This window comes from Chionomys nivalis, chromosome 4, assembly GCF_950005125.1.
Source record: "Chionomys nivalis chromosome 4, mChiNiv1.1, whole genome shotgun sequence".
In the NCBI taxonomy this organism is placed as follows: Eukaryota; Metazoa; Chordata; class Mammalia; order Rodentia; family Cricetidae; genus Chionomys; species Chionomys nivalis.
Window position 1 is genome coordinate 93,192,092 of NC_080089.1, and position 144,179 is coordinate 93,336,270.

Genomic DNA, 144,179 nt, shown 5'->3' on the forward strand with positions numbered 1-144,179 from the left:
ATGGGTCCTCGCCACATGGACACAGCTTCAGCCTTTTCTCTCTGTGTTGATATCTCCAGAGTCAGAAGAACCTGTGCTTCCAGGAATTGCCTTCCCCCAGTGGGACGACATGGACAAGGCTGGGTTCCCTCCTCACTGGGTAATCAAGTAGAGGCCGCTTGCCCATGATCTGCTACCCACGGCCACCTTTCCAGACCAGTTAAGCAGGCCGCATGCAGGGGCTCTTCAACTTGAGCCTCTGAACCCCTGGACGGAACATTACAGAGGTTCTCGCTGAACCCTCTGTTGACCCAGGGTGCCTGGGTTGGTTAGAAGGGCGGATCCTCTAGTTAAGTGCCCAGGTACTGCTGGGGCCCCACTTTGAGAACAACTAGCCTACGTTATCTTCCCAAAGCTCCACAATTCTAAGTCACGGCTGGGAAACTGGCTTACGAAGGTTGGGAAGGGACTTGTTTGCAGTTGAATAAAGTTACTCTAGGCCAGGTGTGGAGGCAGGGGCAGAAGCAGGAGGATATCTGTGAATTTGAGACTAGCCTAGTCTACATGATGAGTTCCAGGTTAGCCAAGCTCATTTAGTGAGACCCTGTCTCAATAGATAAATAATAAACAAACAAATAAGCAGGCCCCATTGGCGAGTTCCTAGGTGTTGGGCACAGGCCCATACTCAGGCCATCATCTGTATGGTCTGACACTTCTTAGGAAAGACCCAGATTCAGGAGCGGTTTATGTAGATTCTGTGGCTGGCTGTACTGGTTAAGCTTTGGGGTGTTTAAGCATGGTGCGTAAGACTGAGCTAGAGAAAGGTGGTGGTCTGGGAAGGTGTCCACAGGCTGCTGGGTCCTCAGAGCTTGGGGAAGGCTCTGTTAGTGAACGAAGTGTTGGTTACATTTCGGCTGAGGGCCTGGGGACAAGCGCACATGTCCAGCATGCACCATTACGAACGGAGCTGAGCAGAGTGTAGGGAAACGCCTATGAGGACAGCTTCCCAGCCGGCAGCCCAAGGCCAGGGGGATCAGCCCCATTATGGCATGGTTCTGGAAGCACTGTGCCACTCTCAGGGCCCACAAGGGCTCACCTCGGCAACCTAAGCCCAGAGCTGCCACCCAAAGCATGTGTCACCACCAATGTCAGGCTGTGGCTCATGTCCCAGGTTACTGATGCCTGGTGTGACTGTCCTCCATATTTCCTACTGGGCCCACTCACACCTCAGAACATCCCTGGGTTGTCCAGTGTTAGGTGGTGGCTTTGAGCTGGGCTGTAGGTTAGACCCCTTGCAAGAGCTAGCCCACAAGCTGAATTCCACTCCTGTATTTAGTTTCCTCATTCCTGCTCCGTGCCTCTTTAGGCATCTCCCATTTGGGGGGTGGACAGTGGGGCTGATAGCATCCCCCATTGGGGACAACAGCACCAAGTGCCTTGTGGTTCTGTGAAGCCTTACACTCGGGCTTCTGCTGCGGGCTTTTCAGTTTTCCTGGAACCAGACGTGTCTTTTAACGTTTCTGACATCTTTGTCAACAATCATAGCGTTATAATTTCATGAGTTTATTTTTGAGCCTTTATCTCATTGGTCTACATTTGTTTTGTGCCAAGCTCCATGACGGTTTGGTTGCTATGGTGCAATTGCGGAACGTGAAACGGAGCATCATTTCTGCAGCATTGCTTCTCTTTGCTTCACATTGCTCTGGCTATTTGGGAATTTTGTTTACATTTGGGACCCCGCCCCCCATTCCTGGGAAGAGTCTCACTGGAATTTTAATAGGGATTGTGCTATGCAATAAGAAATCAGTAAGATGTCCATTTCTACAATAGAGACTCTGATCCATGAATATTAATATTACCTTTTTCTTACATTCCCCCCCCCCTTTTTTTTTTTTTTTTTTTTTTTTGTTTTTTTTTGTTTTTGTTTTTTGAGACAGGGTTTCTCTGTGGCTTTGGAGCCTGTCCTGGAACTAGCTCTGTAGACCAGGCTGGTCTCTGATGGAGGTGGGTCTTGTATTAATCTGTTACTTTCATTGGTTAATTAAAAAAGAAATTGCCAGCCGGGCGGTGGTGGCGCACGCCTTTAATCCCAGCACTCGGGAGGCAGAGGCAGGTGGATCTCTGTGAGTTCGAGACTAGCCTGGTCTACAGAGCTAGTTCCAGGACAGGCTCCAAAACCACAGAGAAACCCTGTCTCGAAAAACCAAAAAAAAAAAAAAAAATAAAAAAAAAAAATAAAAATAAAAAAGAAATTGCCTAGGCCCATTTGATAGGCCAACCCTTAGGTGGGTGGAGTAAACAGAACAAAATGCTGGGAGAAAGAAGCTGAGTCAGGGAGTTGCAATGATTCTCCCACTCCAGACTGAGGCAGGTTAAGATCTTTCCTGGTAAGCCAGCTCGTGGTGCTACACAGAATATTAGAAATGGGTTAGATCAATATGTAAGAGCTAGTCAGTAAGAGGCTGGAACTAATGGGCCAGGCAGTGATTAAAAGAATACAGTTTCCGTGTAATTATTTTGGGTAAAGCCATGTGGGCAGCCGTGTGCTGGGGACGCAGCCCCACCGCTCATATTACAACAGGTCTCGAACTCACAGAGATCCACCTGCCTCTGCCTCCCGAGTGCTGGGATGAAAGGCGTGCGCCACCACCGCCCAGCTTATATTCCCTTTCTTATGGCTCTGGTCAAGCATCGTTTTGAAGCAAGAATAATGAGAATGGACATGCTTATCTCACTCAGTTTTTCCCCATTTAGCATGCGGGTAGCTATGGGTCTGTCGTATACTGCCTGCTACATTCCTTCTTCACTCGGTTTGAAACCTTTATCATCAACATGTGTAATTCTGTTAAAGGTTCTTCTGCACCAACTGTTCCATCTGTGTTATATTACACTGGCTAATTTGTATATGTTGAACCATCTTTAATTTCTCAAATGAGACCAATTCGGTCATGGTATCTGACCTTTTAAAATATATGTGTATGTTTATATGTGCACATACATGCACATGATTAAATGTAGCTCTAGTTGGCCTTGAACTAAGTAATTGAAGACGACCCTGAACCTAAGTGTTGGGATTACAGGCATGTGCCACAAAGCCTGACTATCTGCAATTTTTTTGAGTGTTTTCACATCAGTTTCTTGGCTCTTTTCATCTCTATAAAATTACGATGCTGACTAAGCTACTTCCGCTCACCGCCCTTTCTTCTCTCAGTTCCATCTCCACTGGCAGGTTCTGCTCTGCCTCTTTTCAGCTATGGACTCCATGATGCATTTGAGAATCCATCTAAGACTAGGGCTCCCTAACTTTGAAGACAACATGGTTCAGGATAGTGTTGAGAAGTGTACTGGAGTTGAAAGGAAATGTTGTTTCTGCTCCAAAGAACTCTTCCTCATTGAGTAAAATTCACACATCTAAGACTGAACTCCACCTCAAAAAACAAAAAAGAGGCAAAAAAGTTCAAAAAACCTGGAACAATGACATTCTTAAACAGAAGGCACAACACATACTTTTAAAAAAAACATTTATTTCATTTATATGTGTACTCTATCTTCATATACACCTTTATGCGAGAAGAGGGCATCAGATCCCACTAGAGATGGCTGAGAGCCACCATGTAGCTGCTGGGAATTGAACTCAGGACCTCTGAAGAGTAGCCAATGCTCTTAACTGCTGAGCTCTCTCGAGGCCTCAGCAAAACACACTTAATAGAGGTTTAAATAAGTTCCACCTTCTCAAATGTCAGTACATACAGGCCTCACAATCCAGTGCCACACTGTCCCCAATTAAGTCCCATGATGCAATGACATACTATGCATGAGCTTTTTAGTCAACGTTAGGCCCAAAGTTGTTGTCCCCGACCGCATGGCTGTGCAGGTGACGATATCCTAAACAGGACTTTGGTTGGGTAAACAAGGATGGTAATTGGGTAAACAGAGAGCTAAAAGTGGGTTTCTATTAATCAGGAATCTCTTTAATCTTGCCCCCAAAGGTCAACTACCTCCAAGGGCATCTGGCTTCCTGTTAATATAACAGTCTGTACCAGTTCAGACACCCACCCTGTTAACTGTCATATAAAAAAGCTTTCCTTTTTGCTCTTCTTTCTGCTCTTCCCCCATCTCCCACATGGCTTTGGCAGTTGATTCTCAACAAACCTTTCTTTCTACCAATGGTGGTCAGGCTCAGTGGCTGCACTGCACCCTCACTAGTTTGGTGCTGAAACCCTCGCCCTAAAAGCCACCAAAGACCAGAACTCAAGTGAAGATGCATACGAAAAATTAAGATCAAAGGATACAATATCCAATCATCCAGAACAGTCATCGTATGAAGAGCTCACAGAGAAGTGTGGCACTTGGCACTTATGTGGAGCAGAAAGTGGCTCTACCTGGCTTTAGGCCTTTTCCATTCTGGAGTCATGTAGGTTGGAAAGAAAAATTCAAAGTATGGCTCCTCTCCTTTAAAGAACAGTGTGTCTAATCAGGAAGAAGGGTTAGTTATGGTGGTGTATACTTTGATATTTATTGAGCTTACCTTTTTCTCTGCTCCCCTCCCCCTTTCAACCTTCCCCCAAGGTCCCCATGCTCCCAGTTTACTCAGATCTTGTCTTTTTTTTTACTTCCCATGTAGATTAGATCTATGTAAGTCTCTCTTAGTGTCTGCATTTTTGTCTAAGATCTCTGGGATTGTGGTTTGTAGGCTGGTTTTCTTTGCTTTATGTTTAAAAACCATCTATGAGTGAGTACATGTGATAATTGTCTTTCTGTGTCTGGGTTACCTCACTCAAAATGATGTTTTCTAGTTCCACCCATTTTCCTGCAAAATTCAAGCTGTCATTATTTTTTTCTGCTGTGTAATACTCCATTGTGTAAATGTACTACATTTTCCTTATCCATTCTTTGGTTGAGGGCCATTTAGGTTGTTTCCAGGTTCTGACTATGACAAGCAAAGCTGCTATGAACAAAGTTGAGCACATGTCCTTGTGACACAATTGAGCATCATTTGGATATATACCCAAAAGTGGTATTACTGAGTCTTGAGGATGGTTGTTTCCTAATTTTCTGAGAAATCGCCACACTGACATCCAAAGGGGTTGTACCAGCTTGCATTCCCACCAGCAATGCAGAAGTGTTCTGGTGGTGTATGCTTTTAAAACCAGAATCGGGAGAGCAGGAGGATCCGGAGTTCAAGGTCAACCATGGCTACATTAAGAATTAAGAAAACTAAAACCAACCAACCAATCCTTGCCCTGAGAATAAACTATTAGAAAGAATACTGGGGCTGAACAGTGGTGGCACACACCTTTAATCCCAATACTAGAGAGGGAGAGGCAGGCAGATCTCTGAGGCCAGCCTGGTCTACAGAGCTAGTTCTAGGACAGTCAGAGCTATTACACAGAGAAACTGTCTCGAGAAAAACCAAAATTTAACAACAAAAACCTGGTATTTATTACAAATTTTTGTCCACACATGGCTAACATGGGTGACTCAGACACCTCCCCCGATTCTTCGCTAACCTTAAACTCCCAGAGTCACAGGGGTTGTTGTATTTAGGGGTGCTAAGGAAAAGATCTTAAGATGTGCTTCTCCTGTGTAAGTCATCTCTAGCCTAGTCTTAGGTGCTTCTGATATGTAATTATTTTTTGGTTTTTCGAGACAGGGTTTCTATGTGGTTTTGGAGCCTGTCCTGGAACTAGCTCTTGTAGACCAGGCTGGCCTCGAACTCACAGAGATCCACCTGCCTCTGCCTCCCAAGTGCTGGGATTAAAGGTGTGCACCACCACCGCCTGGCTGATATGTATTCTTGAGGTAACTTGTCAGTGCAGAACATGGCCAAATGCTAACGTCCAGATGGATGAGGTGCCGGGGATATAGAGATGGGAAGCTATGGGTACTTACAGGGGTCAGTGTAGGATCTGAATTGCCAAAGACCTTACTGCTGTTCTGCTGTTTTCTCTTTTTAAGAGCAAACAGGCCTTCTTTTTATTATATCTATCTATCTATCAATCTATCTATCTATCTATCTACCTATCTATCTATTGATCGATCGATAGATAGATAGATAGATAGATATAGATATATTTTGTATTTTTCGAGACAGGGTTTCTCTGTAGCTTTTTGGTTCCTGTCCTGGAACGAGCTCTTGTAGACCAGGCTGGTCTCGAACTCACAGAGATCCGCCTGCTTCTGCCTCCCGAGTGCTGGGATTAAAGGCGTGCGCCACCACCGCCCGGTCTTTATTTTATATTTTTATTTTTTTATTTCTCCTACAGGAATTCTACAAACAGGCCTTCTTTAGAAACTCTAGCAGGCTCAGTTGTGAGCTGCTTGCCCAGACACGAGTGGAGTATTCTCCCCATGCCTCCCTTCAGGAGGGAGGGAGCTGCACTGAGGAGCACTGCAGGTCACAGAGAGAAGTCTGCTGAACAGATACTAACAATTAAGAATGAGGCCTGGTCAAGTGTAGGCAAAGCACAGGAGCTTCCCAGCTGTTGCTGCTGCTGGAGTCTTCCTGTAGCACATCACCCACAGACAGGCAAGGAGCACAATATTTAAGTGTAAGTAAGACCTCACAAAGAACAGACAGGCTTCTTGTACTTTATTTGAGTTATTTCCAAACAACAGTTACAAAAGGTTTTAATTTTTATAATACTCTTTATAAGAAAATAAAATTTAAATAAAAATACATCCTCAATAATACAATATGGTTACTCAAATTCACTATTTACGTTTTGATAACTTACATTTTCAAACTAGACACTGTAAAAACCAGTATTTACTACCAACTTATTAATCTCCAGGTTAGAAATGGAAGCGGATAGCATCAACCAGGATCAGTGAGTCAACTCTAGAATGAGTTTTGTATCTGTCGTGTGTGTAAGGACACTAGCGAGCACGGCCGAGTCTGTCTTTACAAGCTATTCAACAGCATTAGAAGGTGTGTTCATTTAAATCTGTTTTTTTAAAACATGGCTTAAATGAGCTTTTCCAGTAGAATGAAACCAGGCCTTGGAAACACAAACAAAAGCCAGAGTCATCAGTCATGTGATGCTTCCTGTTGGTAAAATGAGAGCCCAGTTTTGGCTCTTCACTATTACCTGTGAAATTAGAAACATGTTTCTTTGGTAAACAAAATAGCTTGATTTGATTAAAACCTTTGCTACTGTCCATTGTCTTATCAGATGGTGATTAAAACAAAGTGAAACAAAACATACAATATATTACCACACTCTGAGTGGATGGACACAGCTCCAGGAAGCTCACAGCTAGTGAGCATCTATGGTAAGAGATGGTAAGAGGGTTAAGAGTCCCCCTATCATCTTCTTCGGTCCTTTCTGGGGTTTCCAGGTTTTAGGGAGAGGTGAGCTGCCATATATATATATATATATATATGGGATTCCAAATGCTCTTTGTAAAAGGCAGAGAAAGGAGATCATGGAGTTAAGACTCAAAAGTACTCAAGAGCACAGCAAAGGAGAAGGTTCTTAGAAGAGCCTTGATTGTCCAAAAGGTCCCGTGACATCACTTCTGACTGGAAAAGACTTAATCTAAGGAAAATTAGTTATATATTTCTTTTTTACATTGTGCCAAGCTATCTAATTAATTCTAGTCAATTTGGCTGTTTAAAGGGTTACGTCAATAATAGAACTAGGAGACTGAGCTCTCAAGAGTTATACATGTACATAGCTTTGGCCCTTTTAATCCTATGCTCTTTAAACATATTTATGATTGGAGTTTGATATTAGAAATGTTAGGGGTGTTGGATGTGGTGCACGCCTTTAATTCCAAGATTTAGGAAGTGGAGGCAGAGGCAGGCGGATCTCTGAGTTCTAGGCCAGCCAGGGATATGTAGTGAGACCTTGTCTCAAAACAACAAGAAATTGTTAGGAAATACTTCCTCTTGGGAGGAGAAAAAACCCAAACAAAATAACCAACAGAAGACTGAAAACCACGAAATCTCTCTTATCTGGACTTCATGTCCTTTTTAGGTAGACATTTCGGAGAACTAGGAATTTTAATACGAAGTTCATGAGAAATGTATTAAAATGGCTTTTTAAAAAACATCTATAACACAGTACAGTTAATGGGATCTCCTAGTCTGTCAGATTTAAAGGACTCAAGCACAGTTCAGGCCCGCCTGTGCTAACTCTTAAAAGTCTGTTATAGAATATTACTTTAAGATGTGTTACCTTTGTTTATTCTGTGAAACATTTAATAATGCAAAGATATGTCACATTCTTTTATGTTTCATTTGTTTAACTCTGTGAAGCTGTGTTACTTTGCCTCTCTAAAACACCTGATTAGCCTAACAAAGAGCTAAATGGCCAATAGCAAGGCAGGACAAAGGATAGCTGGGGCTTGTAGGCAGCGAGAATAAATAGAAGGAGAAAAGAGGAATTCGGGAAGCAAGAGAGATCAGGAGAGAGAAAAGAAGGGCTAGCCACCTAGTCAGCCAAGGAGTAAGAGTGAAAAGTAAGATTACAAAAATAAGAAGGAAAAAGCCTAGAGGCAAAAGGTTGAGGGGATAATTTAAGTTAAAGAAAGCTGAAGAGAAATAAGCCAAGCTAAGGCTGGGCATTGTAAGTGATAATAAATCTCCATGTGATTAATTTGGGAGCTGGATGGCAGGCCCCTCAAAAGAGCAAAGAGTAAAAACAACCAACAACAAAAGTCATTTAGAAAAATACATTTTTCAATCATGATTTCTTTTTATGGGACAACTCTGTGTTAAAAATCTTTAAAAATAATTACCTAATAACAATGTAAAAACAATTACCTAGCAACAACATAATTGGCAAATATATTCTGAATTACAGCTTAAGATCAACGAAATAGAACATCACAGCTAGTTAGACTTAACCAACAAGTCACATTTCAACAGGAACATATGTAAATACCCCAAGGTTCAAAGTACCACACTTAGAAAATGCTCTGAATTAAAAAAGACAAGTAAGTACCATGGTTTTAATACTGATGAAGCCAAGCGCATCACTCCTCTCCAGGGTGGCACTTGCTTCAACTGCTTATTTATTGTTACTATTTTCAGGACCCAAGTAGAGTAAGGAAAAACAGGATTTCAACAGCTGCTGAACCTAATTCCATTTGGTTAGCAGGCAATAAGGAAACAGCAATAAAATATAAACATTTTCAGAAAAGCATTGTTCTAGGCTTAAACACTGATCATTTAACTGATCATAAAAGACAGATACCATGGAGTATCTAAACTACAATCTGGAATGTGCCAGATTATTAAAGTGCGCCAAGTGACAGTTCTCGAGTTAGAGCAGGACCTAACACTGTACGCAGGGAGGGAGGGAGGGCATCTTTACACGCCCTTACTACGGCGTGAACAGCAGGCAAGGTCAAGTGATTCCTCACCACCTTCACTATTCTCTTCTGGTTGGGAAGAGAAGCCTTTAGGAATAATGTTAAACTGAATTCTCAAATTAAGAAATTGAGTACCTGATATTTAAAACAATGAAAAACATTTTAGTGGTCTCATTTTATTTCCTCTGCCATCACTCATTTCAAATGTAAACATGGTGCACACAGGAGCACATATTCCCTGACATCTACCTGAGCACTCTTACACCTGTGACAGACAGAACATCCGCCAACACTCAAGGGTGTTCTGAGGTCTTCATCTCTGTCTCCATAACCCTCAACGGCTAGTACATCAAAGGAAAAAAGTTTTTGTTTTTTTCTTCTTTTTCCTTTTTAGAGACGGAGGGTCCAGATGAACTCAATGAAAGTTCAGAACTGACAATGAACTGGGTTTTCTAGTAAAAGACGATGTTGGCAGTACAGAGCAGGCACTAACGGTAGTGAAAATGAGTCCACACAACAGAGACTACAAGTAGAGATGGCTTCTTACTATGAAGTGCTCCCTTTATCACAAGCTTCTTAGGAACCTTCCTTAGAAAGATTCTTTCCATCAAAAGAAGCTGCAATGATATGGATTTGAAGGAAATCATGGGTTTCAAATTCTCTAGTAATAAAATCATGGATATCAGAATTCCCAAACAGTTCATTTCAACCATTAAATATTAAATACATTGTGAAAGCAGGTGTCATCAAAGCCAATGTCTGCTCTTACATAGTATGAACAAAATTGGGTGAATTAAAAACTTCATGAAAAGGAATATTTTCCAGTTCTCCATCAGTTGATCAAACTATGATATTTTCCCAACAATTGGATTATCCCTACGAAACAGGAAAAGAAAAATGCTCTTTAAAAATATACAAATTAAAAATGTGACATATACAGAACCCATCAAGCACTTCTAATTTTCCTTGATCTTTCATCTACTGAGTCTTGCTTTATTAATTCAGCAAGTATTACAGATCACTTACTACATTTAGGTACTACTCTAGAAGCTAAAGGTACAGTACTGAACAAGACAGACACATAACTCACAGAGCTCACGTGATGGTATAGGAAAGGAAAATAAACAAAATACTTAGTATAAGAGGGTTTGATTGTTCATTGCATTGCTGTCCCCCTCACCGCCCCCCAGTGCTGAATGCTAGTCAACCACACTAACACCAAGCTGTTTTCTCAAGTCCCTTCTCTCGCCAATTAAAGAAAGAGAGCAGATGTGTGAAGTAACACTACGAGGGTCAGTAAGCAAGAGGACCACCAGCAGTTGAACTGGGCACGGCATGGCATGCACACATGATGAGGCACCCCCCCCCACCCCAAGACAGGGCTTCTCTGTACAACGGCCTGGATATTCTGGAACTTGTTTTGTAGACCAGGTTGGCCTTGAACTCTGCCTGCCTCTGCCTCCTGAGTGCTGGGATGGGATTAAAGGTGTGCGCCACCATGCCTGGTGGGGAGGTCCTATTTAAGGATGGTCAAGCCTTGGCTAGGAACTTCAAATGGGTGCAGGAAAATTAGAAAACTCTTGTTGGAAGAGATTCAATGATACTAATGAATGAAATGCAAAATTAGAATGTTCACAATACAATCTTTGTAATTAATGTACAAAGCTTTCTGTTCAGGAAGAATGTACTTATACAAATAAAACTGATTCTTCTTATTCAGAAATACAAAAACACTACCTGATACAATTTTCAAAGACTATTTAAAAGAGTGCAACAGGGGTTCAAAGTCTCCCACTAACGGTGTGGGGTCTTGGGCAAGACATTCATTTTTCTTGTACTTAAGTTTTCTTTGTATAAAGTGGGAAGGAAACCATGGTAGACTGGTATGAGCGCAAGGACGGAGGAACATACACTCTGGAAAATACTGTTATGTGCTGGTCCTACCCACTGTGTTCCTAGCAGTGCCCTGGCTGCACTGGAGTTCTTCATATCAGGGAGGGCTGGAGGTTACTCTAGACAAGCTTCTTTTCTCTCAGTAGGGAAGAAATAGTTTTTTTTGTTTTCTGCTTGTGGACATTATCTCAGAAAAGAAAGTGGGGCCCTGAACTACTGTGGCTCATCTGATACTGGAAGAAAAAATCTTCAAGATTTAGAGTACCTTAGTGCTATACAGTTCACAATGACAGGGCCCAGTTCTAACATTAACTGTCTGTATAAGCTTGGTATTCACTGGTGAGACTACACACTTCCCTCAGGAGTTTGTTACTGGCTTCTGGGAGTAATCTAATTAACAGGGTGTCCAATGCTGTGACGTCCTGAGAGGAACAAGCCCTCAGTACATGTCAGCTGTTGCTGTCCTTATCCATCTCATCTTCTAGGTCTGAGATGAAGCACTTGGAATCAACTCTCAAATGCATTCATGCACTGTTAGAGCTTGCTTGTTTGGTACTCATTATAAATGTAAGGGGTTGTGAGAAATAGAGACAACAAAAACAAAAAAGAAAAAACTACTAATCATTCAAACAGAGAATTACAACTGACGAAGACACTAAAAGCAGCGATGAAGTCCAGCACCAACATCATGCAACGACAGCTGAGCAACGACAGGGAGTGAGTGGCAGGGAAGCACGCACAGGAGAAAGGCTGGGCTCAGACTCGGGCAAGCAGAGGCCTGAGGATACTTACTTGCTTCCGTATTTTGCACTACTTGATCTTTTCTTTCTGTATTTCTCATGAGGCTCATCTAGCTTCTCTATGATGCTTTTTATTTGTTGAATTGTCTTAAAGGTTGTAACAGAATCCTCAATTGTGAAGTTGGAATAATCAGGCTCTTTCTGTGGCCCTTGATAGACTGCAATAGTCCCGCAAGCCTCTGTAAGGAGCAGAGAAACAGGATCAGAAAACTAAATTCCACCAATGTAATCTGTAGTATAATTAAAAATATTTTTTGATTTTTAAGGGAGAGATCTTCTTTGACTATACTGTAACAATGTTACAAAATAGAACTATCATGCTTACTTAAGAATAGTAATTTTGCTGGGCGTGGTGGCGCACGCCTTTAATCCTAGCACTTGGGGAAGGCAGGCGGATCTCTGTGAGTTCACGGCCAGCCTGGTCTACAAGAGCTAGATCCAGGACAGGCTCCAAAGCTACAGAGAAACCTGGTACTGAAAAACAAAAAACAAAAACAAAGACAAAAAAGAATAGTAATTTTACTTTATGAATACTAAGATAAATGCCCCCTTTGACAGTTTGTGAACTTCATTACCAGTAACTTAGGAAATCTATAAATATCTTCAACTTAAAAAAAAAAATCAAATAACTCAGAAATTAGTAATGAAAGATCATGGTTTTATCAAAGTAGAGCAAGACTTTACCTTCCATCTTCTGCAGCTTAAGTAAACTGAGGGTAAAAAGGGAATAAATTCTTTCTGCTTCTCTGTCTTCATCAATATCTATCTGGATGTCTGCAGGGATACCTCTATGATAAACAGGAAAAGACATTGGAAAACTTTTCTTTGTTAACACGAAAAAGATTTTTGATAAACTGAGACTAAAACTAGATTTAGAATTTTAGAAAAGGACTTCAGAAATTAGTTTCTGAGATAATTAAACAGGACCACAGGGTCTAGTTGTTACGGATTCAAGCCTTGAAGATGATTCTGAAGCAAAATCATTTTTAAAGTATTTTCTAAAGTGTATGTGCGTGTCTGTGTACGTGTGTGGGCACAGAGCCTGGAAAAGGGCATCAGATTCCCTGGAGTAGGAGTTACATACGTTTTGGAACTGAATTGGGGTCTCTACAAGAGCAGCAAGCATCCTTAACTACTCCCAGTCCCAATAAAATCATTTTTATAATGTTTGGCTCTTCATAAAACAATGCATTAATAATAAAATCTACAGGGCAACAATGGCTATTCTGTAATATCTAAAACAGAATGTTTAGTGGACTTCTGTGATACAATTTTAGATTTTTTAAATTATTTTTGATTAGCGCATGTGTGGGTGTGTGCAGGTGCCTGAGGAAGCCACGGGCATTGGAATCCTAGGAGTGAGAGAGGTAGGTAGTTGAGAGTTGCTTAATGTGGGTCCTCTGCAAGAGCAGTAAGTGTTCTTAACTGGTGAGCCATACCTCTAGCTCTTCTCTGTGCCTCGGTCAGGCTTGAGATGCTGGCTTTTCTTTTTTAATGGTGTTGATTATGCAGCAGAACACTGCTCGTATATGGCAAATGCTCTACCATTAACCTTTAATCTGACCCCTCAGATGTCCCACCTCTAGGCACGTGCAACCATTTCAGAATATTTTCATCAGTCACAAAAGAAACTTTGCACTCATTATCAGTCTCCATTCTCCTACTAATTTACAGTATGTGACTATGAATTTACTTATTCTATATATTTTTTGTGGTACTAGGACCCAACCAAAGTACTTGTGTGTGTCACACAAAAATTCTACCATTAGGTAACAACCCAAGCCCTTACAGATACCTTTTATAAAGGTATACCTTTTCAACGAATATGTGGCTTTTATGTGTAGCTATTTTTACTTAGCTTGGTTTCCTATCCATATCCACTGTATCACATATCACTTCTTTCATCAGAAAGGAACTTACGCAGTGCATGGCTTGCAGCCTGGTGTATTTTCACCGGTCTCTTGGCAGCAGAGCCAGTTCCCATTGAGATAGGCGGACGGATGAAAAGAACTGAGCCTGTTGTGGTTGCATCTGCTCACCCTGCACAGCACATCTATCCACTCATTAGCTTCCACACAGTTATTTGCTTGGACGTAGAGTGTCTTCTCTGTATGTATCACTTGGAACATCTTTATTAGTAATAAAGACAGTTAAAAAAAAAAAAAACCTTAAAATCAACACATAGTACACGAACAGAGTAAGTACTCAGAAAGAGACCTGGTTGCTTGGCTAAGTAATGGCTGCTAATGTATCTTAATGAGTTGTTACTCTCTAAGCAAGTCAGTGCCTGTGGTGGTCTGAAGGAAAATAGCCCCCAAACGGAATTAAGAGGTATGGTCTTGTTGAAGTGTGTCACTGTAAGTGGGCTTTGAGGTGGGCCTATATTCAAGCTACTCCCAGTGAGACAGACCACTTTCTGTTGCCTCCAAGGTGTAGGTCTCTCAGCTACTTCTCCAGCACACGTCTGCCTGCACACTGCCATGTCCCACCATGATGATAAAGGACGGAACCTCTAAATTGTAAGGCACCCAATTAAATGTTTTTCTTTATAAGAGTTGCTGTGGTTATAGTGTCTCTTCAAATCAATAGACACCCTAAGACAGTCTTAGCTGATGGTACTGAGCAGTAAGATATGTCCAAAGGAAGGGTCACTATCTACATAATAACGAAGCAAGGTCATTTTAGATGCAGGAGGAAGTTTGAGCAAAGACAAAGGAATGAGGAGACAGTGAGGAACAAGCATGCCATTTGACGACCGGAAGGTTCTGCACGAGTTGAGTGGCAATAGTAGACAAAGCTGGGATATTACTTAGAGACTGGAATGGCAAATATTAAAATAACATATATACAACTATTTAAAATGCTTTCAATATTTATACAACTTACATTTTTCTTGTTGAAAGAGCTTTCTTCCAGTTTTTCCACAGCAAGAATGTTTTTTACTGGAATAGTGTAAATTGCATCTTTGCCTAAATAATAAAAGATGACAAAATTAAAAGAATTACTCTAATAATTACAAAAGTAAGATGTTAATTCTGTAAGGTTAGTTCTGCTTGCTGGTAGAAGCCTATGAATATATGTAGACTTCTGAATGGTTTGTATCTAATACTATGGAACAGGAATTTTGATTGTGTTCTATAAAACGTCCTCTCCTTTTTCCATATAGATAAAAATATTTTCAAAGAAAATCATGTGAATAAATTTGTAGCCTACGTAGGAAATTATTTTCTTTTCTTTTTTTTTTTTTTTTTTTAGTTTTTCGAGACAGGGTTTCTCTGTGGTTTTGGAGCCTGTCCTGGAACTAGCTCTTGTAGATCAGGCTGGTCTTGAACTCACAGGAAATTATTTTCTATGCTGCTGCAAATTTGTAGCACTATATGGAAGCAGAGAGAACTAATGTGCCCAGTGGTAAAGAGCCACTGAGAGGGCCAGGCAGGAGCTGACCTGAACAGTGAACACGACCATTAGATTCTTCAGTTCTGTCCACTTAACAATTAAAGGATTATCCCATAAAACAAAAACATTTAGTGTATGCGCACATGCAGGGCCAAACCTAAGGTAGGTAGGTGCACATTAGGCAAGTGCCCTAGCACTGACCTACACCTCTACCCCTAAATCACGCTTAATATTATTATCTTATGTATATGAGTGTTTTCCCTGCATGCATATATGTATACCATTTAAGTGCCCAGTGTCCTCAAAGGTGAGATGGAGACTTTGGATACCCTGGGACTAGAGTTATATATGGTTGCAAGTCACCACGTGGGTGCTGGGAATTGAACTCAGGTCCTCTATAAAAACAAGAGCTCTTAACCACCATGGTAGTCCAAATGCAACTGGCCCCTATACACTCAGGGAGTGGCACTATTAGGAGATGTGGCTTTGCTGGAGTAGGTGTGACCTTGTTGGAGGAAGTGTGTCACTGTGGAGGTGGGCTTTGAGGTCTCATATATGCTCAAGCCATGCCCAGTGACTCAGTTTACTTCCTGTTGCTTGTGGATCAAGATGTGGCTCCTTTTTTACTCTCAGCTCCTTCTCCAGCACCATGTCTGCTTGCACACCACCATGCTCCCCTCCATGATGATAATGAGCCAGACCTCTGAAACTGTAAGACATCCAACTAAATGTTTTCCTTTATAAGAGTTGTCATGAGCCGGGCGGTGGTGGCGCACGCCTTTAATCCCAGCACTCGGGAAGCAGAGGCAGGCGGATCTCTGTGAGTTCGAGGCCAGCCTGGTCTACAAGAGCTAGTTCCAGGACAGGCTCCAAAACCACAGAGAAACCCTGTCTCGAAAAACCAAAAAAGAAAAAAAAAAAAAAAAAGAGTTGTCATGGTCACAGTGTCTCTTTACAGCAGTAAAAATACTAACACAAGCCGGGCGGTGGTGGCGCATGCCTTTAATCCCAGCACTCGGGAAGCAGAGGCAGGCCTGGTCTATAAGAGCTAGTTCCAGGACAGGAACCAAAAGCTACGGAGAAACCCTGTCTCGGAAAAAAAAAAAAATACTAACACAACCAGTGAGTCACCTCTCTAACCCTGAATTTTTAAATTTTGTTTTATTTGGTTTTTGAGACAAGGTTTCTCTACGAAGCCCTGGTTGTCCTGGAACTCAGTATGTAGACCAGGCTGGCTCAGGTTTCTATCTCAGGTCTCATACTCAGAGATCCACCTGCCTCTGCCTCCTGAATGCTCGGTTTAAAGGCATGTGCCACCATGTACAGCCTTGTTTAAATTTTTTTAAAATATTTATTTATTATGTATACAATATTCTGTCTATATGGCTGAAGGCCAGAAGTGGACACCAAACCCCATTACAGATGGTTGTGAGCCACCACGTGGTTGCTGGGAATTGAACTCAGGACCTTTGGAAGAGCAGGCAATGCTCTTAACCTCTGAGCCATCTCTCCAGCCCCCCTTGTTTAAATTTTTAATTACACTTTATTTTAGTGTTTGTGTGTGTAGGTGCACGCACACAAACTACAGTACATGTGTGAAAGTCCCAGGACAACTGGCAGAAGTCAGTTCTCCCCTCCCACCACATGGCTCCCAGACACTGGACTCGGGCTGTCAGTACTGGTGGTGAGCACCGCTACCTGCTGACCCATCTTGCCAGCCCTAAAACATGTTTTTAAACTATAAAATGGTTTATAACTTCACATATTGTTCAGTTGGCTAGCTAATACTACAATGTTTACTTTAAAAGTGAAGATTCTGGAGATAAACATAAAAATTTTATCCGGCAGAGCGAATCCTAAACTGTCTAAGGGTTTTGAAATGTAGGCAAGGGGATTTGAGTTTGTTAAAGGGCCTCCTGCTAACGTGGCATAAGGTGAAGCCTGTCATTATAGCTTGGGGCTACCCGTACCTCATCTAGTTGTAGAAGCTATTGACAAAGACACTTTGACTTCGAGTCATTTTGTGATGTTTTTACAGCATCAAAGCTTTTTTTATTTCTTCTTCAAGCTTTTATTTAAGGATGTGTGGGTTGAGATATAGGAAGCTAAAAACATTATATTTTATATTGTTCAAAGGATTAATGCTGTGACTTTTATTTTTTGACAAAGAGCAGTATTTGGTTAACCTTGATTTTGTTGTTGCTGTGAATACAGACATTGATACAAAATGTTCAGTGAGTCTCTGGGCACAAAACCTAAAATTTAAGGTAATTCAAATAGATGTGACACATATTTTTAAAACATATTTAAAACATATTCTTAAAACATATTTAAAACATTTGGTGGAATGTCTTCTATATGCCAGGCACTGCCCTAATAATTTATGCAGGACATCAGAAGGGTTAGCCAGAGAATTTAAAAACATTCTTTCTTTAGATTTGTTAAATATACAAGACATGTCATACTCTTAACATTGTTCTATTTATTCATTTTGGGACGAATTCTAATATTGCAAGTGTAGAGAAAGCTCACTACGTTCAGGACCATCTATCTTTTCTTATACTGTGAAGGCTGATTTCAGTTAACCATGATAATTGGAGCAAACTACAATGTGAGTTAGAAATAGAAGATCTTCCTAAGAAGTTTCCAAAAATACAAAACAAAAAGACACAGAAACAAAGCACAAGTTTCATAGGACTTAGAGTGTCAACATGCTGACTAAATGCCCCTAAGAAAGCCATGAAACAGCAGAACTTTAAAAAAAAAATAATTTATTTTTATTTGCATTGGTATTTTGCCTGCATTTATGTCTGTGTGACGGTGTCAGATCTTGGAGTTACAGACAGCTAGTACCTGCCATGTGGGTGCTGGGAATTGAACCCTGGTCCTCTGGAAGAACAGTGTGCTCTTAATCACTGAGCCATCTTTTCAGTCCCAAAATAGCAGAATTTAAAGACTAAAGAAATGATATAAGAGTTTTCAGAGAAGAATTAAAAGTCTGAGATATAAAAAATTTTCACCAACAATGGAAACAAGTAAACAATGGAGTATTCTATCTTCTCCTTCCACCCTCCCTCCTTCCATCCTTCTTGTAGACCAGGCTGGCCTCGAACTCACAGAGATCCACCTGCCTCTGCCTCCCGAGTGCTGGGATTAAAGGCGTGCGCCACACCGCCCGGTTTCCCTCCCTCCTTCTTAAAAGCCTGTAGCGTCCATTATTCCCAGGAAGTTTCCCATCCAAGTACTAACCAAGCTGGGGCCTTGCTTAGCTTCTGAGATGAGAATGGAGCATTCAAGGTGGTATGCCCATAGGCCAGAGTTTTATATCTTTAAAGTTCTGAGGAAAAATGAGGCTTATGCAAGGATAAAAATGCTTTGGTACATATAAGAACTCAAACAAACAAACCCACTTAATTTGAAAATTCCTCAAGGAACTGTAGCTGTAAAGTTATGATGAAAAAAGAAAAAAAATGTCATCAAATATACTATGTTGGGTAAAGAAATCTGGAAAATTGATTCATTAGCACATAATGTAAAAGACAGTGCTCCACTGCATGAATAGAATACATTCATCAGCTGATGGGCATTATGTTGGTCCCAGTTTGTGGCTATTATAAATAATGCTCACCTAAACCCTCACTGAAAGTCTCTTGGGGCATCTGCTTTCATTTCTTTTGGGGTAGCTAACCAAGAACAGGACTGCTAGGGTCCATGGATGACTTTATGGCTGATTTCCCCCCTTGCCCTCTCATTCAGTTAACTCACCTGCCCTCAAGATAGAAGGACAGAACTGCTATGGAACATGCATGGTTTTATGGCTGATTTTTCCCCTGCCCTCTCGTTCAGTTAACTTTTTTTCCTCTCTCTGGGACAGGGACTGAAACTGTGTCCTCTGAGAAAGTGGCAAGTGCTCTGAATCATCTAGTCATCGTCTCTCTAGCCTCTCAAAGTATTTTGTTCTAGTCTCCTCTTTATCTTTTCAGTTTCTTTCTTTTCTTCTTTTTTATTTTTATTTTATTTTTTGCTTTGTTTTTGAGACAGGGTTTCTCTATGTATCCCTGGCTGTCCTAGAACTTGCTTTGTAGACCAGACTGGCCCCAAGTTCAAAAAGACTCACCTACTTCTGCCTCCTAAGTGCTGAGATTATAGGTGTGTGCCACCACTGCCCAGCATCTTTTCATTTTTTTTAAAGATTTATTTATTTATTATGTATACAGTATTCTCAGTATTCTGTCTGCATGTATGTCTGCAGGCCAGAAGAGGGCACCAGATCTCATTACAGATGGTTGTGAGCCACCATGCGGTTGCTGGGAATTGAACTCAGGACCTTTGGAAGAGCAGGCAGTGTTCTTAACCACTGAGCCATCTCTCCAGCCCCTCTTTTCATGTTCTTAATGGTCTTTTTTTCTTTTTCTCATGTGTATGTAGTATTTGTGTATATAGTGTATTTGCATGTAGGTAAACGTATAGGCTCATACAGGTGGACACCTGAAGTTGACGTAATGTATTTTCCTCAACAGCCTCTACTTTGTTGAGGCAGGGTCTCTCACTGAGTCTGGAGCTCACCAGTTCGCTAGTCTAGCTAGCTGATTTGCCTTGGGGATCCTCCTGTTTTGAATTGTGATGAAGTACTGTTTGTTAATATTTTTCTTTCAGGACTACACCTTTGATATATATGAAAGAAATCTTTGCCTAATCTTTGCTTATTGGGGCTGAAGAGATGTGTCAGTGGTTAGAAACACAATGTGGCAGCTCACAAACACTTACAACTCCATGGTTTCCATGGTTTCTGAGGATCTGTTGCTCTCTTCCAGCATCCCTGGACAGCAGGCATCAGAGATGTGTGCACACAAAATACCCCGCCACACACATGTTAAAAAAAAGACTTTCCTTGTTAATATAAATACTTAAAGCAATTAATTTTCATTAAGTACTGTTTTAGCCATATTTCACAAACTTTCTCTTTGTTGTATTTTCATTACCATTTACAGCTTAAAAGTACTTCTGAATTTCTCTGGCCTGTATAGGTTACTTAGAAGTATATTAACTTCCAAATATATATATATATATATATATTTTTTTTTTTTTTTTTTTTTTTGGGTTTGTTAACAGTGTGCCACCACCGCCCGGCTATTAACTTCCAAATATTTTTTGGGGGGCATTTCTAGATATATTGGGTTTTTTTTTTTTTTTTTTTTTTTTTTGGTTTTTTGAGACAGGGTTTCTCTGTGGCTTTGAAGCCTGTCCCGGAACTAGTTCTTGTAGACCAGGCTGGCCTCAAACTCACAGAGATTCACCTGCCTCTGCCTCCCAAGTGCTGGGATTAAAGGCGTGCGCCACCACCGCCCGGCTTAGATATATTGTTTTAATTATGTTATCAGAGAACATTTTGTACAATGTTAACTTTCTGATATATACTGAAACTTAGTGTTTGGTCTAGTTTAGAAAATGCTCCAATCTGAAAAGATTGTGTGTTCTCTGGTGTCATGTGCCACATGTGTGAATCAGATTAAGGTGATTGAGCGTGTTTCAAATTTCTATATTTTTACTGATTTTCTTTTTTTGTCTATTTTGATAATTACTTAGAGAAAAGCATTGTAACTCTTTCCTGACACACATTTAACAAGCTGTTAACAGGCACATACACTTGGGACATTACCTTTCTCTGTGAAGGCCTCTTTAGCACTGCAGACCATGGAACAGCTGCTCTGGAGTCTACTGTGACACCTCTCATCTTCACACTACCCTTCCCTCTACCTATCTGTGCTTTTACATTTAAGATGCATGCGTTGTACAAAGTATTTCATAAGATCTTGCTTGTTAGAACACCTGCTCTGGCAGTTTCCACTAAAATAGCTTCCTCATACCTACTGTAATTAATATTTTGTTGAGTGTAAACCAACATATTGCTGTCTGCTCTGATTTCTGATGCTTTCCCCTTGACATCTTTAGTTACTTTCTGAAAGGGAGGAAGGGAACAGGCTAATCTCATTTCTTTCTAAGCTTCGGTCATAAGTAGTCTTGTTTTAAGACAGGGAATCAGCAGTATCGCTGGTTGTCCTGGAACTATGTAGACCAGGCTGGTCTTGAACTCACAGAGATCTGATTGCCTCTGCCTTTTGAGTGCTGGGATTAGAGATATGTGCCACCATGCTTGGCATTATATAGTCTTAACTCATCATAGTCTACTTAAAATTATTCTTGCTTCCTTCTTAAGACAAGGTAATTTTCTCTTCTGCTATGACACCCCTGCCACATGTTTCCTATCTCAAGCTCATGACATTTCAGTGGACACTGGAAACATTTAATTACCATCCCTTAAACTGGTGCTGTCCTGGTAACTGATCTCTTGGAGCTGTAACTTATTCATGCTAACCAGTGTTCTTTTACAAATTTTAGTTATTGCTTTTCATTAGCATCTCTGAATTTTTCTTCTTGCCTAAACTCTAAAGTCAGTTAAGAATTTCAGGGCAGTTTACGTGCAATCTCAAGGATCCCTTCTCTTTTTTCCTCAATTTCCAGTCTTTCTGGAAACCCTGAAACTTGATCCTTTGATACCTGAAGCCAAACAACTGTATGCTTTAGCATGAATTTAGCAATGTTGCACTACAGTGCTTTTGCAGGTGGTCATAAAAATAGAAATCTTAGCCAGAATGATCCTTTTCTTTCAAGGATCCTTTTCTTTCTCTTCAGAGTTAGCTGTCTAACATTATGAGAGTGTTAGTTTATGCCAAGGTCTCCATTATTACCAGAACTCTTTGTGTATGTGTATTTAAAAGGTAAGCTCTCATCCAGCTCAGACTGGTTTTGAACTTATTACATAGCCAGGTAATTACCTTGAACTTCTGATTTAATTCAATTAAGCATTTTAATTCAAGTGCTGAAATTAAAGATTAAAGATGTGGATCTCCTCTCCGAGTTACTGTCCTGCTGGTGATGAAATCAGGGCTGTGTTAGTTGGAGCAATCTACCAACTGAACTACATTCCCAGTTCTCATGTATCTATTTATAAAAAGACAATTTCATCCCTTTAGTTGCTTTTGCCCAAATCCTCAAAATGTTCCTTTACTTGTCTTTTCCCCGTTCCTCACGTTTAATTCCTGAACAGATTCTCTTGAGTATTATCTTTGAAATAGATTCTGAATGTGATAGTTTTTATTACCCCTATTACTACCAACTGGTCCAAGCCAGTATCTTCTGTGCCTTGGATTACTGTAAATACAAAAACATTTGTCTTATAATCTGTCAGTACTAACCTGTAAGCTGAGTAAAAGCCTGGGTTTTAGCATGTCTTCTTCACTACTGTTCTGTCCTGTACCTCTGGCACAAAGTAGGTACCCAGTAAAATAGGTTTAGCTGAAAACATTTGCATAATTGAATTAATTATTTATTTGGTTCTTTGGCTATTAAGAAAACAAACAAACAAAAACTCTGGAGAGCCTCATGTCAGAAAACATGAGCAGGCAAAATATACTTATAAACATACTGAGTGTGTATGTTGATGGAAGCTGTCTAAACTGTCTGTATGTACTGACAGATAATAGGTCCCAAGAACATACATTATCTAAGTAAATCTCACAGAAGTATTTCAAAGTTGGGTTTATTAAAAATTTTACTAGTAAACTTGGTTAAAGCTTCAGAATCCAGAGTAGTGGTTACTGAAGTAACTCAGGCGACAGTATATCTGTAAGACTTGGTGTTCTCTGAAGAGTATCTGCTAACTGCTTTTATGCTAGTGACATGATGGCTACCACTAAGGATCTTAAAGAGAGGGGAAGAGAGAGATGACATGGAGTGACCAATGTGCTAGATGTTCCTATTAAATAGGCAGCTAAGAGGCTGGAGACCTAAAATGACTTCAATGAAGAGCTGACACGTGATCTGAGGCTTACAGGACATCAGATCACAGACCTGAAGAAGGAAAGATCTTTATGTAGAGTATATACAGAATCATGAACATAAAAACTGTACGTTAAAGAAACTGACGGCATAAGAAGTTTAAGGTGACAGCCTGACTAAGACAGGTGAGAGAGAAACTACACAGAAAACACACGAACACAAAACCACAATAGTCTAAGATGTTTAGCTGGGGGAAATAGCTGCACCCACTCTTGCAGACTCTGAAAATACAGTAAGTAGGGCACTATAATAGAATTAACATTACCAATAAACACCCCAAGTCAACCAGAAAATGCTAACTTACATTCAATAAATTACTTTTTAGAAGGCAGGAAAACACGTAATACATTTTGGAAAAATCCATCAAAATAGTTAAAACAAGTTACGTATGCTTAAATTGCAAGTTTTGGTAGCAATCTCACAATCTCATTTGTGTATTTCCTCCAACACAAAAGCAACGAAGCTCTAATATATTCATTCTTATGGTTCCAATAGTCTAATTCTATGAAACCTATCCCTTTATCAGCGGATAGAATAAAGGCTGAACCTGACAACTGTAGCTGTACTTAGGGCCTATGAGGTCCATGAAATTCCTATGCAAACTCCACGTCTATGTGTTTATATGTAGGATTCTCAGAAGAAAGGCACCGTGACTATCATCTGACTTAAAGGACGTTATAACCAGCAGACTTTGGAATACTAGCCTGGACTAGACAGTGCTTCGAGGAAGAAATAACTTGTTTATTCACAGAAAATGACTAATTTACCTTACATTTTATTTAACTGCATTACTGTTATTACTATTGTTTTTTGTTTGTTTGTTTTGAGATAGTCTCTCTCTACATTTAACCTTGGCTCTACTAGAACTCACTACACCTTGACCAAGTTGGCTTTGAACTCTGCCTCTGCTAGGATAAAAGGTGTGCACCACCATGCCTGGCTTTATTCTATTATTAATATAAACATAATAAAAAACAACACTATCCATAGGTGAGAATATTTATTTATTATTTGTTTTTTTTGAGACAGGGTTTCTCTGTGTAACAGTCCTGGCTGTCCTGGAACTCACTGTGTAGATCAGGCTGGCCTTGAACTCACCGAGATCCACCAGCCTCTACTCCCAAGTGCTGGGATTAAAGCCCTGGGCCACCATGCCCAGCAGGTGAGAATATAAAATTCAGTATAAGCCAAAATTTTGAAACATTTGAAGTCGGCTTTAAGAACACCAAAAAGGCAAGCCTACATATTTAGCTATATATTTATATACTGTAACAAACTATCTGGTGCCTAAAATGCAACTCATTCTAAAAAAATTTCTTACTAATATACTTGTATATAAAATATATGCATGTATATATGCATATTCATTCATTCTGAATAAGCTGCTCATGCGTGTGTATGTGTTTCTCTTAACTGATAACAGCAGTCCGTGCTATCTGGAGGCTGATGCAAGAGGACTGCTTAAGCCCAGAGTTCTGGGTCAAGATCCCATCTCTTTAAAGTATCTCCCCCATCATTCTACTACTCAGCAGTCTCCAGGGATGCACTCTACATTCTCTTCAAGTATCCTATGTCAGGTGTTTATGTCATCACTGTGGCATTTACAGGAAAAGCTCTCTTAGTAGGGATTTATCAATCAGATTTGATAGGACTTCAAAACCTTCTGAACACCTTTGATATGCTGAATGTTTGCTGTTGTTAGCTACTGTTAAGTCTGTACCTTTCTGCTTTTATTGCTATACTGTCTTACTTACCAAGTCCAGATGTTTTGTTCTCAAATTGATTTCTTAAAGCTTTATTTATTTATTATGTATATAGTGCTCTGTCTGCATGTATGCCTGCAGGCCAGAAGAGGGCACCAGATCTCACTACAGATGGTTGTGAGCCACCATGTAGATGCAGGGAATTTAACTCAGGTCCTCTGGAAGAACAGCCAGTGCTCTTAACATCTGAGCCATCTCTCCAGCTCTCTCAAACTGATTTATGCCAGGCTTTTATGTTATAGTTTTATTACATATCACACAATGTGATAAAATAAACACTCTAGTTTTTGTGTGTGTGTGTGTCACTGTGAGAAACGGTGCTGCAGGAAGGTGTATAGCTTGCAACTACCCGCCTACTGGGGCGTGGCCTCATAGACTATTTACCTGGATATAGCGGCGGCGAGATAGGGCCCCTTCCTCTCTGCTTCCCCCTGGGCCCCGTTTGCTGTTCGGTTTGCTTTGGGTCTGATCTTCATCCATCGTTCAAGCAGAGAATCCTGACTTTGTAAGTTTTACCTTTTAATAAACACCGGTCTATTTCTTAGTTCTGAACTAGTGTGGGATTCCTTTTTTTAAGCGTCCAATCTCTCAACCATCAAAACTCTCAACCACTCCCTGTGCAATGATTGACTGCAGCATGGAGAACCAGCAGAGTAAAGCTACAATAAAGCATAAACGCAACTCTACCTGGCTGTTTGTGGTAGGTGAGCTCTCTGCTTGTCAAGCAGAACCATCGTTTCTTGAAATTCTTTTTTCCAATACGGGTTCTTCCTTGAGCTCTTTTATACATTTCACTGCCAACATAACGGACATAAAATAAACCATTAGTCTCAGAGATTAAAATGTTCATCAGTTAAGAACTGACCTAACTCTAGCGGACACTGGTAGTCAAGCGTGATTATTAGAGTACAGAGTGACTTCCACTGATGACGTGTGTATTTTACTCAGGCCACACCGAGGGATTAGTCTTTAACTAACTAGGGTTGTTTCAGTTTTACTTTTAGGTATGCTGTTTATTTAGCACGCATGATGCCTACGCACATGTGTGCAGTACCTGTGGAAATCAGAAGAGGGCATCAGATCCCCCTAGAACTGGAGTTACAGATGGTTGTGAGCTGCTGTGTGGTTGCTGGGACTTGAACTCAGGTCCTCTATAAGAGCAGCCAGTTCTTTTAATGACTGAGCCTTCTCTCTAGCCCTAATCCATGTAGTTTTAAAACTCTACTATACAGACTAAAAATGGGTCAGATAAGTCATTTCCATCCCACTAACTCCTAGAAATAGGAGTTAGGCTGACCAGAGCTATCTCTTAGCTGCAGAACCCTGGGTCTATGCAGTCAGTGAGTGCTGCCCTATGCCATGGAGCTGACAGGCAGAGAGGGCGATTTACCTGACTGAAGATTCTCAGGATGTTCCGGGACGGAATGAAAACTCAGGTTTCCTAACTCTCAGACCCATGGTCTTTGTACTTACTGTCTACTGTGAAACATAACTTCCCTTCTCATTTCGTTAATTACCCTTCTTTCAGGTGCACAGGCTCGCTCGTACCGCTGGACTCCTTAGTTTCTGTAGATGAAATTTCATCCAAGAACTAAATGGGGAGATGGGAAAGTATCACAGTATGTGAGTAAGTAAGGGATATCATATAAAACCGTCTTATCTTACACGTCATTGAATATATTAGAAAATTCCTTTTTCAAAAAGGATTTATTTATTTATTTATTTATTTATTTATTTATTTATTTATTTATTTATTTATTTATTATATACAGTGTTCTGCCTGCATGTATGCCTCCAGGGCAGAAGAGGGCACCAGATCTCATTATAGATAGTTGTGAGCCACCATGTGGTTGCTGGGAATTGAACTCAGAACCTCTGGAAGAGCAGCCAGTGCTCTTAACTTCTGAGCCATCTCTCCAGCCCCTATATTAGGAAATTCTTCATCATTAAAGAGTATATATAGCCAGGCGGTGGCGGCGCACGCCTTTAATCCCAGCACTCGGGAGGCAGAGGCAGGCGGATCTCTGTGAGTTCGAGGCCAGCCTGGTCTACAAGAGCTAGTTCCAGGAGAGCTACAGAGAGACCCTGTCTCGAAAAACCAAAAAAAAAAAAAAAAAAACAAAAAAAAAAGAGTATATATAATGCAGGTTGAGAATCTCTTTTATACAAAATGCTCAGTACCAACGTGCTTTAGATTTAGGGTTCTGAAATAATTACATATACAATAAGATATTTTGGAGAGTGGACTCATATACATAGCCCAAAGGTAATTTTATATAGCGTTTTTACTAAACCTGCACTTTGTGACCTATCACATGAGGTTGTGGAATTTTCCATTGTGACATCATGTCCATTCAAGAAGTTTTAGATATTCCAATATTTCAGATTTTAGAGCATCTTGGATTGAAGAGGCTCATTCCACAGTTATCTATAAAATAAAATACATTTGCTATAGAAAATTTCTAATTTACAAATGAAAGGTATTCTAAACTTAATCTTAACTTATTCACAATTCTGAATGGACCTCCCTATAAAAATAATTCAATGTATAATCCTTAACTGCAATTCTTTTTGAGACAATATTTCACTATTTCTGAGGCTGGACTTAAACTCACTGCAATCCTTCTGCCTTGGCCTCTTTAGTGCTACGATTACAGGTATATACCACCATAGATAGCTCTTATTCATATTTTTGGTATCCATAACGCCTTGAATATAAAGAATTTATCTTTAACATTTAAAAATTTTGTCTTTGATTTGTAGGAAACTCATTTTATCACATAACTGGATATACCAAAGGAGATAGTTCATATAACTGGATATAACAAAGGAGATGGTTCGCATAACTTGCTCCCATTACTGTCTGAAATTCTGAAAAACTCATTTGGAAGATTCCTGGTTCCAAAGATTTTTTACATACAGGGCCACGAACCTGTCTGACAGGTCAGGTAACACTAATTTATGAACTGAACCAGATTTGACCAAGAAACAGAGTTACAAAATAAAACCCAAAAGAAAACACAACAGAGGTCTTATGGAACCAGTAAAGCCTGCCATTTGCTGGCTATTTCTATTATATATAACTGACGACCTTGACAAATGAGATAGCTTGAAATCAAATGAATATTCACAAACTTCCTATGCAGAATATGGGAATGTGGCTCAAGAAAATTTGCAATGTCCACTGCTTGTGCTCGCTTTGGCAGCACATATACTAAAATTGGAACGATACAGAGAAGATTAGCAATGTCCACTGCTAACACAGGAAGTCACCCAGTGAAAGCATTTAGCTTCATGAATGCGTAACTTGCACCAGGTAAAAGGCTTCATTTGACTAGTGTTTGCCTCTACAAGGAGAGAGGAAACCTGGCAGTTCAAAAGGTAATCTTTGCCGGGCAGTGGTGGCCACGCCTTTAATCCCAGCACTCAAAAGGCAGAGGCAGGTGGATCCCTGTGAGTTTGAGGCCACCAGGTCTACATAGTGAGTTCTAAGACAGCCAGAGCGACATAAAGAAACCCTGTCTCAAAAAAAAAAAAAACCAACAAAACAAAACAAACAAACAACAAAAAAAATCTTGTTCTTAGAGAGGAATCCAATTTTTCCTCCTAAATCAACTACCCATTTGCTTATCAGTCAGATATTACAAACTCAGATATCTGGATTTCACTGCTGTCTTCCCTTCTATGTTTCTAACTTAATACTTGAGGATTTTAGGATGTAAAAAAAACAAGCATATATTCCTGTAAGAATAACACTGAGGATCTAGTGCCTCCACTGTAGAACTGAAGGCACAGTGACCTGGCCCAGGAACACTGTGACTCACCTACCAGAGCACGCACTCAGGAGGTTTCCCAAGAGAGTGTTTTTCCTAGTTTGCTGGAAGGGAATCTTGGTAAGTGAACAAGCAAAAACAGAATTCCTTTTGTTCTGTGGGTGATGCAAGTTCAAGTATCCAAGGACATTAATGAAGTGCCCTGTCTCATCTCTATTTCCCGTGGATGGGCCCAATAGAGTCTAACATATATGAGTATCGCATTATCATGAAGGAGTACAGGGTAAAATAATGTGTGAAGTGTAAGAAAACAGTGAAGATGACAGGAAGGAAACTGTAGCTGGCACAGGATTAAAAGCATCTGTAATTCTTCAGTGCTGTGGTTCTGTCACCAAATTACACGATCACCCTGTATACAGAACTCTTCTGGTTACTTTTCCTATACTGTGTACATGATTTAGTTACTGCAGTGGTCAAAGTCACTAGAATAAATGCCAATGTGGACTAGAAACTGAGTTACACAGACATTTCTAATCTTTAGTACTTAATTACAGGGGCTGGAGATAGAGTTTAATCTTAAGCAGAATTCTTATGTAGGATATGTAAGGCCCTGGGTCCAATCTACAGACAGAAAGGCACATGGACATGGGGACAGACACGTGTACACGTATACACATATACACATACACACACACACACGGATAATTATGATCTTAGGGTAAACTCAAGACTACAGATACAAATGAGATAGTGAATATTCTATGGTGAGAACCTATCTGAAAGTGAGTAGATGACTCAGAGACAGTTTAGGAACATACTAAAGTCTGCCTCTTAAATCTGCTCCCCACTGGTATTATCAATTGATAACTGGTCCTATCAATTAGCAATTCTGATTATTATTTTTTAAAATTTATTTATTTATTATGTATACAATGTTCTGTCTGCATGTATACCTGCCCGCCAGAAGAGGGCACCAGATCTCATAGATGGTTGTGAGCCACCATGTGGTTGCTGGGAATTGAACTTAGGACCTCTGGAAGAACAGCCAGTGCTCTTAACCTCTGAGCCATCTCTCCACCCCCAGTAATTCTAATTATATAAGGAGGCGGAGAACAGATGTTACCAAAGCCTAGATTATTAGACATGCAAAAATAACTCCAAAACAAAAGCTAGTATATCATAGTCTTGTTAATTGAAGTCTAACTCTACTGTCCCCTAAAAGTTTCAATAATGTCCCCCAAATAAAGTGTTATGTTTAAAATTTCTCAAAAGACTTCAACAATTGCTTTAAAAAGTTTCAGGTGAATTTTGCACTATTCTAGATTAAAAAAAAAAAAAAGAACCTAGACTTGGCAAAGTGATGCACAGCTTTAATCCCAGCACTTAGGAGTTAGAGGCAGGTGGATCTCTGTGAGTTTGAGGCCAGCCCTGGTCTACATAGTAAGTTACAGGACAGCAAGAGCTACATAGTGGGACTCCGTCTTGAAAAAAAAAAATTAAAAACAAAAATCTATCTGGTGCTAGAAAGTTTACTTATGGAGTTCCCAGTGAAAGTATTTTAAAAGTCCAAACATATACTTTAGTATAATATATCCTTGGCTATTGACTGCTAACTCATGCTATCTCATGCTACAGAATCTGAACAGGCTTTAAAGACTGTCCTTGCTAGTCTGGTCACTGAGTTAGGATTTTGATAATGAAAGCACAGTACTTTCTTCAAGTTTACTTTAGATATATTTAAAAATAATTTTTCTTTCTACGTTTTCCAGATTTATAATACTGTATTTTAATATGGATGACTAAGGAGTTAAGGACCAAGAAATTAAAGGCTTAAAAAATATTCTCAGTTTCTAATCATATACCTTTTTACACGTTGTAGGTCTTACGTTAGCATGCTATAGACTATAGGCAGTTGTAAATTTTTATTTTTAGTTACTTTCCTCCAATTACCAACATTCTCAATAATTCATTGAAAACACTATTTTATATTTTTATTGTTTTGTATGGATGTGTGTGTCACAACATGCAAAGGGATATTAGATGACAACTTGTGGGAACTTCGTCCCCGTCTTCCAACCATGTGGATCCAGAGAGCACACTCAGGTTATCAGGCTCCACGAGTGGTGCCTTTACCTGCAGAGCTATCCTTGCTGGCCTATGCTGTTTTACGAGACATGAGTGCTATTAGACCAAAGGTTCTTAACAAAACGCAATTCTGTCCTCTGGGGACATCTAGCAATTTCTGGTCATCAAAATAGGGAATATGCTACTGGCATTTAATTCAGGGATGTTGTTAAATATCCTACAATGTAAAGGCTAGCTCTTAAAATCAAGAACTACCCAGCCCCTAATGTTAATAGTGTTGCAGTTGAGAAACCTAGCCCTAGAAATATGTATTTGTAGCGTTAAGACAACAAGGGCAAGTTATTGTTAAGAGTTGCTTATCTCACAGCCTTAGACTCCTGGATTGACAGTTTAAACATTTATTTTTTTAAACTGAAGACTAACTTCTAGTAAGAATGAGATGTTAATTGCTTATGCTAGATAACAGAGAAGTTTCCTATTTCCAAAATAAAACATACCTTTTTCACGTCTGTAAAATATCTTTCCTCTTGAAACATTTTGAGAAATTCACACATAACTGACTTTTTGGAACGAGACTGAAAAAACAAACACAGGATTTGTATATGTTAAATACGCACAGCTTCTTAAACTGTTAGTTCTGACTCCACATGGAGTCGTGAAACATGATTCCACAGAAGCTGTCTGAAAGCATAGCAATAAGAACTAATTCAAAATCAAACGTCATGACTCTGAGGTGTTTTGGGCAGTGTCAGCTATGCTGCATGGCACCCCAACATTAGAGCTTTACCTATGCTCACACCACACTCATGTCTTATGCTATGCATGCTAGCACATCACACGTCACCTCAGCACACAGCTGAGCTACTGTATATTAGGAACTGAGCTATTTCTACTAGACATGAAGGCTTTTGCTCTAACAGAAACCTAATGGTTTAATTACAGAAAACAAAGACTTACTGTATTTCTCCATGTCATTAGTCAGCATGTATCATATTAGTAGCTTTGGATTTTATAAGAATGTTTGATTAACTGCTTAAATTGCTGACTTAAGTTATTTGTTTCACTAAACAATCAAATCCCAAAACAAAACCCTAAAAAACATTAAGTAAAATCTGGTGTGAGATTAGGACAGAGTTCCCAACAATTTTTAAAATGGTCTTAAATATATTTCTGCCATTATGTTTATTTAATATACTTTTTTAAAAAACTGTATGAATGCTCTAACTACAGGTAGGACTTTACACCAGAAGAGGGCAACAGATCCCACAACAGATGGTTGTGAGCCACCATGTGGTTGCTGATAATTGAATTCAGGACCTCTGGAAGAGCAGCCAGTGCTCTTAACTGCTGGACCATCTCTCCAGCCCCCTGCAATATACTTCTGTTCCATGTGTTTATGCAAACTGATTATAAAATCAAAATATAATCAACTTTGAAAAACTATATCCTATAGTATCAAATATTCAATAATATTTATGAAAACATGAACAAGAATATCTATCTTATTAGTATGCAAATTTGTCTTCTGTAATTAATAAATGGTAATATTATAAATACAAGGAATTGACCTAAAATATTTTTGACTAATATACAATGTAAATATGTATAAAACACTACATATATAAATTTGTATAATTATTATATGACAAAAAAAGAAAATTTGATACAGATTTTGAAAATGTACTTACAAATGAGTGAACAAGGTTTAATTAGCATACAACAAGGTAAAGAGACATCATTTCTCACAAGCCTAAAGAGACAAGTAAGAAATGGGAATCCACCTGGTGTCGCCTGCCAAGAGCTACCTTTAGTGACAGAACAGCCCACACATAGCGAGCTGACAAGGGAGACCAAGAAACAAATTCTCTGGCCTCACTCTTCTTCTAGTATGCTGTGCCTCCACTGAGCAAACTCACCTGGAAGCCAGAGATCAGAGGCTCTCCTAAGGCACAGAGCAGAACAAAGTAGGGATGGAGATCTGGGTGGGCAGATGGAAACTATACAGCCCAATTTCTAGTTTCTTTTTTGTTTAAAAACTAGTAGTTGTTAAGAACGGCCCACATTCCAGAATCATGTTCCTCCAGCCTTCAGTGACTCAGCACCAACACCACAACATCATAAAGGCCAATGTGACACATCACTAAGGTCAACACAGCTGGTTTCTGTATCACCACTATGTATACGCTCCATACATCCCCTCCGCAGAAAGCTCGTGCCATCGTGGCCTGTGCTCTCTCCCCCTTTCCTATCCCTGCTTTGATACCATGATAGAAACCACTCCCCACCCCCACAACAAAACAAGTAAATCTCTTGCATGCGGTCTGTGTGTGGTGTGATCTTTGTGGTATTCCATGGCCCTCTGATACCACAAAATACTTACACTGGTACCAACAGGATATCCTGGTGCCTGCATTCCCCTTTGGGATCTGAGCTGCACTAGGACCCCTATCCCTTATCTTCTGTCCACCTGCAACAGACTCCCCTTCTAGCCCACTGACTGCTTGGCCTTCCGTCTATCACCCACAATTGGTAAGTGATCTATCTTGGTCGGTGGTTGGTGTAACTGCTTCCTTGAGTCTCTGGTACTCTTTGGAGGTGGAGGTACCCACCCTGCTCTAGACCCTTTCATTTGGGTGAGGCTTTGTTTCTGAGCTTGGTTTTCAAAAGCCCCAGTACCAGGAACTGAGTCTCTTAGCCCTGACCCGTTGAATGTGGTGATGTCCCACTGAGCGAACGCCTTGTGTCTTCCTCATTCCTCATTCAGTTCTCCGAGACATGGGGAGACCCTAGACTTCAGGTTTAGGACCTTCCTCTCTTCCTCACCCACGGAAATGTCATCATCCATACCTTTTGGCTCCCCCTTGGGAAGCCCTTTAGAAAATCCCCAGCCTCTCCACCTGGCATCCACCCGAAGGGCCCCAAATTTATTTGCTTTTGTAATCAAATCTGGCCTCAATATCCCTTATATAATCAATCCAAATGTGACTAGTTAGCAGCACCCTAGATTCCAATATTAATCTGGACCTTTACAAATACTGCAAGTGTTTGGGGCGGTGTGAAGGAAGAGGTCCCCTATTTCCCATTTCTTAGTCCTAAGCCTGTTTTTTTTGGTCTGGTTTTCCCCCAATCCCCACACTGTGTAAATGTCCTATCTTTAAGTTACCATTGACGGATCCATAAGTTTGTTGCAAAGTATAGTCTGAGCCCGACCTAGCAGGAGGGGGAGAAAGCAAAGGAATAGGCCAGCCCCAGCATGCACATGCCCCTTGCTCGCTGGTGGTCTCTATGCTTCCCCTTGCAGAGTCCTCTACTAAGGTATGTAAGGATCATTTGTTTCTGCTGGCTTCTGCCACCCACAGAATTTGATTCTAAATCCTCGAGTCTGATTCCTTAGCTGCTGCTTTCCTTTACCTGCTTTCTAACCATTTGTTTCTTGTCTCTCTGGGCTCTGACCTGCTATGCCCTCCATGTGGGCACCCACATATCTATCTCCCTGGCTCCTGTAGCCTGCCTGCTACGCCTCTGGCCCACGTGTAAAAAAAAAAAATCTTGCCGGGTGGTGGTGGCGCACGCCTTTAATCCCAGCACTCGGGAGGCAGAGGCAGGCGGATCTCTGTGAGTTCGAGACCAGCCTGGTCTACAAGAGCTAGTTCCAGGACAGGCTCCAAAACCACAGAGAAACCCTGTCTCGAACCCCCCCCCCCCAAAAAAAAAAATCTTCTCCTGCTACCTACTCTGTCACTTTGTGCTTTTCTGGGACTGTACATTGTGAGTTTCCTTGTCTCCCACTAGGAGCTTCCTGCTAAGTCCTGCAGCCTCCTTAAGTCCTTCTGAGCATCTGCAACATAGTCCCTCCTGGAAGTCCTGCAGCTTCTCTACACCTGGGTGGAGTTTCTCTTATCCCTCTGTGTCCCTTAACTACTCCTCTCCCTGTCTATGTCGTAAGTGTCTCTGGATCCTAGAGCCTGCTATGACTTTCCATTTGTCTCTCTTGGCTCTGGGCTACTACATCCTCTGGGTCTCTCTACCAAAGACTCAGGTTCCCCTTCCCCTGCTCTCTCCTGGCTTCCACCTGTAGTCCTGCAGCTTCTGCTCCCTCAACTCCCTCACAGAGCGTATAGAAATTCCCTCAGAGAAATTTTTTTTGCAATCCTTTCTCCTTGACACAGTTTGGCCTCAGAACAGTTTAGTGACCAAAAATTCGGTGCACTTGATTTCTAAACTCTCACAAATAGTAACAACTGCTATTGCACAAACTAATGACCCCCAAATATATTCTATCTAAGCTGGTTCCACTCTACACTTTCTCTACTTCCCACTCCTAAAACTCTTTTATCTCTATGATTTCTCTGTGCTCTGCTCTAAAAAAAAAAACTCTTAAGACTATGCTATAAATTCTATCAAGATTTGTAAGTTCATTGGATACAGTTTAATAAGATCTGTAACAAAATATGGCTTTAAAAACTTATAACTCTTTGCACATGTAATCTTAATTGCTGAAGCATATTTTACATTATTAACTCTTGTTCTGGATATGTGTATGTGTGTATGTAACTTACATAAAATTCTTTATGTGTATGCAACTCAGATTTAACTCTTATTTTAAAAAAATGAGAGTTTCCTACTAGAAAAACATGTTTGTAAATAGCAACCATGTTGCTCTCCTCCATCTTGGCTATGTCCTCATCAAGATATAAGCAGTCACATGGCTGGCAGCCATCTTCACTAGGGTTAAAGAGTACGTGCCACGTGACTTTCCCACCATCTTAAGATGGCCATGTGGCACAGAACCATCAACTGAGCTCTCTTGAGAGATCTAAATTTTCCCCATTTACAAACAGATCTAAGTTTCAGGTTTTCTTTTTTTTTAAAGAGTAGACAAGTTTCAGTTTCTTAAACAAAGGGCTATTAATCAATCAACACCCCCAGACAGCAGGAACAAGAGTGAGAACACATAAGTCAGCCCCACACTATTACAAGACAGTGACCCAAACAGGACAGTTCCCGTAATGCCCTGAAAGGAGCCCAGACTTGCCCAAATATGTTCAAAGAAAAAAACCAGAAACTCAGCTTATCAAAAATGTACTAATATAACTGCTGCCTGCTTAACCAGTTATATTTGAGATGGCCTGTTTTTAAAATTCCCCTGTGCTTAAAAGGAGCCAGCACGCTCCTCCCAGGGCTCTCAGGGTCGCCGCCATCTGCACGGGTGGATGACCCTACATATGATGGTAAATAGACGCTTTTTGCTCTTGCATTCTATTTGAGCCTGGGGTCTTCTTCCTTCAGTGTTTTCTTGGACCCCCACACTCTGCTTATCATTGTATCTCCTTTTTAGACTGAGGAAGCAACAACAAGTCTCCAAAATATTTTGGGATTAGTATGGATTTTTACAAAATGATAAAAATTTAAGGTTTGATTTTCTAAAACATTCTATATATGTGATTCAACTCTGGTTTAGAATATACTGTATAAAATAATAAAATTTTAAAATTATAAAGGTCTACTCAGGTTAGCAAAAGCTGATTTAACATGTATCCTAACTATTTATGTCTTGGCTAGCTGTTCAATACCAAGCTTCTAGAAAGTTAAGCAACATGTTTGATGAAAAAGGCAAATTTAATTAATAAGATTTATAAATTCCTAAGATAATAAGTTTTCTATACCCTGATAATAGGTTTCTCTACCAACACAGTAAGCTAGATCAAGCCGAACTGAAAAAGTAAAAGAACAGGTTTATTTGAGCAAAGCAACTCCCTGGTGAGTTCTCCAGTTCCAGAGATCAAGGCAGGAGAAGTCACACCCGAACTAAAGCAGGGAGGTTATATAGCTGTAGGCAAGGGGTGATGCCATACCCACAACAAGCTGGGTTTGTGCCCAAGTATGATTAATGATTTAGGTGGGACTTGGGCTGCTAGCTTCCTTCCAGTGATACAGAGAAGTGCCAGTTCCTGCCAGCAGCCCTAAGATCTCCAAAGAAGATGATGGGGCACAGAAGATCACCTGCAGCTTGCTTTAAATGTGGCAAAACTGACCACTGAGTGGAAAACTATCCTTCACCTTGCCTGCTGCCAGACCTCCCCCATCCAAACTATGAACAAGCAGGACACTGCAGAGTTGGCTGCCCTGCTTTGCCTGGATAAACTAGACCAGTCAGTCCCACAAATTCCTCCTCCACAGGAAAATTTGTTGGATCTTCTGGGCCTGGAAGCCTCAGACTGACACTGCCCTGGGATCTCTGCCCCCAATGGAATCAAGACCATGGAGGAACATGGCAGTAAGACTCTGGCATTTTTAATAAATTTGGGAACTGCTTATACTTCCTGCTTACTCTGGTGAAAGTTATCCTTCTCAAATCTCTGATGTTAACAGCAGCAACCAAGGCTTCAGCTGCCTTCTCAGTTCTCTTCATATGCAAAAAATCAAGCTTCTGACCTCACTTTCCTAGAGCTACTAGGAGGTCTAAGAGGTCTAGGCAGACTCAGAAAATAGATACACTCACAAAACAGATTTCAATGTAACTTTTTACTATTCCTTTATTTAAAGCACTCACTTTACAATGACTGTTCATGGTAAACAATGACTGTTCATGGTAAATGACTGGATAGAAAAAAGTGCAAAGTTTATGTAAGGTCTGAGGATATGAAAGCTTATGCTGTAAAGGTCTAAAAAATGTTTTTAAGATAGGTAAATGCAAGTTATAAAGGTATAAGAAAGTGTTTTAAGGTGTGTAAATGCAATTTGTATAAGAAAGTGATTTAAGGTATATGTAAAAATGAAAAATGTTTTAGATTTCTTTCCCTCTCTATGCTATTGTTATATTAAAACTTTAAAAATTCAGAGTTTTACCATCAACCAACGGAGTTCTGATAAGCTACTGATCCAGCTCTGGTCAGCATTGACTACTCTTATCATAGTTACAAGCTCAAGTTTTTAAACTTGTTCTGGTTGTTTTCTAAGAATAGACTTAAAAGTGCTTCTCACTGTGCTAAAAACATCCTGTCCAATCTATACATCCAGCCCTCTGGAAACTGTTAATTCTTTCAACCTAGAATCATCCTTGGATTCCCAAGAATCTACCATGACGCAAAGCATGAGTCTACTAACCATTTCTACAATGTGAATTTCAGTACATTTAAGTGGTAATGCAACATATCTAACTTATCTCTTTTTGTAAGGTTAAAAAAAGTTCTTTTATGCTGGGCAGTGGTGGCGCATGCCTTTAATCCCAGCACTCGCGAGGCAGAGGCAGGAGGATCTCTGAGAGAGTTCGAGGCCAGCCTGGTCTACAGAGCTAGTTCCAGGACAGGCTCCAAAGCCACAGAGAAACCCTGTTTCGAAAAACCAAAAAAAAAAAAAAGAAAAAGAACAAAAAAAAGAAAAAGAACAAAACAAAACAACAACAACAGAAAAACACCCCCCCCCCAAATTCTTGTAAACTTCAGGGAATTGACTTGAATCCACCTCTCAAGGTCAAATGGACTTCAGATAAGTATTGCCAATCAAAACTGCCTGTTTCCCCTCCTGCCTATTCTGCTTATTTTTGAGGGTGGGATCTCTCCCACTTTCCATGGGCCTAAAAGCTTCAAATGTAAACCTAAGAAAAACAATTTCCCCTTAACTCCTTAATTTTAACTTCTGTCCCTAATATATCTGTTTCAGCAGGCTTCCAATCGCTTAAAGACTTTAAACTGCTCCAATGTAGCGTGCAGGTCCCAGCCCCAGATGGCCTTGCAGAGACTGGACAGCCAGTGAAACGTGTTTTCTGCATTCTAGCCTTCTTAAATTCCCAAGGCTGTCAACGTACCCAGACAACAGGAAGCAGTCTGAAGAGCCTGGCGCCCTCACTCCCACCTCACCAGTCTCCCTATCCTATTTGTCTTATAGAATAAATAAAAGGAAGGAATGGTAGGAACTACCCACATTCCAGACCCAAGCTCCTCCTGCCTTTTTTTTTTATATATTAAAGAAGCTGTTTGTAATTCTTTGCTTTAGAGATTACAACACATACAAGTGAATTTTATCAAAATACAGCACATTTCTTCTACTATATTCATAAAAATCAATTCCTATGTAAACAGTACTGAAAATCAACTAAAATGAGTTAAAATTTACAAAGGGTTGTTAAAGGGTTTCAATCAAAATTATGAAAACTATATAATACCCAATTGATAACAGCCTGAAAGAAGTGCAATCTCTGAGTTCAAATGTTTTAAAAGTGCTGACTATTCTGACTAGAATGGAAATGCTTCAACTCACTCTGTAAAAATAATGCAGGTGCTGTTTTAGCTAGTCCTAGATTCTCAACTAAGTCAAAGTTGAAGAAAAAAGCATATCACATTAAAAATACCCAAATTATGCATATCAGAAATTTAAAAATGAATCTGAGAAATGAATATATTGCTCTAATAAAAGTTTTCAGACTAGCCTCAACTAAAAACAGTTGCTGGTCTCCTATGGCACTTTCCTCTGGTCCAAATAACCATGCATTACTTCTTACCCCTGCATGTCATTTGAATTTTATTTGATTACATAAAACAAAAGCAAATAAAATTAATGGTTTGGATAAACAAAATTAGTAACTTCTATCATCAAATACTTGTTACAGTAACTAGGAACAAAGGCAGTTGGTGGTAAACACTATTACACTGTACACTTAGAAACCCTTTAGACTCTCAAGTGTGGAGTTCACATTTAACGTTACCTGTCCTCCCTGCCTTTAATGACTCAGTGCCAACACTACATCATCACTAAAGGCCAAGGCGGCATATCAATTTCCACAGCACTACTGTATGTTTAGATCTCTTGCCCCCCAGTCCTAACCTGCACTATCATGGTCTGCTCTCTTTCTCGTCTGTGAGGTTTGCTGTTCGGTGTGATCTTTGTGGCAATTCTTGGCCCTCTGATTACTGCAAAACATTTACAGTAGTAGTGAGGACTGAACCTAAGGTCTGAGGTATAAGAGGTAGGTAAGGGTTCTGCCACTGAGCTATAGCCCAGTACTTCAATGTCCAGTTTCATGGGAAAGGAAGAAAGCAGGCAGGGAAAGACAAAACCCTCAGAGATGAGGGACAGTGAATAGGGAAGGCACTAATGTCAGAGTGAGGCCTAGGTCACAGCGGCTGTCTGTGCCCATGTCACCAACCAAACAGGAATGGGCCCAGATATGTGTATCACAAATGACTTCAGCCGGTTTCCCTATACAACCTGGAACGTAAACATACTGTACTGTGGAGAGATGAAGCTGTGTTAATGTGTATTAATGACAAGAGCATGGCCATGTCAAGAACTCTAGTGCCTCAGACATCTGAAAATGGCAAAGCCTTCTGATCCCAACTACTAGTGTTTAGGATTGCCTGACCTTTACCTAAAACTAGAAACTACCAAATACAACTTCCCACCTACTAACTAACCAGTAAACTAAGTCTAGCCGTCATTATGTATGGCACAAAAGGAAGGGGTAAGCTAGTCTCCATGGGAGATCTCTGTAGTCTCCAGCAGTAAACTTCCTGGAGAAGGAAGCTGTACTTCCAGAGTACTTTCCACCAAGGGACAGACCTCTGCCCCCCCGCCCCCGCCCCCAGTAAGTCAAGGAACCCAGAATGTTCCAGGTCATGGCTACCAGGCACTAGTGTTTGGTCTTTAGCCTTCCCCACACTGCACATGGTGCATTAAGCCCCTCCCTGAATGTGACCAGGCTTGGTTCAATTTTATTGTTTCCAGCTGCTGAAAACCAAAGGTACCTCATGCTGGGCCAGTTACTGGGTGTCAGCAAAGACTATTCTTTGGTAGAGCCAGTGACCACAGTTACTCTATCAATCAGACCACGGCTTTTATCTCCTCTTTACTGAATACTCTTGATGAGAAAGGGACAGGAGCAATGAAGGTCCCTCAAAGCTCCTGACACAGCCATGAACATGGTACTCACTGGCCTTTTTTCCTCATGGATCTCAAACTAAGTAAAAACTCAGGATAGCAGTTGCAGAAGCAAATGACAGAAATATTCTCAGCACTGGGTGCTGGGCATTTCAAAATACTAAGTTATTATCAGTAAATGTTTAATTTGTTGTACCAATTTTATATATCTGTATACTAAGGTTGCATAAACATTCCTTGGGTAAAAAGCTTCATGAGTGGAGAAGTTCATAAAGCCCTGGAATAGAGCACTAGGAAATGACAGGCCTGTATTTTGGAGCGAATGACCAAGCTAATCACATATTTCCATTAGTTATTCAGCTTGGAGCTGAAGACTTCTTCCAAAGCTGTCAGGTGACTATGGCATGGACCATCAGGTAACTCAACACTGCCTGTGTCTTTTCTTCCTAACTGCTCTCTCCCTACCTTGGATACATCAAGGTAAGGACCACCATTTCCTCTAATACGTGACTACACAGGACACTCACTAACACTTCCTGCATCTGAACATGTATTCTCTTCAGTTTTATCTTTAATATGGAAGGAGGAAAGTGAAGGAATCTTATAGTATAATAAAATTTATTAAGTATGAAAGAAGGAAAAATATTATAGACTCACCTTTCTTCTGGATAGACTTTCCCAGTTTCCCAAAGTCTGTATGGTTTTTGAGATGAGAGTTAATGTTCTAATGGTCTGTGTATCCTAGAAAATGACCAAAATTCTTGTTAATTTTTCAAGAAGTAGAATTTATATAAAAAGCAGAATGAAGTGAATGGACTATAATGGCTCTAAAATAGTAGTTAAAAAACTCAAACCTGGATAGTTCAAATGAGGCCAAAGCTAGGATAACTTACTGAACTTAGGGGTTAAAGAGACTAAAGAAGTTGGTGGTGTAGGTCTGTGATCCCAACTACTTGGGAGGCTCAGGCAGGAAGATCACAAACTCCAGTCCTGTTTAAGCTACAAAGCGAAGAGAAGTTCAGTCTAAACAACTTAATGATTGCCTTGTCTCAAAAAGTAAAATGAGGGCTGCGGGTACAGCTCAGTGGGAGAGGCCTTAGATTCCATCTTCAGTACCATTAAAAAATAAAGACAGATTAAAGATTTAATGACTTGACTTGTTCCCTTTGAAAGACACAATTTAATCAACTGCATCTAAAGGTTTTTATATGGTCTACAAGACTGGATCACACTATAATTTTTATTCATTTTTGGCAGATCAACGTTATTTACTTTTTTCTACCATATAACTTAAAATAGGTATTCCCAATTTTCTGTGCTCAGTCCACTTCTAAGCATATCTGAAGAACATAAATGGCTTTTGCCATCAACTGTTTCCACTATTGGGGGTGGAGGGAGAATCCAGATTCATACTAGGCTGACACAGGATCTTACCACAGGGTAACTGTTTGGGTTTCATGCTACCTTTCATATCTATCTACCAGACAGAAGTAAATAAAATGGATAAGAACAGAGTTCTCAATCTCTTTTTTCCTTTCTTTTTCTTTTTTGGTCTTTAAAGACAGCTACACAAAGCTCTGTGTAGCTCTGGCTGTCCTGGAACTAGTTCTGTAGACCAGGCTAGCCTCAGAGGTCTGCTTGCCTCCCGAGTGCTGGGATTAAAGGTGTGTGCCACCACTGCCCTGCGATCGTTTCCTTTTAAACTGAGGTATAATTTATATTTCATTTAGTGACTTGATCTGCTCTTATGTGTACAGCCTGATAGACTCTTACTAATCTCCATTTTTATATAACCAACTATCCTACCACAGTAAACTATATTGTCAAAAAACATAACTAGGAAAATTAAGTTAAGGAGACATTAAGGACAATGCTCCCACCCAACACTGAAAATAGGCAATCAACATTGTGAGGAAGAAACAACCAAGACATGAAGAAATCTGAAGAAGTAATAAATATCTGGTATATGATCAATACAATATGTTTGGAAAAAGTTATAAAGTATAGTCATCCAGAAAATATTTTAGATGGAGCATCCAAGATTCCATTTTATCTCTAAGAGGCCCCTACTACATAACACTCTTAAAAGTTTTTTTTCCTTTGGTTTTTTGAGACAGGGTTTCTCTGTGTAACAGTCCTAGCTGTCCTGGAACTAGCTCTTGTAGACCAGGCTAGCCTCGAACTCACAGAGATTCGCTTGCCTCTGCCTCCCAAGTGCTGGGATTAAAGGCATGCACAAGAATTTACTGTTTAATTTGGGGGGGGGGGGGTGTTTTGAAACAGGGTTTTTCTGAGTAGACCAGGCTGGCCTCTAACTCAGAGATCTGACTTATCTGGGATTAAAGGCGTGCACTACCACCACCCCGCTTAAATTTGGCTTTTAAATTCAGTGTTATAGGTCATTTTTTCTTGAACTATCAAAAGGGAACAATATACACTTTACTGAATTCCAGGCTACCACAAGCTTTAGACCCACACAGCCATGGCTACTATTCTACAATCATGTCATTCAGATGCTCTGAGTCCCTGGTACTGGTTATACAGAGACTGCAACAACATTCTCCCATCACTGTATACTATACCTAGGGCCCTCATCACCTAGCATCCAGTACACAACACTGTAACATTTCCTAAATTCAACTAAATGTTGAATTTTTCAATTCAAAATAACTTAGCATGCATCTCTTTTTTTCTCTCTTATGTCAACTTACGGAACTGGTACCATCTGACTGTATTTGGTCTATAACAAATGTTTGCTCTAATATTTTAAAAGAGCAGCGGTTCTGTACTCATTACCTTTTCTTTCTTTCTTTTTTTAATATTTATTTATTTATTATGTATACAATATTCTGTCTGTGTGTATGCCTGAAGGCCAGAAGAGGGCACCAGACCTCATTACAGATGGTTGTGAGCCACCATGTGGTTGCTGGGAATTGAACTCAGGACTTTTGGAGGAGCAGGCAATGCTCTTAACTCCTGAGCCATCTCTCCAGCCCCTCATTACCTTTTCTAAAGATGTTCTTCTAAATCCTATGGAAGTCTGATCTGGAGGCAGCAAAGCATCCCCCCTCCCCCCGCAGCCCCTGTATTTAAATAATGAATCCTGTTAAAAAGAAAAAAAAAAAGACTCAACTTGATGAGCTCCTTCTCTGAACTACCATCTTCATTAATTAAACACTCACTAAGCTGTGACTGTCCTAGAGACTGCCGGAAGCTCTGGGTACACATACATGGAAAAGGTCCCACATTGCCCCTGAGGTACTGACAGTCTATGTGCAAAGGTTATACACAGATGTTATTAGAACAGAATATAAAAATGCCATGACAGAGTGCACAGAGTATTACAGATATATATGAGGGACATAAAACAAAACTAACAGGTTAAAGAAGGTCTTGGGAGGGTCTTAAAAGGGGTTATCAAGGAGAGAATAAGAGATAAGTATAATGGAAATAGTTCATTTTTTCCTTTATGAAACTTCAATGGCAGTTTACCAGATCAGTGTTCATATAATCTGTATTTTTAAAAGAAAAAAAAAAAAAACAATTGCCAAGGCAATTCAAGTAAAGATTTCCTTTCTTTCATTCTTCTGTTGGTACTAGACATTGGATGCAGGGTCTCACAAATGTTTGGTAAATGCCTTACCACTGAGCTATATAGTCTCAGTCCTTAGTCTATCTCAGTATTTATATTTTAAAATTTTATAAACTTTTTAAAGATTGTGGGGTTTGAAAGAAAATGGCCCCCAAAGGGAGTGGCACTATTAGGAGGTGTACCCTTTTTGGAGGAAGCTTGTCACTGTGGGGGCAGGCTTTGAGGTCCTTGTGCTCAAGCTTCCCTCAGTGTGACAGTCAGTTGACTTCCTGTTGCCCCCGAGTCAAGATGGATTCTCAGCTCCAGCGCTACATCTGCCTGCATGCTGCCAGGCTCCCCATCATCAGCTACTCCAATTAAATGGTTTACTTTTCAAGAGTTGCCATGGAAATGTCTCTTCACAGCAATAACAATCCTAAGACAGAAAATCTATTTTTTTTAAGTGCATGTGTATCTGTGTGTGGGCACAACGGTGAAGGTGCAGAGAATTCAGAAGGTTTAGATCCCTTAGAGCTGGAGTTATGGGTGGCTGTGAGCTGCCTGACAAGGGTGCTGGGATGTGTTCTCTGCAAGAGCAGTATGCCTTCTTAACTTCTAAGTCATCTCTCCAGCTCCTCCATATTTTGAAACTAGTGTTCTCAAAAACAGTTACTTGTTAGCACATGCATGTGCACATGCACACCTTCTTGAATCTGTCTTTTAGCAAGAACAGCTCATATCCAGTGTCCTTGTTATGATTATTTAGCTTCCTGTTCCTTAATCTACTCTTTCTTGTCTACTCTAAAACTAGCTTCTATAGTTAAGTTTCTCAAAATTCAAAGAATTTCTAAATGTAAAACTTAGTAACAACTGATATCAGCTCTGCTCCTGAATTAATTTGTAACTTTCAATACATGACAATATCATCATTACTCCCAGTTTTCTGAGATTACTCTGCATTCTCAGCTTGTATAATAGCATCTACTACTACTTCTTACTTGGTTCTAATTAAGTGCTACCTTTAAATTTATGCAAGTAGTTCTAGATTAATGGAAGGCAGCTATGCTTATCCCTACATCACCAATACTAAATAATGTCATGTGTTTTCTCTATTCCCGCTACTTCAAACGTTCTTTAAAATGAAGGGTTATAATTTAAGACCTGCTGCAGATGCTGAGGGGGTGGGGGAGGGACACACAACAAAAAGGGACCAAAAGAAAAGATGAAAAAGTTGGAATAATAAAACTGCATGAAAAGTGACCTAAAGGTGTTTGTAGTTAGAGGGATTTTATTTAAACATTTGATCTAGGAATTCCAAGTCTGGATACAAGGCAGAGTCACAAGTTCAGAAATGGGAGTTCTGTTTATATACAAAATTTTGCTGGCAAGATTCCACTGCCTCAGGTCTTTATAGCTTTAATTAACACACCCTCCGTGAACAAAAGGACACAGGTCACACAGAACATCTATTTTCTGCCATTGCTGTGTGGCTCTACTCAGCTAACACTGTGAGGCTACCCAAGGGACGCATGGGCATTCGGATCCAGTTCAGCTGGAAAGCCTACAGGCCCTCCCTACACTGCATTACCTGATAGAGCAAGAGTACATAAAGGTAGAGAATGTCAAGATCTGCCGCATCTCCAGCACTAAGCACTGTGACAGTGGCTGTTCTAAGGGTCTCAATATCAGTCTGCTTACAGGCTGTGGAGACTGAACCTAGTTCCATTTGAAGTCAATTCAAATTGGGTAGGATCCAATCATAATGCCTTAGTAATGTGAGCCTAGAGAAGTTATTGCATGGAGATTTCCTTACCTGTACACGGAGCTAATAAAATAATTTACTCCTACAGTGACTAGGATGACCTAAACGAGTTAAACACATGAAGTGATTAAAACAAAGCTTAGTACAGAGTAATCACTAAATGTTTCCTATTATCTGTTATACAAATCAGCTCCTACAGCATCAAGAGTATAAAGTATTTAGAATAAAAAAAGCTAAAGAATGACTAAAATATGCTGTATGCAGAAGGATAAGTTATGTAGAAATATTAAGAAGTATACATACAAAGATTTAAATTTAGCTGAGTAGAAATACTATTACAGGTTAAGGTCAATTTGGGCTATGTAGTAAGTTTCTGTCTCAAAATATAAAAATAAAAAATAAATTGTTTTAGTAAGCCAGGAAAAGGTCTGCCAACAGCTAGCAAAAACCACTACTACAAACCACTACCACCACCCTGTAACTAAGGGCAATGGCCCTTGTGTCATGGGAACTACAGGAGAGAACAGCAGAGGAAACCCTGGGGCAGCTCCCTTCTGCTCATCAGTGACACCAACTTATCAGCAGTTAATCACATGTGAAATGTTTTAGCACAGCAGTAAAGGTATTTTATTTTTTTCTTCATTTTACTAAAAATAAAAAAATATGGAATAAAGCTTTGAGAGGAACAAACACTTACTGGATAATGAGGTCGCAAATGAAAAGTATGAGGTGATAGTATCGCTACAGCAAAGAAACGAAGAAACACAAAGCTGGTCACTGCAGAGTACTGAACATGAGGGTTATCTGCAGGGATAAAATGGTGAAATGTCATGCAAAAACACTAATTAAAAACCAAAGATGATAAAGTAAAAAAAAGAAAAAACATATGTAAATCATGTAGGACATGGAAAACAATCTGTAAAGTAAAAACTGATTTGTGGCTAAACTAAAAGGAGAAAATGCTGTAACTTAAATAAAATGAAAGACAAAGTTCTTACGCTTTTAAAGAAACATTTTTAACTTGAAAAATAGCCTTTTCTTCATATAGTCTTGAAATTACAACAAAAATAAAAGCAGGATCTAGCACTACTCAGTGGCAACACTGAATACCAAGGAGTAGTTTTTAGTTTTACAATTTTGTTACAAATCCACCCTAAAAATCTTGATTACATCAACCGCTGTATGCATGATTAATTTCGATTGTCTAGTTCACTGGATGGAAAATGCCTAGGATATCATAAACCACCTTTGTGTTTGTTTTTGAAAGGCATATTTGGCCCTGGCTCATTCCTACCCTCCCTCCCTCCTCACCGCCAGGAGGCCAGATGAGCTGAGTACCTGGCTGCAGGACACACCACAGGGTTTGCCTTGCCTCAGGCCTGACTAAAGCAACGGATCATGCGGATGTTGGACTGAAGCTCTGAAACTATGAACCCATAGAAATCTTTTATATCGTTTCTCTCAGGTATTTAATCACAAAAAGAAACATCAACAATTTAAAGACTAGAAATGACTAGGTGGAAATATTACTTTTAAAAACTACCAATATCTCACATACAGCTGCAGATGAGCTGCAGGCTGCTTGCAGCACTGACCGCTCATCTCCAGTACTTGTTTCCGACTGGAGCCAACAACTAACCTGACAACCAGATGCTAGAGAGGCGGGTGGTGAGGGAAAAAGCTTCCGGATTTGACAAATATGTCGAGTTTTAGCTCTTACAAATCACTCAGCAGGGAACATCACCAAGCTGTCCACTGTAGTGGTACTTACTTCCTACTGACTGCTTGCCCTGCTATCTATACTCCAGGTACTAAGAACAAATGAAATGTCAGTTTCATTACCTAATCAATGGGTGATGGCCTCAAACAATGTTAGGAGTAAAAAACAAGATAGGCTAGCAAGCAGGCAATGTGGTTATTTCCTAGCTCACTACTTTAAGATAGAATCTAATCAGCACTTCATCTGTATATATGTAGGATCAAGTCTCTGCCTTCTCTACTGATTACAAAGGTTAAAGACATTTATTTAAATCTAAATGCTTTATATCTTTATTATAAGTAGCCAAGAAACCTAAACCTGAATTCATATATAAGCTAGACAACTCAGTCATACTGTTTTAGTACTGGGTAAATTAAATAGAGGAACATACACATGCAAACATAATAAAATCTCTTTGGATGGTTAAAAAAGTTAATTTACAGTTTTATACAGATAGATAAACCTGGCTATTAATAAGTAGCTGCTTTGTTTATGTCTCCCCCCTCTGTTATGGGCAAATCTGCAATGGGCTTTGGCAAATTTATTTATGTAACAGAAATGAACTAAGTACTAAAAATAAGAGGTAGTAATTCATAACTTTATAAATTCTTTCCAATAAAAATCTTAATATAGCTAATTTTGCAAAATTAAGCATAATGATTTCTTGCTATATGTACCTCAAAATCTTATGTGCATTGGAACAAGTGTTTGTAAAGTCCAGAACTAGTTTTGGAAAAAAAAAAAAAAAAAAAAACTCATCACAGACGTCTTAGTACTCCAAGCTGTCAAATCTATTCAATTGTACGAAACTGATGGCTATTACTGCTTGAATATATGCACCTGGGGAAACAGCTGGAACAAAGGTGTCCTGTGTGTCCCACGGTTCCTAATATATAGCACATTACTTACATATTGCAGAAAATCTTACAGATCCAAATTTTCCTTCTTAAAAAAACTAATGATTTTGATTTGCTCTTTATATAAAGTTGTCTTTATACTGAAATAAAATGGATTGTATGTTTTGAGATTATAGGAAAAATAAGGCATTAAGTCTCTCAAAGAAGCTAGCATCATTTTGAAAAACATCTAGAAGACTGGGCCTATGCACAAACATCTCATACAGACAACATGGACATCATGTAGAAAAAAAAAAAAGAAAAAAAGAGATGATGTAATTGAGTATATCAAGGCACTTACTAGGAAATCTCTTAGTAGCCATTTGCCTCAGAGAATAAAAGATATCGCACATCACAGTGGGGCAGCTCACACTTGATCCTACAATTGTATTGAATACTTTGTCCACATAGTAGTGCAGATTCTCCTGCAGGGTTTAACAAAGTAAACACTAAGATTTCGACTTTCATACATCTTCAATAATCTTTATGAAAAAAAGTAATGGATATGAGATTTATTAGATGATGACAACCTAGTATTCTAAAGCCCTGTTTCCATTCTCCAAGTTCATTGAGTTAAAAGGGCAATCAACATCCTGACTTAATTTAATAAATTCAGACTTTCTAGACAGTCTATACGAGTAAATTTCACAAGAAGCATGGTAAATAAAATAATAAAAAAGAAAACCAGGGAAAGAACTCATGATAGACAGCGTTAGTACACTGTAACACAGTCAGTCACACTACTGTGAAAACCTGTGACTCCCACACAACTATAGATTTCTCAGAGGCAACTAAAATCATTATGTCACTTAGTCCGATGAGTCTGACCTGAAAGGAATAGTCAGAATGAAGGTTGCAACTAGCTGCAGTTTAAATCCATTATTATTATAGGCTATTGCCCCTACGGTTGGTTGCTCACTAGAACTGGAGCTAAGACCCTACTGCTAAAGATATCATGTGCTAGACTTCACGGTGTTAGAAGATATAATGCAGGCTGCTAATGGAGAATTGTCATTAAAAACTTTGAGCTGCAACCCTATATCCTGCACTACTAACCTTCCAGGCAACAGGGGTACCACTGTTTGGGGGATAAACAAGCACTTTCTGATTTGGATCTGCAGCCTGCTTCACAGGAGGGAATTCTCATTTGACACTGCAAACCTGTTCAAAATCTCATGGCTGGGATAAGGGTAGCTATGTAGTGGGGAAGCTATTGCTGCTGATATGCTAGATGGATATGCCTATCAAATCATCTTCTAAATATGTATGTATAAGTTCACAGATTAGTGATGTTCTTGGCTTTGGAGGCTCACAGTGCTGAGAGTAAGAGACTGTTGAGTGCGTAACCTGAAATGGGCATTCTATAACACCTCCCCTTTCTCACGGTTCAGGGACCATGACTAAAGAGAGGACAAAAAGAATCTAGGAGAAAGAGTGATCTTCCCATAACAGTACTTTAAGCACTACATGGCCACTGCACTCTTGAGTTCTCAGTAGTTATGATCATCAGAACAAGACTTATATAAACTCAAGCCCATCTACTATCCGTCATGGAGTGGGAAGGGGGCTTATAAGTCCCTGCCTATCCCTGAGGATCTACAAGCAATAAGTGGTTGCTGGGGGAGGTAGAAATTTTTTTTTGTGGTGCAACTATTGATAAATTGTCTATGCTACTGTAGTTAACTCCTCACTTCTTGTCCCTAAGTAAACTTACTAGAATACACATGAACTTACATGTACACACACACCAACATCAAAGTAGAAAAGCAGAAGGGCTAATAATTAAAACAAAAATTAAAAAAAAAAAGAAAAGAGGGTAGTTAGAGAGGCTCAGCAGCTAAGAACATATACTGCTCTTGCACAGAAAGAAGCGCTTGGGTTCTCAGCATCCACGCCAGGCAGCTCACCTCTGCCTACAACAACAGCTCAAGGAAATTCAAGGACTCTGGCTTCCACAGCATCTGTACTTCACATGAATATACCCAAATTGAAAAATAAGAAAGAAAGAAAAGTTGAAGGGGAAGACTAGTTGGAAAGAGGAAATCGATCAGTAGGAGAGGGAACAAAAGAGGATAAAAGGGGGTTAACATGATCAAAATACCTTATATGCATGTATGCAAATGTAACACGACCTATTATTATCTATAATATATGCTAACAAAAGATTAGCTTCCAGAGAACCAGAGTTCAGTTCCTAGCACCCATATTACAGCTCACAACTGCCTGTAACTCCAGTTCCAGAAGATCTGAAGTCCTCTCGGGCTTCTGCTGGCACCGGCATTTATGTGCACACATCCATACACAGTACCTCTAAACACACAGATATAATTAAAAATGCAAAGCTAAAAAGCTTGAGAATAAAATAAGGTAAAATCAATACTAGAAAATGTTCTGAAAAACAAAGACTAATGTAAAGAATAAATAACGTTGTTTCCAGACACATGGCATTATGGGGGAGACAGGGTAGATAAACGGCTAAGTGGTTAAGAACACTTATGTTCTTGCAGAGGATCTGGGTTTGATTTTCAGCCCCAATGTGGTAGCTCACAACCATCTACACCTCTATTTTCAGATAATCCAATACCATCTTCTGATCTCCATAGGTACCAATCATACATGTGGTACACAGCTCACACACAGGCAAAACACTTATACGCATAAAACAAACCATTTATGGGAGTTAGGTATAACATTAAAATAAAAAAAAACAATGGAGTTATAAACTACATCATATAAACTTACCTTATTATTTTCTACATTATCTCCCTCTTTCAACTTAACAGGATCTATTTCACAGGATTTCGAGGATTCACATATCTGGAAAATACATGTATTTTTCAGTTACTGTACTTTCCTAGGTAATTTGAAAACATGAAAGTAATTATTTTTCTTATAATATAAAAATTAAATCCAACGAAGTTTAAAGCCCCCACCTGAAGGTAACATGTACAATGTAGACAATATTCTGAAGAACTGTATCAAAATTGTTTAATGCCGCAGTAAAAATATAAGGAATAATAATGTAGGTTGATGTGCCTTGTGGGTAAAAATCCACAGATGAGAAAGGAATTTACTGATAAAGTGTCTATCCTATTCCTTCAGTAGCTCACGAATGGTCAGATCCTTCTAATCAACACATTACTTCTTGAAAGAGAAGCAGTGGTTCTCAACCTTCCTTATGCTGAGATCCTTTAATATAGCTGTTCCTCATGTTGTGGGACCTCCCCCCAGCCATAAAATCATTCTTGCTGCTACTTCATAACTATAATTTTGCTACTTTACGAATCGCAATGTAACTATGTGATGTGCAGATGGTCTTAAGAGACCTCTGTGAAAGGGTAGTTTGACCCACAGGTTGAGAACCACTGCTCAGATGGTCAGACGCTGGCAGTGAGGCATTCTCTGTACCTCATCTAGAACAGGCTTTAATGTGACTTTCAAGTAGTGCCCTCCCACTATTTTCATCATCTCATCCAGACACCGAGTTGCCAGGGAATTTCCTCTAAAAATTGTGCTTGCATCTCTGAAACAGAAATAGGAAGATATAAAAATCAAGCACAGCAAAAAGGGAAGAAAAAGTTTTAAAACAGTAACATTTTGACTTTGATTATATATGCAATTTTAGTAATTGTTATTACTAACAGGAAAATTTGCTGACATTAAGTGTTTCTAAAATTACCAAAACTATTTTCTGAAAATGATAATATCAGATTAAAAAAGAAACTATGAAATAAAAAAATATAACGTAGGTACGGGTACATAAAATGATGGTGTTGCTTTACTATGATGGGAATGGAAAGCATTTGATTGCTCTTTATATTATCCTATGTGTGCCTTATAAAGTGTTCTTGCTATCTGACTTGTGGCATGTGAACCACTGCATCCAGAAGCCAAGATCAGTAACAAAGGAAACTGTACGGCGGAATTAAACACATTCCCTTATTAACTGGTCCTTACTGTTGTTGGATTCTGTTTGGTTAACTTTAAGAACTGTCTTTTGTTACTGAGTAGGGAGTTTTCACCTGCTCTGTAGTAAACTTGGTCAATACAAAAAAAAACCAAACAAACAAACAAAAAAAAAAACAACAAAAAAAAACAGACTATAAAAACAATCTGGCAAATCAAAGTTCAATTTTAACAACACATAATTAACATCTGATGATTACAGTTCTTACTGGGTGTCCTTCAAGTCCAGTTCAGCCACCGCAGTGATAAAAGGAACCAGTTTATTGTGATGCAGCAAGAGTCGAACGAGAGGCAAAACAGCATCCTTTTGATCTTGACATATTTCACCCAGAATATAAGCAGCTGAGGCAGATACTGGCTAGGATACAGAATGGTAGAAAAGAAGCACAGACTCAAAAAAGCAGGGCTACAGGTTCAATCTGTGGATGTAATTTAAATACACTCCGTAATTACAATATGTATAAAATAGTATTTAGTTTTCTGAATTCTAATCAGATATAAAATGTGAAGCACAAATCAGCACTCTGGCTCAGAGGCATTAAATACACAAACTTTTTAAGCACTGACATTATGAAATCTTTTCTTCATCATTTACAGGATTAGTTTAGCCTTTCACATTGAGTCATACATGTAAGATTTCTAAAATACCTGAACATCTGGTGATTTTAGCAGCAGAGTTTTCAAGGGATCATAGTATTCTGATGGAAGCACATAGTCTTCTGTATAACACAGAGTTAATCGAAGAGATCCCAGGTCATCAGTTTTAGATGACTTGTTTCCATTGTCTCTTGGTTGTAGCAAGTACCTAAAGTAAAAATAGTGTCAACTCCAAGAGATGGTAACGAGAAACAAGCAAGTGGGATAAACAAACAGGTGAGCTAATGAAAAATAAACAAGCTGGGAGTGAAGCTGAGTGGTGACATGTGTTCTCATCATATTCCATCTCCAGCACGTCAACAAAGTATGTACATACACAGAGGAATTATTGGCAAAGATGGAATTTAAACTAAGCAGTTTGATTCTAGAATACACGATCCATAACCACTATCTAAGTCATCACATATATGTTCTAGTATGTTGTTAAGTAGAAATAGAAACATGTACGGGTTGGTGTGGTAGTGTGTGCACTTGGGAGGATTCTGAGTTTCAGGTCAGCCTAGGCTACCTAGTTTCAACAAAACAAAACAAATAAATCAATGAAAACGATATACATGTATTTGCCTATATATACAGAAAATATTCCCAGAAACTAGGGAACAGTAGCTAGCTCACAAAATGGACCTAGTTGAGAAGCTGAGGGGGGCAGAAGGCAGGATTCTCTTCTGAATCTTTTTATCTAGAAATGGTTTTGGGTACATTGCCTATTAAAAAAAAATATTAGCCGGGTGGCAGTGGCACACACCTTTAAGAGGCAAAGGCAAGGAATCTCTGAGTTTGAGGCCAGCCTGGTCTACAGAGAGAGTTCCAGGACAGCCAGAACTGTTAGACAAAGAAACTATTGCCACCATCACCCCCCCAGATCAGATCAAATCAAATCAAATCAAATTCTATTATCTACACAAGGAAAAGTGAAAATTAGCTAGTATCAACATGAACAAGACAAAGCTAACATCTGACTTAACTATCACCATTAAAACAAAACAAAACAAAACAAAAAGGTTAAGGAGGTAACTCACTAAGAAAAAAAGGGGGGGAGGCTGTCAAGATGGCTCAGTGGGTAAAAGCACTTGCTGACTGTCAGAACATGGTCTAAGAATGGAATCATGGGAGGGGAATTCTGAGTGCTTGTGAGAAAACTACAAGAGTCTTCTGACCCCAGTTTCTTAAACAAACAAAACCAGGGAATTATTCTTGGACTTTGTTTTTATGCTCCCCCAGGTGTAGTGGGAAGAGTGAGTTTTCTTTGGTCGCTCATTACAACTGGCTGTTGTTTATGTGCGTCTACGGAGAACATGGTTGTTTGCCACATGCAGCCTGTCCCTGGGACTATAAACTTTACTCCAGGGATTCTTCTTTATCATCCGAGTATAAACTGTTTCCTGCTCTGAATGGTGTTGGTTACTGCGTGAGACTTTAGTCTGTTTCATTTTTAGGCTCTATTCTCCCATGTCCTTGACCAAGAAAAGCCAACTAGAGAGATACACAGATGACAACCTTAGTTTGATACCCAGAAGCCAGATGATGGCAACAGAGGAACAATTCCCATAGGAGTTCACATGCTACACACACAGACACACACGGACATACCTGGACATGGACACACACAGAGATAAGTAAATAGATAAATGCAACAAAAAACTTAAAAAGAAAGGGAAAAGTGATTGAGTCATGTTATAATCTAGAGAAATGGCACAGCGGTTAAAAACACTTGCTGCTTTTGCAGAGGGCCTTGGGATTGACTCTTAGCACCCACATGGTGGCTCACAATAATCTGTAACTCCAGCGCCAGGGCATCTGACACCCTTTTCTGACCTCCACAAGCACCAGGCACACATGTAGTACACGCACATACATGCAGGAAAACACTTATACACATAAAATCAAAGTCTTAAAAAAATAAATTGGAACCATTAAAAACCAGTTTTTAGAAGTCCAATATAATAGGCAAACACTAATAGAAATTATTGGAAAAAAAGAAAATAGAAAAGCTTCAAACAATATTACTGCCTATATGACCGTTTGCATGATCAAAATTAAAAATAATTATGGTGTTTTCATGCAGCTACCACTGGCCCCACTAGAGGGCGCTACAGCTCTACAAGTGATGAAGGCAACAAACAGCCCTCAGCTAAAATAAAAAGGCATTATTATTTTTGTATTTCCCCACAACGTACATTATACACATAGACTAGCAGATTCTATTCTTTTATGCTACATAAGTTTTGGCATTTATGCTTCTGACAGACTAAAATATTCGTATCATTAGGAGCTGGAGAAATGGCTCAGTGGTTAAGATCATAGCAAGGGACTTGAGTTCAATTCTTAGCACCCATATGTGGCAGCTACAACTACCTGTAATTCCAGTTTCAGAGGGTCCAACGATTCTGACCTCAAAGACACCAGTATTTAAGTACACATAAAAATATTTATACTATTGACAAAAGAAATTAAAATTACTTACTGTCTGTTAATATTCCACAGTCTGTCAAGGTGGAGAGTTTTGTCAAATTTGCAAAGTGTATCAAGAAACAGTGTCATTGAATACATGATATGGGGAAGAGTTCTAGTAAGTTTTGGTGGGCCCAGGGAGATACAATGACTCATTTTTCTCTTCTGTATTAAAAGGTATGGAATATTATTTTAAAGGCTTAAAAACTAATATCAGAAATTTTCATGGAGATGTAAGAAAGTATAACATATGGAGGGGGCAAACACTGATACATTTTTCTTAATGATAAAGTCATCTCCCCTCCTCTCTGGATGTATTTAGAAATTATACAAAATGTCATTAGAGAGACCAATACAACTTAGATCTGCTCTAGAGGAGTTAAAAATAAAATTTAAAAAGTCTAAATGCAGTCTTTAAGGAGACTATGAGATAGCAAAATCCAAATGAGGAGTGCCAATGGCTAGACAAAGAGGCAGGCTCTTTTAAAGGCAAGTCAGACCAAAAAGAAACATCGGCATACTCAGTATCAGCCATGGTGGTGCACACCTTCAATCTCAGAACTCAGAAGGCAGAGACAGGCAAATCTTGAGTTCAAGGCCAGCATGGTCTACACAGCAAGGTCCAGGCTAGTCAAGGATACATATTAAAACTCTCTTGGGAAACAAAACAACAAAAATCAAACAAAACTACAACAAAACCAATCCCTAGGTTCTCAAATGTCAACCTCTTCCAGGCAGCAGAAAGTGAGTTCTAAAAAGTGGTTCTCACGGCTAACATTCCACAGTGTGCACACCACATCATCTGAATCCATTCCACAGTGTGTACACCACATCATCTGAATCCATTCCACAGTGTGTGCACACCACATCATCTAAACCCATTCCACAGTGTACACACCACATCATCTAAACCCATTCCACAGTGTGCACACCACATCATCTGAATCCATTCCACAGTGTGTGCACCACATCATCTGAACCCATTCCACAGTGTGCACACCACATCATCTGAATCCATTCCACAGTGTGCACACCACATCATCTGAATCCATTCCACAGTGTGTACACCACATCATCTAAACCCGTTCACTCATCAACATTTTTCTATCAAGGATGAAATCCTAGCATTTGTGGTAATCCATCTGGAACTGGAGGTCATTTTATCATATGAAATAGGCAGAGAAAGATAAAGGCCACACGTTATTCATTTGTGAAAGCTAAAGTTGATCCACATAAGAAAATAGAATTACTAGAAGGCAGGAGGGGAGAAGGGGTGCAGAAAAGGTAGGGAGTAGGCTCTAAATGCAGCTGTGGGAGTAGTAGCTCTCAAGTTTATAACCCAATAGGTTAGTAACTATGGTCTACAACACCTGATATTACATTTTAGCATATTTTTCCCTTAAAGATTTATTTATTATACATACAGTGTTCTGTCTCCATGTATGCCTGTAGGCCAGAAGAGGGCACCAGATCGCATTATAGATGGCTGTGAGTCACCACATGGGTGCTGGGAATTGAACTCAGGACCTCTGGAAAAGCAGCCAGTGCTCTTAACCTCTGAGCCATCTCTCCAGCCTCATTTTAGCATAATTAGTTTCCCAACACACAGACATGATATTTGAGATGGAATTGATCATTACACGTAAGCAAGCACAAGTACCACATTCCATGTTAGAAGTGATCTTTAAAGGGAGTGGCAGAAGTTGGACAGACGGCTTGATGAAGTGACGGCTTGATGAAGTGACGGCTTGATGAAGTGCTTGCTACGTAAGCGTGAGGACCCGGGTTTGAATTCCCAGTACCCACATAAAAGCTGGGCTTAGTAGTATGCACACCTGTAATCCTTGCTCAGGGGAGGTAAAGACAGGTGGATCCCTGGAGCTCACTGACCCTAGCTAATCAGTGCGCTCTGGATTCAAGTCCTTTTGATGAAGGTACCCAGTGTCAAGTTCCATTCTTTACATACACATACATGTGAACATAACCACATGAACGAGCACCCCCAACACACACACGATAACTGAGAAAGGCAAGTTTCTACGTACTCAATTGAACACCAATCTAGGAAGAGACACTGGCAAAGAGACGCAAAGGGACAGGATACACTAGTTTTAAAGGGCTACAGACAGACAAAAAGTTTCACACTGAAGTATGAATTTACTGTCTGAACATTAAGTTTAGTAACATGAATGTAGTATCACCACTAGAGTCATGAAAAAGTCAAATAAAACTATAGTCAATATTGAGCTCTCAGAGCTCCTAAACAGTGAATCAGTCCAATGACAACACTCCACACTCATCACGGTTATCTGCATTCTTAATAGTGTGTGCTGAAGGAAAATCATAGGCCACTCCCCACAAACAACTGCATGCTCTGAGTCCTCTGGCTCTAAGCCATAGTTTCTGTGACCAAAAAGTCAAAGATCTAAACTACTATGTTAGATGACTATGAACAAGCATCTTCTCATAAGGGGTTCATGAAATGGCTATGGTTTTCAATTTCTTAGATTTAATATTTCATTTTTATTTTTAGTGTGTGTGTCTGTGTCTATGAGTGTATGCACAGGCGCCCATCAAGACCAAAGTGAGCACTGGATTCTTGGGAGCTAAAGTTAAAGCCACTTCTTTGTGAGTGCTAGGATCTGAAACGCAAATGCAGTCCAGATAGAGCAGCGAGCTCACCCATTTCTACAGCCCCGAGATTTCATTTTTAAACAGAAAAATATTCCTAGATAACTAAGTTCTTTTACCTCAGTATCACAGATCAAATATCATAACTATTAAAGTGCTTATTTTTCCTCTAATAACAAATTCATAACCAAATTAATGTCAGTAGCTTTTGACCTACTCCCAGCAAGCATACATCCTTATTAAAGGGCATTATTAGGGTGTCTTTAGTTCACGACAGCATATGTCTTCTTACCAGGCTTGATGAGAGGAGTCGTTTCTTAACACACTCACAGGAACCTTAATTTCACCCAGGAAAACATCTTGGACTAGGTTTTCATTATTCCACAAATCAATCCTGAAAATTGAAAACCTGGCTTCAGTCTTTGTGAGCCATGCTGAAGTTTCAAGTAGTTTTGGTGTGTACTGCAGCATTAATTTTACATGCTTAAAGGAGATGCTAAGCATCATCATGTACTCCATTATCCAGACTCTGAGAGCAAAGTACTACAGTAACTTTTATTGGAAAATCACAATTTAAATTCTAAATTACATTTCTATTTATTAATTTGGGGGAGGGGCACATGCCACTGAGTACATGTGAAGCTCAGGGGACAATTACAGGACTTGGAATTTTCCTCTCGTCGTGTATGGGTGCCAGGGATAGAACTCAGGTAGAATGGCTTGGCAACCAGTGCCTGTGCCAGCTTAGCCATCTCCTTCGGCATACTTTAACAGTCTAGAAAGAGAAACTTACGTTTTCTAAGTTTGAAAGTTTGTTTTTTCTTTAATCTGTAGCAGTAAGGACAAAACAGTTACTTAACTGAATTTGAAAAAACAAACCAATATAAAAGTACAGTTTCTCTTCTGAAGATAATTAATACGTAAGACTGGTGACTTAGAAAAACATCACCTACCACTGTGAATACATGATTAATGTGCCTTTTAGGTAACACACTGTTAACATCACACCTACACATGCATTTGCCAAAGTTTCCTTTCCAAAACAGCATAGATATTTATTTAAGACCTATGAAATATCACAAACTTCAAACACATGCACCTGTGGCGTTATCTCCTTACCTCACTCAAATTTCTGATAGTCAGCAGATATGTTAAGAAGAATAAAAAAATTATTCCTAAATTGGCTTAAATATAATTGCTTTTCCATTCATTATACTATAACCAGATAGTTAAGGAACAGTTAAATTAAGAGAAAATGGAAAACAGAATAGGTGAAATTAGGTTGTCTTTGCTCACACAAGAAATATACTTTGGCATTTCTGAAAAGAAATCAGATTTTGAAAAGATATCTTGGATTAAATTAGATGTCTGTTCCTCTAAGTTTCTTCTACCAATGTGGTAGAGAGTATTCTATCAAAGTTCACACAGGAAAAATCACTTCTCTAGGAAAAACACAAGGCACACACCTGATTTCCAATTTTTCAATGTCCTCTTCTTCTACTTGGAACTGGGACTTCCTGGTATAACTACTGGATCTGGTTACCTATAAACAAAAATATTTTAGTAAAAGAACATTTTAAAGCATCTTTTTCTATCGTAAGTTCAAAAATGAAAATTCCCAAATATTTAACTACAAATATAGAAAGAGTCAAGAGTGGAAGTAATTTTCCAAAGCATGGAAGGCGCACTGACGAGCACCAGGGAGCTAAGGAAGGGTTGCACACAAGTCGCAGGCACCGCATCTGGTTCCCAGTCTGCCAGCAACACAAAGAAGAAAACACTGTGTTTAACGGGCTACACTTCTAAAACCACCTCAGGTCTTCCCTACCTTTCTCACAGCACACCACCCTACTCTTAATGCCTTCTCACATTTTTGCTGAAAATATCAAGGCTGCTGAGCAGAAACTTCCAGCTGAACATCCACTTCCCACCTCAGGCCTCTCTACTGGAATCTCCCTAAGACTACCTCTTCCACCTCCTCCAAGCCAGCTCCCTCCCCAGTGCATTTAAGAATGTGCTGTAAGTATGTATCTATCTTAATTACAGCCTCTAGTCTAAGAAAACTTTTCCTCTTAAATCATAGTCCTCCTGTCTCCTCTTTCAGACAACTACCTTAAAAGTAATCCATTCTAGAGCCTGTACTTCCTCACCACCTACTCAGGACAGTAACCACTTTATCACCAGCTTCCTTATAGCGCACCCTTGTAAAATCTCTCTCCATCACCAAACCTGCAGTCTACTGACATTCCTTAGTGTCCCTCCGATCTGTTCCAGAAGAGCTCTTTGCTTTGAGTTTACCCGCGGATTATCCTGCCACCTCTTGCTACTCTCTTTTCTTCCTCGGAATCTACACAGGTGCCACTCTGTTTCTATCGTTCTAAAAACAACTTAAAGATACACGGTGGTGCCTGACTTACAAAGTGTTATCATGTCCATCATCTCTTTGAGGCAGGCAGGGCTATATTTACTATCCTGTCTTAAAAATGAAGAAGCTACAGTACAAAAATTAAGCAGCACTTAGAAGCTGAATAGTTAGTGCAGAGCTTCTTTGGTTTTCTTCTGTTGCATCTCTTCACTCCCTTGGCTTTCCTGGTTCTATAGCAAATCTTGTATTGTGTTTTTTTTTCTTTTTTTCTTTCTTTTGGTTTGTATAGCCCTGGTTGTCCTGAAGCTCTTTTTATAGACCAGGCTGGCCTTGAACTCACAGAGATCTGCCTGCTTCTGCCTCCCAAGTTCTGGGATTAAAGGTGTGCACCACCACCGCCTGACTGCAAATCTTGTATTGTGATCTACAGTTCTCACCTCTCATATTTCAATCATGAACTGTCCCGTTAGCAGATGTTATTTCTTTCTAAGGCTCACTATGTAGTTGAGACTGACCTTGAAATTCTGATTTTCCTGTCTATCAAGGACTGGGATCACAGGCATGCACCACATCCGATGCCTGGTGAAAGATTTTTACATGGGTCCTCAGGTACTTCTAATTTTTTTTCCATTTTCCTCCTATACCCAGTTATCTTGACCTGGAGTATCTTTCTTCTCTGCCCTCTCTGAGCTGTTTGAACACTGAAACCATAACTTTTTAGGCACCTGCTGACAGATGACAGTTACTTCTTTCCAGGCTCAAGGATAGTCCATGACTACAAGTAAAGCATCTCCAGCCCGGTGCTGGGAAGATCTCATCCACCAGTTTATCCTGTCTTTCTATTCTTTTTTTTTTTTTGAGGGGAGGGGGTAAAATAGTTTATTTTTATTTAATGTTTATTGGTGTTTTACAGGCACGTGTGTCTGTGTAAGGATGTCAGAAGCCTGGAACTGAAGTTACAGACGGCTGTGAGCTTCTATGTGGGTGCAGGGAACTGAACCCAGGTCCTCTGGAAGAGCAGTCAGTGCTCTTAACCGCTGAGCCATCTCTCCAGCCTCCATCTTTTTATTCTTAACTTTAGTTATTTTCTTATTAAACTTGGTTAAATCATTATTCAGATGTTCTTTCTCTGTAATATTCTCTCTGTACTCAGTTATGGAAAACTAGTCTTCCTCTGGAATGTTTTGACGCTGAGCCCAAGCAGCATGTGCCGCCCGTTATAGCTGGATATATGTATATCTGTGTGTGCTTTCTGATGTCTCATCCATCTTTATAACCTGTCAAAGGGCTCAATGAATACATGTTTCAAGGCCTGACAGGTAAATTATTATGGCGAGCAGATCTGACCCTGACTTTCAAAAAGTTACTTGCTTGTTATGAGGCCCTATATATAGTGAACTCTAACCCATCAGAGGTGTGAACAACATGCAAAAGACAGTAACTTTGGAAGCAGCTTTTTAAAAATTGTAATCTTCTTCATGTTCTCATGGTTAGACATAACAGCCATTACTAATGTAGAAAACAGCAAGTCCTCCAGAAAGGAAGTCTCTTGCATTAGCTTCTACCCCCACCCCCACCCCATTTCCTACTCCTCCTTGGTATTTTCTTACAGTAATCTGGCATGAGTAGGGGCACTCCGGCATTCTCTCCAAAACAGAGAAGAATACAGAAGAAAAACTTTAAGATGTAACTATCTACAAATTGTTCTCACATATTAATATCAACTGCAACTCATTCTGTTATTACACAATCGTTTAGAGATTTTGATTTTTAAATTTTTCTATAGTCTTCAATTCATATAAAAAAGGATTTATTAAATACTCGAAAGAATGTCAAAGCACTGTATTTGGGACAATTTCAAGGCAGCTAATGATGCACCTTGGTGGTCTAGTGGTTAGGATTTGCTCAAGGCAACTGAATATCTTCCCGAACAAGAAATATCTACAGAATAAATTAGATTAAGGAAAACTTAATGATATAAAGGTCTATCAGGAAGTGCTTCATACTCTCAAATGAGTCTTGTATTTGGTACATTTGTTAATATTTTCCTTTAGAAAATTGCCCTTTCACAAGGTATGAAACGCAGGCTTCATGATTAGTTCAGCATTAAAGTCACCTGGGAAAAGATTTCAGATCTTCTGAGTGGTAATGCTTGTTTTTCTAGATATTTTAAAACAGTTTGTTCAGAAGAGTCGCTATGTATCTGGGGACTGGAGAGTGTGGGAAGGAAGGGTCCGGAGGAGGTGACAAGGAGGAAGACTACTGGATAGGTGTGACTCTAGCCCTTCCCATTTCCAAACACCCAGAGCTACATTGTTACACCATGGATCTACTGCTTTCTGGACAGAAAGTATTAGTTACATTAACTGATAAAGTAATTACTATGGCCATGGTTTACAAAATTAAATCAACTAGAATTCTATATTAAATATGAATATTTATATAAAACAAGAAATTACCTCAAAATAAAAGATTTCATTAAACTGCGGATTGCTTGTTTTCTTCTTTACTTTTGTCTTCTTTTGGTCATTCCTGTTCCAATGTGGTAGAGTTTTACCTTGTAGAACTTAACAGTACACAATTATAAAACAAGCTATTTCCAACCAGGAAGCCTGACCTTTGCCTAAATGTTAGGATGACTGAGGGAAGACGATAGTTTGCATACTGTGTAAGGGGACAAAAGCCAGTGTGTCCTCACAAATTCAAATCGAATATCTATACACAGGATACAAGTTTTATGTATCTATACAGGCCAAGATTAGATTACCATCTCCAAGGCTGTGAGAGGTTGATTGCCACAGTCTTTGAAAGTTTTAAACACACCCTACTACATAAACAGAAAAAGTGGTAAGCAGAAAGGCAGTGAGACTCAAACTGCCTTTACTGGTGTTGGAAACACCTGGGGAACATGAAATGTCTCTTAACTCAGTTTACTTCTGGGGTGCAGCCATGACAGTGACTTAAACAAACAAATACTAATTCTCAAGTGAATATACAAATTCTGAGGCATTTATGAGTAAATGTTCAGGGAGTCTAGTGTCTTTAGTCAGACTCAACCTAATGTGAATGTCTTGTGCGATTATAGCATAAAAGCAAAATCAACTGTGATTTAAAAAAAAAAGTTTCTACTAAATGTGACTTTAAAAGTTCCAATAAAGAATGTGTTCATGAGAAGCCGGATGGTAGTGGCCGTGGCGTACACCTTTAATACCAGCACTATGGAGGCAGAGGCAGGCAGATCTTTCTGAGTTCAAAGCCAGCCTGGTCTACAGAATAAATTCCAGTTCAGCCAGGGCTACATAAAGAAAGCCTGTCTGAGGGAAGAAGAAGAAAGAAGGAGGAGGACGGAGGAGGAGGAGGGAGAGGAAGAGGGGGAGGAGGATGAGAAAGATGAGGAGGAGGAGGAAGAGGAAGAAGAAGGAGGAGGAGAAAATAATTTGCTCATGAGAAAGAAATCATTAAACAGAAAACAAGAACATTCTCCTAAGTTTCAGTATATTTCAGTGCTTATCATCAATAGGCTGGGCTTGAATACAGGCAGCCAGGTATATATGACTTGAGGTTTTTGTTTTAGACCCTGATGGCCTATAACTTGTCATGCAGACAAGGGTGACCTCAGATTCACAGAGATCCACCTGCCTCTGCCTCTCAAGTTCTACAATTAAGGCATATACTCCCCATTGCCTGGCCCAGGCATATATTTTAAAGTACATTTTACAAGTATATAAAATTGAGGTTTTTCCCATAGTCTAGTAAATACATAACTTATCTGAAATGACACCCAGAATCTTTCTGCAAAAACAGAACTTAAGTTGTTTACCAAGAATACACTAGAATTTACTGAAATATCTTCTTTTAAAGCATTATTTTATGTCATAGTTACTTAGCATTTGACCTAAGAACTTTACAACTTTTAAATCCAACTTTAAACTTAAAAACCCAATAACAATTCAATAAACTTTACCTAGAAGGGCCAATTAGGGAAACTGTTGCATAAGGATCACAACTTTGTCCATTTATGAGGGGCAATCCATGGCATGCCTTGATGCTAAGGTAGAATAAAAGAGATTTTAAATTATTAGAGTCAAGCTAACATCATAACATATTATCTCCCTCCACCCTTTGTCTTCTCATGGACTGGGGACAGCACCCTAAATTCACAAGTACAGGGCAAGTGCTCTGCAACTGAGCTGCACTCTCAACCCTAAAACATTATTGTTAAGTGGAAATCAACATATTCAAAGGTCTTAAACTCATTTACCGCTTTTGCAGTTCCAATACACCAACTACTCCAAATGATATATTTGCTTATTTACATGATTATTTCCCAAAGAGAAGTAAACAGTAATGACACGATCAGTACTCAGACTACCATGCCACATTTCTTCCTGGTAAATACCAAGGTACATTTGTGGTTTGATAATATATCAAAACTGCTGTGGCTTCTAAAAAGGAAAAGAAAGTCGTGTAGCCTTGCATGAGAAACTACAAACCAGGCCAGTGCCATGGTACCATATCCTCTGCGAAAGCATGAATGACACACAAGGAAATGGTTGTGGTTTTTCTTAAAATCTGATTCATAAATATAGGGCACACTTCACACAATTCTGTAGTCTTTCCCACAACATTCCGTAGAAAATGTTCTAGACTATAAACACTAAGGCCATTCAATCCACTTTATGGATTGTAGTTGTATTTACAGAAAGCACACAACAATTTAATGATCTGATCCTCAAAGTTTCTTAGTAATTATTGGTTGGTTGGTTTTAATGTCTAAGTCTTCATTTCCTGCTGCCTAACAGAAGCTCATGAATGCTGCTAAGTGGCTTTTTTTTTCATTTTCTTTTTTTCTTTCCAAAGAGCAACACCCCCGGTTTCTCTCCACACTCACTCACTGCTAATGGGTGAATTGCAAACGGAGCACCGTCATAAAGAGAAAGCTGAAAATAAGGCTTACATCTCCTACCTGGGCATCAAAAATCAAATTCAAAAATTCTGAAACTAGGGCTGGAGAGAGACATGGCTCAGTGGTTAAGAGTACTGGCAGCTCTTTCAGAGGACCAGGGTTCAATTCCCAGCACCTACATAGCAGCTCACAACTGTCTGTAACTCCAGTTCCAAGGGATCTGACACCTTCACACCAATGCACATAAATTTAAATAACTTATTTTTAAAAAAATTCTAAAACTAACCAAAAAAGCATAGACGAAGGAAATATTTTAGCGTTTATATTTTCCCACCAAGGAACTACCAGTATTCTTATGTGGCTGGTGGGCCTCTTACTAGCTCTGTGATATATGCTAGTCTCATCTATCTTTGACAAAGCTTAAAGCAAATTATTATCAGAATGAACTGTATCCAAGGAACTTAACTGACACCTACAGAACAACTCAAGTACATTCTAGGAATACAGAGTATTTAGTGACTTCACTGTGCAATGTAAATAATAAATATGACTTATTGTGAAAAGGAAAAGGTCAACTAAAACAGAGGCAGAAATGTCAGAAAATATAAGAGTAGACAAGGACACTTAAAAATTTTACTTTGTAGCATACAAAGATGGAGAAAACCTTTAAAAATGGAGGTCTAGAGATAGAAAAATGTAAGGTCTGACATAAACTGTGGAGAGGAGCTGAACCAACACGAGAATAAAAGAATTCAGCTTTAGATGTGTATAGCTGCAATATTACATGACAATACAGTGGATATGAGACTAAGATTCAAAACAAACAGGTTGAATGTACAAGGTACAGACAATCTTAGACTTTGGAATAGTTGTAAAGATAACATATAGAGTTTCTGTAAACCCAGTACTCAGTGTTAACCAATATAAAACTATTGTAATCAAGAAACTAACATTTACTTAATGTTACTAATGCCAATTAATCTATAGATGTCAGACAAATTTTGCTAAGATCCGGGATGCAGTATGACATCCTACACTACATTCAGGTGCCATGTCCTCTTAGTCTGTCACCTTGGGATACCTGCTTTCGTATTGTTTAATCTGAGTTTGTCTGGTATTTGCTCGTGACCAGACTGGGATTAGAGATCTTGGTGTCTTTTGCAATACATAATATCAAGAGGTGCTGGATGTCTCATTACTGTGAAGTAGTATCTCTATAAGATAACCTTATGGGGAGATTCTTTGAGATTATACAAATATAAATCATACTTAGGCTGACATACTTAGCATTCCTAGATACTTCCTCATTCTACTATATTTTATCTAGCTATTTATTTCTATCTTATATGTGTGAGTGTTTACCTGCATGTATGTACACCACCCGCATGTCTGTTACCTGTGGAAGTCAGAAGAGGGTGTCAGGTCCCTCTAGAAATGAAGTTGTGAGTCATTAGTGAGTAATCTAGACTTAAAAATGTCCTTTGAAAGGATTCCATCCAATCCTCCTTAGCCCAATAATCAAGAAAAGAGCACCGGGAAGACAAAGTTTTATAAGCTATCCATACAAATTTCTTTAGTCATGTAAGATGTAAACTATTGTGGAAAATTGTGTGAAGAACACAAAGACCTCTTTGCATTACCTTTACAACTTCCTGCAAATCTATTGTATCAAGTTAAAATTTTTTTTTAAGGGGCTGGAGAGATGGCTCAGTGGTTAAGAGCACTGGCTGCTCTTCCAGAGGTCCTGAGTTCAATTCCCAGCAACCACATGGTGGCTCACAACCATCTGTATTGAGATCTGGTGCCCTCTTCTGGCATGTGGGCATACATGAAGGCAGAATGTTGTATACATAATAAATACATAAATCTTTTAAAAAAATTTAAGTAAATATTCAAAATTGAAATCTAGTCCCCAATCTTAAGAGTGTGAAGCTGGGTTTACTTAACCAGCATGTGCATTGATTGAGTTATCTGGAAAAAAAGGGGGGGGGGGTTGGGGTTTTAAGTTTGGCTCAGTGGTAGAATTTAACTGTGTGTGCCTGGCACCAGGAAACAACATTAGAAAGAAGACTCACTACTATTATAGTCAACAATGTGAATGAATATCAAAAGGAGTATACTAAGTAAAAATAAGCCAGACACAAAAGACCACATGTATTGTATGAGTCTATCCGAATGACATTCAGGAAAAAGCAAAAAGCCACAGAGATCAGACTGTGATTGTCTTAGAGCTGGGTGTGAGGAAGAGGGAATTGAATTACATCTATGAATGCCTTTTGTTATAATTTCTTCTTTTGAAACTATGCTAATTGTCTACATTCTCAAAAATAAAACCAGGAAACTAGAAAGATGGCTTAGCAAATAAAAAGCCCTTGATTCTCTTCCAGAGGACCCCAGTCAGGTTCCAGGTACACATACCAGGTGGCTCACAACAACCTCCAACTTCAGGGGTCCAACACTGCTGACCTTTGCAAACACTTAGACATGTGTGACATATACCCACACAAACACACACGCAATACACATAAATAAATAAAAATAAACAAATATACCTTAAAAAAAACCCTAGGCCAACAAGGACTAAATCAAGAAACCTAAAATGGTATGTAAATAAAACAAACTAATCTAACAGTACTTCAAATGACTATAACAACCAAACTCAAGCAGGAAAGGAAGTAGGCTGTTAATCTAGGGGTAAAATCTGCAAACAAATCTTGGAATGTCTTTTTCTTTTTCTGTTGAGAAAGGGTCAATATAATCCTGGCTGTCTTAGAATCTCTATATAGACTTTGCTGCCTAAAACTCACAGAGATCCACCTCCTCTGATTCCTGAGTACTAGGATTAAAGGCATGCACCACAACACTTGGTTTAGATCTATTTTTTAACAGGCTAACTATAGTTGAAAAATCAATAAAACAGAAACCATAAGCAAGTAACAACAAAATTTTACTGTTTTTATTAAATCTGTTTAAAAGCTTTCTATTATGAAATTCTTAGAAAAATGCTGTAATAGATATATTGTTTTGGCAATTCATACATACATGGCAATCTCTTAGTCTCTTTTTATTATTTATGCATCAAGACAGCTAATAAAAGCAGAAAAAATTAAACATCTAAGATCATATGTAATATCAGTCAGTACAGACTAATACAGAAAGGCAATGCCTTAAAAATTGGGGGGGGGTTCATCATTAGGAGAGTAAATTATAGTTTGGAGCATCAATAGGTAAGTAACAACTTCTCTATTTCCTTGCTCTGAGGTATATGGGTATGTACCTGATAATTTCAGGGTTATTCAGTTATCAATTGAGGCAAAGAAACAGGGCTCCAGAATGAAGGAGTCTTGGTAGTTTGCTGGTAAACTAGGGTACAGGACTGAAGGGGAGGGAAGAAGTAGAAGACTAGGCTAGAACAGAAATTTTACAGAGCAGTCAGACCATTAAGAATGATAAAGAATATCAAACCTGCAGGAAAAGTGCTGGCAACCTTAGGGGGTCCACTTAAGAGTGTCTTGTGTCGTGTGTGTGTGTGTGTGTGTGTGTGTAGTGTCTTGAGTTCTTCAAAAAGATATCCTCTAGAAACAATATCCAAGTCTCCAATGCTAGGAAGTCACGGGCTCTTGCCTATGACATTGACATACCATAATGCTTATAGATAGAGATGTGTCATTTAACCCACAATCAATAAAAATTAGTTAAGTACATAATGACTTGCCATAACTTGAGTGGACCAGATGAAAAATAAACTGGATTATCAGCTTGGTAAAGAAATGTTAGATGAGAGTTTCATTTTGAAGTTTCTGAAATACTTAAAATAGTAAGTTGGTCTAAGAATGTAAAATAGAGAATTATTTCTAGGTAATTTAGGCAAAAAAATAAAAATAAAAAAAGATATGCTTACTGTACAACAAGCTGCTGGCACACAGTTCCATTCTCTGTTATCAGTTCATTCAGTTTTAATTCAAGGTGAACTTTTCCCTATGACAAAAAAAAAATCATCAACTGAACAGTCTATTTTGCTAACAAAATATTACAATATACTTTTGTCACACATATTTAATTACCCACTAACTACTCTCACATGGCTCTGCATATACTTAGTTGTTAAATGCCTAATAACCAACAATGTATATATCAAAGATCTGAAAGAAAACAGTCTAATACCTGCATTAAATATAACACACAAAAATTTATGAACTTTATGCCCTGTTTACTAAATGTTTATATACCTCAATGACCACAATTTTTCCTTAAAAATGGCACTTATGTTTTTAGAAAAATTAAAAAGAAATTAATTCCTAAAGCAATAAAAGTAAATTAAAGACAGTAAGAATCATTTTTTTAAAACTTCTATCAATTACTAAAGATCAATTTAATATCTGTTGTCTTAGGGGGTACTATGGGAGCAAAGGGGAACAAACAGACGTCTTAGACACAGTCACTACTTATGAGTTCACAAACCAGGGATACATCAATTAAAGAGTAACAATACATGACCAAAATCATTGCTAGAAGGATGGGAATAAAACAGAGTTCTCTCCGACACACAGCTGTTAAGAGGTGGGTATAAAACAGTTTAGTAAGTTTAAAGGAATTTAAGCTGTCAGTTTCCTCAAAAAGAGAGTTAGGAACAACATAATCTAGAGCTTGGTTATCTTTTCCCTTCACTGGCAACGAGCAATTCTAAACTGGTTAACAGTGCTGCACTCCCTCCAACAGCTGACAAGACAAATTCTCATAGCGCCAAGTGGGGTTCTTGGGATGTGATGTCTAGCGGCTGGTGAAATGAGTGATCTTATCAGAGGAAGGGTATTTACTCTCTAGGTATGGCTTCTCTTCAGAGCCCTTTTAGACAACTGTTCAAAGAATCTAACCTGAATCAGCTTTACTGCTTTATGGGGACTTGTCTTGCAAAAATGAATCTCAGGACCATTAGCTATGAAGTTCAGGAGTAGATGAATAATACGTGACAAACACTAAATAGTTATGAGTCATAATACAACAAAGGTCTGAATTAGAGAGCATGAAAATTAAGTTCTAAAAAAACAAAAGGCATCAATGAGTAAAATCAGCAGTTATATAGAGCTGGAATTAAACTGAGAAACAATCCAGGAAAAATCTAGGCACATACTGATATAAAATCACACATATCTTACAAACTATGTCTTTCACCATTCCTGCATTTAGCATTCACAACCTCTGTGTTTCAAGACTGGCCTTGAAGGTCCACACTACATAGTAATTTCTAGTATTACTCAACTGGAACTTTAAGTCACATGTTCTGTCAAGCCAGCACGTGTGTGTTACTTTATCCAGAAAGGCAGTTTGTACAACTGAGCAAATATCTGCATATTAAAGCAGTTTCACTATTTTAAAACACGCATTTTGTAGTCCTACAAATGTCTTTCAGAAAATGTCTAGAATCTACTGTACTTCTGAGCCAATAAAAACCATTAAAATAGAGGGGAAAAAGTATTCACAACTAAAGTCACAGTATGTAATCTGAGAAATAAAAGATACTTAATGAAATTCTACCAGGAATTATTATCATTGACTCATGCCAAGCTAGTATATTAATTATTCCTACTAACGGTCAAGAGAACATTCCTTTGGTATTAGTTAATAACATGTTAACCTGGTCAAGAAAATACTGAAGATAGGACAGATAGATACATATTATTAGGAAGGAACACTAAAACTAAAAGACAGTTTATAAATTAAGAAAATTATAAGTTTTTGTGGTTTTTTTTCGAGACAAGGTTTCTCTGCAGCATTGGTGCCTGTCCTGGAACTATTGTTTGTACACCAGGCTGGCCTTGAACTCACAGAGATCCCTGCCTCTGCCTCTTCTGTGTGTGGTCACTGGCACACCATGGTGCTGTGTGGAGGTCAGAGGTTGTCTCCTCCCACCTTTAAATGGATTCTGGAGATAAAACTCAAGTTGTCAGGTTTGTGTTGCAAAATGTTTAACCCACTGAAGCATTTTGCCAGCCTTCACTGTCTACGTTCATAAAAAGATAATAATTGGTTTATAAAAAACAAAAACAAAGACAGTTACAGCTAGGTAGTGATGATGTACACCTTTAATATCAGCACTTGAGAGACAGGTGAATCTCTGAGTTGAAGGCAAGCCTGGTCTACAGAGTAAGTTCTAGGACAGCCAGGGCTACACAGGGAGCCCTGTACCAAACAACTACAAAATCAATTACTAATATGGTACATAATGTTAACCTGAAAACATATACGTGCAAATTACTACACCAGTATCCACCAAAACAATGAGTATTATTGCACTGCCTTTAGTAAAGAAAGTGAATGTAAATTTAAATTACACAAAGCTGCTTTTCAGTGTTAAAAAGGCAAAACTGCACTGAGCATAGTGTTGTTACCTGTAATCCTGGTACAAGGTTAACATACACTATATAGCCAATCGTTGTCTCTGGGGGGGGGGGGGCGAATATGTGAACAATTTAGAAAAATTAGTGTTCCCTGATTATTTTTACACAAAATTTCTTACATATCTCATCACTGTATAGATTTGGATTATAGAAAAACAAATCTCTGTTTTATAGAAAGTGTACTCATGAGTGCAGCAAAACCTGGTATTGCCAGCTTTATAGCCAGGGATAGTAGCTTTAAAAGGCCATATAACCCAGATTTGGTTAATGAGACAGAAATAAAGTGGCCAGTGCCATTCTATAATTGTTTTCTTAACCTCCCCCCTCAAAAACCCACAGCCCCAAATTATTTCCTATGTGTTTTACATTTCAATGCTCAGTAGTCTATCAAAAATTATTAAACAGTTGACAGAATAAAATACGTGTGTGTATGTGTGTGTGTGAATAGCAGATTTTAATAAGAGTGGGAGTTTAAAATAGCTGGCTTAATTTTTTTTAAATCACTGTTTAGACCAGGTCAGCATCAAATTTATAATATGTACCCCTGGTTTTTTGTTAATATTTTTATAATAATTATTCTTTTACATGCCGACTACAGTCTGTTTTTTTTTGTTGTTGTTTGTTTTTTAAACAGAAAATAAAGTGAAAAATCCAGTAAATAACTGGGAACCATGAAAAGAATTTAGTGAAAAATTTAGAGCTCAGTAATAAAGTAACTGAAATGAGATGTATTTAACATCAAATTGGCTGCAGCTGAAGAGGAATAAAACAGAGAGGCTATCAGTAGAAAATACAATAAATCTCAGAGAAGGAAAAAAGCATAATAGATATGTATATATCCTGATATCAAATAAAAATACATGAAAATTTATAAATAGTTTAGAAAAACAGAGGTACTCAGGCAAAATGCAATGCATGAAGACAAAATCCTCTCATATTTAAACAGTCTTTAAATCGTGAACATTAACAATTTTCTTACAAAAACAACCCAGTATGTTTCAGGGTTGGTGAGGTGCTTCATGACTAAGAACACTGGCTGCTCCTGCAGAGGACCCCGGTTCAATTCGCAGCACCTACATGGCAGCTCACAAGCATCTGTAACTCCAGCTCTGGGAGACCTGATGCCTCTTCTGGATTCCAAGAGCACCAAATACGCACATGGTCCACATACACACACACACTCATGGAGACACTCACAGACACGTAAAATAAATAAAGCTAAAAACAAATTCAAAACAACTTGGTATGTTTCAACTGTTTTAAAATCTTAAGAGGGGCCGGGCGGTGGTGGCGCACGCCTTTAATCCCAGCACTTGGGAGGCAGAGGCAGGCGGATCTCTGTGAGTTCGAGACCAGCCTGGTCTACAAGAGCTAGTTCCAGGACAGGCTCCAAAACCACAGAGAAACCCTGTCTCGAAAAACCAAAAAAATAAAAAAATAAAAAAATAAAAAAAAAATAAAATCTTAAGAGGGGAGAAAACAATAAAAACTTATATGGTTTCTGACAGATTTTTGCTGCTTGCTTTTGAGATCAAGTCTTGCTATACTGCTAAGCTGTCCTGAAGGCAGAGTAGCTACTCTTCCTGCATAGCCTCCAGAGCAGCTGAAATCATAGGCGTGCATCACCACGGCAGCTCACATAGCTTTGTCTATAGAAACTGCCTCTGTACACAATTCTGGACACGACTGCCTGTCACATAAAACACAAAGTTTTACTTTATAACATCTTTTACATTTGTGGTGAGTTTTGTTTTTCTCTTTGAACAATAATAATGAGATAAAGGTACAGTGGTGCATGCCTTGAGTTTCAGCACTCAGGAAGCAAAAGCAAGAAGATCTCTGAGTTTCAGGCCAGCCTGGACTACACAGTGATTTCCAGGCCAGTCAGGGCTACATAGTGAGACCTCGTTCCAAAAATAAATAAATAAATAAAAATTAAAAAAGAGACAGAATAGCTCATTTCTATTTCTTCCCATGTACAAATAAAATGAAGTTTTCAAAATTAACCTATAATAATAAATTATGCTTTTATATTCACGATGCTTTAATTGAGCATGTGCTTAATAAACTAGTATAGATTTCTTAAATGGTTGTTTGAAATAGTTTTAAAACAAAGGCCATGAACAAAAAGTATGTAAAATTCAGTAACTTATGGTATAATGCAGATGGTCAAGATCATCCTGTTAGTTAAGACTTAATAATTGCACCAAAAAGATATAACTAATATTACATCTGGCATTAGATCTGGGTTTGCTATCTGTGTAAGTCGTGTGGGACACCAGTCAGAATTAACATCTATGTAAAGTGTGTTCTATATCATGGTACTTAAGAAATAAAAATGGAACCAAGCTTAAAAGCTGTGAGTTCCAGCAACTTTGCAGCTAAGAGGATGGCTGCAGGCACTGAATCCAAACAAAATTTTCAGAAGGCACCGGCACAAGCTGAACTAACTTCACTTGTATGGAAGAAAATACAGAAAAAAGACACCAAGTGGCACACAATGACTATCCAAATCATAACCAGGGCTAGAACCTAAGGGGGAAAATGCTTTAAAATGAAAGAAGCAGTCAGCCAGAATCAGGACCCGATTAAAAGTCAGGGAAAGGAAGGACTAGAAAAGCCCACTGAACTTAGTGGCATAAAGCCCTAAGTAGTGAGAGCTGTCAGTGCTTTCCCTGGGACTCACTGTAGAGTTGAAGGCATATTTTAATGGTTTAAGAGAATAGTTCAACGAAGAGGGGGAAATGGCCAAAAAACAGAACCAAGAAAAGAATTCTGTGTTTGATTAAAAGGGTAGAAAAGGGCTGAAGAAACGTCTCCATGGTTGACAGCACTCACAGCTCTTGTAGAAGACCCAGGTTTGACTCCCAGAACTCATGTGGTAGCTCACAACCACTTGCAACTCTGTTCCAGGGGATCTGATGCTCTCTTCTGACTTCTATGGGCTTTGCACACATGTGGTACATATACATATACTCAGGCATAGACACACATATAAAATATTCTTTTTAAAAAATTTAAAGGAGCTGAAGACATGGCTCAGCAGTTAAAGAGTAATGGCTGCTTTTGCAGAGGACCTGTGTTTAATTCCCAGCACCCACATGGCGATTCAAAACCATTTGTAATTCCAGTTCCCAGAGGTCCAACACTCTTCTGACTTCCACAGGCAGCAGGCACACTTGTGGTACAGATATACATACAAGTAAAACATTAACAGATATAAAGTTTTTAAATTAAAATTCTGTGCAAAAGGGTAGAAAATGCACTTATTAAATACTGCTATCCTGAACTTCTGAAAAGAAAATAACTACAATCAAAAAGTAGCAATATTAAAGGCTAAAATATTTAAACTGTTTCAAGAACTAAACTACATTTATGCACGTCACTTCCTGTGTCTTTACAAGCAAAGACAACCCTTTACACTGAGATCCTCATTTCATAATGGTCCTTGGGGAACAACCATCAGCAATGATTTGAGTTTCAAAAACTCATTGGTGGAAATGATAGGAAATTAAACATCTTCCTCTCTGAGATAAAGATACTAATCATTTCGTCCACTCAAGCCCTTAGACAAAGAGGACTAACCCAAATTCCAGAATGTACTGCCCTATAATGTTTCCTTGAACTATATCAAATTTGACTTCTGTGGATAGTGACACAAATTCAGCCAACTTCTCTCTGCAAATTCTAAGATCTTTGAAGATGAGGAAGCTGTTTAGCACAGAGACTCAAAGATGAATACTGCATTTTTTAGAGTCAATAAAAGAGTAAATTCACAGAAAGAAACAAAGGAAGAGATATGTACTCTCATTAGACATACAAAAAGAATGGGTGAAACCTTATCTTTAAGAATCTTTAAATGTGGCAGAGGAAGTAGCTTGGTTGGTAAAGCATCTACACATGCATGAGGACGGGTGTGTAAAAAGATGAGTGTCTAACCACATTCTAAATATTTGCCCTTACACTCACAGATAAGTACAGTACTCATCAGAAATCTCAAGGAAACTTCTCTTTGCAACAGACTAGGACTATTACAGAAAACTATAATCAACAAAATGCAGAGCTGCAGAGCCCAGTCCCAACAGAGACATCTACAATACAATTCCTTTATCTAAGGCCTGGGGTCATTGTGAAAGAGGGGGGTGGAAAAATTGTGAGAGCCAGAGGATCAGGAGTTTGCTGTGAAACTGTGTCTACTAGTAATGCTAGAAAGTACGTCCCTAAAGTTTCACCAACAGACAGCTAATGGGGCTTGGGGTGAGGGTAGCCCAGGAGGCCCCAACCCTACACAAAGAATTACAGCCACAGAAGGAATGCTGACAGCAGGAGAAATAGTCCTCCCAGGAAAGAGCATACCAACTGGTCATCTAACACCAAATGATGGGCTCTGAAAACACACATACAGGCAGCATTATACATATTGGGCAGGCTGTAGTTATGAACTTAAGAATACATGCATATACAAAGAAACATACATATATATGTACACATATGTGTATACGTAAGAATAATTAATGAAAAAAGAAGACATGCCGGGCGGTGGTGGTGCACGCCTTTAATCCCAGCACTCGGGAGGCAGAAGCAGGCAGATCTCTGTGAGTTCGAGACCAGCCTAGTCTACAAGAGCTAGTTCCAGGACAGGCTCCAAAACCACAGAGAAACCCTGTCTCGAAAAACCAAAAAAAAAAAAAAAAAAAAAAAGAAAGAAAGAAAAAGAAGACATAAATTTGAAAAAGAACAAGGAGAACAAGGAGGGATATATGGGAGGGCTTGGAGGAAGGAAAGAAAAAATGTAATTATATTATAATCTCAAAAATTTAAAGAAATAAATTTTTAAAAAAATAGAGATGATATTGTTTCCCTATGCTAGAGAGGTAGAGACAGCCAGATCCCTGAGACTCAATGACCAGCAAGTCTAGCAAATCAGTGAACTTCAGGTCTCAATGAGAGCCCCTATCTCAAAAAGCAAGAGAGGGTTTGAGGAATGACACCTGAGGTTATTCTTTGGCCTCTACACGCACAGGCTCACATGCACATGGGCACCTGCACATGCATACATCCATCACACACAATTCCCCCGTAAGACCTCTCAATCTTTTCTCCCCACAAGAATAAAGTTGTTAGAGTAAAAGAAGAAAACACTAACTATTCACTCTGTAAAATGCAAAGGGAAAGAAACATAACATGAAAAGCAAACCATCAGTCAGTGGATCTCAGTGCCACCGCCTTCGCCTGCACTGCTGCAGGGTGGGCCTCCTACTACAGGGGACACTACACAGTGTTCCTTCGCCACAGCCCCATATAAGAACTTTCTCTGTGGCAGCCAACCATCTTAGGAGAATTTAAAGTCACTTCAAAGATCACTTTTAACTTAACTGAATTTTTATTTTGTCTGCTACTGTCATGTCAGAACCTAACCAATTAACATGCAGCTTTTATGCAAATGCCTGGTGGCTAGCTCACAGGTACAGGGAACTTCTTGCAATTCACCTTTTCAAAGCTCCCCCATTACTGAAAGGCAGCTCGGCACAGTGATTAGGAGACAGATCTCTAATGAAATCAGTTTTTGTGACTGGAGAAGTCAGAGCATCTTTTAATTCTATTAAAATAATCTGTAAAATGAGGTTAATACTATCTACATCTTAAGGAACTTAAATGACATGATGCATATTAATTACTCACTGTTGTTCTTAGTACATACTTTTATAATTACTAAAAGTAATAATTAGATTGAAACCTGGCTAAATTCACTATCATCACTTTCTACATTGTCATCTATTTTTATTTTTTCATTTTTAAAAAAAGTTATAAAACATACAGGATAAACAAACATTAACAGACTAGGCTTGTATTAATTATGGGCTGTTTTCATATCTTCAATACTTACAAGGTTAATGTGGTATTCTCAGATCGGTCTGTGACTAAATAATCATATTCCCAAAGATATCATACTGTCTTAAAAAGTATTATCCATGCCTCCCACCACCTACAGCATTCTTCTTTTAAAATCTATTTTAAATAACGGGTAAATCTTGCTAATTAGCATTTAAGATAAAAATTCTGAAAAGGTTAATGACTAATGGTCATGAAACCAAATAATACTACAATTTAAAATGCCAATACTATATACAAAACATAAATGCTACTTCAAGTATTTTCATGTTTCAGAGGTGACAGTTTTATATATATACTGTCAAAAGTCTGTGCTACAGCATTAGTTTCCAGTGTCATCTTCAAGTATTACATAAAGAATACTCTATAGAGTACTACATTTTTAGAACAAAACCCTTAAATCCTTCAGAAAATTTATGCTGGTCAGTAAGAAAGCATTCAATAAACAAACTGTAAGGAATCTCTGGAGTAGGAGGGCCTTCTGTCTATGTGTTACTTTCATTGGTTAATAAAGAAACTGCCTTGGCCTTTTGATAGGACAGCAGCTTAGACAGGCAGAGTAGACTGAACAGAATGCTGGGAGGAAGAAGAGCAGAGTCAGGCAGACGCCATGAAGCTCCGGCCCAAGATGGACATAGGTTAAGATCTTTCCTGGTAAGCCACCACCTCGTGGTGCTACACAGATTATTAGAAATGGGTTAATCAAGATGTGAGAATTAGCCAATAAGAGGCTGGAATTAATGGACCAGGCAGTGTTTAAATGAGTACAGTTTCTGTGTAATTATTTCGGATGTAAAGCTAACCGGGACAAAAAGCAGCCTGCGCTTCCCTATAACAACAAATAGCCTAATCTATTTCAGATCAAAATCTCAAAGCCCTTTATCTTTCCTTTTGTTCAAATTATTAGAAAGATTAGATGGGTACAGTGATGCCTGCCTATAATCCCAATACTAGGGAGGTTACTAAGGTGTGTAGAAGCCAACCTCAGGTACAAAGTGAGAGCCATCTTCAAAAAGGTTAACACCATACCCAACTTCTTATGTGGATTGTATATGGAAAATGTATTAAATCATGTATAAAAAAGAAAAAGTAAACTGGCAATTTTGTAAGGCTACATTAGAAAGCACCTGTGCTAGCTAGTTTTCTGTCAACTTGATACAAGCTAGAGTTATTTGAAAGGAGGGAACTTCAACTGAGAAAATGTGCCCCCATAAGATCCAGTTGTAGAACATTTTCTTAAGTAGTGATTGATGGGGGAGGGTCCAGCCCAATGTGGGTGGTACTACCCCTGGGCAGGTGGTCCTGGGTTCTATAAGAAAGCAGGCTGAGCAAGTTATGAGGAGCAAGCCAGTAAAGCTGCATCACTCCATGGTCTCTGCATCAGTTCCTGCCTCTAGGCTTCAGTCCTTTTGAGTTCCTGCCCTGACTTCTTTTAGTGATGAACAGTGTCTTAGTTTGGGTTTTACTGCAGTGAAGAAACACCATGACTATGGCAACTCTAATAAAGAAAAACATTTAATTGGGGCTGGTTTATAATTCAGAGGTTTAGTCCATTATCATAATGGCAAGAAGCATGACAGCATGTAGGCCGACATGACGCTGGAGAAGGAGCCGAGTGTTCTACATCTTGATCTGCAGGCAGCAGCAAGGAAATGCCATACTGGGCCTAGCTTGAGCATCAGAGAGCTCAAAGTCCACCCTAAGTAACCCACTTCCTCCATCAAAGTCACATACTCCAGCAAGGCCACAGGTCCCTAATAGTGCCACTCCCTACTAGTCTATGGGGCCATTTTCATTCAAACTACCACAAAAGCAATATGGAAATGTAAGCCAAATGAACTCTTTCCTCCCCAACTTGCTTTTTTGCTCAAGGTGTTTCATCAGGGCAACAGAAACCCTAAGTAGGACACCACCAGTTTGACTGGTGGTAATAAATTTACATTTGTATATAGATTAACAGGTTTTTGTTTGTTTGTTTTAAAAACAAGAATTTATGCAGCCTAGCTGGCCTTAAAATCCTGCCTTCACTTCCTCAGTTCTGGGACTATAGGCTTACCCCATGAAGCTCAGTTTCTGTGATACTGAGGCTCACACCCAGAGCTTTGCACTTGATAGTCCAACACTCTACCAACTGAACTACATACAACACAGCTCAAAACTAATAGTTTTAAAGTATTCTTCTCATGCCATATGAGTCAAACTGGTGAGTTTTATTCTCATTTTACAGAAATGAAGCTAAAGGTCATTAAAATAACCATATAAAAACACCCAGTATCCCAGCACTCGGGAGGCAGAGGCAGGCGGATCTCTGTGAGTTCGAGACCAGCCTGGTCTACAAGAGCTAGTTCCAGGACAGGCTCCAAAACCACAGAGAAACCCTGTCTCGAAAAAACCAAAAAAAATAAAAAACACCCAGTAAAAGTCTTCTGATTTCTAATTTCAGTCCGTTCTACCTCTTCACATTGCTTCTCACCTGGGTCACTGACAAAGCTATACTATTGGGATCTGAACAATGCTTATGGTCAGATGCAAAGAATGAATATTAAAATGGGGTATAGTACATAAAACAAAAAGAACTTGGCTATATTTTGTACTTAAGGAATTTTAACAAACAATACTTATTTTTTTGAAAATTGAATCACAGAGATTGCATGAAAGGTTATGAGGAAATGGAGACACACTTTATTTGGAAAGTATCTGTGGGTATGTTTCTTCCCCCTTGTCTTAAAATCTGTTTGAGTCCTAGTGGCAAATTATAGCCTCCATAGGAGAAGGACTCCTGATTGCAGTTATGATCTTAGAAACGGTTTTACAATTGTTACTGTATTTAATAAATAGGGTTACAAAAAGAAGATTCCCTTAGAAGTATTTTCTAAATCATAGAAACTCAAGCTTTCTAGAAACTTCAATGTACATTTCTGTTCACATCAAAAATGTGATTTTGATTTTGGGAAGAGGAAAGAAGAAACTAATAATTCTACCTTTCAAATAAAAAGAAGTGAACAGGAAGGGGGAGGTAGGAATAAAGGCTGTGCATTGCAGATCCCCCCATGGTTTCAAAAAGTAACATTTTCTGGCTACCCCCCCACCTCCATCTCTGTTTCACTCTATTATTATTTCTTCCCTTTATCTCAAATAAACTCCACACTCAAACTGTCAAAAAAAAGTAACACCTTTTCCAAGTCTAGTTAATTAGAAATGGAATAAAAGCATCCAGATAAGAATAAATAAAATCAGACTTCCACGCATTCCCCTAAAGGTTAGAGTTAATAAAACAACTTTTCCTTTAAAATGTTTCATCTTTAAAAAATGCAGTAATTTGCTACTGGGTCTCAGAAATGAAGAAAATGTCCTCTTGCTGAGTGTGGTAGCACACACCTTTAATCTCAGCACTAGAAAGCAGAGGCAGGTGGACCTCTATGAGTTCTAGGCCAGCCTAGGCTACATACTGTGTTACAGACAGCCAGGGCTACATAGAGAGACCCTGCTTCAAAGACAAACAAACGAAACTACTAAACTATGTATATACACATATTACTTTTTCTTATAATTATCAATGCACATCAATTGTACTTTTTAATGGATATCACTGTGGCATTTCTAACTATGTATATATTGTACTTTGCTCATGACGACCTTTAAATGTCTGTTAGATTTTTATTATTTTGTGGTTAGTCCTCTATGAATGCATGTATGTACATGTGTATTTATGTGTACAGGTGCCATGAATATGTATGGAGGTCAGAGGTGAGAGCTGGTTCTCTCTGTTCACCTTTACAGGGATTCTAGGGATTGAACTCAGGTCATTGGGCTTGGCGGCAAGCACCTTTACCTAGTGAGCTATCTCACCATTCATACCTAATTTTTATATCTGCATGGAAAAGCCACTTCCTTCAAGCTCTCTATTACTTGAAGGTCTATAATATGTGGTATTAGAACTTAAGGTATAACAAATTCTAACTGTATAAACTAGTATAATTAGTTGGTTTTCATTCATTTTCTTTATGTCACAGTCTCTTGCAGGTTTTAACTTACCTGAACTTCTGAGTTCGAGTCAACAGGTTGCAGTGAAAACCAAGTTTCTTTACCACTGTGATTACACAAGTCTTCTTTTTTGATGGCTACTTTTCCTACAGAAAATTAAAAAGATGACAAGAAAACATATTTTATACAACCTTATGACCCATTAGCAGTATTATATACTTTGTGGAAAATACTTTAGAATTGAATATGTTGATATAAAAATCAACCACCACCCTTTCTCTGAAATAGGATGCTGCTATGTAGCCCTAGCTGTCCTGGTACTTGTTATATAGCTCAATATAGACTTGAATTCATGGTGATCCTCCTGCTTTATACTTCTGGGTGCTGGAATTACAGATTTTATTTATTTTTTTAATTTATTTATTTATTGGAGATAGGGTTTCTCTGAGTAACAGTCCTTGTTGTCCTCAAACTCTCTTTGTAGACCAGGCTGGTCTCGAACTCACAGAGATCCACCTGCCTCTGCCTCCCAAGTGTTGGGATCAAAGGCGTGGACAACCACTGCCTGGCTGTGAGTACAGAATTTAAAAACCTATTTCTACAATGTACATTCCTCCTATACCCTAAAAGAGAAATGTCTTATTTTTGTTTGTTCATTGGTAGACCCTTTTATGAGTCTGAATTGGGATTAGAAAAACAGCCATAATCCCAGCACTCAGGAGACAGAGGGATCTATGTAAATTTGAGGCCAGTCTACACTACAAAGGGAAACCCTGTCTCAAAATACCAGAAAAACAAAAGAAAGAAAGGAAGAAAGAAAAGAGAAAGAAGGAAGGAAGGAAGGAAGGAAGGAAGGAAGGAAGGAAGGAAGGAAGGAAGGAAGGAAGGAAGGAAGGAAGGAAAATCTGAGTTGAACTTTAATATAGTTTAGCACTTATTTAAATTAATATTTTACTAGTACATTCAGGATAAAAAACAAAATACAAATGGCAGTGCAATATAATTCACGGTTCTGTAACACCGTGAATGAAGTAAATGTGCTGGCTAATTTTGAGCAGTTATATTTGCATTTAGAAAGAGGTTATATGTTGCAATTACAACAAAGGACAAATAATATCACCTATTAATAAAAAAGAACCTCAAAAACTATCTTAATAAAATTTCACTTTATTAAAACATTATTAAACTGATTATACTGCTTCAATTATATATTCATATATTTTAAAAATTAAGGCAGCTATCTACCAAGGAAAGATAATCTATCATGAACAATGTAGCAGAAAAGAAATAATTTTCAAATGAAGTATCTGCCATGTTGGTGCAAAGCATTTCCTTCCTCAATTCATAGTTTTGCATATGACTGACAATTCAAAGATTGTACAAAAGCTCCAACAAAGGAGATATATTATAGTTTAAAACAAATTCACTCTTTCCTTTTCTAAAAAGTAACTACTTGGGGCTGGAGAGATAACTCAGCAATTAAAACACCGGTTACCCGTCCAAAGGTAATACCCTCAATTTCCAGCACCCACATGGCAGCTCACAACTGCCTGCAAACCCAGCTCTAGTGGATCCAATACTCTCACCTCACACAGACATACATGTAGACAAAATATCAAAGCACCTAAAAAATTTCTTTTAAAAAAACTACTACCTCAACTATATGTTATGTCCTTTTGCTTGTAACATACCTTATTTTTAGCTCAACAGTTGAAAACGGCAAACTTTTATGAGTAGAAGTATAAATTTTGGAATAGCAAGTGAAAAGGAAGATAGAAAAATAAACACAGGAAAACTTATGTTTAAAATTTTTTTCTGGAAATAGATGGTGATCATACAACTGCAGGATATATTAAAAAAACAGTGCAAGCTTTTCTCACTTTTCTCATTTTACAAATATTTTATCTTGATAATCCCAGTACTCAGGAAGCAGAGATAGGAGGATCACTGTGAGTTAAAGGCCAACCTGGTCTACATAATGAGTTCCAGGACAGTCAGGGCTATATAGAGACTTTGCCCCCATCCCCCAAAAAAGATTTTCAAATTTGGAAAAAAGTTGTCAAGAAGAGTACAAAAAACTTCCATTTTTTTTTCACCCAGAACTTCCAAAATCTTATCATTTTTTACCATGTTTTGTTCTTTCTCATCTCTATATATATTGATATATGTATGATATATAAAATGATTTTCTGAGTCATTAAAAAATAAGATTTAAATATAATGCACACTTTTTAAGTAACAATTTATTTTTTAATTTATGTGAATTTGTGTTTTAACTGCACATATATTTATGTGAGGGTGTCAGATCCCCTACAACTGGAGTTAAAGTTGTGAGTTGCCATGTGGGTGCTGGGAATTGAACCTGGGCCCTCTAGACGAGCAACCAGTGCTTTTAACTGCTGAGCCATCTCTCCAGCCCCCTATAATACACACTTTAAAACAAGAAATGTTACGGTATGTGACTTACACCTTAATAAAGTTGTTACCTAACTTTTTAACGTATTAGTTTTATAAGCTTATCTCCATATTTATAACTTAAAACTCAAACTAAAGATGTATATAATTTAAAGAAAAAAATTAAGATATACAATTAGATTTTTAATAGAATGGCAACTGTTGTAATACTACTACTCAAAGGAGACCTACTGAAAATTCATCAATTTAACATAGAAAACTTAAAGTGCATAAAACTTTAAATCTATGATGTTTTAAAAATATTTTGAGTGAAATCTAATATAAACAAAAAAAATCTTTGTGTTATAAGCTAGAATTGTACAAAATGACACTAGAAAAATGTACTTCAGGGCTTTTTGTGAATTTTAAGAGGAGATATGAAGGTAAAACTGAAATCACTTTAGTATTGAATGTGCACACTGATATCTAAGTATAGAAAGAGGGATTAAAAGAAGCAAACATTCCTCATACTGCTATGGAATTTAGATTGAGGGTCAAATGATATAAATTTCTTTTTTTTTTTGGTTTTTTTTTTTTTTTTTTTTTTTTTGGTTTTTCGAGACAGGGTTTCTCTGTGGTTTTGGAGCCTGTCCTGGAACTAGCTCTTGTAGACCAGGCTGGTCTCGAACTCACAGAGATCCGCCTGCCTCTGCCTCCCGAGTGCTGGGATTAAAGGCGTGCGCCACCACCGCCCGGCTGATATAAATTTCTTGAAATGTTTACTCTATAGATTGTACAAAATTCTTAACAAATCAATATACCTGAAATAGCTCAGGATAGAAAATAATGAAGCATTCAGTTTAGCATGGGATGAATGTGAGATAATCGTAACTACTGTAATTCCGATTATCACTGATTCTGCATCCGAAATAAATTTTAAGGTATTAATAATAGCTTGGTACTTTAAAAATACATATATACATAGAAAAATACATATACACATACATGCATACACCCTACAGCTGAAGTTCTTATCTTTTACAGATTTTTGATAGGGAATGTCTTTGCTATCATCTACCCAGGAAAAGGTATAGAGAATATCTAGCATGCAACTTTTAACATATTAAATTTATATAGTTACTTTTTTAGTTTTTCTTGTTATTAGGATCTCAGGCATACTATAAAAGCACTTTGCTACTAAGCTATAGTCCAAGCCCTAGCATATAGTTTTAAGAGTGTTTACTAGGCCAGATGTGGTAGCACATGCTTAAAACCTTAGCAATTAGGAGGCAGATGCAGAATTGTGATCTCAAGTCAGCATAGGAGGGGGAGTGATGTGAGATTCCCGTCTGTATGCTGTGAAAACCATAGGTTAATAAAGAAGCTGTTTTGGGCCTGACAGGGTAGAGCAGGGCTAGGTGGGGAAAACTAAGCTGGGAGAAAGAAGGCAGAGGCAGAGAGAAGTCATGTAGCCCTGCCGGAGACAGATGCCAAACTTTGTCAGTAAGCCGAACCTTGCTGGTAAGCCACAGCCACATGGCGATACACAGACTAATAGAAATGGGTTAAGATATAAGAATTAGCCAATAAGAAGCTAGAGTTAATAGGCCAAACAGTGGTTTAATTAATACAGTTTCTGTGTTGTTATTTCAGGGCTGAGCAGCCAGGAACAAATAATGGCCTTCCTACTACAGGGGGGAGACAGACTATATATGAATGAATAAGAATGAGCATGAATGAGAGAATCCTTCTGTCAGGAATAACAACCTCTGTAGAGCCTCTATTCTATCATTTCCATAATTTTAAAGCTTTATGCGTACTTTGCAATTATGCAGATGTTTACATACACAGCAAGTACTGTAAAAGGGAGAGTTTTAAGTTTTTTATTTGGAACTTTATTGCTTTGAGCAATTCATGTCCTCATAATATAAATCACACTGGTACTGTTACAGTGATTCATTTTCCATGTTGCCTCAACTTAAACCTATTTAACAAAACATGTGCCTAAAAGCTACACAGAAATTTATCTCTTCTACTACATCTTTCAGATCACAGGAAATACACCTGATACACGTGACTTCCCAAAAGGCAATCAGCCCCATAAGTACAACATTTCAGAAGCAAATTATCTTCTTCTCATCCTTCCGAACCCTCCCCCTCCCTTTCTGTTTTTGTTTCTGTGTAGCCTTGGCCGTACTGTAATTTGCTCTGTAGACCAGGCTGGCCTGAACTCAGATATGCCTTTGTCTCCCGAGTGATGGGGATTAAAGGCATGAGCCACCACTGCCTGGCTAGTAATTGCTTTTTTAAAGAAATATTTGTCTGGTTTTCTTTTTTCTAGATGGAAGTCTTACTCTGTAACCCAAGATATCCTCAAACTCAAAGCAATCCTCCTGCCTCAATCTCTTGGTACAAATGTGAACTTTCATGCCTGGTGATTTTTACTTTAAAATAAATTAAAAAAAATAAAACAAACAGCAAAGGCAACTTTGGTAAACCATTATTATTTATGTGAAATAAATAATAAAGGCCTTGTCAAGAAATACTACATGAAGACTACACAATATGTAAAGGGGCAATGAAAACACAGCACCCTGGCAGCATGCAGTTAGTTATCAGTTACTCCCTAATGCTGCTAATAACCAACAGCCTCTTTCCAATCCTTACTTTACCTCTCTGACATTGAAAGATCTCATATTATGTGATAGATATTAAGCTCTCCTATCCCTTTAACTACCTTCTGATAACGCCTTATCAGTGTTCACTGGGGACTCTATTCCTGAATCCCGCCTCATTTGCTCCCAGGTACTTTTGTTCAATCCAGAGCAGGTTGTAATTCTAAATTTTCTCTTGGTCCCCATAAGATTATAAGTGCCCCCAATCAGCATCAAGTATCCTGGAAAAATACACCCATGTTCCTAAAAATTGTCTCTGTTTAGAATGTTGGTTAGAAGTTGTTATGGATAATGGTTAGTAGAAAACCTAAACAAAGATTTGATTCAGAGTTCTTATTTTTAAAAAGGGGGATGCTGTGGGACAATGGTCTGTACTCTGTCTCTTGTATTTTAAATAAACACTGATTGGCCAGTAGCTAGGCAGGAAGTATAGGTGGGACAATAAGGCAGGAAGTAGAGGTGGGGCAATCAGGCAGGAAGTAGAGGTGGGGCAATGAGAACAGGAGAATTCTGGGAGAGGAAAGTCAGTCTCCAGTTGTCACCCACACACAGAGCAAGCAAGATGCGACTGCCTTGCCAAAAAAGGTACCATGCCACATGGTTAACATAGGCAGGAATAATGGGCTAATTTAAGATGTAAGAAAGAATTAATAAGAAGCCTGAGCTACTAGGTCAATCAGTTTATAATTAATGTAGACCTTTGTATTTCTTTGGGACTTAATGACTGTGGGACTGGGTGGGACAGAAACCTCAGTCAACATCTGCTGACTTCCAATAAGCTCTAAGGTAGATAAGAATTGAAAACTATGGGAAAGAACAAGTACTCAGTAGTGAAAGTGACAAAAGCTAACAAATTGTTACAGTTCAAATCTGGAATCTTTCCCCACAGCTCATGTATTTTAAAGTTGGTCCTCAGGTAATGTTGTCTGGGGAGGTTTAGTGCCTTACTGATGAACAGGTAACTGGTGCAGGCATCTGAGCCCTAGTTCTTGTCCCATTCTCCCTGCTCCCTAGTCAAATACCAGGATGAAACCGGCCACTTTATGCTCCCAGTGACAAAGACTGGGTCACCCCCACTGCTGTGTCTTTCTCTCCATGATGAAATCTTTTACAACTTTAAACAAAGCACATCCTTCCTCCCTCAAGTTGGTTCTGACAGCTATTTTGTTCTAATGATGAGAAAAAGTGCAGGTATATATATATACATCCACAAATACAAATGTGATAGATCAGGTCTAACGGTGCATGTTGTAATACCAGCTACTAAAGAAAATGAGGTAGAATGACCTTTTGATCCCACCAGTTCAAAACCAGTCTGGGAAATACAGTGATATGATCTTAAAGGAGGATAAACAGGGGTAAGGAGTTAAAGAAAAGGTTTAGCAGTCAAGAGCAATGACTAATACTCCAGAGGACTTGGGTTTGATTCTAAGCACCCACATTTTACAAATATTTTATCTTGATAATCCCAATACTCAAGAGACAGAGTCAGGAGAATCTCTGTGAGTTCGATGTTAGCCTGGTCAACAGAGTGAGTTCCAGGACAACCAGAGCTACACCGAGAAACCCTGTCTTGAAGAAAAAAGAAATATATATGTGAATTGTACCTACCTATACGAAGATCTCGTTGTAAAACATTCTTATCATAAACATAAAATGACAAATACTGGAAAGTTCTTGGAATCTCAAAGTAAAATTCTTCACTGAAATATGGTCTAGAGAGAAAAGAGAAACCTTACTATGCCAAATAACATACATCTATGATTACTATTAAATAATCCATTACTACTACTATTAAAATGGTACTGTTAAATAAAATCACACTCAAATGTCACTTTCAATAAACATCAATGAAATTATAAACTAAAATTCTTTAGAAAAGAACTTCAAAAACCCCAAAATTACTCTCATTACTGTTTCAGACAAATTGTATACAAATCAAGCCAAAAGAATTCTAAACATATAGCTTTCCAGAAGGTCCTGTGGACAGAAGAACCAGTTAGACCTAAAAGAGAGCCAAGAACAAAGCCATTCACATTATTATCTTAGAAAAATGTAACTACATAAAGTTGTTTTGGTCACAGTAATACATAACACCTAAAATGGATAATGCTATATAAAATATTTTTAAATGTATTACAAATACTGAACATTAAATATTTTTAGCATCTTTCCCAAATTATTTGTATATTATACATTTAAATCTGATCTATGGAGGTTGGTGGCTTTAGGTAAATTTACAATCCCGTGCAGCTTCCATCCCAATCAAAATATAGAACAGTTACCACCCTAGTACCTTACACAAACAACTAGTTTTATGGGGGTGGGGGAGTTCAGGGCCTTGAACCTGGGGCTTTGCATATGCTAAGCAAGTACTCTACCTCTGAGCTATAATCTTAGCCCAGTGATAATATTTCTTTCTATGTGTGTATATGTGTGCATATATATTTGCAGGTGTGAGTGTATGACTATCAATCAATGTTGAGTGTCTTCCTCAATCTGTCCCCGCCTTATGTTTTAAGACAGAGTCTTTCCCTGAGGCTGGATCTTCCTTTTCCTTCAGGCCCAGCTCATTTTCATGCCATGGCAAACAGCTTTTTACATGGATGCTCAGGATCCAAACTCAGGTCCTCAAGCTTGCACAACACACACTTTACTGAGTGAGCTACCTTCCCACATTCTTTGTGTGTATGTGTACATGAGTAGAGAGATCAGCAGTTAAAGTCGAGCATCTTCCTCCATCTGTCTCTACCTTATTTTTTGATATAGGGTTTCTAGCTGAACTGTAGCTTACTGATTTGGCTATAGTGACTGGCCAGCAAGTCCCAGGGATCCTCTTGTCTCCACACCCTCAGTCTTGGGATTACATCACTGTGTTTGGCTTTTTACATAGGTTGCTAAGTATATAAAATGAAGTTCTCAATGTTTCTAAGGCAAGCACTTTGTAGACTGACTCATCATTGTTGGGGAAGAGGCCTGGGAGGTTCCACGAGCAGTTAATGGCTACTGGAAAAGGGAAAATCATTTCTTCAGTGGTGTAGTCATTGATTAGTTGCCCATGCTCCAGTAAATAATGTTCTACCCATGCTAATTAAACTAATTAAATTAAATTAAACTAATTAATTAAACACATACACACAAATATATGAAAATAGGAGAACTTATCAGAAGGAGTTCAGAGGATGTACAAGGGGTATAATTTAAGAGATAACACACCCACATATATAATTGTTGTGGGATATTTGAGCAAACTGTGCAAAGATGTGTCACAGTTTTTCCTTGCCTGCCTAAGGCACCTGACTGGTTTAATAAAGAGTTGAATGGCCAATAGCTAAGCAGGAGAGGTTAGGCAGGACTTCCAGGCAGAGAAGAATGAATCTAGGCATGTGAGAGAGACGCCAGGGAGACATGAAGGGTGTCGGACATACAGAATGGAGAAGAGGTAAAAAGTCAAATGGCAGAATGTAGATTAACAGAAGTGGGTTAATTTAAGTTATAAGAGCTAGTTGGGAATAAGCCTAAACTAAAGGCCAAGCTTATAATTAATTAGAAGTCATTCTTGTCATTATTTGGGGCTGGTGGTCCCAAAAGATCCAAATACACAGAATTTTCAAAGATTGAATTAAAAATAAAACCTATCTCCCAGAAACTTCCCTTGTACCCTATGCAATTACTCCGCCACACTGTAAGTCAACTGGTGAAAGTTCTATCATTACATTACTGGTTAAATCCTAAGAGTGATGAAAATAGTGTGTTTTCTTGGTAATTAGTGGCGCTCAATCTTCTTGATGATTAATGGTGCACAATCTCTTTTCATGTGTCTCCAAGGAATTTATATATCATCTTTTATGAAATATCTGAATCTACTAATATTTTAAATTTCCTCATTATTAAGGGTTTTGATTTGATTTAGAGATCTTTAAAAGCAAAATATCTTGTTGTTGTTTTTTTTTTTGTTGTTGTTTTTTCGAGACAGGGTTTCTCTGTGGTTTTGGAGCCTGTCCTGGAACTAGCTCTTGTAGACCAGGCTGGTCTCGAACTCACAGAGATCCGCCTGCCTCTGCCTCCCGAGTGCTGGGATTAAAGGCGTGCGCCACCACCGCCCGGCTTAAAAGCAAAATATCTTATTCTTTTGGGAATTCTACAGTACTTTCTGATTTATAATTAAAAGTATTAAAAACTAAAAATAAAGGGCAAAAAGAAAAAATTCAGAGGGAGAAAAAGTTAGAAAGACCTACTATGTAGTTACTTTCAGCTGGATCACAACTTATGTAAGTATTGAGATTATAATAAAATCAAGAAGAGGAAAGGTTTTTTAATACTGTTTTGCCCCATTCTAGAAGTAAAAATTAGAAAGCACTCAGAATCCAAGAATAATCTAACCAACTATACTCTTAAGTGCCTACAGTACTTACATTGCTAACTTTAAATTATCTTTCAAATTGATTTCTTGTTTTTTAAAGGTGGATAATGAAACTGATCTCATCATTTTCCATTACACAAAAATTCAGAAAGGTTAAGGATTAAAAAATACAAGCTAATTCTGGTAATTTTGATATATAGGGTTACATATTACAAACTACAAGTACTCAACTTATGGACAACTACTATTCAATTTTATCACTGATTACTTTATGATATAAAATTGTAACAGACTAAAACTGAAATGATTACAAGTCTCAAGTCCCAGCTGTCCTTTTAACTTCCTTCATTACGTGACAAATTATTCAGCCTTTTGGTGACACTATTCCATCATTCATAAGTGTAAATAAAAACATGTGTAAATTTATATGCACAAATGTGAAAAACTCAAAATTCTAAATCAATATGGGCATATGACTAATGACAAAATCTTTGAAGTATATTACTCCCAATCTTTTGGGGCTACTACTTACTCTCTTCTGAGGGTGGAACAATTTTGAAGTCAGAGAACAACCAACCAGTGGGAGTTGGTTCTCTCTTTTCAGCATGTGGGCTCTGGGTACTTGCTATGGAACAATCTTTGTACACTGTAAATATGTATTGCTCTCATTGTTAATAAAAAGCTGATTGGCTGATAGTTAGGCAAAATTTGGGGTCAGAGAGAATGCTGGAAAGAAAGACAGAATGAGAGAAGTCATCAGTCAGATGGAAAGAAAGCAGGTATGCAGAACATGTAAAAGCCACGAGTCTCGGAACAGCACATAGATTAATAGAAATAATGGGTTAGTTTAAGTTGTAAGAACTAGTTAGTAATAAGCCTAAGCTATCAGCCAAGCATTTATAATTAGCAGTAAATCTCTGCATGGATATTTGGGAGCAACATCTGAGACACAGAAAAACTCTGACTACAGGTACTGAACTCAAAATGTCACACTTGACAGCTGACAGAGACACCTTTACCGACTGACTAAGCCTCTATATTGGCCTACTTTAATTTTATCTAACACTTTCCTTATGAAGAGTTCAAAATCACAAGAACCAAAACACATAAAAAGGCATACAGAGGGGTATGCCTATAACACAGACATTTCAGAGGCTGAAGTATGAGAAGTAAGAGTTCGAGGCTAACCTGGGCAGAGGAAAAAAGAGAGAAGAAAGGGAAGATGGAGAAAAGAAAAGAGAAAGAAAAAACAGAAAAGGAGACACAGACAAACTTCAGAGGAAAAGACAGGTAAGTTGAGGAGAGGGGTAAAGCAGTACTAAAACATATTCCAGAAATCCAATGGAAGGAAATCCATTATGACAACAGCTTCATTCACCAACCGTGCTTGTTTCAACCCCAGAATCCTCAACTGCTTTGTCTCTGAAGACTATCCTTTTAACAGTTTGGTGGTGGTGGGATTTTTGATTTTTGTTGTTTGTTTTGAGACAAGAGACAGGCTCTCACTATGTAGCCCTGATTGGCCTGGTACTTTCTATGTAGACCAGGCAGGTCTCACAGTCAATGGAGATCTGCCTGCCTCTGCCTTCCAAGTGCTGGGATTGAAAGCATGTGCCATGACAAGTGACTTTAGCACAATTCTAAATCAGAATTACAAACACTGCACCAAGGCAGAGGAGGCAAATTAAGAATTTGCTGAGATACTTTCAAAGATGAAAACAATCTACCAAAGGCTAATTCCCTGATAATATACTAGTAAGTTAACATGTATGAAGTGTGTGTGTGTTTGTGTGTGTGTATTTGGCTGTTTGTTCTTGTGTATATGCAGGGGTAGGGTGTGTGTAGGTCAGAGATTGACATCAGGTATCTTTCTCAATCATTTTCCAATTTAGATTTTTGTTTGTTTGTTTGTTTTTGTTTGTTTGTTTGTTTTTTTTTCGAGACAGGGTTTCTCTGTAGCTTTGGTGCCCATCCCGGAACTAGCTCTTGTAGACCAGGCTGGCCTCGAACTCCCAGAGATCCGCCTGCCTCTGTCTCCCGAGTGCTGGAATTAAAGGCGTGCGCCACCACCGCCCGGCCTCCAATTTAGTTTTTGAGATAAAGTCTCTTGATGAACAATTTGGCTATACTGGCTGGCCAGTGAGTTCCTGGGATCCCACCTCCATATCCTCAGCACGGTTCTACAAGTGGGAGCTACTGCACCTGCTTCTCCATGGGTGCTGGGGTGGCACACCAGTCCTCACATCTGTGCATCAAGCACTTCACCAACTAAGCCTCCTCTCTAGCTCCAACTTGTGTGAACTTTATGAACTAATTTATTCTTTGGAGAAATAGAATGATGCACTTTGAGGAAAACTCAAATAAATAGGCAAAATTTAACCTAGAGAACAGACTAAAGTCTTAACAATATTTATTTTCAAACATTTAATAGTGTCATGTAAAAGATACACTAAACTTGCTCCCCAGAAAAATCTAAGAGACAGAGCTAGGACAATTCAAAAGGAAAAAAAAAAACAAAACAAACTTTGTAAGGCAGTGAAAAGCCAGGTGAAACCAAGCACTACACTGATGTCATTCTCCCAGACAGACAAGTAAACAGAACCCAGAACTGAGCAAGTGCTTGGTACATGGCTGAATATCATTTTAATAATCATTAACCAATTAAACATAAGCACTTTCTGTGTCAGAACAGTTCAAAGACCAAGTAAACTGCTCAGGAAGCACGAAATTCTTGTGACTGTAACGTTATTAAGCAGATGCCACATGACCACTTGCCAGAGCTACTGCTAAGGTGCCCAAAGTTGTTAGCCCAGTTTACTGAACATTCAAGACCCCTTCAAATGCTTACATCCTGTAATTCTAAAAATAAATTCATAATAGAAAAGAAAATCTTTAAATAAAAACATTAGTTTTAATTCAAGAAAGTCAACTTGATAAAAATCTGGAAAATACATAAACCCATGAATATATATCAAATGAATGGTAATTTCTTATTTTCTACCAACCTTAAAGACTTTTCAACAACCTGGGTACGATAAACTTCTTCTTGGTCCAAATTTATAGTACAGAAACAATCTCTCATTTTGTTGGGTCCAAGATATGGCAATAAATTTTTTGCTTCATCTGTTGGCACAAAAAGTTTAAATTGATGTTAAATATCTTTATATATATCACCCAAGGCTTATATATGAATCCAGTCTGGAAGAAGTCATAACACGGAGTAGAGAAAAAAGCAACTAGTGGTCAGAGAGTCAAGGTGGTCTAAAGGAAGCCTTTCCCGAGAACTCTGTATCAAAGTGTATTTTTTTAATTATAAGAAAAAAACATAAGTGCTTAAAAACAAAAAAGACTGAAGGGAGGAGCCATATATAGACACATGGGGTCATGACACATCACTGCATCCTTCCTCTAGGAGAGAAAAGGTACTCTCTCCATTTTGTCCCACCAATACCATCTCAAGAATTTCCCTGCAGTCAATGCCTTTTTCCTGAATCAGCAATTTTCTTTTCTATCAGATTTCTCTCATTAGCACTTAAATAACATTTCCCAATTAAAACAAACAGAAGCAAATAATCACCCTGTAAATGAGACTACATGTTGGTTTCCCAGCCACTCAGACCAAGGGAGACTGCACACTCATCTCCTGGCCACCCAGATCCGAATAATCACACAGAAACTATGCTAATTACAACACTACTTGACCAATAGCTTAGGCATATTCCTGGCTAACCCTTACATCTTAAATTAACTCATTTCTGTTAATCTGTGTGTTGCCATGAGGCTGTGGCCTACCAATAAGGTTCCAGCGTCTTTCTCCTTCAGCAGCTACATGGCGTCTCCCTGACTCCGCCTTCTTTTTCCTTGCATTTAGTTTAGTTTTCCTGCCTAGTTCTATTCTGCCTTGCCATAGGCCGAAGCAGCTTCTTTATTAACCAATGGTAATAAAACATACTCACAGCATTCAGAGGGAAATCCCACACCATCTTTAATCCCCACCTCTTCTCTCTTGCCAAACCTTCACTTCTAGACTGCCTTTTCACTTTCCATCCATTCTTTGGCTCTAATAATCAGTTTCGGATGCCAACGTGAAACTAGAACTTTAATCAAAGTCACCAGTGTCAATGAATGACGGCTTACTAAATCTCACACGTTCAATCCTCTTCTTACTATACCCACCCTTGCAACATCATTTAAGAGTGAACATTTAACATGCTCCCTCCTCTTGGATTCCACAACATACTATTTCTGGCTTTCCTCCTATGTCTTCCACTCTGCTCATCCCCTTCTCACTATAATGCTGTAATTGCCTTGGGGCTCAGTTCTAGAATACCTCTTCTTTTCTATAAACACCTGTAGCATATAGTGTTAATGCTAGTGGCTCCCAGGCCTGATCTTCACTCCTCCATGCTAAACTTAAACATTCTCTGAATATCCAGTAGGTATCTCAAATTTAACAAGTTCCAGAAAAACAAGCTTATTTCCTCTTCCACAAGCTCTTCCCTTGATCTACAATTATTTCCCTCTCCCTCATCATCTTCCTGCCACTCCCTTATACATTCAATTCATTAGCAAATCCAGAAGATCTTTAAAAAGACAAAATCTAAAATCCAATTACTTCTTTCCTTCGCCAGTATCACACAAACCCAAGCACTATGACTTTATGTTCAGACAAGCATGGCAATATCTTAACTGGTGTCTTTGCTTCTATTACTCTCCTACAATCTATTCTTCACCAAAAGATGTGATCTTTTCTTTTCAATGTTGGGAATCAGACCCAACAGATGCATGGTAGATTAAGTGTTCTGCCACATAGCCATAACTCAGACCAAAAGTTATCTTTTCATCAGATTCAAGCCAGTCACTCCTCTGCTCCAAATCATACCAACTGTCTGAGAATAAAATCTCACATCTACCTGGTCTACAAGAACTAGTTCCAGGACAGGCTCCAAAGTTACAGAGACACCCTGTCTCAAAAAACCAAAAAATACATAAATAAATAAAAGTAAAAAACAAAATTTCATCTCTAAATCATAAAGCCCTAAGTATTCCTTCTGACCCCTTCCTCTTTTGTTCTCCCGTGTTCACTTTCCCCCATTCATCAGCCCTGTCAAGTTTATTATGAGTTCTTCCTGGGTCTCTCTTCTCTTTACATGGCTGGTACATTTTTATCATTCAGGTCTCAGCTCAAACGACACTTGTCAGAGAACTTTTCCCTGATTAGTCTATTTAAATCAGATGATCCTGCTACCACATTCTTTCTGTTTGGTATCCTTGAGAGCATTTGTAACTGGCTGAACTTCTGTTAGAAGTTTTTGCAGCTCCAATATGAGGCCTGAGAACTTGCTAATGTTCAAGATTTAAAACAGCAAGCATTGTACTACTGAGCAACACCACAGCCCTTTCCACTGTGACCTCGAAGTCATTCCTGAGAATTCCAGTCAGCCTTTTTTGGGAGCCTAGGGGGAGGGGCAGCACATGCACATTAAGTGTGGAGTCAGTGTGGAATCCAGAAGACAATTTCAGGAGCCATTCCTTAGGAGCTGCCCACTTTTTTGTTGTTGGGTTTTTTTTGGTTTGTTTTGTTTGGGCACAGGGTGCCTCACTGGCCTGGAAATCACTAAGAGGTCTTGGGTCTGTCAACATGGCTCAGTGGGCGAAAGCACTTGCCGTGAAAGTCTGATGACCTGAATTAGATCCTCAGAACCCATGTAAAGGTGGTAGGGGAGAACTGACTCCACAAAATTGCCCTCTGACTTCCATATCACCTGCATGTGTGTGTACGTGCACACACACACCTTCTTAAACATTAAAAAAAAAAAAGTCAAGCGTGGTGGTGCATGCCTTTAATCCCAGCATGCAGGAGGCACAGGCAGGTGGATCTCTGTGAGTCTGAAGCAGTTCCAGGACAGCCAGGGGGTACATAGTGAGACTTTGTCTCAAACACACACACACACACACACACACACACACACACACAGAGAGAGAGAGAGAGAGAGAGAGAGAGAGAGAAAGGCTGAAGAGATGGTACGGTAGGAAGACTGCTTGTTGCTCTTCCAGTGGACTGGATTTCTGTTCCCAATCAGCTCACAACTAACTGCTTCTAACTCCAGCTCCAGGGGATCTGATACCTCTCCTGGTCTCCAAGGGCACTGGCACACATATGCCATGCACCTACATGGATATACATGCATATCTATAAATAAAAATAAATCTTTAAAATAATGTATTTTAATTCAAAGCACCCGTGTACTTGTCTCTGGAAACTATTTCTTATAGCATTCCACTATAGTTTGAGATATAATACTTGAGCAAGCCAACTGAAAAAATGATTTTCACTTACATTGTAATAAATAAAAAGAAATATGTTTAAAAAATAAAACAAAGTCTCTAAAGAGACAGTAAAAGTAATATAAAGAATACAGTCATAGATTAAAGGAGTAAATTTTAAAAGCCACGTAAAATGGAATATACACAGAAAGTCTGGATTATGTATATTATTGTGTTTTCTTTAAATTTTTTGGCTGCAGAGAGACATTTGTTTTGGGGGGCTGCTAAGTTAAACCAAATAAAGGTATCTTGACTTCAAAATGTGGGTCTAAGGATAGGTATGTTGCTTTAGAAAAGAGGTTCTGCTTTTGTTTCCACAAAAGACGTGAACCTGTGGATTCCTTCCACACTAATGTGGTTTGATGGAACAAACTTGCCCTACCAAAAGGTCTTGGTAAACCCAAAAAATACTTCACTCACTGAACCTGAAGCTCCTTTACTCAGTTAGATTTAACTGGCAGCAAGTCTCAGGGATCTGCCTCCCCAGAGCTGGAATTACAGTTATGTACTGCCACATCTGGTGTTTTTTCTTTGGGTGCTAGTGATCAAACTCAGGTTCTCATGTTCACAAAACATGCCAAGGTACTGTAAATATACAAAGGCCCTGTAACAAAAAGTATACGTTTGATTGTATTTATGACTGTCACTATTCCCATCAACAATGAATCAAGGTCAGGAGGTGTACCATTCACAATCAACTGCTCCCCACTGCTCCCCAACAATGAATCAAGGTCAGGAGTTGTACCATTCACAATCAACTGCTCCCCACTGCAAAGATGAGGACAGCACTCCAGCATAACTTCTTTCACTGCATAATAAATGTTTTTGTTCAGTTCTTAACCAATACTCCTTAAGCACTTTAGCTTACATTATGGTTTAATGCATGACTGTTAACTAAATTTCCTTTAAAGTGTCTTAAGTTTCTTTTAAAGTGTCCTTTTTTCAAACATTCAAAGATGAGCAAAATAAACACTTCACTAGAGTAGTGGCTTGAAAGAAAATGGCTCCCAAAGGGAGTGGCACTGTGGAGATGTGGCTTTGTTAGAGTGGGTGTGGCCTTGTTGGAGGGAGTGTGTCACTGTTGGGATAGGCTTTGAGGTTTCCTATGCTCAGGATTCCTCCTAGTGTCTCAGTCAACTGCTTGTTGCCTCCAAGATGCAGGACTCTCAGCTACCTCTCTAACACCATGTCTGCCTGCACACCGTCATGTTCTACCAAGATGATAATGGGCTGAACCTTTGAACTGTAAGCCACCACAATTAAATGTTGTCCTTTCTAAGGGTTGCCATGGTCATGGTGCCTCTTCACAGCAATAGACACCCTAAGACAATCAGACATTTCTTGTTTCAAGGATATACTGCAAGTTGGCCAAAACACCTTCACATTATATGACAGTGTTTTATCCAATGAATAAAATTAACTTTTCCCTCATCACACACACACACACACACACACACACACACACACACACACGGTGTAGTGTCTGTGTGTGTATGTTTTTCTTTTATTATTTGGTTGGTGTTCGTGTTGGAAGGTTGAGACAAGGACTTTCATGTTGACCTTGGACCTTCTATTTTGCCAGGTATAGACAGGTAACCATGAACTCCTGGTCCTCCTACTTCTACTTCCCAAGTGCTGGAACTCCTGTGCCACCAGTTAGCTGTTATTATTTTTTTGCTATTATCATTTTTTAATCTTACTTTATAATTCTGATGATCTTTAAATGAATGGCATTTATATGGAGGATTTTTCATTTAACGGACGATTTCCATTATCAGTTACTATTTCCATTGGCATTTATTATCTTGCTTTTAACTGTTTACTTTTTGATTTGTTGTCTTTTTTTTTTTTTTTTTTTAATTTTCGAGACAGGGTTTCTCTGTAGCTTTTTGGTTCCTGTCCTGGAACTAGCTCTTGTAGACCAGGCTGGCCTCGAACTCACAGAGATCCACCTGCCTCTGTCTCCCGAGTGCTGGGATTAAAGGCGTGCGCCACCACCGTCCGGCTTAACTGTTCACTTTTTGACAATGGCAAAAAGTGACTATCTCCTATAAAATTAGATGTTTCTCCCATCTCCTTAGGCAGTTATGCAGAAGCTGCCTTCTCAATGAAGTCCTTCTTGACCACTCTCATCCTGTCATTAAATGTGGTACCCACTCCTGTTTACATTTATTAACATGCCACATACCGCATACAAGGGACCTACTTTTAACCTTTAGAGTGCTGACACAGATCGATTTATATTAAAGAAGAAATTTACATGTAACTCATTTAAATTTATTTATTTTGGAGAAAGAGTCTCAGTAAGTAACCTTAGCTGGCCTAAAACTCTAATAATTTTAATGTTTAAATGCAGCATGTGTGTGCGTGCGCGCCTGAGTACAGTCCCTGGGGAAGCTATAAGAGGGCAACAGATAGCCCTAGAGCTAGAATTACAGACTGTAGAGAGCTGCCACCCAATATGCGTCCTGGGAACCAAACTCAGGTCCTTTGGAAGAGCATGTGCTCTTATTTGCTTAACCACCATTCCAGTCCCAATGTTATTTCAATGCTTGTCCTCCCTGTGTAGATTGTACAGTAACTCCATGTGGGCAGGGAGGCTTGCTTGTACCTAGATCCTACCATGTAATTTTTTTATTTGGGAAACAAAGCCTCTCACTGAACCTGGAGCTAACAAGTTTGACTAAGCCTGGCTAGCCCCTGAGCCCCAGAGATCCTCCTGTTCCACCTCCCCAACAAACTAGAATTTTAAGCATATACCACAACATCTGTGTTTGTTTGTTCTTATGTAAGTTGTAGACATCAGACTCAGATTCTCATGACTTTGTAGCAAACATTTTAACAACTGAGCCATCTTTCTAGCCTACCATATAAACTGTATCTAGCACTAGAATATCAAGTTGTTCAACAGAGACTTTGGTATGTATGTGTATGTTTGGGGAACATCCCATCTATATATTTCTATCAATAGGTTGTATTGTGTACTTATACATATCCTAGGAAAAGATACTACTAATATAAGCTATCTCTTAAATATCTGAATGCCCCTAAGAATTTTCCCAATGTCTCATTTCATTTGCATTAACAAATTTGCATAATAACCCTATTAGGCAAGCAATACAGTTTTAATAAAGTAAATCAGCAGCAGCAACAGCATCAATGAATAGATCACAGTCAAAAGCTATAGTATGACTGCTTTTCCACTCTATTCTTAAATTCCTTCTAAAATAGTAGTTCTGGGACTCTATCCCTGTCTGGAAGAGATTTGGTAAACTCAGACCTACTTCAAAGCATACCTTTAATACAAAGAAGAACAGGAGTCAACACAGATCCTAAAGGGATTAACCCTCAAAGGAAATCAAAATAGGGCAGGGTCCTGGACAAAAGACTACTTGCAGTGGGAAAAGGGCAAGTCAAACCACAATAAAAGCTGACATTTATTTAATAAATAATATATATTTCACAGTAGACTTTTTTAAGAATGCCATGTTATTTTAGTTAATTTTCAAAATCAATCTTTCAAGTGATAAGTTCCTTTTTCAAAATACAGAAATAACACTGTAAGAAGACTGCTGCCGCGGGAAGACAGGTCTGGAGCGGCAATTAGAGGAGCATCTTCAAGGCAGCAGTGAAGATGACAAACTGAGGAAGCAGATAAAGGGGGAACCTGAGGACACGGGAGGGTTGACAGAGAGCCTAAAATGGGAACCTCAGAGTCCTAACTTCATAGACAACAAGGATTACTACGTTTTTGAGTTTTTTATTTGCTTGTTTTAGTTTATGTTGAGACAGGGTTTCTCTGTGTAGCCCTGGCTGTCTTGAAACTCGTTTTATAGACCAGGCTGGCCTCCAACTCAGAGATCCACCCGCCTCTGCCACTTGAGTGTTGGGATTAAAATCAAGAGTCACTACTGCCAGGCAAGGGTTACTAAAAGTAACCTTTTTATATGGTCTTGCTGTGGAATAATGCTCTTGTACACTGTAAGATTTGTCACTCGAATTGGTTTAATGAAACTCTAATTGGCCAGTAGCCAGGCAGGACTATAGGGAACCAGACTATGATGGGAAGAAGGGTGGAATCCAGAGTCACGGGTAAGCACAGAGAAGCAAGATGAGAACGCCACACTGAGAAAAGGTACCAAGCCACATGGCAAAGTATAGACAGAAATATGGGCTAATATTCCCTATGGGAGGGGCTTGGTCGTGCCCCAATTTAATGTGCCAGACTCTGTTAACTCCCCATAGGATCCCTTACCCATGTTGGGAGGAGGGGATGGGGGTGAGCTGGGGGTGGAGGCGAGGAGGAGGTGAGAGAGAAAATTGTGGTTGGAATATAAAATGAAATTTAAAAAAAAAGAAATATGGGTTAATTTAAGCATAAGAGTTAGCTAGTAACAAGTCTGAGCTATCAGTTGACCATTTCTAATTAATATAAGTCTCTGAATGTTGGAGAACAACCAGAAACTTCTGTTTTCACAGTCTACTTCAGAAAAATCTGACAAGGGACTTGAACTGAAGTAACAAAAAGCAAAGAGTGGAAAGAAAAGAATGGAAGCAATACTCTAAAGAGGGAATTCCGTGAACCTGGTATCAACTGGCCTGAGTGACATGGGATATGTTATCATCACAACAGAAATGTCAAGCTAAGCATGTAGTTTTTACATAGTGAGAAGATATGACCCATGTCAATACCACCATATCTTTACAAAAAAAAAGAGAATATACATACTTAAAAATATACTCGAGGAGCTGGAGAGATGGCTCATTAGTTAAAAGCACTTGCTGATCTTGCAGAGCATCTGAGTTTAGTTCCTGATACCCACATGATGGCTCACAACCATCCATAACTCCAGTTCTAGGGCTCTGGCACCCTCTGAGGGTATGAGGTACACATGTAGAGCACATATGCACATATACATACACATTCCAACAAACCAAACATTCATACACTTGAGAATATGTCTTTAAAAAGTTAAAAAAATTAAATATATAAAAATATGAACTCATATTAAGAAGCTTAGATAAGATTAAAATGTCACCTAATTACATAATACATAGTCCTAGCTATGATATGGTAATATATAATGAAGTCTTTAAATTTTTCTAATTTTAATTTCAATTTTTGCAACAGGGCAATTCTAAAATAACGAGCAATAGCATGAATAATAAAACCCAGAGATAGATACTGTCTCCAATGATCAGAAAAGAAAAGCAGCCAGCCATTAGAGAGACCTTTTACCTCTTTATCAACCTTCAGACCGAAACAGTGAGATCCTGTCTCCACGGATCCTCAGACCTCACACTCCACTGAGCTCCTGCCTCTTCCCTGTATAGTCTTTTCTCCACACAGCCATATCATTCCTGTCTCCACTTCCCAAATGCTGGGATCACCTTTGTGTGAGCTTTCTATTTTAGACAGATTCATCTTAGTGTAGCTCAGGGTGGCCTTGAACTCACAGAGATCTGTCTGTCTCCTGAGTCCTGGGATTAAAGGTGTGTCCCAACATTCCTTGGCCAGTATGGCTGACTAGTATGGCTGCTTTGCTCTCTGATCTTCGGGCAAGCTATATTTACTAAAACACAAATAAAATACCACTATAACAAGTGGTATTGACAATACAGCAAGTTAAATGATTGTGTTTTAAAGCAAACAGTTGGGTTTCAATACAAGCTTTGGGCACTTAACAATCTGTTATGTCCTTAGTTTCAATTTCCTGTGTAAAAAGAGATAATACTTAGGACGGTAGTGAACATTAACTGTGGTAAAGCCCTTGACACAATATCTAAAACAAAGAAAGTACTTAGTAAATAGTAACTATCAATATCCTTGTTTGGCTAGAGGTTCTTAAAAATTAACATCTACAAACAATTCCCTTATCCAAACTACTAGGTCCGGATCAAAGATAATGCATAACAGCTGCAGCTATCTGTACTGTGATATTAATCACCTCTGACTGAAGCTTAGTCTAGAACAAGAAGTTAGGAAACTACTGCACAGGAAAAGGCGAGTTTCACAAGATACTGCCAGGAAGTGTCCATGGGTTCTAGAAGTATGTTACCAAGGGCAAGAACGATCTTCCTGTGGTCTGCCTTGCCCACAGTGTCAGTGTTCAATGTGTGCTGCTTTCTACGGTTCTTACAGGCCCCTTTGCAAGGTGAGAAAGCAAACAGAGATTATGGTGTAATCTCTGCTGAGGCAGGCCACTAGTTCCTGCAGTTACATGATGCCTAACAAGGTTCATAAGGCAACTTAGAGAGCCTGTAATGGCAGGCAAAAGGCTAAAGACAAATGGTGGAAGAGCTGGGGCCACAAGGACAGGCCTTACAGGGGCTGTAACTGTTATCTTTGGTAATGGAATTCTTACCAGCCCCTTTTCAAAAGCAACAAAACAGTACCTGATAACAAATGCTACATATCCCCCTCTCTGTATAAAAGGTGTGTATTTATTAGAACTATTCAAAAGCAAGAAACTGCAGTCCACAGCAGAGAACTCAGTGGCTGTGGTAACATGTCTGCAGCTCCAGCACTCCAGCTAGACTGAGAGTCTGAGGCCAGCCAGAACCATAGAGAGATTTCATGTCAAAAAACAGTAAGTAGGGGCAAAAAAAAAGAAGAAAAGGAAGAAAGGGGGAGAGAGAAAAACAAGAAAGCAAGTGGGCAGAAAACCCACAAAAGCAGAGTTAGGAAAACAAAAGACTATTTTATGAATCCCTAGACTCATTTTTACTATGTTTGACAAACATTCTAACTTTATTGAGTATCCATTTCATTAGACCACGGTTAATTTAGAGGTAATCACCAAGTCCTGTCAATGGAAACAAATTCATTCCAATATACTGGAAGACAGGCAGCCTGGTGGGAAAAGACATGAGCCTTGTCAACAAACCTGCGGAGACCTTGTCTTACACTGCTGAAGAGCTCTCTGTCGCTGCATCTTTAAAGTCAAGAACAACAATCCTCTACATAAAATGAAGCAAATTTAATAACATGCAAACTATCCTAGCACACTACCTGAAAAACAGTAAATATCCAATAAACACGGGTTCACTTCCCCATATGTACTGAGGAATTTTTTTTTGTTTTGTTTTGTTTTTTGTTTTTTTTTGGTTTTTCGAGACAGGATTTCTCTGTAGCTTTGGAGCCCATCCAGAACTTGCTCTATAGACCAGACTGGCCTCAAACTCACAGAGATCTTCCTTTGCCTCCCGAGTCCTGGGATTAAAGATGTGCGCCACTATTATCTGGCCCAGGAAGTTTTACATAAATAAGACTACCCAAATATACAGGTTCAAAATTATTGAGGACCTTCAAATATAACATCCCTCTGAAAGTTATTAACTTTTTGAAAAGTCAACATTTTTAGCATAAATAACTGATCAAATAGGCAAACTATATAGGAATCCTTTGTATTTTTAAGTTTTACTTTCTTTAAATTATGGCATTGGCACATACTTCTCTTGAAGACCTGGGCTCAGTTCTCAGCATCTACATTAGAGCGGCTCACAACTGCCTCTAACTCCTCTGGCTCCCACAGGCACCTGCATTTATGTATACATTATTAAATATAAATCTTTAAAATTGCCAAAAATAATAAAAAGGGGAGGGCTACTGAGAAAACTCAGCAGGTAAAGGCACTTGGTGCTAATTCTGACAACCTGAGTTACGTATGAAAGACCCACATGGTGGAAGAGAGAATCAACTCCTTCAGGTTAAATCTCTCTCTCTCTCTCTGTCTCTGTCTCTGTCTCTCTCTCTCTCACACACACACACACACATGGGTGCCCCTCTCTACAGAATTACATACATTTATATATACACACACTAAAATTTATACCCACACGCTAATAAGATTTAAAAATAAAAAAGTTGATATTATTAATTTCAATGTGTATTTAAAATGTTACCAAACTTGATTTCACATAGAGAATTCAAGTCGAATTGTGACTCACAGTATCTGACTAACACTTCATTTGTACAAACAAAAATGTTCGATAATATCTCCAATACACTTACACTCTCTATTAAAAATCAAATCATTACAAGGAAGACTAATTCCTGTTCCCACCACTGAAAATAATAATCAAAACTATACATCTTTTCAGACATCTTTTTAATAAAATGTATCTATTAGTTTACAGAGAAAAGTTCACTGTCCCAAGAGTTGAAAAGCACACATTAAGGGGCTGGACTGTAACTCAGTGATAGAAAGCTTAATTGGCATTTGTGATGTCCCAGGTTTGATCCTCAGGTACCACAAAAACAGATTAGAGGGATGGATGGATGGCTAGGGGAACAGAAAAATGTATGATAGAAAATACATGCATACATACATATATATATATATACATACACACACACACACACACACACACATATATATTACTCTAATAACGCTTTTTCCCCACCCAATGATACATCTTGGGGTCATTCTAATATACATGTACTTCATTCTTTTTAACTGCTACAGTATATATGTATGAACAGACTATCTACTTTCCTATTAATGAACACTTTAATTATGTCTTTCTTTTTAAACAAGACCAACACAAAACCTCTTTGTATGTGCCTGTAGGATAATATGGTAGAAGTAAAAACACATAAGAAAAATACATTTAAATTTTAATAAATACTACCAAAATGCTATAACATGGTTTTATAAATTTAAAATCACAATAAAAGTGCAAAGTATGTTTTCCTATGCACTCATTAAATACTGAAAGAAGCAAGGTTTCCATTTTTTGTAAATGGTGATATATTCACACAATTATTTCTCTGATTTATTTCTGTTCAATTTCACCAGCATTTTCATATATTTACTAGATAATTTATTTTCTTTTGTGAAGTACTTTTGCACATATTGTTCCAGGGACCTCTTTATAAAAATCTGTATGAAGCCTAGACACAGTGATGCAAACCAGAAATCTCAGCACATTCAGCGACTGCAGGAGCCAAGAGGATCATCATGCCGACGGTGGTGGTGCACACCTTTAGTCCCATCACTCAGGAGGCAAAGGGAGGTGGATCTCTGTGAGTCTGAGGCCAGCCTGGTCTACAGAGTGATGTCCAAGACAGGCTCCAAAGACACACAGAGAAACCCAACTTGAAAAAACGAAAAACAAAACAAAAGATCACCACAAATTCAAGGTCAGCCTGGGAAACATAGTGAGAGCTCACATTTAAAATAACATACAGTAGCCAGCAGTGGTAGCACACATCTTTAATCTCAGCAGAGGCAGGCAGATCTCTGTGTATTCAAGGCCAGGCTGTTCCACAGAGCGAGTTCTAGGATAACCAGGGCTACACAGAGAAACCCTGTCTTGAAAAACAAAACAAAGCAAAACAAAATAAATAAAAAACACACAGCTGGGCTAGATACAACTTGGTGGTAGAGCACAAAGGCTGAATTCTTTTCCGGTACTCTACACACACGCACACACAACAAAGGCAAAAACAACTTAAATGCCAACCAATAGATGACTGGTTAAATAAAATACAATACATACAGATGAGAGATTATGCATATTACAAACATATTATTTTTAATGATACGAAAAAATCTTCAATTATATTGAAAAAAGATGCAAAACACACATATTTTGCTTCTATTTCTCTGTGGTGGAAAAGCCACAATGCACAATTGTTTGTAAGTGCTTAAATAAGCTCTAAAGGAATACAAACTAAGCTGGTAGACACTCAAACTGATGATTTTAGAGTCTGGGTACCAGAACTTTTTAAAGAACACAAGCGACACTGATGGACAGTCAAGACTGCAAAGTGTTAAGATAAAGTCTGGCATAAATAAGGAAACACCCAGGTTCATTCTCCACATATCGCACACCCTTGGTTGCATTGCTATTCCTATCACTATACAAAATTCTTCAGCAGGAACAGATGAACATGTGTACAAAACTCAAAGAAATTCTATCACCACTCTGAAAACCACTGGAGAGGGGAAAAAAGTCTTCAAACCTTACATGTGGTATATTTTCAACATTCATAGATAAGTCAATAGCATTCTAGGAGGAACCTTTGAGAGTGCACTCTTACAAGTCATTAACTGTGTGACACTCGGGTTCCTGAACACCAGAGTCTGTATGTACACAAGAACAGCACAAATGTTATCTTCTTTCTCTTCCAGGTCTAAAACTGTAAAATCCTCTAAGCAGAGAATGAATGAAAACTTCTGCTTAGTATAAATCTTAGACTGGAACAGTGAGTAAAGACTTCTTCATCCCACTCACAACTTGAGACAAACTTTACAGTCCAAGGGACTGATATGCCCTCCGAGATACTCAAATATATATTACATAGTACTACTGAATTAACCACTGGCCATAGAAAAAATGTTTAGGATTCAAACAATCTATTAAGTCTTAGGCAAATTTCTTAAGAACACTGTATTAAATGCAAAACAGGTATATTAACAAATTCAAGCATTAAAGCAAAAGTCTCTGATGTATTATCTTATAGCAAATGGTTCACTTTATAAAGCAACTATGAAAGAACACCCATTTTTGAAGTAAAGAAGCAAGAGTTCCTCAATCTGCTTAGCTATTCTATCATTAACAGCACTATTAGAATATTAGGAACCACATTCAAAGTAAATTTTCCAACTACAGCTCACTGTTTGTTCTGTTTGTGGTTGCTGCTGCTGTTGTTTTGATTTAAGTCAGGGTTTCTCTGTGTAGCTCTGGCTGTCCTAGAACTCACTCTGTAGACCAAGCTGGCCTCAAACACAGAGATCTGCCTGCCTCTGCCTCCTGAGTGCTGGGATTAAAGGCGTGCGCCACCACCGCCCTGCTCGTATTTGATATAACCTTATAACATGCTATGGCGGGGGGGTGGGGGGGGTTAAACACAAAGACCTGAGTTTAATCCTCAGAACAAAACCCAGGCAAAAATATTGGGTGTGGGGGCTCATGTGTGTAATCCCAGCACTAGGATGGCGAGACAGAGGGATCCACGGAGCTTGCTGGTCAGTCAGTCTATACTAATTACTGGGCATCATGCCATAAGAGAGGAGGGCAGTGTTCCTGAGGACAACGGTTGAAATTGCCCTCTGGCTTTCACATACACATGTACACACCTGCATGTAGACCTGCGCACACATGTACACACACATGGACACTCTTAAAAATGAAGCCAATTTAGCTAGATTTTTGATGATTAAACCCCCCCAAAAAAAGTCATAAAAATTTAATTTACATAAAATATTTAATTTAACAATACGTGACTATACAACAAAACTTTATTACCAGTTTTTAAAAGAGTATAGAAATATATCAGTAGGCAAAACACATAATCTGCTACTATTAAATAATTCCATAAAACACATTATCAAGAAAATAGGATTAGAGTCTATAATTAAAGGCTATAAAATGATGGTTTTATTCTAGCTACATTAGTTCCACAGTCACTTCTGGAACTATTCAAAGAGCTCTCAGTTACAAAAACTCCTCAATGAACTCACTGAGGTTTACTCCTGTTCTCCACGGAGCAGAGGCTTAGCTGACTGCTCTGTGAACTTCACAAAGATCCCTTTCTCCTCAGTTCCTATCCATCTCAAAGATGGATTCTTCTTCCGTCCTAAATAACTCATCCTCTCATTTCAAATTTCTGACAATAATGAATTATTACCATGAGTAAACCCTTTAAATCCCTCCATTAAGTACTCATCATCTTGTTTCAAAGATCTGATAATAATGAATTATTAGCATGAATAATTCCTTTTAAATCTCTTCCTCTCAACTCTTGGGTAGTCAATAAAAGTCTTGATTTATATCTTATAACCAAAACACTTAAACCTGCCGTGCCAAATAAAAACACTTCCCGTGTAAAGTATGATTTTAAGATTTTCTTTTCCAAGCTCCAGGGCCAACTAATATCAAAATTTATGAATATAGTCAGATAACAATTTATGAATATAGTCAGATAACAATTAAACTCTAATTAATAAGTCAGCATTTAGAAAAATGTAACCCTTTTCCTAACGAGGCAACTTTGGCCTCAATTCAAACCTAGGCTAAGTGAAAATTCCAATTTTCAAAGGAAAAAAGAACTTCCTGAGAGATCTATGAAGTTTTCCTTTGAGAAAACTGACAGTTGCTAGTTTGTTCAGCAATACAGAAATCCTTCCACCTCTAGTACTCTGAGACTATCCCCAAGATGACATTGAGAGGAAGGTATTTTCTAAAGGCCTGTCCTGTTCTAGTGAGACTGTTAAAAACAACAATGACAAAAATAAAACAAACAAAAATAAATACTAAACTGAAAGAGTTCACAGTATAACAGGAACATACACAAATGATTTCTATAATAAGAAAACGGTCATGAACTGCAATATTGGTTTTTTGCATCAAAGCCCTATGGCTAGAATGAGGGTATGTTTGTCTGAAAGACTTGAATCACATGGAGCAAGCTTCTAAAGTATGTGTAGGGTTCTCTGATGTAAATACGGCAGAGGAAATAACATGAGCAAAATGGCTGGTTGATAAAGCCCTGGTCCCACTCTGAAGATGATACAGAAAAGACAGAGATAAGCTCCCGGGTAAATGAGCCATCTAAAGTCACAGGAATATTACCTAACCAAGTCTAAAGCAGAACACAGCTTTCTGTGTACACCAGGAAACGCTGGTGCGTGCTGGACAAGAGCATCAGATAAGGCTTTATCTCCTGCTTCACTCCTTCCCAAGAGATGGCCCATGGCTGACCCAGCTCTTTTTTGGTTGTGGGTTGTGGGTATCATCATAGCAATCCTGTGAGACAGATATTTTTACTATTCACAATTTACGCATGAGACTACAGAGGAACACAAAGGTGTGAACAAAAGCTGGGAATTAAGTGTACATTCAATCCCAGTAGACTCATTACACCAGGCCCCTAAGCTTTGTCAAACTGCCGTAGTCATTCCTGGTCTGAAAATATCAAAATCCTAAGTGAATTCTTGGGTCACAATCATCTTCTCACAGATCTCACTGTACGATACTCACACACTTCACACAAATCTTCACAGCTGGTACCTTTATGAACCAGGTATCTATCCCCTGAGCCAAAAGCCTGTGCGTGTGTGGAACCTTTCAAAACTTTTATAATGGACTTAACTGGACAAGGGCAGACTGAACAAAATGTGGTAACCAAAAAGGAGGTCACACCAAACCTGAAGATATAAATAAAAGAGAAAATCTAAAACCCTTCTTTCACCTGAAAATAGGGTGTAATGGGGGAGGCATGCAAACTAGCTTTAGGTATGCCACTTACATCAAAGTAGTTGAGACCAAAAGTACTCCTGACTTCAGTTACTAAAGGCTCAGGTGACAGACAATTCGAAGATATCCAACAACTCTACCCCTTGAATACAGTTAAGGAAGCGGACCACTCAAAATGTTTTCAGGCTTTTTAGCATAGTAAACGGACCATCAGTCTATAACCCAAAATACTGTCTGCAATAGTCGATTTCCTTTAACCGACTGTGTAAAGGCAGCTATAAAATGTTTTGTCTATGTGTATTCTTGTTCATGTGGCTGTGTACAGATGTGCATGTGGGTGCCCGTGTATGTGGGTGCCCGAGACTCTCTACCTTTATTATTTGAGACAAGGTTTCTCAATGAACTAGAAGCTCTCCTCAGCCACACTGGCCGGGCCAATGAGTTCCAGGGATCTGCCTGTGGCCACTCTCCCACTGAGAGGATTAAAGGAATGTGCAGCAAGCGTTCCTCCCCTACTCATGCTTTTTATAAGGGCTCTGATGAGGAAGGCAGGTCCTCAGGCTTGCACGGCGGGCACCTGACCAGCTGAGCCCTCTCCCCACCCCGCAGTTGTTTTGATCCATCAATCTGATACCATATACCTTGTGAAATCCATGGGACATAAACAAATTAGGAATGAGACACCTGAAAAAGGGTGCGGACTATCATCTAGCTCTAGAACTTCAATAATATATACATCACATCGATCCATGCTCACTTTTCACCGGGATGGTTCAGAGAGCTAAGGGCCAGGAATATAGGAATGTTTCCTCTCAGGCGGATTTTTCAGCAGTCTAGGTCTCTAACTGCAGATCAGAGACCCACAAAGAGCCGTCTTGAATCTTACAGTACATCTCCAGGACAACAGGCAACTCTCGGGCCCTACCCCAAGGTTTCTCAGTATGCTGAAAAGGAACGGGGTGACATAGGTTATGTCACCATTCTCAGTATCTTCCCTGTCAGACCACCATCAGCCCATTTCTGTGACTTCAACACCTGCTGCTGTTTCTACCACTCTCCGGCCCTTACCTTACAAAACCCACATGTCAGTTTCAGGAACAGAGAAGAGCATCTCCTTGCAAAGGTTCCCAAGCTTAACCAACTCTATATTACACCAGCTAAAAGGAGGACAGAGAAATGGGAGGGGCTTTATTTAAATATATTTCTTTGCGAAACAGTCACACCATGACCCGAGCTATAAGCTGAGCAATTAAAAGATAACCCGCCCAGGATGAAAGCAAGTGTAATACTCTAGCCCCAGTTAAACTGAAAATAACACTCCCAGGAGCTTAATGGTCAATTTCTGGGCAGTGGGACTGCCTAAACCACGGGAATTAAGGTGTGTGTGTGTGTGTGTGTGTGTGTGTGTTTAATTTGCACCCAAATCTCTCTTGGAGTGATATTTTTGCCAAACTGTTCACAGAACCTTTGCTATGGAGCAGGTCGCAGTAGACGGTGTCTATGTCCTTCTAGAAACAGTCCAACCCTAAGGCTCAACTTCAACAGTGCATATGTCACCCCCACAATACAATCTGCTTTTAGAGATCAGCGAGGCTTCCACAGACAGTGTCTAGTATCAATTCACAGAGAAATATAAAGTAGCAAAAATCTGGAAAGCCAGATCAATGCAGGGAGGAAATCCTAATTCATTGGGCTGTAGCCAAGCATTGCATATATGCAAATACTAGGAGTAAGAAATATTAACTGTGAAAAGCCTACCCCTAAGAAAGTAACTTAAAATACTGGGTACTTAAAAGACTCTCACAAAGCATCCATTCCCACGGTGTAATTTCCCAAGGTTTTTTTTTTTTTTTTTTTTGGTTTTTTGAGACAGGGTTTCTCTGTGGTTTTGGAGCCTGTCCTGGAACTAGCTCTTGTAGACCAGGCTGGTCTCGAACTCACAGAGATTCGCCTGCCTCTGCCTCCCGAGTGCTGGGATTAAAGGCGTGCGCCACCACTGCCCGGCTTTCCCAAGTTTTAATACCTAAAATATCTTCATTAAGAGTCCCAGGATCTCAACAGGAAATAAAAAGTGACATTTCACGTGTTTGCTCCTGGGGTTTTAATAAAATTCCAAATTCTTTTGAAAGGGAGTAACTTTAAAAAAAAAAAGTGGGAGAATCCAAAATAAGTTATAGCGTTAATATTTAAAAAGAAAAATTGTATATTCTGCTGAAGAAAGCGGTATTAGCCAGTCTAACACAAAACATAAACTATCTTTCGGGTTTAGGAGAGACACCGTGGAGCATGATTCCAATCTGAAAGTACTGAATATTTTTTTTTTCCAACAAAAGTTAAGTTTTATTGATTTGTCTTTCAAACAATGACGGGGGTCGTCTAAATAAGCTGTGGGGAGTCAATGTACTATCAAACGGGTCATTAAAAAGACTAAGGATCGCAAGGACAATCACACTAGCCTGTCCCCGAGTAAGCTTCTAAACTCCTCAGCGCGGCTCGCACAAAAGTAACAAATGCACGGGAAAGAATGAAGTGGGTTAAGAGCGGGCTGGATGACTGTGTTTTGAGACCTGCTCACAGGAAGCCACTACATCCTGCCCACAGTCCCTGTCAGTCACGCCGTCTCTCGATTCAAGTCCCCGCCGCAGCCGCAGCAGCAAGGTGGGGCGGGCACAGGTGTCCGGCCCGTGCTTCTCGGGCGTCCCGCTCGCCTGCTCGCCTCGCCTCGCCGCGCCCAGCCGACCCCGGGCCGCCGGCTTCCGCAGCCCCCAGCAGCCGTCTCGACCTGGCCGGATCCCCGGAGCCCCAGGGAGCCCGCACCCCCTCCTCAGCCCGCCGCCCGGCCCAGCCCCGCCCCGCCCCGGCCGGCCTCCCTCCTCCGGCCGCGCCTCCCCGGTAATTACCACGGGGCTCCCACCTCGGGCCGCTCCCGTCGTCCGCGGCCGCCCGCAGGCCTGCGTCCGAGAGAGGCCGGAAACTCGGCGCGCCCCCGGCCGCGCCCCGGGCTCCCGCGTCCAGGCCGCGCTCCAGGCGGCGCCCCTCACGCCCGCCTGCCCGCCCGCCTGCCGCCCGCTCGCCCGTGCGGGCAGCTCCCCGCCCTGCTCGCGCCGAGGGGAGCCCCGACCCGCGCCGTCCCGTCGACGCGGCGCCTCCCCCAACACACCCCCATCCCGGCTCACCAGTCCCGGGCGTGCCGCCACCCCCGCGCGCGCCTGCCGCCCACCCTCAGCCGCGCCGCCCCGGGATCCCCTCCGCCCCCCCTCCCCGAACCCGGCCCCGCTTACAGATCCTGCCGCGCAGGCTCTGCAGCACTCGGACCTCGCGGCTGTCCTCGTCTCCCGTCTTGGGTTCTGCCGTGCCCGTGACGGCCGGCGCCTCGGGAGAAGCCGCCGCCGCAGCAGCAGCAGCAGGCGCTGCCGCCGCCATGGTGCCGCCCGGCCCCTACCGCAGTCCTACCGCCTGCGTAGCCGGGCAAGGCGGAGCCCGGCGAGGCCTAGGCCGGATCGAGCCGCGCTCTGGCCCCGCCCCGGCTTCGGGCTGGCTCGCCCCGCCCCTCGCGCCGTGCCCGCCCGCCTCTCCCAGCTTCGCTCTGGGACCCTGCACCAGCTCTCAGCCTTGAGTGGTTGAGTGGGGCGGGGAAAGGCTCTGAAACCCCCACCGGGAGGACAACTCTGGCCCTCCTGTGATCCCCAGAACCCTGGGAATTGGGCGTCCCCCACGAACGGACTTCCAGGTCCCCTAATGTTCAAGGAAAATAGGAGTCCCCAGTCAGTGCGACTCCAGGTTCAAAGAGAAAGTTTGGCATTTTGGGCGAACATCAAACAACTGAGAGATGTATTCGAGACTCTCCCAGAAGTGGCCAGATGCTCCCTAACGAGGAGACAAACCACAACCTTTGCTCTAAGAACACTGCTCCGCAAAAAAAAAAAAAAAAAAAAAAAAAAAAAAAAAAAATGGCTCAAGCAAAGGACCACAGACTCCCACCCAGCCCGAGACCCAGAGAAATTATGACGTTATCACCCCTGGTGTATTTCAGAAGCAGAAAGAGGACCTGTTCCCCACTCTCATAAGCAGACTTTTTAGAAAGTAGATTGGCCCTGGGAAGTTTGTAAATCTTCAACTAGTTGTTGTCTCTATCTTAAGGGAACTATTCACAGTGAGTAAACTGTGAATAATACCCTGGTATGTGATGAGGGGATGATTTCCTGCTCCTGAAGTCGTTAACTGCGCTGCCCGAAGAAGGAAGAAACTGACATAATGGAGCAGGGTTATTCTTTGCCAGTCAGTAGAGAGATTTTGTTTTTTTAAGGGTTAGACATACAGAAATGGCCTTAGATCAAAAGACAGAGAGCCCCAGCCTTTGAGTGCCTCAATCTGGAAGGGCACACAGAAAAGGCCAGGGGTGCCATGACAGAAGAAGTAAGGTAGTAAGGGAGAGCCTTCCTGGGAAAGAGCACTTCCTGGGAAGGGGGAACAGAAGACCAGAATGAGGAAGGAGTGGAAGTGTTTCGGAGAGCACAAGCCACTTGTGCAAAGGCCTGTCACTCTGACAGTGACCCAGGCTTCCTAGGCCTTTTAGGCTCAGAGCAATGTTGCTAATCTAGCTTGGGATGTGTGGTGCCTCGTTTCCTGTATGCTGCAGTCTTAGGGCAAGTAAGCATGCCTCCTCTTACGAGCATCTTGTTGTCCTTATAAGCAGTAAGTCCAAATTCTATCTCCCTTGCTTTCCGAATCGGAGTTCACGCCCACGTGCTGTAGACTGGCTTTTTTTCTATTTTAAAACTTTTAATGTTTTATTGGTATGTATTAATTCTTCATAATAATGGGTTTCCTAATAACATTTTCATATATGTGTATAATGTATTTATTGTATTCTCCCTGCCATTACCCTTTCTTGATACCCTCCACTTCTTCTGAACCCCTTCCTCTTCCCAGCTAGCCCCCTTCCACACTGATCCACCGGAAGGCCAGTGGACAACTCTTGGGAGTTGGTTCTCCTTCCACCATGTGGGTCCTAGGAATTAACTCAGGCCACTTGGTTTGGTATTAAGAGCCTCTTCCCACTGAGCCATCACACCAGCAGGAGTTTTTTTTAATCCAATGAGGTTTTGAGAGTTGTTTCCAGGATATAGGTGAGAGGTTAATTACAGGAACACCGGAGACTTACCAGTGGCTACACCACTGAAGAAAATGTTTCTTTCTCCTCCAGCCACCATTAGCTGCCTAGACATCCTTGCAAATCCCTTCGCACTCCACAGCCCAGCCTTGTACAGACAACCACAGCCGCTGGAGAGTTGGCTCAATGGTTAAGAGCACTTACAGCCCTTGCAGAGGAGTTCCCAGCACTAATATGGTGGTTCCTGATGATCTTTAACTCTAGTTCCAGGGGATCCAACTCCTTCTGACCTCCAGGGACACCAGGCACTCATGTGGTATACACACATACGTATGTACGTACATACACACATGCAAATACCCATACACATAAAAAGAAATAGAAATATCTTTATAAAAAGAATATAATGGACTTGTCATGTCCAGGAAATTCCACAGCACTCCGCTCTATCCTCTTTCTCTTACATTCTTCATGTCATCTTTTCCTCAACCTTAGCTGAGCCTCAGAGGAGGTGATATAGATAAATATAGAAGTCCTATTTAAGGCTAGGCACTCAACAGCCACTTATTCTCAATATATTGACCAGTTATGAGTCTCTGCACTTACCACTGCCTGTTGCAGAAAACCAAACAAACAAAGGCTTCTCTAACCAAACCGGACAGCATCACTAATTCAAGGGCACAAGCATAATTTAGTGCACACTTCACATCCTTTTAGCAAAACATCTGTAGCCTCCCTACTAGGGCCCATGACCTCCCCAGTCACGTGCTTTTAACCAGGCTTATAGTACCAGATGTGATTTCCCTGTTTTGGAGCAGGTCTCATTTTCAGTCAGGAGGTGGTTGGGAACCCCCGGAACAGACTTGGGTACACTTTGCCTGGCAGGTCAGGATGGAGCAAGTACGAACCACCGCAGAACACGACTACTGATGACAATTCTCCACCAGCAGTCAGCATAGCACCTTCTGGCACTGAGTGCTAGCTAACTGGAGGACGCTTCCAGCTCTGTCACCTTGATTTCTGTATGTCCTGTGGTCTCTTCTCTGATAACTTCTCTCTCTCTCTCTCTCTCTCTCTCTCTCTCTCTCTCTCTCTCTCTCTTTCTCTCTCACGCACACACACACACACACACACACACACACACACTGTATTTTGATCATATTCACCCCCACCACTCTCCCTTATCACTCTCCCGCTCCTACTGAGACTCTTCTTTTTCCCGCCGCTACCTTGTGTGTGTGTGCCGTAGAGTTGAATTAGGATTGTGGATCAAGATTTATTTATTGGAACGACTTAACAGTGATTGTGCCATTGAAGAAAATGATTCCCCTTTCCCAGCAGCCGTTCGTTAACGGCCTATAGCTCCTCAGAGAGGGGAGGGTTCTCATGAGCCCCTCCCAATCTGTGCTGGAATGTTGACCCATTTCATCTCCTGTCAGTAACCACAGCTGCTGTGAGTTCATGAGCACAAAGGCCGGGTCAAGTCCAGAGACAGCATTTCACAGCCTTCCTTCCACCCTCGGGCTCTTACATGCTTCCTGCCCCGTCCTCCTTGAAGTTCTCTGAACCTCAGACATAGTTGGTGTGGGTGTCTCATTTCGGGCTGAGCGCTTCTCGGTCCCAGATCCTCAGCTCACTGGCCAGTCGTGGATCTCCACATCAGCTTCTGTCCACTGAAAACGAAGCTTCTCACCGAGGCCGAGAGCAGCACTATCCCTGTGGGTCTAAACGTCTGCGTGTTTCTCTAGTGCAGAATGGAAATACACACGGACTCTTCCCTGTGTGTCGTTGGCCTTAAATAATTGTTGAGAGCATGTCTGTGACACATCAGTAAGCAGGATTAGTTCGGTAAATGCCGCTTCATGCTCTTGATGGGAATTCTTGTAAGAAGCCTCCCACCCTTGCCATTCCCGTTCTGCGCCATTTAGTCTTAATCCAAAGCATAAACTGAAGCTGATTACTTACTGTGAAAAACAGCAGCAACCAAAACCCTACCAATGGCTTCTTTCGTCTTACCTGTCACCAAGCAGTGTACAGTGCTAGTCGTGAAGAGTGTTAAAGATGACCAAGGGATAAAGTTCAGTTTCCCCAGCCAGGTGTTCAGGGTTGACTTGGGCCCAGCGTACCTCACAGTCCTCCTACCTCAGTCACTCTGAACCCCCTTTCCTAACAACCTGATGTTGAGTGGCTTCCCAAGCCAGAAATGGGGACACTTGCCTTTAATCCCAGCACTTGGGAGGCAGTTGCAGGCCAATTTCTATGAGCCTGGTCTTCACATCAAGTTCCAGTCCAGCCAATTAATAATAATTGTTATTACTAATAATAACAATAAAGCCTGGTGGAGGGCTGCCTCCTTGCCTCGTCATTCTCCTGTCCATCCCTTCGTGGACAGTAGTTCTCATGTGCTATGGAGATGATTAATTTCTGCTGGGTATTATATGAAGCCCTCCTAGCACAACGAGAGAATAACGGAAAGTGGTCGATTAGGTGTCTCGCCTCCTACATTCAGTGTTCTAACGATTTCAGTATGTTCAATGCATGAATGAGTGATGTATTAACTCACTTCCTCTGCTCTGCAGACTTGGAGCTTCCCTATTTTGAAATCTCTCGTTTGTAATTCGTTATCGTAGCTGTGCAAACGGCAGGCGTCGGAATCGACAATGTTAATATCATCCTCTAACTAGACATCGAAAGCTAGCTTTTTTTTTGAAAAGCATCAGTGCTTATGCCAGATTCTCCTGATTTCCCTTCTTTTCCATTAACTCTGATACTAAATTGTTACTAAAGATATAGAAACAGTTTCACTTGAAGTAACATTAATTTTTCCTCCTAGGACATCTTCCTGTTGCAGAGGACAATATTAGCACACTGTTCCGCTAAAGACTCTCAAGTTTTCCTTTCTTTTGTCGTTGGAAGTCACTTCTAATTACTCTGCTTCTGAATGATCATTTAAGGCTATGAACGTTTCCAACTTGTGCTGAAGCAATCTTGACTGGGCATTGTTTCCTTAATAGAAAGCATCTGGGAAATCAAGTTTTACAGACTGCTAAGATTGACATTCGAACTGCAAAGCTGCTTTTTCATCTCATTTCCTCTCCTGCTCTTGCGCTGGGGTCTGAATTCATCTAGAGTTCCTCTCCTTTCTTCACCGTGTTTGGTAACTGCAACATTGTTGCACCAGACTAGCGCTTGCCGTTCACTTCCTTCCCCTTATTATTAATGAATGTATTTAAAGGCTAGCCTCCTATCTCTACTCTATTCTGAGGAGCAGTCATTCACTACTTTGTCTTTTCTGATTTCTTTACTAGTTTTAAACCCATTCATTCATTTAAACCCACAAATCAACTCATTCATGGTAGGTTGTGTAAGACCATCACCTTATCTCTTAATGAGATAAATACATCCTGACACCAGAAACTATTTCTAGAGCCTGTCCGTTTCAGCTTATTTCTGAATCACCTGCCAGCCTGTAACATGATGTATGAATGGTATCTACTAGCCCTAAGTTTTTCATTTTGTTTTTTTCATATTTATTTTAATTTTTTAATTTTATGTGTCTAGTGGGTATTTTTTTCTGCATGTATGTCTGTGCATCATGTGAGTGCCTGGCACCTCTGTAGATCAGAGGAGGGCATAGGATCCCTTGGAACTAAAGTTATAGTGATTGTTATCTAGCTGGGACTCGAACTCAAGTCCTTTGCAAGAACAAGTGCTCTTAACCACTTAGTCATTTTTCCAGCCTCTAGTCTATTTAATTTTTGAGACAGGGTTCATTATGTAGGCCTGGCTGGCCTGGAACTCTCAGAGAACCACAGACTTCTGCTTCCTGGATGCTGGGTCAAATGTGCTGGCCACTAAGCATTGGCCCCCCTGAGTTCCTGGCGTTTTCTGATAACTCAGGAGAAGAGGTATGTGCTTGCATTTTAGAATTTAAATGTGGGTCATTTTCATAGATCTGCGCACTAGTGAGGCAGAATTATTGCCCCCCCCAGACCAATCGGGAAGCAAGCTCCTTTTATGAGTGATGATTTGGTTTCCCTGTTCTTGTCATCTGAATGTTTTTGTGGATTCAGGTTTTCACTTCTGACCTCTAAACCCAGACATTCTCTGTTTAGCAAAGCTGGAGTTGTGGGAGGTGATGGAAGAGGCCTTAGCTACTCAGAGAGCTTTGAAGATTTGACTTCAGAACCAAACAAAGCTGCGATAAAACTCGTCCAAAGATGTGGGCAAACTTTACCCTGAAGACTCCAGCTCGCCTATTGAAAAGACTTTCGACTACATTTCGCTCCTGCAGACGGCTGTTAAAGGCCTGGGTGTGGGACCAAGAGGCAGCACGTGCCCTTTGGCCAGAGTAACTTAGGTGTCCTCCAGCTTCCTTCCTTTGGAATTATGATGGCACATGCGCCCTCCTCCAGCAGACTCCTCCTGTCACGTCTGACTGATAAAACAACATCTGTGAAAGGAAAACTGGAGGAGCTGGGTAACTGCACAACTGTTTCATCTGTTCTGTGCTAGGAAACGTCTTTGTTTGGGTGGATCTATCCATTCAACAAAACTGGAGACACACACCAGGAATTCGTTTGGTAAGAGTTAGGCTGGAGTACTTCAGGCTCTGAAGCCCCTACAAACCCAGCAGCAGCATGAACTTCAGGCTGTGGCCCAGCTGAGTCCCACACTCTTCAGATACAGGTAGGGTCTCCCAATACCCCTGTCATTAACTTGGCTGGCACACATCCACAGGGGTATCTAAAGGGGATGTGGGCTGGAGACGCACCTAGATACGCTCATGGAAAGTTCCAACCCGCCCCTACTCCTCAATGCCTTGGAAAACAATGGAGTGGTTTTCCAATGTTGGTTAAATGGTACCTTCAAAGTCTTCAAAGTCTCAGCAAAAAGAAAGTAGAGCCAATGGAGAGCTGGCTCAGTGGTTAAGATCAGTGCTGTTCTTCCAGAGGACCTGGGATTCAATCTCCAGTACTCATGTGACAACTCACAGTTGTCTGTAACTCCAGTTCCAGGGTGTCCAACATCTTTTTTCTGGCCTCTTTGGGCTCTAGGCATGTGCTCGGTGCATAGACATACATGCAAGCAAAACACCCGTACAATAAAACTTAATTTAAAAAAAAAGAGCTAGCTAAAGAGCTGACCCCAAATTCCTCTTACGGCAAAGCCAGAGGTGGAGGAAATACCAGTCAGCAGTGAGGACTGAGAGTCAAGAGTCCAGGCACAAGGGGAATTCTTTGCAGAATCTCTTATCCCTCTACAAACCACAGGAGGTGGTGCCGGCTGCAAATGCCAAACCAGGCTCTTCAAGTGGGCCTATGCAGGTTGATGGCACATGCCACACTAGACTCTTCATGGCTAACTTCAGTGTTTGTTACTGTGATTCTCACGCTACTGTGCTGGCTCCGAGCAGAGTTGAGCCACAGAATCGCTCGGATTTGAGCCGATGCACCCTGACTGCCAAGCACAATCCCAGTCAGTCCTCTTTGTTGCCATCTTCAGAAGCTCCATTGCCCACTGGGCAGTTTTCCAGTGGTGAGGACTGGGGGAGATCGGCTCTGGGAACCAGTCGTGTCTGATGGCAGTGCAACTTCTGAGCCACTTCCTTGATCTTTTTGATGTGAAAAGGCTGAATGGGGGGTTAGCCCCAGAGAAGCAGAAGAGAAGTATTTGGGTAGAGAAATAGAGAAGCTGCACCTGAACAGGCCTCCAGGAAGGAGGACCCTGCAAGAGGGTTAGGGCAGATCCTTGGGGAAAGAGCCAGCAACTCTGCCATAGCCGAGTGTCAGCAGGGCTCTATGTCGGCAACAAAACAGTTTTATTTCCCCTGACCTCTTCTCCCCGATGCTACTTCTTTCCTAGCTCTGAGTGAAGTCTGGTGCCATTACCACCACCCTTCCAGCCTCTCGGTTACCCCCAGTATAGCGTGTCGGCAACTGAAGCATCCAGCTGAGGGTAACAGTGCGAGTTGCAGTTTCTCCTCCCTTTGAATGAGGCATGTCACCGACTGGGAGGCCAGCTGCAGAGTGGAGGTACGATCTTACCGACTTCCTGCCTTTTCTGTGGCCTCTCTTTGTGTTCACTGAAGTTGCCATCTTCTCTGGGGGAGGCAGGAGTCCAGAAGAAGAGGGATAAAGAATGGCCCAGTCGTAGATGGCATGCCCTAGTAGGACCTGGCATTGCTGCTTAGACGCCAGCAGTGCTCTGAGCAGCCTCCCTTTTTCATACACCAGTGATGGAGGCTGCCTGGGCATTGTTCTGAACTGCAGTTCTAGCTCTATCTACCCCACTTAGCAGCTGACAGGTGCCCACACACATCGGCCACATCTTCTCAGCCTGCTGTCAGCTCCGGTACTTTATCCGGTAGGGGCTCAGTCCTCGGGAGAGCCTCTCCCAGGACGTTTCCTCTTCTCTGCATTCTTGTCTACCTTTTCTGTCACCTACAGCAGGGGCATCAGCTTCTTGCCCTGGGGGTCCTCCAGTCTTTCATACTCCAGTGACATCTCATGTTTTACAAGAGACTGGCAACATGTCTAACACTGGCCCCAGAGCAGCCCTCAGACTCCGCAAATCGTGAGCAGGGGTCCTCCACACATTCTGGGAAACAAGGAGGCTGCTATTGCGCTGTTCTGTTGCAGGCAAACCAATCAGGGAGGTTCACTTTGCCGCTGATCACCGCAGACATCAGAAGAAAGCACTGTATCACCAAAGGAGGTTCTTGGAGTGTGGTGATGCCCTGGTGGGTGGTCCAGAGACCCTATCTGATTCCTTTCTTCCTTTCTTTTTAAATTTATTTTATTTAATGTTCATTGGTATTTTGCCTGAATGTATGTCTGTGTGAGGTATCAGAAGCCCTGGAACTAGGGATACAGACAGGCCTGAGCTGTCATGTGGGTGCTGGGAATTGAACCCTGATCCTCTGGAAGAGCAAGTGCTCTTAACTGCTGAGCCATCTCTCCAGCCTCGTGTCTGATTTATTTTTAAAAGAAAAGTCTAGGAAAGTTGAGACATGAGAAGTTGCTTAGGCTGGGACCCAGAGATTCAGGAAGGCAAAGTATATTCTATATCAAATCCAAGGCCACTTCTCAATACCTGTAGATCGCACAGAGAGACATTCCCTCCTCAGTTCAGGGAACTCTCTCTCGTTCCTAGGGCCCATTAGAGCCTGGAATTTGAATAACTTCCTGTTTCTGGGGAAGACAGATGAATGGCCCGGCTTTCAGGGGTATCTCATGAGGCCTGTGTCGAGAAAGAAAGGCAGTTGTTAGATGACCTGGACCCAGGTGGTCGGTTCACCAATTCAGAGGAGGAATCTTGACCCCAAGGCAGTATGTCTTGACCACCACAGGTGTCTGCACCTAATTTATCAGGTCCCAAAGTGTATCCTTGTAGGTGTGTGCATTTGTGTGGCGGTTGGAGGTCGACAGGTGCTCCTGTCCACTGCTCTCCACTTAGGTTCCTGAGGCAAGGTCTTGTTGAATCCAGAGCTTGCCAGTTTGACTAGTCTAGTTAGCAAGCTTGTCTCGGACCCCCTGCCTGTGCCTCCAGACAGCTGGGGTCACAGGTGTGCTTCTATAGCTACCTGGCCTTTATGTGGGTCTCAGCATCTGAACTCCGGACATCATGCTTGACTCATTAACACTCATACTTTCATCTTGGCTTTTCCATCACCTCTCCTGTGTTCCAGAACCATTTGGAAGCACGTGGCTCTCCACCTGAGATGATCAGTGTGTTTCTTAAACTGAAGAGTTCTCTTGCCTCACCTGGTATACTTACAAAGTCAGGAAATTAATATTACTAAGACGCTAGATAATCTACAGGCTTGGTTCACTTTTCTATTAACTCAATAATCATCTTTACAGAAAAAGAAGGTCCTAGTTCTGAGTTACATCCGCTGGTTGTCTTTGTTTTCTTCTAAGACAGTTCCTCAATTCTTCCTTGTCTTTTTCAATCTTGGTATTTTTTTAGTTGAAAAAAACAGTTAAATAATTTTTCATACAATATATTCTAGTTACACTTTCCCCAATCCCTTTAAGATCCTCCCCGCCCCCACCCAACTACATGTCCTTTCTCTCTCTAAAAAACAAATACAAGCAAAACCACAAGAAACACACCCACCCACCCCCCCACAAACCCACAAGAACAAAAAAAAATGGGAACCAAAATATACAAACAAAAGACCATTAAGACAAAAACCGCCCAAGTTGCATGATGCCTGCACTAGGGTGTGGTTTATACACCCACTGAGCCTCCATTAAGGAAAGCTAACCTTTCCTTTGCAAGCCCGTATCAATCACAGTCGGCTTCTTGGTTAGGTGTGGGAGCCCATGTCTACGCCCATTTCTTAGTGCTGGGATCTCATCTGACTTGAACCTATGCATACCCTGCACATGCTGCTATAATCACTGCGCGTTCATGTGTGCATCTATCTTACAATCTTTCTGCCTCATCTTCTGAGTAGGCCCTGAGCCCTAGGGTGGGGTGGGTGGGGTTGAAAACATCCCAGTTAGGACTGAGTCTTCTAAAGTCTCTCACTCTCTGCACACCGTCCAGTTATGAGTCTCTGTGTCAACTCCCCTCTCCTGCAAGAAGAAGCCTTCCTAATGATGATTGGGTGAGGCACTGGTCGATGGACAGAGCAGCATACTGTGAGAAGTCTTTTGTTTCTTTAGCAAAGCACTAGCATTTGGCTTTCTCCTAGGCACATTGCCTATCCAGTCTCAGGTTCTTGGCCACCCAAGCAGTGTCAGGCGTGAGCTCCATCTCATGGAGCTGGCCTTAAATGCAATCTTGAGCCACTATTTCACCAGCCTGTCTCATAGGCAGGTCACCACTGTAGGTCGCAGGGTTTGTAACTGGGTTGATGACTGCCCTTCTGTGGTGGCAGAGAACCTTCCAGTACCATGAATGCTAATGGAAGGGGTGGAGCATCTAGTTTGGCAAAGCTGGATACTCTCAGTGGATTCATGTCGGTTGCTTTGTGAAATGTCCCTGAGTTTCTGTCACACGTTTTTGGCCTGAGAGAAGCCTTGTCAAGATTAAAATCTTGCTCACAGCTTGGATGTATATTCATAACCCAGTTTCCCATAAAGTAGTATAGCCATATGAAACCTTGATTCACAGAAAGATGAGGAAGAAGGCAGGGCTGGAGAAGGTTACATTGAAGGTTAGGTTGGTATGATGTCCTCAGAGAGACTTCAGACATTAGAGGCCACCAAACCTTGGGCCACTGTTCCTGCACAGACCACAGTATCTGTGCACACGAGCCATATAAACTAGGTATTATTCTCGGCTGGTAAGTTTTACAGTTTGGCTCTTTGACTCTCCAAGGGATTTTTAGTTATCTAATGTATTTAAAGCAGTCATTTCTTAGTAAGCAGGGGTTTTGGTTGCTTCAAGTAAAGTGAGGTACATCCCTGCACTATCTGTGCTGATGTCAAAGCTGTCTGCAGTCCCCTAAATGAGTCCAGTGTCTATCCAGGGCACTCCTGTGTCCACACAACTTCCCTCTCTACAACTTTCCCTCCAAGCCTCATCCCTCATGGGCACAGTTAGGAGAAATTAGTCTGCAACTAACAACAAAAAAAGTTCAGAATTGTCTCAAACAACTATTCTTTGTTTTTTTTTTCATAGAGAAGAACTGTTTACTGTTACAAAAATTAGAAAAAGAACTACCATACAATTCTTCACTTCTGGGTAAGGAATTGAAAGCTGGGTCTTGAAGAGACGTTTGTTCATTAATCTCCACAGCAGCATCATTCACAGGAGCCAAAAAGTGGAAGCAGCTAAGCGCCCACTAAAAGATGAATGGAAAAACAAAGTGTAGTGTGGACATACAACGGAATGTTACTCAACTGTAAAAAAAGGAAGTTTTGACACTTGCTATAGTGTGGACGAAGTTCAAGGACATTGTACAAAGTGAAATAAGCTAGTTACAAGACACAAGCTGTGATTCTACTCATATGTAGGACCTAAGGGCTCAAGTTCACAGAGTCAGAAATAGAATAGGATTTCAGGGCCTGCGTGAAGGGAGTAATAGGGAGTCACCGTCTAATGGGTAGAGTTTGAGTTTTTACATAGAAAGAACTCTGGAGTGAATGATGGTAAAAGCTGTACAACAATATGAATGTCCTGATCTCTGAACTATATGTTTACCAATGTTAAGATTATCTTGAAAACAATTTTATTTTACATGTGTGAATGTTTTGTCTGCATGTATGTAAGTGCATACGGTGCCTGCAAAGGCCAGAAGAAGGCGTATATCCCTTGTCACAGGTGGTTGTGAGCCACCATATGGTTGCTGAGAACCAAACCTGGGTCCTCTGAAAGAGCAGCATGAACCATGAACCAGCTCTCCAGCCCCAAGATAACAATCTTTTTTTTTTTTTTTTTTTTTGAGACAGGGTTTCTCCGTAGCTTTTAGTTCCTGTCCTGGAACTAGCTCTTGTAGACCAGGCTGGCCTCGAACTCACAGAAATCAACCTGCCTCTGCCTCCCAAATGCTGGAATTAAAGGCATGCGCCACCACTGCCCGGCTCCCAAGATAACAATCTTATGTTATATGTATTTTTAAAATTAGTGGGGAAAAAAAGAAAAGAAAAATAAATCATTGAAGTTGTGGGTGCCTCTGGAGAGTTAGCATCTTTGTAGTCTTCTTGCCTTTGATTTCGTAGTCACAAGATGGCTGTTGTCACTGGAAATACCTACATCTGGTAGCGGAGTACACTGGCCAGGATTTCCCATGAAGCTCATAATCCTTCTGAATGTATGAACTGTCTTAGTCTAGTCATTGTTAATGGGCCTGGAGGCAGGCACCTCATCCTCAGGTAACCTGCATCGCTTGTTATCAGGTGGTCTGGACCAAATCAATGTTCCACTGTGAGAGAGGGGATCAATATCCATGAAGTCAGGGAGTTCTGTCTATCACAGCACGTCTACCAATGATATTATCTATGTTCAACTGAAAATACTTTGATACATTTACTGTCCAAGGTTAATTTTCTGAATCTGCCTCATAGACCCACCTCTTCTTCCTTTGGGCTAGTATGATACCCTGTGTACACAGATATTGCCTGCAGTGCTCATAGCAAACTCATAAGTCCTCTTTGTTCAGCTGTGTGTGCAGTTCTCAAAAACTAGACAATACAGTGCATTTGACTCGGACGTACATGGGAAGCAAAACAGACACAGGAGGCACCAACTGAATGTTTAAGAATGACTGCACGAACAAAGACATGAGGTGGGATGCTCAGAGTAACACACGTGTCAGAACTCTGGGAAGAGAAACCAAAGCGCATCCCAGAGCCAGAGGGGTCAAGCAAGAGCTTTGCTGAAAGTTTAGGGGCAGAGGGAAGGCAAAGTGTCAGAAGGCAGGTGAGGAAGAAGAAAGGGAAAGAGGCAAGATCTGTGGTTTGTCGTCCTCGCCCTGGGCTGGGCTGTGTGTCACAAGCAACTCTTCTTTGGCAGAGAGGGCAGAGGAAGACAGAAGCTCACTGGCCACACACTGTTGTTAGCAGTGGCTTAGATCTAAACGTCTTCCGCTTTTGTGGTTGTTGCAGAATGTAGGGAGAGTGAATACAAAGCTGTGAGCTACTTTCAGACTTTGTGAAGCAATCTCTAGGCAGCCTTATCATTCTGTGGCTACAAATGAGTCCAGAGTTGTCCTACCCAAATAATTCAATCTCCTCTCAGTTATTGAGTCCCAGGAGAGTCATGGCGTTGCAATTGGCATTTTGGGGTCGGGTTGTGTGACATGAGGTGGATGGAGTGGTCACGTTCTTTCTTTCCTGATCTGGTTTCTTGTGTCACATAATGGGACTGCCACTGTTTTGTGATGCCTGCTATGAGAAGGTAAAGACCCAAGCCAAGAGCATCATGTTTCAGAACCCGTGGGCTATCCAAGTATCAGCAAAGCTGACAAGAATGTTCACTCTTCCGTTTCTAGGAGCAAAGTGGCACTTTGCGGGCTGGAAGACTTTCAAAACAGTTCTCAGCTCCAAGTCTTCCCCTTTCTCACCATCAAGACTCTAGAAGTCTAAGATGCCAGGCTGTAGGTGTGACTTTTGTGTCATGGTCAAAGCGACCAACATTCCCCAACTTCCCCCTTATGTGTCCCCGTCTCCTTGGCAGCTAGGGCTGGTTGCATGAGTCAGTGGGACTTGAGAGGGAGCCTGCTTTGATCTTCCAAAAGGCTTTGCGTTCTTCACTGGGAACGATACATGGACTGTCACCATTTCTCCTATGGCCCTGTCATCTTGCTTTGTTAATCAAGGACAAACACCTGAAAATTCCACAATCATCTTGTGATTACAATGAAAAGCTCAAGAGAGGCCTGACTCTGAAATCTGTACTGCTATGGACTCATTTCTCTAGGCCGTTTGAAGAGAGAGAGAGAGAGAGAGAGAGAGAGAGAGAGAGAGAGAGAGAGAGAGAGAGAGAGACTGCCTCTCTAAGTCACCGTCTGACAGTTACTGAAGCACCAGGAATCCTCCTCTTGGTTACACCTTTAACCCCTGCATATTATGTGCTGATGCTGTGAGCCCATCTCATAGGAGCCAAGTTGTTCATTCACAAATCACCTGATGGATGATGGTCTGGAGTCTTCAAGGCTGGCCCTGCCTGCTGTTGGTTGTTACTGAAGGAAAGAGGTAGGTCTCCACCAAGGGCAGTAGAGGCAATAAATGTAGCGTAGCTACTTCTGATGGTGTTGGTGCTGGACCAAGTCTGCTGGCAATTACCCTCTGGCCATGTGCTCTGCCTCGGGACCCTTGACTTAATGTGTCCCTGTAGAGAAATACGGGGGCTGGGAGTGAGCCAGTTCAGTATCTTGGCCCTCATAGATGAGATGTTGGTATTTATTTTCTAAACATAGGACTGCATTTCAGAGAAAAGACAAGGGTATATAGGCAAAAGAGAAGTTGGGGTTTGGATAAATTTGCAGCCTATTAAAATAATTGATCCAGTGGCCACCAAAAACTGTAAGCATTCTAGTTTGTTTTTGCTGTTTTTAAAGTTATATAGTTTCGATTTCCAGGACTGAAGCCTAGGGCGGTCTGCATAGAGACAGAGAGGGCTGATGGAAACCCAGCCAGACTTAGAACAAAACTTTGAAATTAAATATGCCACTGTTTCCTAACACTTACCCCCATAATCCTTAGTGAATATATTACCTGCAATGAAGTAAAACCAAGTGCCCGGTCCCTGTGCGGAAGTGTGTGGGAGGGACTGGACAATGATTTGGATTCTGGGAATTCTCTTTAGAGAGCAAGGGATGCAGAGAAGCCATAATTGCCCGCTGCGATCACGTCTTACTCGTGACAGCTGTTCCATCTGGTGTGCTTGTTTTCTCATACCGGTAACAGCCAAGGAGATGGCTCAGCAGTGTTCAGATCCCCAAAACCCACAAAAATGCTGGGCAGCCATGGCAGCCGGCCTATGATTCAGCTCTGGGAAGGTGGAAGGCTGAGGTGGGGTATCCCTGAAGCAAGCTGACTAGTTAGACTAGTGGAAGTGGAGTAATGTGGGGAGCAGCCAAGGAAGACTCCTGAGGTAAGCCTCAGGCCTCCAGACACGCACGCGCGCGCGCGCACACACACACACACACACACACACACACATGCAAACACATACAATGTAAGTGTAGATATTTGACAAGATTTTCTTTTCTTTTTTTTTTTTTTAAATATTTATTTATTATGTATACAATGTTCTGTCTGTGTGTATGCCTGCAGGCCAGAAGAGGGCACCAGACCTCATAACAGACGGTTGTGAGCCACCATGTGGTTGCTGGGAATTGAACTCAGGACCTTTGGAAGAGCAGGCAATGCTCTTAACCACTGAGCCATCTCTCCAGCCCCCTTGACAAGATTTTCTATAACTTTCTTTTTTCAAATCTGTTTTCCCTCTACAAGATCAGGAATTCTTCCACATTAATGGCTTTTATGAACCCAATTCTATCTAGATTACCAGATAAGAGCAGGCGTGAGGGGCTAGTAAAGACACCTGCTGCCAAGACTGACAATTCGAGTTGATTTCTAGGACCCACCTGGTACTCAAAGTACTCGTCCTCAGACCTCCACAAACACCATGTGCCTGTGATTGTGTGCTCCCCCTCCCCCATCCCTGTGTTCTCTCTCACACACACACACCAAATAAAAAAAAATGTGGTAAACATTTTTAAAAAGAATATTACAAATGTGAAAGAACATTTAAAATGAGAAAAGCTGTCTTCTATTTTTGTCATTAGATAGGGATGTAAGGAAACAAACATTTGTTGGCTGTGATTCTACCTGGGGCACTTTGCTGTGGAGGGCCGTGTGGTACAGTGCAAGATGCTTGGCAGTGCTTCAGCCTCTGCCCATATGACACTGACACGTCTTAGCTGTATCTCAGACAATTGAACATGTCTTCAGGCTCTGCCCATACGACACTGACATGCCTTAGCTGTATCTCAGACAATTGAACATGTCTTCAGGCTCTGCCCATATGACACTGACATGCCTTAGCTGTATCCCAGACAACTGAACATGTCTTCAGGAGCTGGAGATGAAGGTCAATTGTCATAGTGCTTGCCTGGCATGCGAAAGACCCTGGGTTCAATGCCCAGAGCTGCATAAATCCAGGAGCAGTGCAGTGGCATCAGCACTCAGGCAGAGGCAGAGGACCAAAGTTCAAGGTCATTGTCAGCTAAATAATGAGTTTGAAGCCTGTCTGGGATACACCAGACCATGTCTCCAGCGTCCTCTAGGAGACAAGAATCACCCCCTACCCCAGCTGAGAGTCTTTGCTCTAGGTTAGTCTTCTGTTACATAGCTTCAAGGCACGGTAGTTGTCAAGATCTCTGCATTGATGACTGAATGGGGTTCAGAGAGACAGTCTCGATAGGAACTCCCTTAAAATCTCAAAGAATAGAAAGATGCGAGAATGGAGTCCATAGCAACTCCTATCCAAATCTAAAGCGCAGCAGTAACTGGCTCTGTCATTTCTATGTGCCTGTCTTCGTCTCCTACTCCAACACCTTTGGACACACTTTGTGTCCTCTCTTCTCTAGAGGCTCTTTCAAGACAAACTCGTCATTTCTGCGTTTCTTCTTAGAATCTACTACTGTGGCCTATCTATTTTTAGCCTCTTTCCCATTCCCTTCAGTTGGCATCCAAAAGCCCAAAGAGCTGGTCTGGGCCCTCTTCTGCACAGTTGCCTGTGGGTGGATGGGAGGAGCTGAGCAGCCCAACTAGCACCCGAATTAGCAGCGGGGAGGAGGATGAGAAGGGCTGGCAGCGCTCATATGTGAGGAAGGCTGCAGAGTTTTGCCACCCCGCTCACAGATGTGCAGAGATGGTGGGCTATCTTTGTTTCTCAAAATTATTTTCTCTTTTCTGAATCTCCAACCACAGAATAGAGGGGGGCATTTGATTGAAACAACTTAAATAGATGCATCAAGTAAATAGTCCATCTTGCCATCTTTTTTCTTCTTTTTTATCTTTCAGAGATGATATTTGGATCTGGGATGGAGTTACGGCGAACAGATTCTTTGGGGATAGAGAGAGGATAGGCTCTCTGGTCCAGTCCTAGTTCCTATATCTTTGCTGAAGTTTGCTAGGGTCTGACTGTTCCCTGTGCTCCGCTGTGGGGGTGAGACCGAATCTGTTCCTAGGCTATCTGTATACACCTGCTGTTGAGGCAGGGTCTCTAGTGCCTATGGCCTGGTCCTCCCTAGCCTGGAAGGACCTGCATGTGTTCCCTGATGACTCAATGCTGCCCTGGCTGGGACTTTGACCCCACATCTTCCATCTGGCTCTTCACCAGAGTGTCCACCCCCACCTTGCCAGTGACTCACCTTTCTCTCATGATGTTTGGCACATGGAGGCCTGTTGGCTCAGTTCAGCTGCTTTCCTGCTGTGGTCCTGAGGGCTGTCCAGGGCATTATACTCAACTCTTCTCCCTAAATAACCTTGGAGCCACCCTCAGGTGCAAGGGAACACGGCAGGTAGGCCCTCCCAGAGCCCCAAAGATGGTGTCTTCAGGAGCCCTCCCCCCAAGCTGATTTAGGCAGGGTCAGGAGAGGAGACGTCAGCTGGTGACCTCCTTCATCTTTCTGTTCCTTCCCACAGAGTTTAGTAGGATCAGCAGGGTAGGTTGTCCTCTTTCTGTCCGTTTCAGGACTTCTGACAGAAACACCTCCGTTAACTGACCCTGTTGTCAAAAAGCAAGGGAAAGCAGTCTGTGACGAGGTAGCATACTTTCTCCCTACACAGTTCAGCTGTTTAAGCTACCATTGGGCTAAGGCATCTGCAAGTTCTGTTTAGTAGACGACTTTAACTTTTCCTTCTCCGGTTTCCTCTTTCTTAGCATTTCTCCTGTAACTACTCTAAGCCTTACTAAGGCAACTAGAAGCCTCTAGAAGTCTGAGGGAGGGAGGATCAGTATATGATAAATGAGGAAGGAGCCCACATGCTCTGACATTTCGAAACTGTTTTGCCACCATGCATACCTTTATAGTTTACCTACCGCACACCATGCTGTGAGTCTTCAGGCTGAGACCACAGCCCTGTGGGTGGACCGCATCTGTCCAGGCAGTGTGGAAGAAGTCCAGATGCCCACACAAGAGCTAGAGCATCAGAACAACTGCTGATAGACTGGAGAGGGGTGCTCGGCCATCTTCTCCCCAGGGTGGGGAATGTCCTCACAAACCCAGTGAGGCCAGGTTCTTTCAAGAGAGTCTTCTTCAGAAGGTTAGCAAAATGAAGTCTGTATATTGAAGGAATAACGCAGGGGTAACAATCTTTTATTTTTCATGTAAGTTTGCTTAAAAAGAATCGCTATTTGTGTTTTTATATCATCAGGGTTTCTGTTTTTTTTTTTTTTTTTTTTTTGGGTTTTTCGAGACAGGGTTTCTCTGTGGTTTTGGAGCCTATCCTGGAACTAGCTCTTGTAGACCAGGCTGGTCTCGAACTCCCAGAGATCCACCTGCCTCTGCCTCCCGAGTGCTGGGATTAAAGGCGTGCGCCACCACCGCCCGGCGGTTTCTGTTATTTTTAAAAGACCTTATTGCAGTCGTAGAAATGGCTCAAAGGTTAAAAGCACTGACGACTCTCCCAAGGACCCAGGTTTAATTCCCAGCACCCGCAGGGCAGCGTACAGTTGTCTGGAACTCCAGTTCCAGGAAATCTGTCATCCTCCACAGACGCATTTGCAGGCAAAACACCAATGCACATGGAATAAAAATAGAAAAAGGACCTTTCCGGGTTGTGGGGATGGTTTGGCAGTTACTGGTCGTGTCGTGCAAGCAAGAGTTTGAGTCATCAGCACCCATGTAAATGCCAGGAGGGCCAGCCCCCCGCCCCCAGTAATTCCATTCTGGGAAAGTGAAGACAGGATCCCTGGAACAAGGCAAGACTAACCTTATCATCCAGCTCTGGGTTTGACTGAGAGACTCTACCTCAGAGACTATGGTGGAAAAAACAAGAATAAAATGGAAGAACGATCAGGAAGATTCCTGATATTAACCTTGTGCCTACACACACATACACGCACACAAACACACACATACACACACACGCATACACACACACGCATACACACACACGCATACACACACGCACGCTCACACACACATGCACACACACGCAGAAGCCCACATGTATCTGAATATGTATATGCACATGCATACTATATACACATCAAAGAAGAAAAAGAATCATTTTTCAAAAGGACTTTTAACATCTTTTTAAAAAGGCAACTTTTAGAGAGGATGTTACTTATGGACAAGTGCAAAATCCACTTCAGACAGATGCAATGCGTGGAGCAAAGGCCAGGAAGGGGGATGGCTGCTGTCTCCAGTGGTAGCAGGTGGCCGTCTCTGTCCACAGGGCTTGTGCGAGGCAGGACTAGAAGGCAGTCGGGGCAGGTGCTGGAGATCTGAGTGACGGGGTAAGAGAGCAGCAGGTCAGTTTAGAGACAGTCCAGGTTTCTGACCGTCTCATAAGAAAGGGCCCAGCAGGAGGAAAATTATTGCTTCGGAAATTCAAAAATGCAGGCCAGCATGCAGCTTCTGGGGGAATTCCTGCACTCTGAGGAGGGAAGGCTAGACAGGAATGGAAGAGCCCATTGAGAAAAAGCTGGGATCCATCCTAGACTTAGGTGAAGTATAGCGCTGTGTCTCCTAGCATCCATGAAGGGAAGGGTGATTTTTCGAGGGTCATAGACAGTTGTTGATAAACCAACTTCTAAACATTTTCTACAACTCTCTCTCGCCTGCACAGAACTTAGGCTGCCTTCCCACAGCTCTCCTGCCTTGATTTATCTTGTCTTGATATCCACACTGTTCTTTCTGTTTGACCCTCTCGTCACAAACTGTGGTGACTTTGTTACCAGGAGCTCCCAGTAGCCCGTTTTCCCACTAAGATAATGTGTGGAGGAGCAGGGTCCCCATTTCCTCACTGCTGTCACCCCAGTGCCACACTGGGTCTGACACAGTGGTCCTCCAGAGACTTGCAAGAGAAAGACGTGAGCGACCGACATCACCCTTGCTGAGAGTGCCTTATTAAGTGCCTTCTTGGGAGAGTCCTCTGGGGATTTCTGTTTTGTTTTGTTTTGCTTTTGAAGTATATAGAATGAGCTTGCAAACTGATGTCCCATCCTAGCCTGTCCCATCCTGGTAGCTAGCTAGCTCTCTTTCCCATGAGGCCTGGCGCTAGCATAGTGCCACCTGTTGGATCACACAGAAAATCCAGCCTTTTATGCAATCACATTTTTCCTTTACAAAGAAACATGTAATCTCTCTTGAAAATTTCATCGAGAATCTTCTTTGGCCTTTAAAAATTTTTAATATTCAGGACGTTGCTTTCTCTGTTTAATTTACTGTTTTCCTTTAAATACTAACTTTGTTTTGCCTAATGGTCCATTTTTCAGATAAATCATATTAAATTGTGAAACACCTCTTATACAAAAGTAGTTAGGGACTACAGTATTACTAAGATTACCTTATGTGCCACACATGAATCTCTTGATGTTTGTGGTAGAAACACATGCTACAGCGAAAATATTGATACAAGACTGCTGAACAGCAACCCCAGAGGCACGCAGTTGCTCCTGGAAACGTTTGTTATACTTGAGAAACTGTGAAGACAGTAGTTGATAGAACCATGGCTAAAGACATTAGTGATTATACTTTACAGCTGAACCATCTCTGAAATTACAAGAGAAAACCTATTTATACCTCCACCATCTTGTCTACCTTAGGAGAAATTGACTCAAGCGATGCTATTGCTGTCTCATGCTGTGACTTTCACCTTGTGACATTAAAAATGGAGGTGCCGCTTGTTTGTCTTTGTCTTTATTTCTGGACAGATTGTCAAACTTTTTAGAAGTCTTGGGGTTTTGTATTTTTGTTTGTTTGTTTGTTTTTCATTTCTTTTTCTGGTTACCGGTTCCATAACCAGATCTTCCTGGCAGCAGGATCTTCTCACAGTCCTGCTTTGGGTGATGTTTAGTGGTTCCAGTGGAAAGTGTGTATGATTCTAGGGTTTGAACCTTGAATTTATGCACACGCTACAGAAGTGGTCTACCACTGAGTTACATCCCCAGCCCTTAGAAAGCTGCCCTTATCACCTTGTTTATGATATTTTATTTATTTATTTATTTATTTTTTGGTTTTTTGAGACAGGGTTTCTCTGTGGTTTTGGAGCCTGTCCTGGAACTAGCTCTTGTAGACCAGGCTGGTCTCGAACTCACAGAGATCCACCTGCCTCTGCCTCCCAAGTGCTGGGATTAAAGGTGTGCGCCACCGCCCGGCTTGTTTATGATATTTTAAAAACAAATAGCCAACTTTTATGTATCCATAATCAACCTTTTCCTTTGTGTTAATTTCTTTCCTGTCTAACCCGAACTTGGTGGGTAGACCAGGCTGGTCTTGAACTCAAAGGATTTGCCTGACTCTGCCTCCCAAGTGCTGGGATTAAAGGCGTGGTGTGCACCTTCCTACCCAGCTAATCCTTTGTGGTGATTTCTATCTTCTTTCCTGTCTAGATATCAGGTACAGATGTACTTGGTTTTATTTTGTTTTTATGATTTAACTTTTTCAAGTGATTTAATTCATTCGAACTGTACTTATGTATATTATCGACACAAGCTTCATCTATTTCCTCCAAGTACAACCTCAGCACCTTTTGCTTAACAGACTATTTGCTTTTCCATGATCTTCTAGATACTGTCAGCTGTCAACGTGACTCAGCCCAGAGTTATCTGAGGGAGTCTCAGTTGGGGGATTGCCTGAATCAGACTAGCCTGTAGGCAAGCCTGTGGGAATATCTTGACTGCTAATTACGTAGGAGGGCTCAGTCCACTGTGGGCGGTACTGTCCTTAGGCAGGGAGGCCTGGTCTGCAGAAGAAAGCTAGCTCAGCATAAGCTAGGAAGCAAGGCGGCCAACAGCTTTGCTTTGTGTGCTCGCCTCTACTCTTACAGTGCCTGCCCTGGCTTTCCTCAATGATGGGCTGTAATAATAAACCCTTTCTTCCCACTTTTGTCATAGTGTTTAATACATGACAGAAATCAAACCATGACAGAGCACATGGGTTGTGTAGTTGGTTTTTTTTCCACTCTTTTACTTTTGGGGGGACCCGCCACCCAGCTCCGAATAATCCACATACAGGCTTATTATTATTTATAAATGCCCTGCCTTAGCTTGGCTTTTATCTAGCCAGTTTTTCTTATCTTAAATTATCCTGTTTATCTTTCACCTCTGGGCTTTTACCTTTCTCTATTTCTGTATTTCTTTACTTCTTACTCTATGGCTTGCTGTGTATCTGGGTGTTTGGCCCCTGGAGTCCTTGTCCCCAATCTCCTCTTCTCAGATTTCTCTTCCTATTTATTCTCTTTGCCTGGCAGCCCTGCCTATCCTTTCTCCTGCTTTGCTATTGGCCCTTCAGCTCTCTTAAAAAATATTTATTTATTTATTTATTTATTTATTTATTTATTTATTTATTATGTATACAATATTCTGTCTGTGTGTATGCCTGCAGGCCAGAAGAGGGCACCAGACCTCATTACAGATGGTTGTGAGCCACCATGTGGTTGCTGGGAATTGAACTCAGGACCTTTCGAAGTGCAGGCAGTGAGCCATCTCTCCAGCCCCCGCCCTTCAGCTTTTTATTAGACTGTTGTAGACCTTTTGGGGTGACTTCTACTATGATCCTAGTCACAGTGGGTTCATATATTCCAGGGTAGGGGTATGTGGATTATATTAGGTAGGAGGAAGAGAGATTAAAAAGAAACACAGAGACATAAGATAGTACCAGGAGGATAAATAGCAAATACTGAATGCTGAATTCACCTGTGTTTAATTTTCATATGCTTTTATATCCCAATACAAACGGGGGGGGGTGTGGAGGGAGGGACGAAGACAAAAGACTGCTTTAACATGACCCAAAGGACAACCAGGACAGTTACTTCTTTCCATACTTGAGACATCAAGTCATTTCCTGAGTAAAGCATTTGATGTCTTGGGCAGGAATATGCAGTGAACCCACCCTAGACCAAGTATCCTGTAAGCAGCCACTCCTTGTATCAAACCTCCTATTTTTTTAAAAAAAAAAGGAACAGAAGTATGCTCAAATTCTCTGACCTTTGGTCAGGAAGGAGCAGATCCACCTCTATCGGCCATCTTAATGTCCAAAACACTAAATAGCCACACCCTGAGTCAGGGTGTGTAGCCACACCTGTTGTCAATAACTTTGAAAGAGCAAAGATTAACTCTCTGACCTCCAGACAAGGTGGAACAGGTTCACACCTGTGTGTGTCCCAACATTAGACCAATCAGGTGTCTTAGACAGGCAAAGTAACACAGCTTCACAGAGTTAAACAAATGCAACATAAATGAATGCAACACATCTTTGCAATCATTAAACAAATGTTTCACAGTATATACATGTAACACATCTTTAATATTATACGACAGGGTTGTGTTCTTTACATTATTATAAACTAATCTGATGCATGAATACAAATTTATGGCTTTCACTTTGTTCCCTGAAGCACCCTACTAATTATTGCTCTGATACCATACAGTTTTAACCATGATAACTATTCCATACCTTTTTGTTTGCTTGCTTGTTCTAGGTTTTTCTGAGACAGTCTCTCTACACAGCTCTAACTATCCTGGGACTATCTAGACCAGGCTGACCTCAAACTCACAGAGATCTGCCTGACCCTGTCTCACCACAAGTGCTACCACACCCAGCTTATTTCATATCTTTGATATATGTCTTCCTCATTACTATTTCCTTTAGAATGTTTTATGCCTTTTCTTTCTTGTTCTTTCTTCCACATGAACTGTTAGGATCACTTTGCCATGTCCTAAAGCAGAATTGCTGGATTTTGATTCACTGCCTCTAAATCTTCTATTCAGCAAGGTTTTTTATCTTTCTTTTTTAAGCACCGATACAAAGAAGCTGCAAAATGTTGACATAAATACTGCCCACTACACTTATAAACATAGCATTCCTTTTATTTACAAAGCCCTTGAAAGGATCAATTTCAATCATTCATGCCCATCAAGTATTTTCTAAATGCTTGAACCATAAGTCAGTTAAAGTTGGTTCAAATAGGAGAAATTGTTATGGTAAAAATAATAAAAGGGCGCAGGTCCCTGAGTGGCAGCAGTGGGCAGCCAGTCCTGAGACGATGGCAGGCCATGAAGGCAGCCGGTCCCAGGCAGGTGAGAGACAGAGACCTATTAGGTACGCCATACAGAGAAAGTGGGTATTTATTTAGTGGGTTATGGAGGTGAAAGGGAAAGGTGGGAAGGGGAGAAGGGAGAAGAGCAGAGAGAGAGAGGCTGAAAGAGAGAAAAATAAAACAAGAGAGGAAGGGGAAGGGGAGAAGTCGGGAGAAGGGAGTGAGGCAGAAGCCGCCTCTTTGGGAGAGAGATGGAAAGGAGCTCAGGCTGGAAGCAGAAGGAAGATCTGCTTGCCTCCATGGACAGGGGAGGAAGTGGGTGGAGCTTGTCTCTTAAAGGGACAGAACAGACCATTACATTCCCATCTCCTTTTTATAATAAAAAGGCAAGAGGTTAGGCACAACAGGTTAAAGTAATTGGGATGGCGGATTCTCAAGGTTGCTTCCTGCTTATTTGTGGGTGTTGTCTTAGGGAGAACCCGAGAAAGCTTGGTGCTGGTCACATCCTGGAATAGCTGGTCTCTTTGCTCTTGTCCTGTGTTTGTGGTATGGTAATGTCTGGTGTCTCTTACACCTGTTTAAGGTATTGGCAGAACAGAGGATAATGTTAGTTTAGGGAATTGAGAAGGGTGTATCTGATCTGTTTAAGGTGGATCCCTGGAACTCACAAGAATTCTTTGGGTTTGTGAAAACAGAAGTTTTAGGCATATGAATTGTATAAACAGTAGCATATTTATGTCAGAATAACTGTGACAGATGTTTTTGCACAATGAAAAGTATTTTTAAGACTAGGAAGGCAGCGTGAGAGAGAAATAACTTATATTTGTCCTCACACTTTTTCTAACTTGCAGGTACACACCTTAATAACTTGTATTTGTTTACTGAAATTTGTTTGGTGAGGTTGTCCTTTTAAACTGACAAAACCTCTCAGGTATCAAACTGTATCAGAGATCTTTGAGAAGAATAAAATTTTACTTGAGTTATTGATTAAGAAATTACAGAGAAAGTACTTGGTTGGCACCTAGAGCTACTCCTCAGGGTCCTCCATGTTCGCTGAGGATCATATCTGCCTTTTGCTGTTTAGCGCAGGGCCTGCCAGGCTCCAAAAGATCCTGTGGGTTAAGAAATCTGCAGGAAGACAAGCCTACTTGACCTGAGCAGCTGGGCTATCAATTCCAGAGATTCTATCCACTGTCTGGAGATCTTCAGTTTAGATGAAAAGCAGTTTTGCCCAGTGGTCAGCACTTGGCAGTTAAAGCAAACTGCGAATGGACGTGTTCTGTGCCCATTTGTCTTCTGTCTTCTTTGGAGGAAGTAGAGTGCTGCTGCTAGGAGCCAATCTGTCTCTTTTTGTTATGAAAAGTCTTTTAATAATTAAGCATTTAAATGTCATAGTCCCCCAGATCTCTGAGCAGTTGAGGGCTATTTACCAGGTATGGATGAGTTATAACTACAGTATAGAATCTGCCTGGAGAGAGAGAGAGAGAGAGAGAGAGAGAGAGAGAGAGAGAGAGAGAGAGAGAGAGAGAGAGAGAGAGGAGGAATGGGAGAAATGGGGAGAAGTGAGCAAGGCAGAAGCTGCCTCTTTGGGAGAGAGACAGGAAGGAGCCCAGGCTGGAAGCAGAAGGAAGATTTGCTTGTCCCAGTGGTGGTGGGGGGGAATGGGCAGGGCTTGTCTCCTAAAGGGACAGGACAGACCATTATAGAAATCCCCTCAAAATACACCAGAAATGAATCAGTTTTGGCAGTTAGAATTCAAAGAGTCTTGAATTCAAGTCAGAAAATTAGCTGCTATATAAAACGCAAAGGCAGAGAGGCTCCTTAGATAGCCCCGTATTCTGCAGTGGACTGTAGCATTGGGACCACTGTCAGATATGTGCAGCCTAAGTCCATGCCCCATGGGCTGAGCAAGTGTGTCCAGGCTGGATACTAATGGCTTTTATAGCTCTGAGAAAGTCAAGGAAAATTGTTGGGTATGGTAGGGTGTGCTGTGCACTCCCAGCACTCAGGAGTCAGAGGCAGGTGGATCTGCGGGGACATCTTCTTTATTCTTCTTTATTGCCAATTATGCAGAAGGACCCAGCTCACTGTAGTCTTGGTTCCACGTCAGTCAGAACTACACAATGAGCGCCTGTCTCCAAAACAAACAAACAAATGAATAAATGGGAAAAGAAAAAAAAAAGAAGTGCACATAGATAAAGAATAATAAATCAACCCTTGTGATTAAAAAATGGAGTTAAACATAAATTCTATAATTATCACAATAATCTGTGAATGCTATTTATGTCATTGGAGAAATTAAGCAATCTTAATGGGAAGCTGCTGTGGAACATTCCTTTATACTGTGTGAAGATGTCTCACTGTGATTGGCTAATAAGGAACTGAATGGTCAATAGCTAGGCAGGAAGTATAAGCGGAACTTCTGGGGACAGAGAGCTCTGGGAAGAAAGAAAGGAAGTCGTCAGCCAGTTGGAGAGGAAGCAGCAGGGGCAGCACAAAGTAAAGGTAACTAAGTCACGTAAAGGAAAGTAGAGTAAAAGATCTGGTTTAACTTAAGTTACAAGAACTAATTAGAAACAAGGCTAAGCTATTGGCCAAGCTTTCATATTTAATAATAAATCTCCATGTCATTATTGGGGAGACAAGGGCCTGATGAAGAAGTACAAATACAAGAAGCTATGCTGTCAATTTTAATTTCTTATGTTTCCTTTTTTTTTGTTTGTGTTTTGGAGATAGCCCTGGCTGTTTGTCCTGGAACTCTCTACAGATCCAGCTGGCCTTGAAGTCAGCCTACCTCTGCTTTCTGAGCGCTGGGGTTAAAGGCGAGCACTACCACTGCCCAGTACAAGTTTACTTTTTTATTGTGTGTATGCAGATGTGTGCACACATGCATGCCCTGGTCATGTGGGGTCAGAGGCTGGCTTTCAGAGTGGGCTCTCTCCTTCCACCATGTGAAAACCAGATAGGCTGCCTCACTCTTTGTAAAATGAGTAGGACTTCACGAGAGACTGCACAGGACAGGGATTACTGTCCACTCCTTTAGTTTTGCTGAATAATTTAAAATATGTTCATTTTTGGTATGTGTGTGGTCTCCACATGTGGAGGCCTGACATGGGTTTGGCTGCCTTCCTCTAGCGCTCTACCACATATGTGTTGAGGCAGGCTCTTTCCTTTGAGGTCAGAACTCATGGATTCATCTAGCCTAGCTAGTCTCGCTCTTGGGGTCCTGGTTCCAGATGTTTCCAGGTGGGTAGCCCTGTGGATTCTGGGGATTTGAACTCCGGTCTTTAGGATTTTGCAGCAAGTACATTCTCTGCTGAATCATCTCCCCAGCTTTACAATTCACTATTTAAAGTGTATAAAGCAATTTTCATACTATTTATTCAGAATAGGACATCACCGGAATTTTGTATTTTCTTCACCTCCAAAAGAAATCCCATCGTCAGCAGAAATCACTTTCCACATTTCTCCATTTCCTTTTCTCCCTCCCTGTACAACGTCAGACGTAGGAATTGCCAATTGACTGTAAGTACAGATTCAACTGTTGTTATTGCCCGGTGCTATTTCCTCCTATGCACACAACACGTTGAATTTGCCTTTTCATAGGCTGGCAGACATTCGGGTTATTCCCATTCCTTGACCATTATGAATAATGCTGCTGTCAATACTCACCCACAAGTGTAGACACAGACACACTTCCAGACACAGACCCAGGAGTAGAATTGCTGGGTCATGTGATAACTTTGTATTTCATCTTCTGAGGAACTGCTAGGCTGTCTCCAAGGCAGATCTATAATTTTATATTCCTGCCAGCAACAGAGGTTTACACTTCTCTGCATTCTCTCTGACTCTTGATACTGTCCTTAAATAAACAAAACAAAACAAACCACAACACTCAGATGTTATGAGGTGGTATCTTATCACAGTTTTGATTTGCATTCATATTTCCAGGAAATGGTGGTAGTGAGTGATACAACCATCGTGAATATCTATGTGTAGACCTTCTAGGGGAAAACGTCTAATTTAGGTGCTGGGGAGATGGCTTGGTCAGTAAAGTGCTTATCACACAAGCATGAGGATCTAAATCTGGACGGTCAACATGCACATAAGAAATCAGGAATGATTGGCTGGGCGGTGGTGGCACATGAGTTTAATCCCAGCACTCAGGAGGCAGAAGCAGGCAGGTCTCTGTGAGTTCGAGGCCTGGTCTACAAGAGCTAGTTCCAGGACAGGCTCCAAAGCTACAGAGAAACCCTGTCTCGAAAAACCAAAAAAAAAAAAAAAAAAAAAAGGAAAGAAGAAAAATAAACAAACAAACAAACAAATAAATAAATCCAGGAATGATGCTGCTTGCACCTCCATCCTAGTGCCAGAGATGCAGAGCCAGGGTCCTGGGGCTCACCACCCAGCTAGTCTAACTAAATCTATGAGCTCTGTGTTTAATAAGAGACCCTGTCTCAAGGAAATAAGGCAGAGAACAATAGAAGACACCCAGTATCAGTCACATGTCCTGCACATACATGCGTGCATACACATGAACATATACAACACACCCCACACATACAACAACACCTAATTTTAATATTTTCCCATTTTAATTGGGCTGTCTTTCTTGTTATTGAGTTGCAACTGCACGTATCCAGGTCTAGACGTCTTTCTATTATTCTGTGACTGGTTCTTTGGTTTCCTTATGGAAATAAACAAGCTTCAGTCTGATGTGTTGATCCCATGTGAAGAAACAAGAGTGGCAGCCTGTGGGCCCAGAGTGATCCTTGGGGTATAATCATAACAGGTACAATTCATCTTCTGGGCCTTTGGGCCTGCCACTTGCCGCCCCCCCACCCATGCACACACAAATGCCCCCCACCCCATTCAGGGTAGATTTGGTCTTACATAGTTGGAGAGAAAGGGTGGAGATGAGAGGCCAGTTGTTAGTGAAGGAGCCTCTTAGGTGCCATTTTTCATACGTCCTGGGAAATCACCCTTTGCCCTCACCTTGGCCACTTTCAGGGTCATTGTCCACCCCCCTCCCCATGCCCACAGTTCTCTTCACAGTAATTTATCCGGCTCATGTGGGCGGGCTCTTGAGGTGGGGCTGCCAAGGCAGGCTCTGGAGGGTACTCGTTTCTGCTCCCAGACTGTGGCATTTCATTGAGAAGGAACAAATGGTGACTGTTGTGCTAAGCCACACAACAAGCTGCTTTCTCCTGCCTGTGACCTTTACCCAGGAAGAGGCCAAGCACACTTGTCAAACCTCTTCATTTGCTGCAAAGAATATGTGGTAAACAGACCAAGAAGGCTCTCATTGTCATCAAGTTTCTAGAAGCCACCGGAACTTTTCACACAGGGCCCTTGCTTGCTTAGTCAACGGCTGTGATACAATTTTGCTGTGGAAATGGGTT

At 40.4% G+C, this 144,179-nt stretch overlaps 1 protein-coding gene and 1 non-coding gene across 2 annotated transcripts; one reads left to right on the forward strand and one right to left on the reverse strand.

The window, feature by feature from the left end:
* Positions 1 to 6,601: 6,601 nt before the first annotated feature.
* Rasa2 (RAS p21 protein activator 2) lies at positions 6,602 to 114,429 on the reverse strand. The gene is made up of 24 exons (XM_057767331.1): positions 114,270 to 114,429; positions 94,461 to 94,578; positions 88,704 to 88,807; positions 82,075 to 82,169; positions 69,651 to 69,727; positions 64,808 to 64,891; positions 63,303 to 63,375; positions 59,945 to 60,021; positions 58,771 to 58,872; positions 53,388 to 53,544; positions 52,949 to 53,097; positions 52,182 to 52,296; positions 51,516 to 51,590; positions 49,075 to 49,198; positions 46,816 to 46,922; positions 41,443 to 41,526; positions 31,407 to 31,484; positions 26,569 to 26,642; positions 25,739 to 25,845; positions 14,880 to 14,962; positions 13,914 to 14,122; positions 12,678 to 12,781; positions 11,986 to 12,172; positions 6,602 to 10,176 (listed from the first exon to the last, which is right to left on the reverse strand). Exons 1-24 carry the CDS (start codon positions 114,409 to 114,411, stop codon positions 10,146 to 10,148), a joined length of 2,556 nt encoding a protein of 851 aa, XP_057623314.1. The 5' UTR covers positions 114,412 to 114,429; the 3' UTR covers positions 6,602 to 10,145.
* On the forward strand, positions 28,242 to 28,347 carry LOC130874073 (U6 spliceosomal RNA). Its single transcript, XR_009057111.1, has one exon. It is a non-coding gene; the product is annotated as a U6 spliceosomal RNA (small nuclear RNA).
* Positions 114,430 to 144,179: the final 29,750 nt, after the last annotated feature.

What these genes read in the sequence shown, in the direction of transcription:
- Rasa2 (XM_057767331.1), bottom strand. Translation starts at nt 114,411, where the DNA reads ATGGCGGCGGCAGCGCCTGCTGCTGCTGCTGCGGCGGCGGCTTCTCCC. An exon ending in GACTCCTCTCATCAAGCCTG is followed by an intron (nt 53,545 to 58,770) that starts GTAAGAAGACAT and finishes TTTTTACTTTAG; the next exon opens with GTACTTGCTACAACCAAGAG. An exon ending in ATTTTACAGACGTGAAAAAG is followed by an intron (nt 26,643 to 31,406) that starts GTATGTTTTATT and finishes CTCCCCATTTAG; the next exon opens with TTCTTGGATGAAATTTCATC.